General features: G+C 37.1%; 2 protein-coding genes and 3 pseudogenes across 2 annotated transcripts; 2 read left to right on the top strand and 3 right to left on the bottom strand.

The window, feature by feature from the left end:
* Positions 1-28,959: 28,959 nt before the first annotated feature.
* LOC143643243 (olfactory receptor 8D4-like) lies at positions 28,960-29,895 on the bottom strand. Its single transcript, XM_077111988.1, has one exon. The coding sequence runs from the start codon at positions 29,893-29,895 to the stop codon at positions 28,960-28,962; it is 936 nt and encodes a 311-aa protein (XP_076968103.1).
* Positions 29,896-65,853: 35,958 nt separating this feature from the next.
* On the bottom strand, positions 65,854-66,781 carry LOC143644993 (olfactory receptor 8D4-like; annotated as a pseudogene).
* Positions 66,782-90,758: 23,977 nt separating this feature from the next.
* On the top strand, positions 90,759-91,684 carry LOC143643242 (olfactory receptor 8B4-like; annotated as a pseudogene).
* Positions 91,685-112,676: 20,992 nt separating this feature from the next.
* On the bottom strand, positions 112,677-113,603 carry LOC143643241 (olfactory receptor 8C8-like). Its single transcript, XM_077111987.1, has one exon. It carries the CDS (start codon positions 113,601-113,603, stop codon positions 112,677-112,679), a length of 927 nt encoding a protein of 308 aa, XP_076968102.1.
* A 22,116-nt stretch (positions 113,604-135,719) lies between these two features.
* On the top strand, positions 135,720-136,667 carry LOC143643239 (olfactory receptor 8B8-like; annotated as a pseudogene).
* The last annotated feature ends 7,512 nt before the right edge of the window (positions 136,668-144,179 follow it).

The following is a 144,179-nucleotide window of genomic DNA, read 5'->3' as shown; positions in this document are numbered from 1 at the left end:
AAAGTCCTGGAATGGTATGTTGTACTACTATTTGGCCAGAGTGTTAGTAATAGAATATGGAAAGAGATGTGTGGAGAGAGAGAGAGTTCCTTTCCTTCCCTTCATCTCACTAGCGTGCCCATTGTAATCTGGTGAAACTTCCTCAAGCTGCAATGTACCCACTGCCATAGTTAACACAGCCAAGGCAGGCTTCAAAATCTTACACCTGATGTGTTTTGCAGGAAAGTGTAGAAACTCACAAACTTAATTGCTGGGCATTAAGAAACCTTCACAGTGGCAGCAGGGTGGTCAGCATATCTAGAACATGAAGGGTGATTTGCAACAGAAAAAACAGCTTATATGGACATGAGAAGAGGAGAGGGTGAATTGGGGGGAGGGGTTATTAGCAAGAAGTGAGATCTGAGAGAAGCATAGAAGATAAAGAGGCTTATAGGGACACCAAAACAGGAAACATTTTCTTCTGTTTCTCTCTCCCATTCAGCTTTGAAGTTCCTTACTATTTTCTCCTCCTCTTCCCTCTTGCTTATTTAATAAAATCTTTTACCCTATTCCTATTTTTACCTTGAGATTTGTGGATCCCACGTGGAAATGTGCTTAAGAGAAATATGTGTCCTCTCCACACACTTCTGCTCTCCAACAGATGATCTTGAAATGGTCAAGACCATGATTATTTTGACCTTGATCTTTGCCTTCCACTTTAACTTGATCCTGGTGTGGAATTCACTAAAATGATTCCTACTAGTCAGCGATATCTTCAATATAAGTAAATGATAGCTGTTATCTTGACATTTTAAAACAATTTTGAACTATCAGAAATAGAGTGGAAAAGAAGGATATGTTTCAGTTAAGAGACAGACTAAGAAAATAAGTGGAGATGTGAACATATGTGGGTAAAGTCAGAAGGTCCAGCTTAAAACAGAAATAGTGGTAAAAAGATAATATTGGAAAAGTAGGCAGAGGGCAGACTGTGGCCTCAAACTTAAAAGTCAGGTTAAGGATACAGGGTTTATAAGCAGGGAAGTGAGGGAATTAACTAGTCTTTATATTTTCCAACTGTGGCATTTGAATATTCAGTTTAAGTAAAGTTTAAAAATTGGGAATTTTCCCATGGCTAAGAGAATTACAAATGCTAAAAACCTTTTGTTTAATTACTGTATTCAGTTTAATTGAGCATGCATTTCTAAGTAAAGGGGAAACACTTAGTTTAACTATAAATTTAAACCTAATTTTAAATCTCACTCCCCTACCCTAAAGATTGAGAGACAATAGCAGCAAAAATGGATTCAGACTCAAATATAAAGTCATTGAATTAGAGTTGAGCCCCAGAGAAGTGAAATAGCATGCTAAATTCACAAGGTTAGCTAGTTGCCCAGCCAGGACTAAACTCTACACCACGATCTTCCAATGGATAATTTCAGATGTGAAAATATCCAAATAAATGAGAAAAAGCTTCAGAAGTTTATGAAATATCTGTGGTTCACTCACTTAGGATCATAGGGATATCCTAAATGTTCTTCTTATTTTAGGATATCCCTGTGAAAATAATGAATATGTAAATTCAGGTCAAAATATTTAAAACTGCAAAGATGCCATCATGCTTTGAGAGGGCTTTGAGGAGTTGACTTCGTTGAGTTCTAGTGTAGAAGGATTATTGACAGAGTAAAAGGTAAATTTCAATGTGGAGCAGACAAACTTGTGATGCTTTCTGGGGCCCTGTGTCACTGGGGACCACACCCAGGATCCAAGCAAGGAAGGACACTGATCCAAGGAAGCCTTACCTATAAGTGAAATTTACCTCTTTCCCTCTAATTTGGAGATTTTTCCTCATCACCGCTTCACAGACCCCAATGCAAAGATTATATTTTGTTTTTATCTCAACTTCTTAAATTACTAAATAGAATAAAGACTTAAAAATAATAAATTCACTGAGAAAATCAATGAGACCAGTCAAGCACCTCAAACGTGCACATCAATCAAATTTTATTGTTCTCTGCCAATTGCTTTTGCACAATTATTTTTCTTAATGATTTGAAAGATCATTTACATTTTTTATTACATATTATACATGTTAATGAGAGAAAATTCATAAATTTATGAAATGCATAAAAACTTGATAATCTGAAAATTTGTTAATGTCTTATAACATATACCTCAGAAATATTTATGTTCAACTGTACTTTCTTTTTTTAGTATGGTCAGTCTCCAGGAATTAAATCTGGGTCTCTGGCATGGCAGGTGAGAACTTTGCCACTAAGTCACCATTGCCCGCCCCTGAATTCTTGATATATTTTACTTTACAGAAGTCTTGTACCAATTTACTCTCTTAACTGAAGAATTTGAGATATACAATTTTATCACACCCTCACCATGTAAATATTTACAATTTTTGCCATCAATTTCAATTGAATTTTTTCAAATCTAACTTTAATATACATTTTAACTATTCATGCATATAAACAGTTTTTGGCTTTCAAAAGTTCTTTACGACTTTCTTTTTGGTATAGGTGTCTTTTGTTTGCCCAGATTTTCAATGTAGTGTTTCTGTTTTGTAGTTTTTGTTTGTCTTGTTTGAGTTACTTACTAAGAACAAGTAGCTCTCTTTACATATAAATGAATACATGCATGTACAAATGTGTGTGTATTAAAATCGATAAGTAATGATATATATGTGCATTTATAATTTATATTTGTATATATGAACGTGAATGTATACCTATGTATATATGTGCATGTACAGAGATTTTTACATTTTCTTAGATCTTGTCCTTTAAATACTATGCCATAATTTTTTTCAATGCCTTGACAGCCCTCTTTCATTGCAATATCTTATCTCTAATCACCTGGATTATGTTCATTTTCCCTTTAAAAATTTTTTTTCATTTAAATCTACAAAGAACCTGGAATTGTCTTAGGTGAAGAGCTACCTTATTTTCTTTAAAATGTAAATCTTCAAACACTATAGCATAACTTAGACTTTTGCCATTAGTTTGTGGTATTTCTTTAATCACATCTGATTTTCTATACATATCAAATATTATTTCAAGAATATTAATTTGATTCCATTAAAGAGTCTGTCAATTCTTCTCCCAGATTACCTAGCTTTATTTTATTTAAAACAATACATTTTTAATAACTCACCAATTTGGATGACAAAAATCCAGAAAAAATATTAAATAATTATGACAATAGGAAACATCTTTTGACTTGCCTCTCTAATTTTAATATTAATATTATTTTTTCTTTATTGAGGTAGGCTATCCTTTTATTATTATATTAAGTCTTTTTGAATGGTTTTTGGTTATTGTTTCTTTGTTTTAAATCATAAACTGGAAAAGTTTAAGGCATCTGTTGTGATTATCAATATTCAATAATTTGCTCAATCTATATAAAATAAATTTTGATATATTCCTCAATATAAGTTAATTCTAAATTTTCAGATGAAATTTTAATGTACCATTGCTTTTGTTCCTTCGTATTACATTTAGGACATTCACAAATATGTTTATCAGGGAAATTAGTCTTTCAACTTCTCTTTTCATGATGTTGTGTTTGTTTTTTTTAACTTTTTTTATTGTATAGTATAACATATATACAAAGCAAAGAAATAAAAAGGCAATAATTTCAAAGCACTCTTCGATAAGTTGTCGCAGGACAGATCTCAGAGTTTGTCATGGGCTAATATAAAATCCTCTTATATTTTTCCTTCTAGCTGCTCCAGAATATAGGAGGTTAGAGGGCTTAAATACTTTTTTATTGTGACAATAGACTTTTATTTCCTTCTCTTTTTGTGAGCAGTGACATATAAATATAAAAAGCTATAAATTTCAAAGCACAGCACCACAAGTAGTTGTAGAATATATTTCAGAGGTTGACATGGGTTACAATTTTACAATTTTAGGTTTTTACTTCTAGCTGCTCTAAAATACTGCAGATGTAAAGAAATATCAATTTAATGATTCAGCATTCATATTCGTTTGTTAAGTCCTGTCTTCTATGTATAATTCCTCCATCACCTTTGATCTTTCCATACCTCTCTTTGGGGTTGTTTGGACTATGGCAATTCTAGATTTTTGATATTGAAGGGTCTATCACTAATATGGGGTAAGGAGATAGAACTATCTGATTTCTGGAGAGGCTGGACTAGGTTTCAGGACTTAACTGGACCAGGGACCAACCTGGAGGTAGTAGATTTCTGGAAAGTTACTCTAGTACATGGAACCCTTGTGGAATCTTATATATTGTCCTAGGTGTACTTTAGGATTGGCAGGAATGGACCCGGTTGGGGGTTGGCAGGTTATGTTAGGTAGTAAGGTCTAACTGAAACTTGCATAAAAGCAACCTCCAGAGTAGCCTCTCGACTCTATTTGAACTCTCTCTGCCACTGATACTTTATTAGTTATACTTCTCTTCCCCCTTTTGATCAGGATGAAATTGCCTATATTCATCCCTGGTTGTCATCTCCGATGCTGCCAGGGAGACTTTCACCCCTGGATGTCTTATCTCATGTAAGGGGCAGGGCAATGATTTCACTTGCAGAGTTGGGCTTAGAGAGACTGAGGCCACATCTGAGCAACACTAGATGTCCTCTAGAAGCAACTCTTAGGCATGCCTATAGGTAGTCTAAGCTTCTCTGCTACGTACATAAGCTTCACAAGACTAAGCCTCCTGATCAAGAGCATGGCCTATTGATTTGCATTTCCCTAAAGTTTCTCACAGTTAATAGTTCGATATTCTTTTTTCCCTCCTTCAGGGGACTTTGCCAATACTTTTTGATTATCTTCTTAATATACTCTAGGATATATCCAGGCATTACAATAATCTATGCAGGATTAAAGGACCTCTTTCCTATTTTATGCTCCCTGTGTTTCAATTGTTCAAATGAGCTATACAGATAGGTTGAATTAGATTATGCACTACAGAATCGACTTCACCGTCAGGGCATCCTTCAGCCACATTTATGCTGATCATAAAAGTGGAATCATACAGTATCTATCTTTTTGTGTCTAGCTGGCTTCACTCAGCATTATATCCTCAAGGCTCATCCATATTGTCACGTGCTTCAGGACATTATTTTGTCTTACTGTTGCATAACATTCTATCGTATGTATCTACCACATTTGTTGATCCACTTGTCTGTTTATGGACATTTGGTTTGTTTCCATCTTTTGGCTATTGTAAATAATGCTTCTATGAACATCGCTGTGCAAATGTCTGTTTGTGTCGTAGCTTTCCGATCTTCTGGGTATATACCAAGTAGAGCTATTGGTGGGTCATAGGGCAACTCAATATGTATTTTCCTAAGGAACCACCAGACAGTCTTCCATCATATAATGGTGGTTGCACCAGTATACATTCCCACCAGCAATGCATAAGTGTCCAAGTTTCTCCACATTGTCTCCAACATTTATAGTTTCCTGTTTGTTTAATAGCAGCCATTCTTATAGATGTGAGGTGGTATCTCACTATAGTCATGATATGCATTTCTCTTATAGCCAATGAAAATGAGCATCTCTTCATGTGCTTTTGAGTCATCTGTATTTGTTCTTCAGAAAAATGTCTATGCATATTTATTTTATAATTGGATTGTTTGTTCTTTTATTGTTGAGTTATATGATTTCTTTATACAGGAAATGAAGGCTTTGTCTGATATGCAACTTCCAAATATTTTCTCCCATTGAGTTGACTGCCTCCACCATTTTGACAAAGTCTTTTGATGTGCAGAAGCGTTTGATTTTGAGGAGTTGCCATTTATCCACTTTTTCCTTTTGTTGCTTGTGCTTTGGGTGTAAAGTTTAGGAAGCTCCCTCCTATTACTAGGTCTTGAAGCTGTTTCCCTACATTTTATTCTAGAAGCTTTATGGTACAGGTTCTTATATTTATGTTTTTGATTCACTTTGAGTTAATTTTTGTATAGGGTGTAAGATAGTGGTCTTTTATAATAGGTTTTAGTCAGGGAATGTTAATCTTCCTTCTTCATTCTTCATTTTAAGGATGCTTTTAGCTATTTGGGGTCTCTTTCCCTTCCAGATGAATTTGGTGATTAGCTTTCCCAAATCTTCAAGGTAGATTGTTGGAATTTTGATTGGTACTGTGTTGAATCTGTAGATCAATTTGGGTAGAATTGACGTCTTAACTATATTTAGCCATCCAATACATGAGCAGGGAATGTTTTTCCATCTATTTAGATCTCCTTTGATTTCTTTTAGCATGTTATGTAGTTTTCTGTGTACAAGTCCTTTAGATCCCTAGTTAAGTTCATTCCTAAGTATTTGATTTTTTTAGTTGCCATTTTGAATGGAATTTTTCCCTTAACTGACTCCTCAGCCAGCTCATTGCTTGTGTATAGAAATGTTACTGATTTTTGCACATTAATTTTATATCCCACCACCTTGATGAATTTGTTTATTAGCTCAAGTAACTTTGCTGTAGATTTCTCAGGATCTTCCAAGTATAGTATCATATCATCTGCAAAGAATGAGAGTTTTACTTCTTCCTTTCCAATTTGGATGCCTTTTATTTCTTTGTTCTGCCTGAGTGCTCTAGCTTGAACTTCTAGCACAATGTTGAATAACAGTGGTGACAGTGGGCATCCTTGTCTTGTACCTGATCTTAGGGGGAATCTTTCAGTCTCTCTCCATTGAGTACAATACTGGCTATCAGTTTTTGATACATTCCCTTTATCATATTGAGGTAGTTACCTATGATTCCTATCTTTTGGAGTGTTTTTTTTATCAGAAAATGGATGCTGAATTTTGTAGAACACTTTTTCAGCATCAATTGATATAATTATGTGATTTTTCCTTTTTGACTTGTTAATGTGCTATATTACTTTAATTTATTTTCTTGTGCTGAACCATCCTTGCATTCCTGGTATAAACCCCACTTGATCATGATGTATAATACCCTTAATGTGCTATTGGATTCGATTTGCTAATATTTTATTGAGAATTTTTGCATCTATGTTCATTATGGATATTGGCCTGTAGTTTTCCTTTCTTATAGCATCTTTATGCAGTTTTGATATTAAAATGACATTAGCTTCATAAAATGAGTTAGGTAGTGTTTCTTTTTCCTCAATTTTTGGAAAAGTTTAAGCAGGATTGCTGTTAGTTCTTCTGGAATGTTTGATAAAATTCCCCTGTGAAGTCATCTGACCCTGGGCTTTTCTTTATAGGAAGATTTTTGACGACTGATTGAATCTCTTTACTTGCGATTGGTTTGTTGAGATCTTCTATTTCTTCATGAGTCATTGTAGCTTGTTTGTGTGCCTCCAGGAATTTGTCCATTTCATCTAAGTTGTCTAGTTTGTTGGTGTATAGTTGTTCATAGTATCCTTTTAAGATTTCTTTTATTCCTTCAGGGTCTGTGGTAGTGCACCCTTTCTCATTTCTGATTTTATTTATTTGCATCCTCTCTCTTTTTTTTTTCTTTGTCAGTCTTGTTAGTGGCCCATCAATTTTACTGATCTTCCAAAACAACCAACTTTTGGTTTTATTGATTCTTTCTACTGTTCTTCTGTTCTCCGTTTCATTTATCTCTGCTTTAATCTTTGTTGTTTGTCCTCTCCTATTTGCTTTGGGTTCATGCTGTTTTTATAGGCTTTGATAGGATTATATAATGAATTGGGGACCCTGTCAACTTTCTCTATATTCTGGAAAGTTTGTTTCTTGATGTTTTTTATAGACCTCACCAGTAACAATGACTAGGTTCAGATCCTGCTTTGAAAATAATTCTAATTTTTATGTTTTAAAATTTTAATTGGGTTTTTAATTCCTCTTAGAGTCAATGCAAATGATCTTTTCTTAACGGTACATTTCAGAGGAATTTTGAATTCCTCTGTATCACATTCTGGTGGGAATTTAAAATTGTACATATTCTGTGGAAAGCAGTTTGGTGGTTCCTCAAGTTGTAAAATAGAATTACTACATGATGTGCAATTCCACTCTTAGGTATATACTCTCTAAATAATTTAAAGCAAAGAATCGAATGGACACGTGTACACTGGTGTGCATAGCAGTATTATTCTCCACAGGCAAAAATGGAATCATACCAAGTGTCCATTGAAAGATTAATGGATAAATAAAATGTGGAATATGCATAGAACAGAATATGATTCAGCTATAAAAAGGAATGAATTTCTGATACATGTTACAGTATAGATGTACCTTGAAAACATAAGGTTAAATGGCAAAAGCCAGACGTGATAGGAGAAATGCTATATGTCTCCACATATATGGACTATCTAGAATAAGCAAATTCATTAAAACAGAGAGTAAACTAAAGATTACTAGGGACTGAGAAAAAGGAGAGTTATTGGCCAAGGGAAGTTGTGAATGATGGAAAAGATTTAGTAAGGAAAGGAAGTGATGGTAGCACAATATTGTAAAAGTAATTCATACTACTGAACTGTACATTTACAAATGGTTAAAATAGAAAAATGATGTTATATGTTACCACAATAAAAATGGCTTATTTCTTTAAGATTTCCAAGTTGTTATAGAGTAATAGATACTATTCTTTTACAATTTTAATTTTTATATTTTAATTTATAATTTTATCATAATCTATTTCTTATTTCTACTTGGTTGTTTATGGGTTATCTTATTTTTATTAATCAAAGTTTTTTGTTGATATATTCATTAAATAATTTAGCTGTGATATATTGGTCAGTTCTTTGATTGTGATTAAGTTCTGCATTTATATTTATTATTCTTTGTGGTTTCTTTGGGATATTTTTGTTTTTCTTCTTTAATTTTTATAGTTTTGCATGTTAGCAGTTCATTCATCTGTATTCTTTATTTGACAAATTGTATAAACATAAATTTTCATTTTTAAGTATTTAGATGCAAACAGTTCATACAAAATGTTATCTTTGCTGTTATATAATTAGTAACATCTATTAGACTGTGAGTTTTTAAATTCAATAAACAACTTTTTAGAGCAGTTTCTGGTTAGTAGAAATTTTGGGCAGTAAGTACTAAGTTCCCATGTATCCCCTTTCTCCACAAGCACAGTTTCTCCTCTTATAGATATCTTGCACTAGTGTACTATATATTTTACAATTGATGAACCAATATTAATACATTATTATGAATAAGTCCATAGTTTAGAGTTCTTTTGTTATGCTCTATAGTTCTATGGGTTTTAACCATGTATCAGTTTCCAATAGCTGCCATAGCAAATAACCATAAAATGGATGACAAATCTTTCACGATTTCAGAGACTAGGCACCTGAAATGAGGTGTTGGCAGGCCGTGCTCACTCTGAAATTTGTAGGGAAGGAACCTTCCTTGCCTCTTCCACCTTTGGACAGCTCCAGGCATTTCTTGGCTTGTGGCAGCAGCCCCCCAATCTCTGCCTCCAGCTCCACATGCCTGTCTTTCCTCTCTGACTCTATACAAATTTCACTTGTCTTATGAGGACACACTTGCATTGGATGGAGGGTGCACCCTAGTCTAGTATGACCTCACCCAAACTTAACACAAAACTCTATTTCTGAATAAAGTCACATTCTGAGGTCCTGGGTAGACATGATTTCTGGAGGACACTATTCAACCCAGTTTACACCATTACCATATCATACAGTACAGTTTTACTGTCCTAAAAATGCCCTGTGTACCTCCTATTCAGCCTTCTTGCCCATCACACTGAATACCTGAAAAAACACTGATCTTGTAACTGCGTTTATGGCTTTATGTATTCCAGAATGATATATAGTTGGCATCATACAGAACATAGTATTTCCCAACATTTCTTTCACTTAGCAATATGCATTTTTTTTCTTGCTGTCTTCTCATGGTTTGATAGTTCATTTCTTTTTATCTGAAATATAACATATATACAAAAAAAAGCAATAAATTTCAAATAGTCATGGGACAGATTTCAAAGTTTGGTATGGGTTCCACAATTTCTGGTTTTTCCTTCTATCTGCTCCAAGACACTAGAGACTAAAAGAAATATCAATATAATGATTCAGCAGTCACACTCATTTGTTAAAGCCCATCTTCTCTTTTATAACATTTCTTTCTCATTTGATCCTTTCTTCTGATCTTTAGGGTTATTTGGGGAAGCCCATTCTAAATTTTTCATGTTGAAAAGGATGTTAACAATATAAGATAAGGGGATAGAATTGGTTGATATTCTTGGAAAGCCTGGCCCCTCTGAGTTTTAGTATTTATTTGGCCTAAACCATCTGGAGTTATTGGTTTCTGAAAAGTGAGCTTAGTGCATGAAATTTTTGTAGAATCTCAGATTCAGTGCTAGGTGGTCTTTAGAGTTAACAGAAATTATTTTGGTTGAGTTTTGGCAAACCATAGCAATTAGCAGTATCTAGCTGAATCCAGAATAGACTCTCAACTCTATTTGAACTCTTTTAGCCACTGATACTTTATTTTGTTACATTTATTTCCCCCCTTTGCTCTAGAAGATGTTGCCAATCCCACAGTGCCAAGGCCAGTTTCATTCCTGGGAGTCATGTCCCACGTTGTCAGGGAGACTCACACTCCTGGACGTCATGTCCCCCATACGAGGAAGGGCAATGACTTTCCTTGCAGAGTTGAGCTAAAAGAGAAAGAGGCCACATCTGAACAATGAAAGAAGTTTCTGGAAGTAACTCTTAGACATGATTATAGTTAGATAGCTTCTCTGCTACAGAAGTATGCTTCACAAGAGCAAGACTTGAGAACAAGGGCTTGGTCTATTAATTTTGAAGTTCCTATTGTTTTAGAGGGCCCATTTCTTTTTATCATGAAATAAGACTCCATTGTATGGATGCACTACAGCTGGTTTATTCACCTATTGAAGGATATCTTGGCTGCTTCCAACATTTGGCAATTATGAATAAAGTTGCTATGACTATGCATGTGTAGGTTTTTATGTAGACATAGCTTTTAACTGACTTGGGTAAATAACAAATAGTGAGGTTGCTGGATCATATGGTAAACCTATGTTTAACTTTGTAAGAAATTGCCAAACTGTCTTCCAAAGTGGCTGTGTTATTTTGCATTCTTACCAGCAAAAAATGAGAGAACATGTTGCTCCACATACTCATGAGCTTTTGATGTTGTTAGTGTTTTGGATTTTAGATGCTTTAATCTGTTTTTAGTGCAAATCATATATCTTATTTAGGACTTGTATTCAAAATATCCAAAGGATATTTAAAACTCCACAATAAGAAAACAAAAAACCCAATTACAGAGTTGTCAAAAGATCTGAACAGACATACCTCCAAAGAAGATGCACAGATGGCAAATAAGCACATGAAAGATCTTCAACATCATGTCATTAAGGAATTACCAAATAAAACAATTAAAGTTTTATTATTTTTAACTTCCCACTGTTGTTAATAATATGAAATTGTAATTTGTCCAATTTTTTTATTATAGCAAGAATGTTGACTTGTCACAACATTTTATATTCCCCTTAGAGTCAGACATTTGTCTTTTTTAGTCATTTATTAAAAAATATTAACATCAAAACCTGCATCGACTTGATGTGTACCAACCATGGGTTTGTCTGCTTACTTGTTTAAAACCGTGTATACCCATGTAACTACACCACAATCAAGATGGAGGATGTTTTTATCATTCCAAAATGTTCTTTTGTGCCTCTTCCCAGTCAAATTATTCCACTTGTGACTTTATGCAACCACTGTCCTGCTTTCTGATTACTAAATATGAGATTTGTCTTTTCTACTTTCATATAACTAGAAAAGTTATATGAATTGAGTTGTACAATACATTTTATATATGACTGCTTTCATTTAGCACAATGATTTTGAGCTTTGTCCATGTAACAAACTTATGTCTCCATAGTTGTTTTCTTTTATATGAATATTTGTTTATTTTTTACCCATTGAGTTCCATTTGAATCACTTACAGCTCAGGAGTAATATGAAAAATTTGTCCATGAACATTTTTACTAAAAGATGTATGGACATGTTTTCATTTCTCTTGAACAAATCCTTAGGAATGAAATAGCAGGGTCAAATGGTGTGTAATATAATATGAAACTAAAAAACTGTTTTCCAAATTGACAGTACCATTTTACAATCCCATCTATAGTGGATGATTTACAGTTGCTCCACATTTTCACTTAAACATATCAATGTTTACAATAGATGTGTGTTGGTATCACATTTGGTTTAAACTTGTATTTCCCCTGATGACTAATAATATTCTATAATTTCATTTGCTTATTGATCATTCCTTTATATTTTTTATGAAGTATCTATTCAAATATTTTGTCCATTTCTAATTGAGCTCTTTATCTTTGTAGTACATATTTGTATGACTTCTTTATATATTCTATATACCAGTTCTTTATCAGATATATATATTAGGAATATTCCTTCCTTGTTTTTTCATTTTCTTTAATGTCTTTCAAAGTGAAAAACAAATTTATGAAAACCCAATTTATCAATTTTTAAAATTTAATTATTAAGGCTTATGGCCTACCTAAAAAATCTTCTCCATTCCAAGTTTGTGAAGACTTTCTCCAGTGTTTACTTCTACAGTATTAGTATTTATGTTTAGGTCTAAGATCCATTTCAAATTAAATTTTGTGTAACATTTGAGATAAGAGCCAGTGTTCCTTTCTATTCCATATAGATATCCATTTTATCCAGCATGATTTTGGACAAGACTGTATTTTCTCATGATTTATCTGGGCAGTTTTGTTGAAAATCTTTTTTTTTTTTCATGGATCTACTTTTGAACTTGTAATATGCATCATTGAAATATATTTCTATATTTTGCAAGTACTACATTTTTTATATATCTATAGCTTTCAAGTAATCCATGAAGGTAGATTGTGAAATTCTTGCAACTTTGTTCTTCTTTTTCAAAATATTTTAACAATTCTAGATCTTATTTCTCTCTGTTTTAGAATCACGCTAGAAACTTTTACAAGCCTACTTGGCATTTAATTGGTATTGTCTTGAATTGAATTGGATCTGTTATATAATAATATTGAACTGACCAATCATTGAACAGGATGAGTAAGTTGTTGGGATGTTAGCTGGTGCTGTATTGAATCTATAAATCAGTTTGGGTTGAATTGACATCTTATTTATATTTAATTTTCCACTCCATAGTCATGGTATGTCCTTCTGCGTATTTAGGTCTTCTTTAATTCCTTTTTAGCAATTTATTGTAGTTTTCTGTGTATAAGTCTTAAATATTTGATTTTTTCTGTTCCAATTGTAAAGGGATTTTTTTCTTGATTTAATCTGCAGAATGCTCATTATTAGTATAGAAATGCTATTGATTTTTGCATGCTGATATTGTACCCTGCCACTTAGCTGTATTCCTTTATTAGCACTAATAGCTTTGCTATAGATTTATTGGGACTTTCTACATATATATCTTGTCATCTGCAAGCAGTGAAACTTTTACTTTTTCCTTTCCAATTTCCATGCATTTTATACCCATTTCTATGGATTTTATGTCTTTTCTTGCTTAATTGCTCTAACTAGAACTTCTAGTACAATGTTGAGTAACAATGGTGACAGTGGGCATTCTTGTCTTCTTCCTGATCTTAGTGGGAAAGGTTTCAGTCTTTTCCCATTGCATATGGTGTTAGCTGTGAGTTTTTCACATATTTCCTTTATTATGTTGAGGAAGCTCCTTTCTATTCTTATTCTTTGAAGTGTTTTCATCAAAAATGGGTGTTGATAGTCAAGTGAGTATTCTGCATCATTCAAGATGATCCTGAGGTTTTTTTCCACTTTAATTTATTGATTTGGTGTAGTACCTTAGTTGATTTTCTTGTGTTGAACTATCCTTGCATACCTGGAATAAATCTCACTTGGTTGTGGTATATAATTCTTTTAATGTGTTGCTGGATTCAATTTGCGAGTATTTTGTTCAGGATTTTTGTGTTTATATTCATTAAAAGAGATTGGTCTGTAATTTTCTTATAGTATCTTTTCTGGCTTAAGTATTTTGATGATGTTGGTTTCACGAAATGAAATAGGTAGCTTTCCTTTCTCTTCATTTGTTTTGAAGAGTTTTTAACAGAATTGGTATTAATTTTTTCTTGAATATTTGGTGGAAATCATCTGTGAAGACTTCTGATTCTGGACTTTTCTTTTTGGGGAGATTTTGGATGACTGATTCAATCTCTTTACTTATGATTGGTTTATTGAGGTCATCTATTTCTTCTGGAGTCAATGTTGGTTGTTCATGCTTCTTTAGGAAGTTGTCCATTTCATCTATGTTGCCTAGTTTCTTAGCATATAGTTACTCATCATATCCTCTCATTACCTCCTTTATTTTTTGGGGGTCAGGAGTTATGTTCTCTCTTCCACTTCTGATTTATTTGCATCCTCTTTCTCTCTCTCTCTCTCTCTCTCTCTCTCTCTCTCTCTCTCTCTCTCTCTCTCTCTCTCTCTCTCTTTCTCTCTCTCTCTCTCTCTCTCTCTCTCTCTCTCTCTCTCTCCCTTTTTCTCTCTCTCTCTTTCTTTCTCTCTCTCTGTCTTTTTCTCTCTCAGCCTAACTAAGGGTCCATCAATTTTACTTATTTTCTTAAAGAACACACTTCTAGTTTTGTTGAATCTTTTTATTGCTTTCATGTTCTCAATTTCATTTATTTCTGCTCTAATATTTGTTGTTTCTTTCCTTCTGTTAGGTTTGGGGTTAGCTTTCTGTCCTTTCTCAAGTTCCTCCAAAAGAACAGTTAATTCCTCAGTTTTTGTTCTTTCTTCTTTTTTAATGTAAACATTTAGGGCAATAAATTTCCCCCTCAGCACCACCTTTGCTTCATCCCATAAGTTTTGATATGTTGTGTTTTCATTTTCATTTTCATCAAGATATTTCCTGATTTCTCTTGTAATTCCCTCCTTGACACAGTGATTGTTTAATAGTGTGTTGTTTAGCCTCCATATATTTGTAAATTTTCCATCCTTCCACCTGTTATTCATTTCCAGCTTCATTCTATTATGATCCAAGAAAGTATTTTGTATAATTTCAGACTCCTTAAATTTATTAAGATTACTTTGTGATCTATCCTGGAGAATGATCCATGAGCAGTTGAGAAAAATGTGTATTCTGCTACTGTGGGGTGTAGTATTCTGCAAATGTCTGTAAAGTCTACTTCATTTGTCACACTATTCAACATCTCTGTTTCCTTATTAAACATCTGTCTAGATGTTATATCCATTGTTCAGAGAGGTGTATTGAATTCTCCAACTACTACTATGGAGGTGTCTTCTTCTCCCTTCATTGTTATAAGTGTTTGCTTAATATTTTGGGGCACTGTAACTCAGTGCATAAATATTTATGATTATTATATCTTCTTGATGATTTGTCCCTTTTGGAACACATAGAGTCCTTCTTTGTCTCTTTAAATTATTTTATGTTTGAAGTCTAATTTGTCTGATATTAGTCTAGATACTCATGCTCTTTTCTGATTGTCATTTGCATGAAATATTTTTTTCCAGCCTTTAACTTTCAAACTATTTTTGTCCTTGGGTCTTAAGTGAGTTTCTTACAAACAGCATATATCTGGGTCCTGTTTATTAGTCCATTCTGCCAGTCTATGCCTTTTAATTAGATAGTTCAATCCATTAACATTTAATGTTTTTACTGTAAAGGCAGTACTTTCTTCTATCATTTTGTGATAAGATGATCTTCTACCATGTCATATCTTATTTTTTCTCCCTCTTTTTACCTTCCTGATAGTTTTCATTTCTATACTCTTCTCCAAGCCTCTTTCTCCTGTCTTTTTCTATCTTTCTGTAGTGTTCCCTGTAGTATTTCTTGGAGAGCTGGTCTCTTGTTCACAAACTCTCTCAGTGTCTGTTTGTATGATCATATTTTAAATTTTCCTTCTTTAGTTAATTAATTAATTTTTTGCATGGGTAGGCACCAGGAAATGAATCCCTCATATTTGAAGGGCAGTTTTGCTTGATATAGAGTTTTTGGTTGGTAGTTTTTCAGTGTTTTAAATATATCACAACACTTTCTTCTTGCCTCTATGGTTTCAGCTAGGAAATATGTACTTAGTTTCAGCAAGCTTCCCTTGCATGTAATGGATCATTTTTCCCTTGCTGCTTTTAGAGTTCTCTGTTTCTCTTTGATATTCAACAGTCTGATTAGTAATTGTCTTGGAGTAGGTCTATTTGGATTCTGTTTGGGGTACACTGAGCTTCTTGGATCTGTAATTTTATATCTTTCATAAGAGATATTTTCAGTGATTATTTCCTCCATTATTCTTTCTGCCCCTTTTCACTACTCTTCCCTTTCTGGGACACCCATGAATATCCATGTGCTTCACATTGTTATTCAATTCCCTGAGGCTCTGCTTATATTATTCCATTATCTTCCCAATCTCTTATTTTGTGTGTAGGATATCCTGTCCTGTATTTACTAATTCATTCTTTTGCTTCTTCAATTCTGCTGTTGTAGGTCTCCATTGTGTTTTTCATTTCTTCCATTATGCCTTTCACTCCCATAAGTTCTGCAAATTGTTTTTTCACACTTTTGAATTATTCTTTATAATTCACCCAATGTGAATTTATAAACGTCTTCATTTATATTTTCTCACTCAATGTCTTTTTTATATTTTTCATCCCTTTTGAAATATCTTCCCTCAACTCATCAAGTTGATTTTTAATGTGATTTTGCATGTTTGTTTCAACATCCTGAATTAGTTGTTTCAACTCCTGTATCTCATTTGAAATGTTAATTTATTCTTTTGAATGGGCCATATTTTCATTTTTCTAGTATGATTCATAATTTTTACTGGTGTTCAGGCATTTGATTTCCTTGATTTCTGTATTCTGGAGGTCATTTTCACTCTTTTGCCTGGAGTTTTCTTGCTTATTGGCTTCATTCTCTGTTCTTTGACATTCAGGTCAACTTATTTTAGACTTCTAACATAGCTTCTGTTTAACTATTCAGAATTTTTCTGCTCTTGGTTCTCATTTCTTATCCTACCTACATGGGAACCTATTCTTTGAGGAGAGTCTCCCCATATATGATCAGCTCCAATCAGATTTTCCTTGACCAGACAAGCCCGAGTCCCACTAGGAGCATGTAATTTGTATCAAATTTCCCTAAAGGTGAGACCCAGCAGGTTGCCAGACTTTCCTATAAAGCATCTTGATACTGTGCTTTTCATATCCTGCACAGGAGATGGTACTTGTCAGCCTGCTGCTCCTCACTGGCATTGAGTGATGTACTGCCTTTAATTATCAGCAGACATCCTGCCAGGGGCTTGGCTGAAGCAGATGCTGAGGCAGAAGACAAGCTTAAACTGTTTCTATTTTCCAGTCTCTGGGGCCTGAATTCCATGAAGAGGGCCACTACTTGAGCTAGCCCCACCCTCCTTTTCTTGGGAAAAATACACCCATTAAGGAATTTTCCTCCCCACTTGGCTCATTACTTTGTCCCTCAGTTCTATCTTAACTCAGCTCTTCCTGGGACAGGCTTTCAATTGAAATTGCCTGAGGCTTCTCTAATGACCTACTTAGAATAGCTTTTTTTAAAAAGAGAGCAAAAAAAGGGGAAAAGAGAAAAAAATACCTTCACAGGGCCAGTCCCCAGCCCCCCAAGTTTTGTCACTCAAGAGCCAGAGTTTACACCAGGTTCTCTGTGCTCCCGTTTCTGGTTCTCTGAGCTCAGCAGACTCCAAAATTCTCTGTCTTTATTCTTTTTTATTTTATTTCACTTTACTTTTCTGTCAGCCCTGCCTCCTCTCTGCTAGGATAAAAATACTATTGGAGCCTGGCTGAGCCACCCTCCCCTACTCCCAGTAGAAACTACTTAAAGATATGTCATTTAGGGAATTATCTTCTTCACCTAACTAGTTATTTTGTCTCTCAAACATACATTAATTCTGTTCTGACCTGGGGCAGTGCTGTGGCATGAGAAACTGGCAGTTCTAATGGGTTATTTGGAAATTAGAAAACAAAAAATGGAAAGAAAGAAAAAAAAATTATTTTCAAAGCCAGACCTCAATTTGCCAATCGAGAAACAGAGTTGCTATCTGACTCTATGTACCCCATTTTTCTTGATGCTCAGGTATTTTCCAGTATGTTGAACTCATGCAACTCAAAAAGGCTCTGTTTTACTTTTTCTTTTTTTTTATCAGCCACACCCCCTCTCCACCAGGGAGAAGACTCTGGGTTACTTTTGGGCTTACCCCTGGTTTACCCATGCTCCAATCTTGCACTCAGCAGTCCAAATTTGCTAATTAATTCTGTAATTGGAGCTTGATTGGGCTATCTTCCAAGTTCTTAGTAGAGAAGGTTTCTTTTTCCCTAGAGGAAACCAACCCCAAGATAGCCTGCCATGCCAGTGGCTTGGGAAATGTACAGATCCATGAGGGATCACAACCATTTCACCTGTTTCAGACTGATTCACAATGTGTGTTTGGTCACTTAAGTCCCTCAAACACTTGTTCCAGACAGTTCATTGCCATCTATATTAACATGCATTTAAAACGACTAGTGTGTACTTTTTTCTTCAGTTTTGATCCATTCTTATACTGTCCATTCTATCTCTATCCCCTTTTCATACTTGAAACTCCTTTCTCCAAAAATAAGAATCCAGATTCCCAATATCCACAATGCATCTACTTACTCAATCAATCCAAAAATATACAGAAAGTTGTTTCAGAATTGCAAACCCATTTCTCTGTTTTAGTTAATATTAACCCAGAGTTAATATTTACTTACAGTTATTTTTGGCTTTATCCTGAGAGTATAAGATTCAAGTACTATCTTTGAAATATGCTTGGTTTAGTGTTGTTTCCATGTCATTGCCCATGAAATATGGTTCTTATCATTCATTTGCAATTGTATTGAATTTAGCCTTCTCCCATCTTTATTGATTTCACTTATTTTCTTTTTTCTGGATCTATGAACTCTTAGGTTGTTTTCAAAATCAGGACTGTGTAAATATGTATATGCAGACTATTGTCAATCCTCCCCTGCTCACTTTTATCCCTTCTATCCAATTCATATTCACTCTTAGTATATAACCAATCTTACACTCTTTTTCCTATGTTTCTTTTTGCTCAGATAGAAAGAACATATGCATAGTTTATTTCCCTTTCCTTTTTACATGAAAGGAAGAATATTGTAGATATCATCTTACACTTTGTTTTTTCTCACTTGACAGTATAGCCTAGAAATCACTCCACATGAGAAATCACATCAAAGAATTTTCTGTTTTATTTTTAATAGCTGCCTGACCCTCCTTGTGTAGATGCACTAGAGTTTATTCATATCACTCTTGCACATAGGTTATTTTCAATATTTCAGTTGCAAATAATCCTGCAATGAATAGCATTGTGTACTTTCATAGTTATTCAAGGTTCATCTTCAGGGTAAATTCCTTGTACTGAGAGTGCTAAATGAAAACGTAAATGCATATATACTTTTGGTAGATGTTGCCTAACTTCTGTCTATAAGGATTACAACAATTTCAATTCACCACTCACCAATAGACTGTGTGGTTATACATTTTAATTTGTTCCAATCTGATAGGTGAGTAACAGTATGTCGGTGTTAGTTATAACTTGCATAGTTCTTACTATGAGTGAGATTGAATACCAATAAATTTTACATTTTTTTTGTTAATTGGTTGTTCATATGTTTTCTCATTTTTCTGTCAGGTTTTACTCAAATTTTCTGAGTTTGTTTCCTATATATTGGACATTACCCCTTTATCTGTAATATAAGTGCCAAATAATTTCTCCCAGATTGTCAGTCCTTTTGAATATGTTCATGATATTCCTGCAATGTAAAAATATTTTTTAGGTTTTTAGAAACAAATTTATCAGCCATTTTAAATAGTGCATCTAAATGTTGAGACATAATTAGAAACCTTTCCATAAACTTATCTCTAAGAAAAAGTAAAAGTACTTTCTTTGAAATATAATTGAAAATTCCAGTTTCATCAAGGTAAATGAGCCCCATTCCTCTTCCATCTCCCTCTTATTACTAAAAACTCTAGACATAACACAACAAACAGGTAACAGGAATATTCTGAAATGTGGAAAAAAATAGGTAAACTGCCTAGGGACCATGGGATTTGTGCTGGTGTGAAAGGATTATGGCCCCTAGAAAAGCCATGTCTGAATGCTGATCCCATCATGGACAGCAAACTATTCTTTTAAACCTTATTCAGTAGGGAATGTTGGAAACTTGATTAGATCATCTCCACAGAGTTGTGGCTCTGCCCATTCCAACTGGGTCTGGATTAGCTTATTGGATTCCTTTAAAAGATGAAGGAGAATGCCCCTGGGGGAGCTTCATGAAAGAAAAAGCCTGGAGAGAAAGCTAGCAGATGTCGCCATGTTCACCACGTGCCTTTCCAGTTGAGAGAGAAACCCAGAACTTCATCTGCCCTCTTGAACTAAGTTATCTTTCTCTGATGCCTTAGATTGGACATTTTCATAGACTTGCTTTAATTGGAATATTTTCATGGCCTTAGAGCTGTAAACTTGCAATTTATTAAATCCCCTTTTTTAAAAATTGTTTCATTTCTGGTATATTGCCTTCCAGAAGCTAGTGAACCTAAACAGGACTTGAGGAAAAGCACAGTTGTGAGTTCTGTGGGTTTTCTAACTAATTCTGCCAGGATTTAGTCAGAATTTATCTTGAAAGAGATATTCCATGGGGGAGAGACAACCCAAAGAGGAAGATTTATAGGGAAAAATAACCCCTTTCCTCCTTTTTCCAAAATCTCTATTTAAAAATATTTTTTAGTAACCCTTATTAAATTTTCATAAAAGGTTTGTTTTTGTTTTTGTCTTTTGAGAGGGTGTTTTAGTTTGCTATCTGCCAGAATGCAATATACCAGAAACAGAATGGCTTTTAAAAAGGGGAATTTAATGAGTTGCAAGTTTACAGTTCTAAGGACATGAAAAATATCCAGTATTAAAGCAAGCCTATAGAAATGTCCAATCTAACGCATCCATGGAAAAATAGCTTGGTTCAGGAAGGCAGGTGACATTCAGGGTTTCCTCTCTCAACTGGAAAGGCACATGATCAAAACGGCAACATCTGCTAGTTTTCTCTCCAGGGTTCTCCTTTCATGAAGCTCCTCCAGGGGAGTTTTCCTTCTTCATCTCCAACATTCTCTGGCTGTGTGATCTCTGTGGTTCTCCTGATTCTCTCTCACAGCTCTCTCCAAAATGCTTCCTCTTTTAAAGATTTCAGTGGAATAGGTGGAATCACATCTCCCTCTAATCAAATGTTAATACCCACAACTGGGTGAGTCACATCTCTGTGGAGATGATCTAATCAAGTTTCCAACCTGCAATATGCTATTCTGAACAGGGATTAAAAGAAAGGGCTGCCTCTGTGAGATGGATCAGGATTAAATACGGCTTTTCTAGGGCACATAATCCTTTCAAATGGGCACAGAGGGTGAGGGAGTTTTGTTTTGTTTTGCTTTTTAGAATTTAATAATGAAAACTTTCTTTGTATGACTAATTGGTGTGCTTCCTTCTTTCTAATAATGAAAAATTTTAAACTCACTTTACTAGCACATTTTCATTTGTTTTATTTGGGTTGCTTGGAAAAAGACAAATATGAACCTCAAACATTGCAACTACTTACGCATTTATGACTATTTATTTCTGTTATTTTCCTTTGACTAATATTGACTCACTTTTGTTATTCATAGTTTCCTTATTTTTATATCTTTATTTTTAATTCAATGTTATTAAAATTACATCACCCTTTGCAATCACACATTCAATTCAACAGCAAATTCTGTTGAGTTAAATTTCAAAATGCATCTCTAATCCAAATTTTTTTTCCATCTCCATTTCCATTTCTCCGGTAGTGTCAGTAACATTTCTTTCCAAGATAATTTCCATAGCCTTCAAATTGTTCTTCCTGTTTCCACTTTGGCCAGTTGTTCCTCCTTTACTGTCCCAATGGCCAACAGATACATGCACACCTATTCATTTATTTTTTTAATTTTTTATTAATTAAAAAAATTAACTAACACAACATTTAGAAATCATTCCATTCTACACATGCAATCAGTAATTCTTAATATCATCACAGAGATGTGTGATCATCATTTCTTAGTACATTTGCATCGATTTAGGAAAAGAACTAGCAAAACAACAGAAAAAGATATAGCATGATAATATAGAGAAAAAAATAAAAATAATAATAAAAAATGAAAAATAAAACAATATATAAAAAAAGGAAAAAAACAAAAAACACAAACAAACAAACAAAAAAAACTATAGCTCAGCTGCAGCTTCATTCAGTGTTTTAACACAATTACATTACAATTAGACAGTATTGTGCTGTCCATTTTTGAGTTTTTGTATCTAGTTCTGTTGCACAGTCTGTATCCCTTCAACTCCAATTGCCCATTATCTTACCCTGTTTCTAACTCCTGATAGTCTCTGTTACCAATGACATATTCCAAGTTTAATCTCTAATGTCGGTTCACATCAGTGGGACCATACAGTATTTGTCCTTTAATTTTTGGTTAGTCTCACTCAGGATAATGTTCTCTAGGTCCATCCATGTTATTACATGCTTCATAAGTTTATTCTGTCTTAAAGCTGCATAATATTCCATCATATGTATAGACCACAGTTTGTTTAGCCACTCCTCTGTTGATGGACATTTTGGCTGTTTCCATCTCTTTGTAATTGTAAATAATGCTGCTATAAACATTGGTGTGCAAATGTCCATTAGTGTCTTTGCCCTTAAGTCCTTTGAGTAGATACCTAGCAATGGTATTGCTGGGTCATATGGCAATTCTATATTCAGATTTTTGAGGAACCGCCAAACTGCCTTCCACAGTGGTTGTACCATTTGACATTTCCACCAACAGTGGATAAGTGTGCCTCTTTCTCTGCATCCTCTCCAGCACTTGTCATTTTTTGTTTTGTTGATAATGGCCATTCTGGTGGGTGTGAGATGATATCTCATTGTGGTTTTGATTTGCATTTCTCTAATGGCCAGGGACATTGAGCATCTCTTCATGTGCCTCTTGGCCATTTGTATTTCCTCTTCTGAGAGGTGTCTGTTCAAGTCTTTTTCCCATTTTGCAATTGGGTTAGCTATCTTTTTGTTGCTGAGTTGGACAATCTCTTTATAAATTCTGGATACTAGACCTTTATCCGATATGTCGTTTCCAAATATTGTCTCCCATTGTGTAGGCTGTCTTTCTACTTTCTTGATGAAGTTCTTTGATCCACAAAAGTGTTTAGTTTTGAGGAGCTCCCATTTATTTCTTTCTTTCTTCAGTGCTCTTGCTTTAGGTTTAAGGTCCATAAAACTGCCTCCAATTGTAATTTTCATAAGATATCTCCCTACATTTTCCTCTAACTGTTTTATGGTCTTAGACCTAATGTTTAGATCTTTGATCCATTTTGAGTTAACTTTTGTATAGGGTGTGAGATACGGGTCCTCTTTCATTCTTTTGCATATGGATATCCAGTTATCTAGGCACCATTTATTGAAGAGACTGTTCTGTCCCAGGTGAATTGGCATGACTGCCTTATCAAAGATCAAATGTCCATAGATGAGAGGGTCTATATCTGAGCACTCTATTCAATTCCATTGGTCAATATATCTATCTTTGTGCCAATATCATGCTGTTTTGACCACTGTGGCTTCATAATATGCCTTAAAGTCCAGCAGCGTGAGACCTCCAGCTTTGTTTTTTTTCCTCAAGATACTTTTAGCAATTCGGGGCACTCTGCCCTTCCAGATAAATTTGCTTATTGGTTTTTCTATTTCTGAAAAATAAGTTGTTGGAATTTTGATTGGTATTGCATTGAATCTGTAAATCAATTTAGGTAGGATTGACATCTTAACTATATTTAGTCTTCCAATCCATGAACACGGTATGCCCTTCCATCCATTTAGGTCTTCTGTGATTTCTTTTAACGTTTTTTTGTAGTTTTCTTTGTATAGGTCTTTTGTCTCTTTAGTTAAATTTATTCCTAGGTATTTTATTCTTTTAGTTGCAATTGTAAATGGGATTCATTTCTTGATTTCCCCTCAGCTTGTTCATTGCTCGTGAACAGAAATGCTACAGATTTTTGAATGTTGATCTTGTAACCTGCTACTTTGCTGTACTCATTTATTGGCTCTAGTGGTTTTGTTGTGGATTTTTCTGGTTTTTGATGTATAGTATTATATCGTCTGCAAACAGTGATAGTTTTACTTCTTCCTTTCCTATTTTGATGCCTTGTATTTCTTTTTCTTGTCTAATTGCTCTGACTAGAACCTCCAACACGATGTTGAATAATAATGGTGATAATGGACATCCTTGTCTTGTTCCTGATCTTAGGGGGAAAGTTTTCAATTTTTCCCCATTGAGGATGGTATTAGCTGTGGGTTTTTCATATATTCCCTCTATCATTTTAAGGAAGTTCCCTTGTATTCCTATCTTTTGAAGTGTTTTCAACAGGAAAGGATGTTGAATCTTGTCAAATGCCTTCTCTGCATCAATTGAGATGATCATGTGATTTTTCTGCTTTGATTTGTTTATATGGTGCATTACATTAATTAATTTTCTTATGTTGAACCATCATTGCATACCTGGGATGAATCCTACTTGGTCATGATGCATAATTCTTTTAATGTGTTGCTGGATTCGGTTTGCTGGAATTTTGTTGAGGATTCCTGCATCTATATTCATTCGAGAGATTGGTTTGTAGTTTTCTTTTTTTGTAATATCTTTGCCTGGTTTTGGTATGAGGGTGATGTTGGCTTCATAGAATGAATTAGGTAGCTTTCCCTTCACTTCGATTTTTTTGAAGAGTTTGAGCAGAGTTGGTACTAATTCTTTCTGGAATGTTTGGTAGAATTCACATGTGAAGCTGTCTGGTCCTGGACTTTTCTTTTTGGGAAGCTTTTGAATGACTGATTCAATTTCTTTACTTGTGATTGGTTAGTTGCGATCATCTATTTCTTCTTGAGTCAAAGTTGGTTGTTCATGCCTTTCCAGGAACCCATCCATTTCATCTACATTGTTGTACTTATTAGCCTAAAGTTGTTCATAGTATCCTGTTATTACCTCCTTTATTTCTGTGAGGTCAGTGGTTATGTCTCCTCTTCCATTTCTGATCTTATTTATTTATGTCCTCTCTCTTCTTCTTTTTGTCAATCTTGCTAAGGGCCCATCAATCTTATTGATTTTCTCATAGAACCAACTTCTGGTCTTATTGATTTTCTCTATTGTTTTCATGTTCTCAATTTCATTTATTTCTGCTCTAATCTTTGTTATTTCTTTCCTTTTGCTTGCTTTGGGGTTAGTTTACTGTTCTTTCTCCAGTTCTTCCAAGTGGACAGCTAATACCTGAACTTCTGCCTTTTCTTCTTTTCTGATATAGGCATTTAGGGCAATAAATTTCCCTCTTAGCACTGCCTTTGCTGCATCCCATAGGTTTTGATATGTTGTGTTTTGTTTTCATTCACCTCGAGATATTTACTAATTTCTCTTGCAATATCTTCCTTGACCCATTCATTGTTTAAGAGTGTGTTGTTGAGCCTCCATGTATTTGTGAATTTTCTGGCACCCCACGTATTATTGATTTCCAACTTCATTCCTTTATGATCTGAGAAAGTGTTGTGTATGATTCCGATCTTTTTAAATTTGTTGAGACTTGCTTTGTGACCCAGCATATGGTCTATCTTTGAGAATGATCCATGAGCACTTGAGAAAAAGGTGTATCCTGCTGTTGTGGGGTGTAATGTCCTATAAATGTCTATTAAGTGTATCTCATTTATTGTAATATTCAAATTCTCTATTTGTTTACTGATCCTCTGTCTAGATGTCCTTTCCATTGATGAGAGTGGCGAATTGAAGTCTGAAATTATTATGGTAGATGTGTCTATTTCCCTTTTCAGTGATTGCAGTGTATTCCTCATGTATTTTGGGGCATTCTGGTTCAGTGTATACATATTTATGATTGTTATGTCTTCTTGTTTAATTGTTCCTTTTATTAGTAGATAGTATCCTTCTTTGTCTCTTTTAACTGTTTTACATTTGAAGTCTAATTTGTTGGATATTAGTATAGCTACTCCTGCTCTTTTCTGGTTGTTATTTGTATGAAATATCTTTTCCCAACCTTTCACTTTCAACCTATGTTTATCTTTGTGTCTAAGATGTGTTTCCTGTAGACAGCATATAGAAGGATCCTGTTTTTTAATCCATTCTGCCAGTCTATGTCTTTTGATTGGGAAATTCAGTCCATCTGCATTTAGTGTTATTACTGTTTGGATAATATTTTCCTCTACCATTTTGCCTTTTGTATTATATATATCATATCTGACTTTCCTTCTTTCTACACTCTTCTCCATACCTCTGTCTTCTGTCTTTTCATATCTGACTCTAGTGCTCCCTTTAGTATTTCTTGCAGAACTGGTCTCTTGGTCACAAATTCTCTCAGTGACTTTTTGTCTGAAAATGTTTTGATTTCTCCCTCATTTTTGAAGGACAATTTTGCTGGATATAGAAGTCTTGGTTGGCAGTTTTTCTCTTTTAATAATTTAAATATATCATCCCACTGTCTTCTAGCTTCCATGGTTTCTGCTGAGAAATCTACACATAGTCTTATTGGGCTTCCCTTGTATGTGATGGATTGTTTTTCTCTTGCTGATTTCAAGATCCTCTCTTTCTCTTTGACCTCTGACATTTTAACTAGTAAGTGTCTTGGAGAAAGCTTATTTGGGTCTATTTTCTCTGGGGTGCGCTGCACTTCTTGGATCTGTAGTTTTAGGTCTTTCATAAGAGCTGGGAAATTTTCAGTGATAATTTCTTCCATTAGTTTTTCTCCTCTTTTTCCCTTCTCTTCTCCTTCTAGAACACCCACTACACTTTTATTTGTGTGCTTCATATTATCATTCAATTCCCTGATCACCTGCTCAAATTTTTCCATTATTTTCTGTATAGTTTCTGTTTCTTTTTGGAATTCAGATGTTCCATCCTCCAGTTTACTAATTCTAGCCTCTGTCTCTTTAAATCTACCATTGTAGGTTTCCATTGTTTTTTCCATCTTTTCTACTTTGCCCTTCAATTCCATAAGTTCTGTGATTTGTTTTTTCAGATTTTCCATTTCTTCTTTTTGTTCAGCCCATGACTTCTTCATGTCCTCCCTCAATTTATTGATTTGATTTTTAAAGAGGTTTTCCATTTATGTTCATATATTCAGAATTAGTTGTCTCAGCTCTTGTGTCTCATTTGAGCTATTGGTTTGTTCCTTTGACTGGGCCATATCTTCAATTTTCCTGGTGTGATCCATTATTTTTTGCTGGTGTCTGGGCATTTAATCAGATTTCCCTGGGTGTGGGACCCGTCAGGTTGAAAGGCTTTCCTGTGAAGTCTCTGGGCTCTGTTTTTCTTTTCCTGCCCAGTATGTGGTGCTCGTCTGTCTGCAGGTCCCAGCAGTAAAAGATGCTGTGGCTCCTTTAACTTTGGAAGACTCTCGCTGTGGGAGAGGGTCGCCAGCCAATGCGGCTTGGGGGAGTGCCGATCCAAATCTCCCAGTCAGCCCGGAAAGCCACGCGTGGGGGGGGCGACGGCCGCCGCGGCTTGGGGAAGTGCCGATCCAAAGCTCCCAGCCGGCCTGGGAAGCTGCGCATGGGGGGTGGGCGCTGGCTGCCATGGCTTGAGGGACCGCCGATCCAAATCTCCCAGCTGGCCTGGGAAGGAGGGAGGGAGGGGCTCCAGCTGCCAGTGGCCACAGGCTGGGGAAGCGCGCACCTCTCGGAGACCTCACCTCAGCGGATTCTCTTAGCCAGTTCAGCCGTTCCAGAATGGGGTACGCTGTGTTTCTGTTCTCTGTCGTGGCTCCAGGAGCTGTTCTGTACTGTTTCTATTTCTTTAGTAGCTGTTCTGGAGGAGGAACTAAGACCCACACATCTTACTAAGCCGCCATCTTCTCTGGAAGTCCTTGTTCATATTACAATCATTCTTGAAAACCATAAACATTTTCATTATATTTAATTCAAAACGTATGATATGGAGGAAAATAAAGACATTTATTTTATGGCCCCAAGGAAAAAAAATTAACACTGGGGCCATGCTACTTTGTGCCATTGCTGAATCGCCTTTATTGAATTCCAGGTTTAATATAACATTGGCTATTAAAGAGCCCTTTACAAGAAACAGTAACAAAGAATTCTTACTCATTTATTGTAAAATTGTTGTGATGATCTCCATCACACTGCTCAACATTTCCTATGCAAGTTTCCAAATGAGAAATATCTTTTTGAATGAAATAAATAAAAGTAAAGACTTATTCTCCAGAAAATTTGGTAGGATTTTTATCTGATATGACTATGCAGTAGTACATCATTTTTTTTGGGCTGGATCCAGGAAATTAATGGTGAAATTTGAAGTTCAAGTCCAGAAATGATATTATACCTTAATTTTACAATATTTGCTTGCTTTTCATTTTCATATTTGTTTTGCATTTTAATTAATTTTATTATACATTGTTTAGGCTTGATAAAGTTGCCATAATGCAATATACCAGAAATATGTTGGCTTTTTCAGTGGGAATTACACTTATAAGATCATGAGAATGTACAAATTAAGACATCAGGAGGAAGGCACCTGGTCTGAGAATGCCTGCTGGCATCCAGGTTTCCACTATCACATGGAAAAGCATGGGGACACCTATCATCCTAGTTTCAATGGCTCTCTCCAAATATCTCTCATAAAGTGCTTGGGTAAAGGATTAAGACCCACCTTGAATGGGGGGGTTACAGCCCAAATAAAACTAAATGTCCCACCCACAATAGGTTTGCCCCACAGGGATGGATTGAAAAAACATGCAATTTCTTGGAGTATATAAGAGCTGCAACCAGCACATGTATGAATATATTTAATAATCTGAATATACACAAAAATGCATTATTACTTTTTGAAAGGCATGGTATAAATAAATAAATGCAAATATATTATGAATACATGAATAATGATTATGAGTACATAATCTTACTAAAGCATATCTTCATTATGAAGGTATTTTTCTTCTTAAGAGCTTCCTCAGTGCATTTTGTACTTCCCTGTTCCGCAGACTATATATCAGGGGATTCAGCATGGGAATAACGGTGGTGTAAAACACTGAGGATACCTTCTCCTGGGTGACTGAACTACTGGAAGTGGGTTTGAGATACATGAACATGAGAGAGCCATAAAATATGAGAACAGCTGTCAGGTGGGAGCTGCAGGTGTTAAATGCCTTGGACCTGCCCTCTTTAGAGTTGACGTGGAGGATGCTGGAAAGGATAAAAGCATATGAGATGATGATGGTCAGGCTGGTGGTCACCATGTTAAATCCACCAATGACAAAAATCAAAAGCTCATCAATGTAAGTGTTACAACAGGAGAGTTTAATAAGGGGGACGATGTCACAGAAATAATGTCTAATGATGTTTGTCCCACAGAAAGACAGTCTTAAGATACAACCTCCATGAATCATGGCATCAATAAAACCTACTGAGAAGACTGCAGCCACCAGCAGAGAGCAGATCCGAGGGGACATGATGACGTTGTAGAGGAGAGGGTTACAGATGGCAATGTAGCGATCATAAGCCATTGCTGCCAACATGTAGCATTCGCAAATGGCAAAAATACAGAAAAAAAACAGCTGAGTCATGCATCCAGAATAGGAGATCATTTTACCTCCGTATGAAAGTCCCGCCAGCATTTTGGGGGTGATGACCGAAGAATAACAAACATCTAAAAAAGACAAACAACTGAGGAAAAAATACATGGGAGTATGAAGTTGAGCATTCAACCCAATTATTGAGATCATGCCAAGGTTTCCTATCACAGTAACCATGTATATCCCCAAGAAGAAGCAGAATAGAGGCAACTGAAGCTCTGCTTGGTCAGTTAATCCTGAAAGAACAAACTCGGTCACTGTGGAATGATTTCTCATACACATTCTCCTGTAGGAAATCTGCAGATGAGAAGGAAACAATCAAATCAGGCAGGCATATTTCCAGCTTGTCTGCAACTCCCCAAGGCTTAGGTTTTTCTAACTCTGAAAACACTGAACCAGGTTTCAATTATCCCCTTGGTACTAAGTCTGCACCTCCTTAGATGCACAGGGACTTTGACTACCCTAAAAAGTAAGAACCCAGATAAAACAGTGTAAGCATCTACGTACTTAGAAAGCATAAATTCACATTCACATCCACTCTAATGACTCAATTTCCTTTATCAAAGGACAAAACCTTTCTCTCCAGAGTTAGAGATAAGACCAATGCTAAACACCATGGAGAGGTTTTGCTAAAGCAAATCAGTTGAAGAGGTGTATAAAGAAGAGGCAAGGGCCCAGAAAATACTCTGTAAATGACAGATTTTCCTAGGAATGATTCTGCCTCCAGGATTTTCTACCAAAACAATTTACCTTTGTTGCCAAGGTAAATTATCATTTCCTATGTCAAGCTTTCCCAAGCAGAGTATTAATTCCAGGGGGATGTTTGTAGGTGTTCCATTAAATATGCAGTTTAGGATCCTAGGACTTACAAAAATGCTGAATTGCATAAAAGTAAGTGGGTTTAACAGAAGAATATCTGACTATGTCCCAGAAGATTACATAATTTACAATATTTCCCAAACTTATTTGATGACAGTAATCTTTTTAATTTTTTTTCTTTATACAAAAAAGGCACACTGTAGTTAGCAGTGTGATTTAGAGCACATTATAGGACTATTTTGTATGTGTATATGTTTGTGTGTGCTCTTTTTCTAATCTAACCACAAGTTGATTTCCATGTGGGAAGCCTGTTCTTACACTTCGGTGAAGCTGGGTAATGGCAAAATAGCAGACCTCCCACAACTGGCTCTTCCTTCTGGGTCTCTGGCTGTTCTCTAGCTAAGCCTGCTTCTCTAGCCCGAAGCACCCAGGGTCCTTCACTAGGAAACTCAATGTAGCCTATCACTAGTAAGACCATTTTTGACAGTGCCAGCAACCCATACAGACATTCCTGCCTTCCAGTCACACGTCTCTTCAGGAGGGAGGCAAGGATGACATAGGTCTTGGGGTTGCCTGTCCTTAGATCGATGAAGACCTTATATCTAAAGTATCTAACCATTTCCCTTTTGGTGTTGGGCTTGGTACAGAGCCCTCTCTAGATTCTCAAGTTTGTCCAGAGAACCCTGCTCAGACATATGGTTTAATATTTTCTCAGTCTGCCAACCCAGGATCTCTATTTCTCGCCTGGCTATTCAGGAAGCTGCTGTGACTCCTTGGTCCACATCTATCATTACCATATTAGGCCAAGCTCATTTCACTTGGCCACTTGCATTTCCAAAGATGCAGGTGCTTCTTCCTATTGTCCAAGTCCCTCTCTCAGTTCCAGACAAAGGAGCTTTATGTCATGGAGAAAGTCACCAAAGTTTACACAACACACAACACATGCCTTTTGTATCTGCTCTTTTCTGCCATCCTAAGGGTTGGGGACAGGTGACTCATGCGCAAAAGAAAAAATATCCAAGACCTTTGACTGTTATTGTAATACCCTAGAGTCTTCCTTTTCCTTCATCTATCATCTGATATACAGAGATAGAGAGATCACACTGAGAGAAAAATCATAGAAATGTTCAAGAATATCTCTATACTGGAGGGGGGATGGATTTGCATTTAATGTCCTGAGTGACTCACCTATTTTGGTATCTAATTTTCCCACATTTCCCCTAATTCTTATCAAAATAAAATGTCTTCCATCTTGCAAATGTTCCTTGTTTTGTTCCAGCGTCCCTCATCCTTATGTCCTCTAGTCAAGCCAGTTAGTTGCTCTTTCCTGCATTTCCTAGTTCCAAACCACCTCTGTGCTTTAGACCTTGGCAACTCAAAGTGTGGACCATGGACCAGCAGCATCACCTGGGAGCATGTTAGAAATGCACAATCTCAGGTCCTATTCCAGATCTACTGGGTCAGAATCGGCATTTCAACAAGATCTCCAAGTGATTTTGGTGTACAGTATTTAAAGTCTGAGAGGTACTACTTCAGGTTATTCTCTCCTAAAGCTAACAATTTTTCTTCTTCCTTATTTCTTTGTCTGACCTTTTCTCTGCTGCTTCCATGGGCTGGCCTCATTCATGAGCACTGAAAGCCAATCTTTGAAAACATCTCTTCAAGAATGTCTTTCTCAGATGAAGGATAGGAATTGTACAATTTTATATCTCAGTATCTTGCCACCTGTGTGTGAACTCAAGCATATGCATAGAAAATAATTTATTACAATAAATTGCATTAAGTTTTGTGTTTCTAAAAGGAAATGTTATAAAAATGTGTCTTAATGCACAGATAAATGAACAACAATAGCCAGGATCTAATTTTTTTTAACCATTTACTAAATAGAAGCTGCACTACTTCCCAACTTTCATTGGCAAACCTCCACTAACGTAGGGATATAATTTTATGTTGCACATTTGAGAACCATCCAAAATAATCAATTACCCTAACAGAACTGAGAGCTCATGTCTTTTTAGCAATTCAAAGTACATTAAGGTGTTTTTAAACATTTCAAAGAATGAAAAAAGTTTTCTTAAATTAGACAAAATATTATCATTTCAACAGGTAATATATATATAGAATTTTAAGAAGATATTTTACATTCTTTTTTATGCAATCTTTGAAATTTGGATTTTATACTAACATCACATTTCAAATCAGACTAGCCCCTTTTTCAAATGCTCAGTAACCACATATGGCTAGTAGCTATGGGCAGTGAAAACACAAATCTAAAATATATATATATTTCCCAATTCTGACCTAATTCTCAAATCTCAATAGCACAGGGGTAGCAGAAGATGACCAGACCGTGAGTCATAAGATTGAATTTCAACTCCTGCTCTCATATTTACAGTATACGATTTGACTCATCATAGAGCTGCTGAGCTTCCTGTTTTAATGTGTAAAATAATAATAATAAATACTAAGGAGATTATTGTGTAAATTAAATGAGATAATATGGGTGAATATACTTTGTGTAGTGTATAGATACATAGAAATATAGTTTATAAATATAACTCCTATTTAGAAAGCTGGTGATTATTAATTCCCAGATTGACCCAGGGGTGCTTAGACAAGGTGAGTGTCTAAAATGCATGGCCATGCCCTCTATACCTCTATTCTTGTGACTCAGTAGCCCTGCAAATACACAGGAACTCTAGAGCTCTTGTGGATGGTCAGGAGTTGATTTTAGAATATGTTTTAATAACCATAGAGTAGGAACATCATAGCTCTGTAACTCACCTCCTTCTCTCCTGAAGTCTCTAGGTGAGAATTTCTCCTTCTCTTTTCCTATACTCATCACTTTGGAAGTAATGATTAATTATACCTTTTTCTTTAAGCATCTAAACAACTATAGCTAACAGTAACCAGGTTTGAATGAATCAGTTCCTGTATTTGGGGTACAGAATTATAAAGACCAATAGTCCCCAAGGGTTTCTCACCTCCTGGGGTTTAACAGCCTGTAGATTTGTAAAGAACTGTCCCTAGCCTGTCATAGTCTTTTGGGCATAAGGAAACCTAGTCATACAATGAAGTCATTTCCAGAGAAATGCATTTGGAATAGTTCTACACCAGAAATAGATTCAGTATTATGTTGTTAAAAGTTTGGAATGGATGAGGGAAAGATTATTGCTTTCTCACCGGAGGTATTTTAAAATATAGAAGTAACGAGATTTCCAGTTACATATTATAATTGGCAAATGATAGACTCTTTTAATTTTTAAAATAAATATATTTGGGGCATCTACCATAGATTAGGCATGCAGAAATGGAATTCAAAATTATTCCCTTGAGAACGTCACAATATAGTGGGGTGGATGCACAGACTACATCATGCCTTGCCCTTGCAAACTGCCAGATGAGTGAAATACCACACACAGTGCTCCACAGAATCAGCACTGGCTACTGTTTAAACACATAGATGAACAGATCACTACTGTGCATTGTGATACAGGCAATCATTATGGGAGGATAGATTTCGAACTCTGCCCTCAAAGGTGGGGAGAATTCACTGAAGCAGAGAGGATATGTGCAGAGATATTCAAGATGTAGATAAGAGCATAAATTAAGGGCAGAACTTTGTGAATAGCTGAAGTATTTCTTGGATAAAGGTCATGTGCTGGTTTGAAGGGATGTATGTCCCCTAGAAAAGCCATGTTTTAATCAAAATCCCATTTCGTATAAGCAGAATAATCCCTATTCAATACTGTATGTTTAAATCTATACTTAGATCATCTTCCTGGATATGTGATTTAATCAAGAGTGGTTGTTAGGCTGGATTAGGTGATGACATGTCTCCCCCCATTTGGGTGGGTCCTGATGAGTTTCTGGAGTCCTATAAAAGAGGAAACATTTTGGAGAATGAGAGATTTGGAGAGAGCAGAGAATGCTGCAGTACCATGAAGCAGAGAGTCCACAAGTGACCTTTGGAGATGAAGACAGAAAACACCTCCCAGGGAGCTTCATGAAACCGGAAGCCAGGAGAAGAAGTTAGCAGATGATGCCAAGTTTGCCGCATGCCCTTCCAGCTGAGAGAGAAGCCCTGACTGTGTTTGCCATGTGCCTTCTCACTTGAGAGAGAAACCCTGAACTTCATCAGCCTTCCTGGACCAAGGTATCTTTCTCTGGATAGATGCCTTTGATTGGATATTTCTATAAACTTGTTTTAATTGGGACATTTTCTCAGCCTTAGAACTGTAAACTAGCAACTTATTAAATTCCCCTTTTTAAAAGCCTTTCTGTTTCTGGCATATTGCATTCTGGCAGCTAGCAAACTGGGACAGATCGTATATCAATTTTTCTAGTTTCTACTGATTATGGAAGCAAATAGCATCAGAGATGATTCTTATACCAGCCCTTCATTCCTGGTAATGTCTCTCCATGGTATGCAGCAAGTTGTGCCTGGTGACCTTTGGATAAACTATTTGGGGCACCTTTAAAATAACACATGCATTTGAAACCTCCTAATTTTTAGGGTCAAACAAATGAATTCAGATCTCAGTTCAAGGAAAATTATGACATCATTTCAGATCATTTGACAATCAATTATTAAGTTTCTAATATGATAAGGATTTGGAATTTAAGTTTCTAATATGATAAGGATTTGGAATTTCTAGAGGTGGGTCAAAAGTGACTAAAACATGGTCCTTACTCTAAAACAATTTATGTTCTTGGGTAAAAGTGTTTTGAGTATAAGTGTTTTGAGTATCACCCATAGTCTTTTAGCTCTTAATGCATACATATTTTTTCCCTTTGTAATGACTACCACTTTAGCAATTCTTTCACCACATGTTACATGTGCTGTTCTTCCTTGCTATTTGGGAGTTTGTCAAAAGAAGGGGCCATTTCTCATTTGTCATGTGCCTCTGAGGCCAAGGACAATGCCTGACAATCAACTCATTACTTTCAGCATCCCTCATCCCCATCATTCATCCAAGTCCATAAGAGTACTTTGTTCTCTCCTGTCCAGGAAACAATGTGTGGATAAACAAATGAAATTAGGCTAACTTATAGAGGAGAGGTTTTCATTTACTACAAAAGCATAAAAGTTCAATTCTTTGCCAAAATAAGCCATTCATGAATGTTGAAGTTTATGGTATTGGAACAGTTGATATATATGGTACAGAATTCTTGCTTACCCTCAACATTGAACATTGTTGATATTCATCTATTTTACCTAAACTTGCCCTAGAAAGTTTGTTGCTTTTAGGTATATAGGAGTCAAGTATTTTAAATGCAAAAGTTTAATTATAAGTAGCATACCCATTTTTAGTCTATGAATTATTGTTGTGATACTGTTTAATAAAATAATCTCAAGCCATCCTACTATGATCACATATGATTGTAATATTCATATACATATATATGTATGTAATATGTATACGTACATGTATGAAAAATATATGTGATATATATATATATCAGTGTCTCAGCATGCAATAGTTTCTTTTGGAATTAAAAATTATTTTTAATATACTACTACAGAAATATATGGGGGAGGAGGCATCTGATTTTAAAAACATATGAACCAATTATATTACTATTAATTACTATTAATAGGTAATTACTAGTGCTGAATTAAAGGTGGGCTGAGGCTCTATACATGACTCTTAACATAACATCTGACTTTGAATAATAAATCTATAAATGACAAGCCCTTTCTATGAGGAATGAGCCAAAACCCTGATACTCATTCCCACACAATAATTGTATTATTTATTTTCTGTGCCTGTAATGGTATAATCATCTAAAAAATGCAATTGGATACATACATCCTGTGATAAGATATGTGACCTCTTAATAGTTCTTCTGTACCATATAGATAAAGACACAGACTCCGGGAATATGGCCAAATAGAGTAGCTTGGGATTAGCCCTGCTCCACTGAAAAGTTACAGAAAGATCAGGAGGGTGACTGAGGTGGCTATTCGGGAATGCAGCTGACTTGGGAGAGCCTTCTGCATCACATGTGTCAGTCCTGGTTGCAGAGTCCAAGGAACTGAGATGCAGAAAGTTGGGGCCTGGCGTGGAAGCACAGAGCCCATGGGAGAGTATAGATGCGACTCTGGGACTAGGAACCAGGTATCATCTGCCTCCAATCCAAGAAGGCATAGCACCTACCTGCTGCCACAGCTCTATGCAAGTGCACAAGAGCCCTCTGCCTTACACCAGTGCATGCCAAGTTTAAGCCCCCAGACTGGTGCACCCATATAGCTACATCATCCCTGGCTGCTGGGGCCCATGTTCACAAGCATCAGTGTAACATCCCCAACCTGCACCTATACTTGCCCTGAAACAAATCACCACACTGAGACCCTCACTCCATGCCATGCTCCCTGCTGTACAACCATTCCGCAAACACAAGGCCTTAGACTACTGAAAGAAATCAACTCCCAAAGTAAATCAATCAAGATATTTACATGCACAAAAACAGCAGAAGATCACTAAGCATATCACAATGCAGATAGATACAGCTTTGCCTAATGACCAAATTAAAACACCAGAGGAGACACAGACATTGGAACAACTAATCAAAGATGTTCATACAACTCTCCTTAATAAAATAACTGGGATAACAAATGACATAAAGGAGATCAAGAAGACAGGAGAAGAGCATAAAAAGGAATTTGAAAAAATAAGTAGAAAAGAAGTGGATATAACAGAGATTAAAGGCTCTGTTGACTGAATAAAAAACATACTAGAGGCATACAACACCAGATTTAAAGAGATAGAAGAAAGAATAAAGGATATAGAGGACAGGACAACTGACTCTGAAGACTCAAAATAGCAAATAGCAAAAAAATGGAAAAATTGAATGAGAACTCAGAGAAATGCTAAACAAAATAAAACACACACATATAAGAATCATTCATATCCCAGAACAAGAAGGGAGGAGTAAAAGGCTAGGAAGAGTAGTTGATGATATAATGGGGGAAAATGTCCCAACCCTCATAGAGGAGATAAATATACAAGTCAAAGAAGCCCAATGAACTCCGACACAATACATCCAAATAAGCCTTCCCCAATATACGTACTAATCAGTCTGTCAAATGTTGAAGAGAGGCAGAAAATCCTGAAAGTGCCAAGAGAGAAACAATCTACTAAAACAAGTGAAATCAAATAAGACTGAGTTCAGACTATTCAACCAGCACCCTGGAGAAAAGAAGGCAGTGGTATGATATGTTGAAGATCTGAAAGACAAAGACTTCCAGCCAAGAATTCTGTACCCAGCTAAATTGTCCATCAAAATTGAGAGAGAGATTAAAGTTTTCACAGACAAACAAGTCCTGAAAGAATTTGTCAACAAGAGACCAGCCCTACAAGAAATACTAAAAGGAATTCTGATGGCTGGGAAAAAAAAAGACAGGATAGTGAGGTATGGAAGAGGGCATAGAATTAAAGAGTACCACTAAGGGTAATTTAAAGAATACAAAGAGAAAGAGGGAAAAGAATATATAGATCTGAAAAATAAAATTTAAAAGATAAGATGGTGGAATCAAGAAATGCATTTTCAGCAATAACTTTGATGTAAATGGACAAAACTTACCAATTAAAAGATATAGTGTGGTAGAATGGGTTAAGAAACATATTCCAGCTATACACTGCTTACAGGATACTCAACTTAGACACAAGGATACAAATAGATTGAAAGTGAAAAGATGGAAAAATATTTTAATAGATTTTAAATGTAAAGACATCATAAAAGACAAAGAAGGACACTATATACAAATTACAGGGTCAATTCACCAAGATGATATAACAATCATAAATACTTATGCTCCCAATCAAGGAGCTCCAAAATACATGAGACAGACATTGGCAAAACTGAAGGGAGTGATAGATGTTTCAACAATAATTGTAGGAGACCTCAATACACCACTCTCTTCTATAAATAGAACCACCAGACAGAAAATCAACAAGGAAATAAATAAGTTAAATAGCTTGATGAGTGAATTAGACCTAAAATACATATATAGATCATTGCACATCAAAGCACATGGTTATACCTTCTTCCATAGTGCTCATGGAACATTCTCCAGGATAGATCATATGCTGGGGCACAAAACAGATCTTTATAAATTTAAAAACACTGAAATTATTCAAACCACTTTCTCTGATCACAATGGGATGAAGCTGGAACTCAATAACCACCAAAGATGGAGAATATTCACCAATATATGAAGATTAAATAACATACTCTTAAACAACCAATGGGTAAAAAAGAAATTGTTACGGAAAATCAATAGCTATATGGAGATAAGTGAAAATGAGAATACAACTTAGCAGAATTTAAAGGATCTGGCAAAGACTGTACTGAGAGTGATATTTATTGCCCAAAATGCCTATATTATAAAGCAAGAAGGAGCAAAAATCCTGGTCTTAACAGCACAACTGGAGGAACTTGAGAAAGAACAGCAAACTAACACCAAAGCAAACAGAAGAAGAGAAATGACAAAAGTTAAAGTAGAGATAAATTAATGGAAGAACAAAAGAACAATAGAAAGAATCAATAAAATCTGAAGTTGGTTCTTCGAAAAAATAAACAAAACTGATGGGCGACTAACAAGACTGACAAAGAAAAAAAAAGAGAGAGGATGCAAATAAACAAAATCAGAAATGAGAAGGGGTGCACTACCACAGACCCTGAAGAAATGAAAGAAATCATCAGAGGATACTATGAACAACTATACACAACAAACAAGACAATTTAGATGAAATGAGCAAATTCCTGGAGACTCAAAAACAAGCTACACTGACTCAGGAAGAAATAAAAGATCTCAACAAACCATTCACAAGTAAAGAGATTCAATCAGTCATCAAAAATCATCCTACAAAGAAAACCCAGGGCCAAATGGCTTCACAGCAGAATTTTATCAAACATTCCAGAAAGAACTAACACCAATCTGCTAATTTTTTCCAAAAAAGTGAGGAAAAAGTAACTCTACATAACTCACTTTATGAAGCTAATATCATTTTAATATAAAAAACTGGTAAAGATGCTATAAGAAAAGAAAACTACAGGCCAAATCTCCTAATGAACACAGATGCAAAGATTCTCAATAAAATAATAGCAAATCGAATCCAACAACATGTTAAAAGAATTATACAACATGACCAAGTGGGGTTTATATCAAGAATGTCAGGACGGTTCAACTCAAGAAAATCAATCAATGTAATACAGCACATTAACAAATCGAAAGGGAAAAATCACATGATCATCTCGATTGATGCTGAAAAAGCGTTTGACAAAATTCAACATCTTTTTCTGATAAAAACACTCCAAAAGATAGGAATCAAAGGTAACTACCTCAGTATGATAAAGGGAAAATATGAAAAATCAATAGCCAGCATTGTTATCAATGCAGAGAGACTGAAAGCTTTCCCCTTAAGATCAGGTACAAGACAAGGATGCCCACTGTCATCACTATTAGTCAACATTGTGCTAGAAGTTCTAGCTAGAGCAATCAGGCAGGACAAAGAAATAAAAGGCATCCAAACTGGAAAGGAAGAAGTAAAATTCTCATTATTTGCAGATGATATGATACTATGCTTGGAAGATCCTGAGGAATCTACAGCAAAGCTACTTGAGAAAGGTGGCAGGATATAAAATTAATGTGCAATAATCAGTAACATTTCTGTACACAAGCAATGACCTAGCTAAGGAGTCAGTAAAAGGAAAAATTCCATTCAAAATAGCAACTAATAGAATCAAATACTTAGGAATGAACTTAACTAGGGACATAAAGAACTTGTGCACAGAAAACTACATAACATTGCTAAAAGAAAACAAAGGAAGTATAAATAAGTGGAAAGACATTCCCTGTTCATGGATAGGAAGGCTAAATATAGTTAAGATGTCAGTTCTCCCCAAATTCATCTACAGATTCAATAAAGCACCAATCAAAAATTCCAACAACGTTCCTGGGTGATTTCTTTCTGCATCTCCAAAGGCCTGGGCTGAGCTGCTCACCCCGAGGAAAGTTGTTGGAACCCAGAGGCCTGGAGAGAAGGCCAGCAGAGATCACCCTGTGCCTTCTCATATAAGAAAGAACCTCAGTTGAAAGTTAACTGCCATTCCTCTGAAGAACTAATGAAATAAATCCTCATTTATTAAAAGCCAAGCCATCTCTGGTGTGTCACATTCTGGCAGCTAGTAAACTAAAACAACCCCCAACCAAGACCATTCCAGCCAATCCTAAAGAATACTAAGGACAATATATAAGATTCCACAAGGGTTCCATGCACTAGAGTAACTTTCCAGAAACCTACAACCTCCAGATGGCTCCCTGGTCCAGTTAAGTACTGTAGCTTAACCCAGCCTCTCCAGAACATCAGATAATTCCATCTCCTTATCCCATATTAGTAACAGACCTTTCCAATATCAAAAATTTAGAATTGCCATAGCCCAAACAACCCCAAAGAGAGGCATGGAAAGATCAAATGTGATGACAGAGTTATATAGAGAAGACAGGATTTAACAAATGAACATGAATGCTGAATCTTTAAATTGATATCTCTTTTCATTTTCAGAATTTTAGAGCAGCTAGAAATAAAAAAACTAAAATTGTGAAATTATAACCCCGGTCAAACTCTGAGATATGTTCTACAGCTAATTGTGGTGCTGTGCTTTGAAATTTATAGCTTTTTTGGATATATGTTATTTTTCACAAAAAAAGAAGAAAAAAGCCAATTGTGATGATAAAAAATAATATTTAAACCCTCTAGCCTCCTATATTTTGAAGCAGCTAGAAGGAAAAATCTGAGAGATTGTATGGTAGCCTATGACAAATTCTTGGATCTGTCCTGTAACCACTTGTTGGAGAGTACTTTGAAAACTATTGCTTTTTTATTTCTTTGTTTTCTATATATGTTATACTATACAATAAAAAAGTTAAAAATAACAATAATAAAATATAAAGACAAAGGATTTGAAGTTTGGGATCAAGTGAGAATAGTGATGTGAAAAGCTACTCTGATCTAGCTTTGGGAATAAAATTATAGAAGATTTTACTGACACCAAATTATATTATTCTCCCTTGCTTCCACTAGGAAAGTTTCTCTCATGTAATAAGACACAGAGGTCAATAAGTCATATTGAGATGTATATGTTCAGAGGAATAAAGAGAATGAGTTGAATGAGGTACAACTTTTCTCCATCCCCTTTCCCCTTCTCTCTACTCAGACACCAAAATTCTAGGTGCTACCACAGAGTAGAGAGAATTCTTTGGTCAGGAATAAGAACATTGTAAAGTCAGGTGAGCTAGTATAAAACCAGGTTTGGAAGAGAGGTGGTTATTATTGTTATTACTTAATCCTTCAGCGAGGGGCTTCTGTGGCTTTCAGTTGAAGCATTTAGGTTTGGGAATAATCTAAACACCCACACACCACCCCCAAGCCCTCTATCACCAAAAGCACCATCATCATCATCAGTATGAAAACAGCCTCCCACCCACTAGGACATGCTCCTCCATTCACATTGTTTTTCCCTCACAGACTCCATGGCCATCTGAGAGCAGCCCTGGCTTTGGTTGTGCTACACCAGACTGCTGCCCGGTGCTGCAGAGTCCTAATAAAGCTGAGCTGAGTGGAGCAAAGATACCTCGCTTACATTTGGTCTTCCATGTAGTACTTTAATAGATATTTACCCAAGAAAATGCTAACAGTGCTCAATGTCATATAGAGATTTCGACTAAAATGAACTTTTTACTTTCAGTTCCGACAGTGCCATGAGGATTCAAAGAGGGATGGCCCAGAACCAAATCGTACCTAGTATAGAATGGATATAGTTTATTTTTACTGGGTGTAAGGGAAATAAATGTTGAAGTGAAACTGAACCATAACCCAGGCAGGAAACTGCACCTCGACACTGATGTAATCACCTCAAGTTACAGTTAAACAACATCATCTCTGACAAACTACAGACACAAATGGCTAATTAGACCTTTGGGCTGACATCCTGGTTAAAGGTAAGCTGCAGACATCATGATGACTTCAGGTAGAGAATGGCTCCCTCCTCTGGAATGCTTTGTGATACATTAATCAATAAGGAGATTATGTGACTGTAACCGGAACTAGCCCCTCCTGAGTACTCCACAAGGGCACTCCAACTCCTGGAATAGCCCATATAAATATTGGCCCTTGCCAAGGCAGGCTTTGGAAGTCTCACCCAGGAGGGGACACACTGCCTGGGACCCTGTGGACCGACCTGCACTCTTATCGGCTTAAGTCTTGGACTTTCCCAGCCAGAAGTGTCAGATATAGAGACTTTCCCCAATTTGGTGGCACTCTCTCTTTCTCTTTCTCTTTCTCTTTCTCCTGCTTTCACTTTTACAGTCTGCTGGCCAGGTTTAAAAGTGTCTTATGCTTGCTTGTTTCTTATACTTGTTTATGTCGATGCTTGCATTGTTTTATATAATCATTTTGAATTAATAAACAAAAAATCTAAGAAAAGGTTTTGTAAATAATCAATAAATTTTCAAATTGTTCATCAAATCTGTGCCTTCTGCTCCTGAATATCACCTATGTGATACACTGGGTCAAGGTCATCAAACCAAAGTCCCGCTTTCTCTCCATTTCTAACCTTCATGAATCCCTGGTCTTGATGAAAATAGAATCTTGAAAATAGCTCCCATGGCTCACCTGGCATGTCCAGATAAACCTGATCTGTCCATCTCCCCACAGCCACACACACGCATATGGACATGTGCAAATATATTTCTCAGTGGTCAAGAATATGGAAGAGAGAGGGAAAGGAAAGGTAAAATGAATCTGTTTTTGTTGGATACTGATTCAACCATATTATAAACATTATCTTAGTAAAAGTAACTCAGTGAGATAAATATTTAGTTATATTTTACTGATGAGAATATTACAGTTCTGAGTGATTGAGTTATTTACTCAAAACCACACAGTTGGTAAGAGGAAAACCAAGACTCAGATCTATGAGTGAATCACAACATAGCCCATGCCCTACTCCCCAAGAGAAAAGCAAGCAGAAAAATGGTTGCTTGTATTTACAGAAGTAAGGAAAAAATATTTGTGCCCTTTAGATAACTCAGTCCACATCATTTAATTCAGGCAGCAAACACAGATGAAGGACAAAGGTTCTGACCAATTCAAAGCTAATGCACTTAACTACAGAAATCGAATGCTCTTCTTTTTACCAATGACTTTTATCAAAAAACAAAAAAAACATCAAACTCAAGATTTTTCAGATATTCAGGTGATTCATGAAGAGAAGCCCCAGAAGTCTTAGAATCTCTAGATTTAGGACTCTTGGACTAGTGGTTTCATTGTAATCCATCTCATAAAAACTGGCAACTTAAGAACAAAGAATTTAAGAGGTTAAGAAACATCTCCAAAGACTAAGCGTCACATCATATCCCAAAATCTTTAGGTGCCAAGCTGTCAGAGCTATCTCTAGAAGAGATTCTTACATGTTAATTTGCTTAAAAAATCATTCAGGGCACCTGATAAAAATGGGCTCCACTCCCCAAATTTTTAACTTTGTAGATCTGGACTTAGAAAAAGGAATTTCACAATTTCAACAAGTGTTCAAGTATTTCTTACATGGTCAAGAAACACCAGGCTATAGTGTAGCAAAAATACAATCACCACAATGTGCACACCAGGGAATCCTGTCCTAAATGTCCTCACCCATATCTCAAAGAAGCAGCTTGATGAATAGAGAAACAAGCGGCATGAAAAAACACTGAGTGGAAGCATAAACGTACCATACTATACATACACTATCAGTACCATCTGCCCATAAACTCCACACAGTCAGCACTTTTGCTAAGGCCCAGCACTCAGAAGAGGGACTTCCAGCATTTATATATCTGACCCCAAGATCCATATTGCCCCTTTGTAATTTTCCCTTCAGTCAGGTGTCAGGAATAGCTGTTTACCTACAGGGAATACGATATACTGTTGTCCTGGATACATGTCCCACAGGCAGGAATCAGTCTACCCAGGCCTGGTATACTGAGGACTTCCAGAACAGAGCCTATGAACCCACAGTTGAGGAATATTTCTTGAGAAGTAGAGAAAGTTAGACTCCATCCTTTTACTTCAAAGAAAATGATAGCAAGTGTCCACAAACCTATAGAACTTGCCAAGAAATTTCTAGCATTGGGAGAGAGAATTTTAGAAGTTTATTGCAATTTATTAGGTTTTCTAATTGCTGACATTATTGTTTAAATCACAGAGGCACATAATCATGCTTTTCAGTGACGAAGATAATGACTTTGATAGCAAACATTCCATTCTCACTCATAGTCTCCAGAGCTTAGAGAAAGTTTTAATTGCCCCAGATGGGACTATGTCTAATTATTTGTAAGTGAATTCTGCAACCATTAATAATACAATATTATAGTTTAACCAAGATACTGTTAGGTAGAAAAATATTTGTACATATGTACACAGTTCCAAGAAGTTTCCAGCTTTTAAAATTATCCCCAGATCTACCTTGACTGTCTACTGTAATGCTGGCATGATTATGGATTTATGCTGTGCATTCTCTTGGTGATCCTACTAATATGGTGGTTAAATATCTAGAGCAGACATTCTGGGGTGGGGAGGGTTTCTCATCTGAAGATCCATTGAGATCCATTGATGCTAAATACTGGCTGTGTGGCCTTTGAGCAAGTTATTGCACTTCTCTAAGCAAACGTTTCCTTATTTAAAAAGAGAGAGATAATATTAACAAACATTCTATATAAAATTTGTGTGCAATTTTATTGAAATATATTCACATAGTGTACAATCATCCAACGTAACCAATCAGTGGTTCACAGTATCATCATATAGCTGTGCATTCATCACTGTTAGGCTAAAACCTCCCCCTTAAAGTAACTGACTCTTAGCAAGCATTCCAGGAAGCTTACCCCACTCATAACTTCCAGGAGGCACCTTGCAAAACCAAACCTGATCCAGCACACAATGCAATCACCTAAGTGTTCTGGCATCTCCCCGAGATCAGCTGCATTCCTGCTATAACTCTGCTGATCCAATATCTGACCTCCAGCAGTTACAGCCCCAGCAGCTGCAAGCTTGTGATAACTCCCCACTTAGACCCCGCTTCTAAACCAGCCAATGGAAACCTGCCAACTTCCCATCACCATACCATATAAGCTATACCCTTTCCACTGCTCGGTGACATCGCCATCATTTTAGCCCGCCTGCCCATAGCCTCACAATAAAGCTCCTTTAAGAGAGCTTTAATCTCTTCTCCCTCCAGATTGAGAAACCTACAAATCACCATAATTGATTTTTAAAGATTTTCATTACTTCCCCCAAGGAAATAAAAATAGAAGTAAAGAGGAAAACCCAAAATATCTCATACCCCTTATCCTTCCATTATTCATTTTTTTATCTTTATTTTCTTACTCATCTGTCCATACACTGGTTAAAGGGAGTGTCATCACAATATTTTGACAATCACATGGTCACAGTATAAAAGCTCTATATTTATACAATCATTCTCAAGAATCAAGGCTATTGAATTGCAGTTCAACAGTCTCAGGCATTCACTATCTACTTCAATACACCCAAAACTGAAAGGAGACACCTTAATTCTCTAAGCCAATGCTTCCTTATGAAGTGAGAGATGTAAGTCTAATAGTCATTCCATATAAATTTTAAGGATTTTTTGAAGGTAGTACAAGAAAAATATACACAGAAGTATTTTTGAAAATATAAATGTCTTTATATATGTTTGCTGTGTTTGTTTGGGTATTTTGAGGGAGTGAGGAAATCAACTGTGGGAACTTCTCTGACACCAACCCATTCCTCAAGATGGTGGCAGCATTATTGATGTAAATAACCTAAATAATGCAGGAAACTGTTGTCACGCACTTCTGTATAGCAATAGAATGGACTATTATACATTCATTGAAAGTATCATTTTAAATTTTTTCTAAATGTTTTTACTATTAGTACAAAAACAGGATTACATGTAGAACAAACATTTTGATTGAAAATAAAGAGGACCTGGAAGGTAATATTCAATGATGCTATGATAAGAGAGTATAATTTGCACATTGTTTTCTCTTATTTTTCTTTGATGTTTTCTTTTCTTCTCTTGTGGATTTTTTTGTTTTCATTTCTTTTCAATAATTTTACTCCTTTGACAGAATTCAAGTCAAAAATCAAAGAAAAATCATCTAGGGATAACAAACAAATTACACAATTCAAAAAAGGGAATATATAGATCAAAAATGCCTTAAAGGGAAAATAGGATACAAATAATAAATACCAAGAAATAAAACCTATGAAAAAGGGATAGCAGTTTAGAGAGGAAATGATAGGTCTAGAGGAAGGGCAGAAAATATTTAATAAATATAATTGGAATCCCTGAAAAGGAAAACCAAAGTAAATGGAACAAACAAATATTCAAACTGGAAACTGTCATGAAATAAAACACCTAATTCAACATAATCACGCAGTGAATCATACATCTGCCTAAATTAAAACAGAACATTCAACACCAAGACCTGTTTTTTAAATTATTAGAATGTAAGCCCAAAGGAAAAAAATCACCTGTGCCTCCAGGCAAGAAAAGCAAGTCTCTTACAAAGGAAAGAAAAACAGGTTGGCATCAAACTCCATGGAAACAGCATTTAAAACAATCGACTAGGAGAACATAGAAATGATACTGAACAAAAAGTTGTGAGTTAAGGATTTTATATTTAGCTAAGCAATTTTTTAAGCATCAGGATTTACAAAAATATATTAAGTATATGAGCTTTCAGGGGACTGTACTTTTCCTTGCTTACTAAAATATCCACTAGAGGATAAATTTCATGCAATGAAATATTTCTTGTGTGTGTTGCAGAATAGGGATAGGGGCTTCAGTAAGAAGAGAGCTTGTAAAAAATTAATATATTTAAGCATGGGGTGGCAACTAAAATAAATTAGAATGGAAAAGTAGAAGTACAGTATACTTTCTCACATCAGAAATAATATAGTTTAAATATAAGAAAAGAATAGTCAAAACTGAAGCTCATTGATTAGTAAAGCAGTAACAGGAAACAAAGGAAATCTTTGAAAGCTTTTTAACAAAATAGTAAAGTTAAATGTATAATTAAGAGTACAAATAGAAGCATTTAAGAATATAATACATTTAATGAAAAGGGCCTATAGAAGAAGTAGGGGAGAAGGGAAGAAGAAATTACAAGCTAAGTTTATCATAGCTGATAGTTGAAAATCAATAAACACTGAAGTGAAAAAGGAGACTAAGAGTATTAAATAAAATAATGTAATGGTAATCCTGAATTTAAAATATAAATTTCCCTAAATACCAAAACTTAATCAAAAGAAAACCAGGAAACAAGAGCAATAAGGAATAATTATTATGCACTGTTCTAATTTGCTTGCTGCTGGAAAGCAATATACCAGAAACGGAATGGCTTTTAACAAGGGGAATTTAATGAATTGCTAGTTTACAGTTCTAAGGCCGAGAAAACGTTCCAATCAAAACAAGTCTATAGAAATGTCCAATTTAAGGTATCCAGGGGAAGATACCTTGGTTCAAGAAGGCCGATGAAGTTCAGGGTTTCTCTCTCAAGTAAGAAGGCACATGGCAAACACAGTCAGAGTTTCTCTCTCATCTGGAAAGGCACATGGCAAGCATAGTCACAGTTTCTCTCTCGACCAGAAGGGCACATGGCAAGCAAGACATCATCTGCTACTTTCTCTCCTGGCTTCCTGTTTCATGAAGCTCCCCAGGAGGCATTCTCCTTCTTCATCTCCAAGGGTTGTTGGCTCGTGGACTCTCTTCTTTGTAGTGCTACAGCATTCTATGCTCTCTCTGAATCTCTCATTCTCCAAAATATTTCCTCTTTCATAGGATGGATTTCAAAAGTTGACTTTAAGAAGAAGGAATTTCGAAAAAAAAGGGCACCTGCCTAGTGTTCTAGCTGCCGTTTCTAGGTGATTTGAATTAGCCTATCAAAAGCAGCCTTTGTGCACATTCCGAGATAAGAAGTAATGCTCTTACTTTGGGTGGAGGTTTGTTCATCTTTTGGGTGGAGCAGAGTGACCTCCTTGTTTTCTCTTTCAAACAGCAAGATGAAGCTATTCTAGTTTGAGGGGTTTTTCTTTGCACTGGGTTAATTTCTGCATAGGGAATGAGATTATTAAAAGTAAATTATACATATGCATTAAGAAAATTGCAAAACAAAAAGCATTTAAACCAATTGTTAAGAGAGCTCTTATAATGCAATGTCAAATTCTTTATTAGATTTTTCTCAAGTATTGACTCTTTATTACTTTGGGTAAGAATTGAGCTTGTCTAATTACTGGGAAAGAAGGACGTGCAGCCATCTGGCCTGATCTCTGCTAATGATATTTCTCCCTCTAAATTCCATTAAGGATCAGAAGATGCAGAGCGAGCCCCAGAACCCAGGCTTTGGTGGTCATTAAGATGTTGAATCTTGTGCTAATTCCTGTTAATTTAATCAATAAAACCTAATTTCTAGCAAGAAAAAAATTAACATAACTTGAAACCTCAGGAAGATGGCCAAATAATTTGCAATAACAGAATAAGCAATAGAACAATTCAGTAGGAGATCAGGATATACAATGGACATCCAAAATCAAGATATTTATATATACACACTATATAACCTATAAGAAAAGAAAGAGAACACTTATTTAAACTACACCCATGAAAGAGTGATGTCAGTTTCTATATACAATAACATTCCTATACACAAGCAATGACTTAGCTGAGGAGTCAGTTAAGGAAAAAAATCCATTCAAAATAGCAACTAAAAGAATCAAGTACTTGGAATGAACTTAACTAGGGATGTAAAGGACTTGTACACAGAAAATGGCATAACTTTGCTAAAAGAAATCAAAGGAGATCTAAATAGATGGAAAGACATTTCCTGCTCGTGGACAGGAAGGCTAAGTGTACTTAAGGTGTCAAATTCTCCCAAAACTGATCTACAGATTCAACATAGTACCAATAAAAATTCCAACAAATTCATCTTGAAGGGAAAGATTTCCCAAATAGCTAAAAGCATTCTAAAACATGAAGAATAAAGTAGGAGGATTAACACTCCCTGACTTTAAAACTTATTATAAAGCCACAGTGGTCAAAACAGCATGGTACTGGCACAAAGACAGAAGCATTGACCAATGGAATTGAATTGAGAGTGCAGTAATAGACCACTAAATCTATGGTTAACTGATTTTTCACAAGGCCCCCAAATCCTCTGAACTGAGACAAAATAGTCTTTTCAATAATTGGGCATTGAAAAATTGGGTATCAATAACCAAGAGAATGAAGGAGAACCCCTATTTTACACACTACACAAAAATTAACTCAAAGTGAATCAAACACATAAGAACTAGCACCATAAAGCTTTTAGAAAAAAATGTAGGGAAACATCTTCAAGACCTAATAATAGGAGGGAGCTTCCTAAACTTTACACCCAAAGCATAAGTAATAAAGAAAAAAATGGATAAATGGGAACTCCTCAAAATCAAATGTTTCTGTACATCAAAAGACTGTCAAAACGGTGGAAGCAGCCAACTCAATGGGGGAAAATATTTGGAAATCACATATCAGATGAAGGCTTCATTTCCTGTATATATAAAGAAATCATATAACTCAAGAATGAAAGAACAAGCAATCCAATTATAAAATGGGCTAAAGATATGAATAGGCACTTTTCTGAAGCGAAAATACAGATGGCTCAAAAGCTCAAGAAGAGATGCTCATTTTCACTGGCTATAAGGTAAATGCAGATCAATACTACGGTGAGATACCACCTCACACCTATAAGAATGGCTGCTATTAAACAAACAGAAAACTACAAAATGTTGGAGAGGATGTGGAGAAATGGGGACACTTATTGTGCTGGTTTGAAAGGATGTATGGACCCTAGAAAAGCCATGTTTTAATCAAAATCCCATTTCATATAAGCAGAATAATCCTTATTCAGTACTGTATGTTTGAATCTGTAATTAGATCATCTCCCTGAAGATGCAACCCAATCAAGAGTGGTTGTTAAATTGGATTAGGGGAGACAGTCTCCACCTTTTTTGGGTTGGTTTTGATTGGTTTACTGGAGTCCTATAAAAGAGGAAACATTTTGGAGAATGAGAGATTCAGAGAGAGCAGAGAAGAACGACATAGCCATGAGAAGCAGAGAGCCCACAAGCCAGCGACCTTGGAGATGAAAAAGGAAAATGCCTCCCAGGGTGCTTCATGAAGCAGGAAACCATATAAGAAAGCTAGCACATGATGCCGTGTTCACCATGTGCCCTTCCAGCTGAAAGAGAAACCTTGACTGTGTTCGCCATGTGCCTTCTCACTAGAGAGATAGACCCTGAACTTCATCGGCCTTCTTGAATCAAGGTATCTTTCCATGGATGCCTTAGATTGGACATTTCAATAGACTTGCTTTAATTGGGACATTTTCTTGGCCTTAGAACTGTAAACTAGCAACTAATTAATTCCCCTTTTTAAAAGTCATTCTGTTTCTGGTATATTGCATTCCTGCAGCTAGCAAATTAGAACACTTATGAACTGATGGTGGGAAAGTATAATGGTGCAACCACTATGGAAGACTGGCAGTTCCTTAGGAAACTAAGTATTGAGTTGCCCTATGACCTAGCAGTAGCATTACTTGGTATACACCAAGAAGAGCTGAAAGCAAAAGCAATGACACACAGACATTTGCACAGCAATGTTCGTGCAGCATTATTCACAATCACCAAAAGATGGAAACAAACCGAATGCCCATTGACATATGAGTGGATCAACAAAATGTGGTAGATACATATGATGGAATATTATGCAACAGTAAGACAAAATGGTGTCCTGAAGTACATGACAAGATGGATAAGCCTTGAGGACATAATTTTCTATAGTGCATAATCCAATTCAATCTATCTGTATAGCTCATTTGAACAATTGAAATACAGGGAGCACAGAATAAAAAAGAGGTCCTTTAATCCTGTATAGATTATGGTAATGCCTGGATACATCCTAGAGTATGATAAGCAGACAATCAAAATGTATTGGCAAAGGCCCCTGAGGGATGGGAGGAAAATATGGAACTATTAAACCTTACCATCAGGGAATCACCTGATACTATATTAAATTTTAGGGACACCCAAATCAGTAGGCTATGTCCTCAATCAGGAGGCTTACTTTTGTGAAGCTTATATAGGTAGCAGAGAAGCTTAGATTACCTACAGGCATGCCTAAGAGTTACTTCTGGAGGACCTCTTTTGTTGCTCAAATGTGGCCTCAATCTCTCTAAGCCCAACTTTGCAAATGAAATCATTGCCCTCCCCCAGCGTGGGACAAGACATCCAGGCTGTAAGTCTCCTTGGCAACATGGGAGATGATTCCCAGGGAAAATTCCTGACCTGGCATCATGGAATCAACAATTCCATCATGACCAAAAGGGGTAAAGGAATGTAATTAATAAAGTATCAGTGATAGAGAGAGCTCAAATAGAGTCAAGAAGCTACTCTGGAGGTTGCTGTCTTATGCAAGCTTCAGTTAGACCTTGCTACCTATCATAACCTGCCAACCCTAACCAAGACCATTCCAACCAATTCTAAACAACACCTAGGGCAATACAGAAGATTCCACAGGGATTTCATGCACTAGAGTAACTTTCCAGAAACCTTCAACCTCCAGATGGGTCCCTGGTCCAGTTAAGTCCTGAAACCTAGCCCAGCCTCTCCAGAACATCAGATAATCCCATGTCCCTACCCCATATCAGTGACAGACTCTTCAAATATGAAAAATTTAGAATTGCCACAGTCCAAACACCCCTAAAAAAGGGATGGAATGATCAAAGGTGAGGGGGGAGTTATATAGAGAAGATAGGATTTAATGAATGAATATGAATGCTGAATCATTAAGTTGATATCTCTTTTTAATCTCCAGTATTTTAGAGCAGGTAGAAGTAAGAATCTAAAATTGTGAAACTGGGACCTATGTCAGACTCTGAAATATGTTCTAAAACTAATTGTAGTGCTGTGCTTTGAAATTTATAGCTTTTTTGTATATATGCTATTTTTCACAAAAAGGAAGGAAATAGAGCCGGTTGTGATGATAAAAAAAAGTTATATTTAAGCCCTCTAGCCTCCTATATTCCGAAGCAGCTAGAAGAAAAATATGAGAGGATCATATGATAGCCCATGACGAACTCTGGGATCTGTCCTGTAACTACTTGTTGAAGAATGCTTTGAAACTATTGTTTTTTTATTCCTTTGCTTTCTATATATGTTATACTATACAATAAAAAAAAGTTTAAAAAAAAGCAAATAAGTATTGAGAGGTAGGGTAAAGAGTGATATAAAAATGAGCTTTTAAGATTTAGGGCTAATGGAATGATTTCTAAATGTTGTGTTAGTTAATTTTTTTAATAAAAAAAAGATTTAGGGCTGATAATCTGAATGCAGTTAAGGGTTACTTGGGATAGCCTTGGCATGCCTTTCTTTTATAGACATGTGCATTTTCTTAAGGATCTCTGCCACGGTCCAGCCGCAGCAGAGGGAATGGGCTTGAAGGTGTGGAGGGTCGTCGGCGCGAGAAGAACACCAAGAGACAGCTTAGAGAATTCCTTTCTGGGAAGAGTTGCTTAGATTTATTTTTGCTTAACTAATTTTATACCCTTATTCTTGGCAAGAAAACAGGTATCACAGGATCATGGTTGTGTCATGGCTTACATTTTAGGTAAAGTTACAGGTTCAGGGAAGCAAAGCAAAAGTACATGTTCTGATTTTCTTAGGAACATTTACACAAGATTTCAATAGCAGCAAGATATTGGCTTAAACCGCAGACATTGTGTTTGCAGTTTTCTGAGTTTAGACTTTCTGTTTCTATTATTCTATAGGTGAGGCTATATGTCAAGACCTATTTTAATCTGGTTAAAGTTTAGCTTGTTTTGATTAAAAGGTTACATTGTTTATTTAGATTTTTTATTGTTTCATAGCAATGGACCAGTGCCGTGGTGGGGGAGATTGGGTGGTGATAGGTATCAGTTTTTCTAATTTTTTAATTTCCTCTTGAAGTTTTTGGACAGGTTCCCTGAACCAGGGGCAGCATGTTAAACTCCATTTTAACTGTGATTTTACTAACTGTTGTAAAAGATCTCATTTTGTTTAGGCCCCAAAAAGACACCAAGGGGGGCTTGCTCTTTTAAGTTTTTCTATAAATGATAAAGAGTTAAATCTAACGTGCCTACCATTGACATTTACAATTCTATGGCTATCTTCATTGTAAACTCCTGTGTATGGTAATGGAGGGTCAGGGAATCTTTTCCCATTGACATTAGCTCCTTTAGGAGGTTCTCACCATTTGTCTCCAATTTTATATTTCACATTAGGTGGTCCTTGCGTGGTGGGAAGTAAATTTCTAGGATGGCTCAATACAGGGTTTTTTAATTGTAATTGTTTACTCTCTATGGGGCACTTTTCTGTGACTTGTTCTAAAAGCACTTCTGCCTGCTGCATCTGCAGCATGACCTGCTTAATGGGGGTATCCCAACCTAATTTTTCCCAAACAGTCATTAATAAAGTTTTGCAATTTGTACAATTTGTATCATTTTTTCCAATTCTTTTGCTTTCTGATTCATTTTGATATAATGCTTGGAGCACAACCAGCAACAAGAAACACACAATTAGTGTCGTTAATCCCAGTATTTTTCTATTACACTATTTTATGCCTCGTCCTCTTTTGGGGCGTTGAAGGCCCTGCCACCGCCCTTCCTTCCAGGGAACCATGTCAAACCGGGGAGGAAAAAGAGGACGTGGCAGATCTCCTTTGGGATGTCAAGAGGCATCAATTTAGTAGGGGCCCCAGGGCAAACAGAGTTAAATACTAACTAGGTTTACTAGTTTTAAAGTGTCTCCCAGACAGTGAAGAAGATCTCTCCTAGACAAGGATGGAGCATTCCGGTACTACCAAGAACTGATGATTTAAAAGTATGCTGCCAATTCAACAAAGGAGGGGCTGAGTGAGGTCTTGGCCTTAGGCTATTTAGCTACCTCTACTATGGGACAGGTTTATGGGGATAATGGACTTGAGTGTCAGGTCAAAACAGAATAAATGGCTCCTGTATTAATTAAAGAATTAATTGTCTTACCTGCTGCATCAAAGATCACCTGAGGCTTATTACAACCAATGTTCTTTGGTGATGCCCGGAGAGCCATTAGTGGTCCTGGGCATCCTCTGTCTTGCTTGGAAGTGGTCACTAAGACCTTTGGGAGGGCCTTGACTCCCTCTGGGACTTGGTACACCACTGAGGCCAGAGTCCAGCATTCTCACAAAGACAGAGGTGAGGGAGGCAAGAGGCCTCTTACTCATTTTTGTAGGACAGTTTTGCCAGATATAGAATTCCTGGTTGGAAATTTTTCTCTTTCAGTATCTTAAATATATCATACCACTGCCTTCTCACCTCCATGGATTTCTGAAAAAATCTGAATTTAGTCTAATCAAGCTTCCCTTGTATGTGATGAATTGCTTTTCTCCTGCTTCTTTCAAAATTCTCTCTGTCTTTGACATTTGTCAACCTAATTAGTGTCTTGGAGTAGGTCTATTTGGATCTATTCTGTTTGGGGTACACTATGCTTCTTGGATCTGGAATTTTATGTCTTTCCTAAGAGTTGGGAAATTTTCAGTGATTATCTCCTCCGTTATTCTTTCTGTCGTTTTACCCTTCTCTTCTCCTATTGGATACCTGTAACACAAATATTCATTTGCTTCATGTTGTCATTCGATTCCCTGAGACTCTGCCCATTTATTTTCATTCTTTTCATTATCTATCCTTTTGTATATAAGATTTCAGATGTCTTATCCCCCAATTCACGAATCCTTTCTTCTGCCTCTTTAAATCTGCTGTTGTATGTCTCCATTTTGTTTTTTTTATCTCTTCCATTGTGCCTTTTATTCCCATAAGTTCTGCCATTTGCGTTTGCAAGCTTTCAAGTTCTTCTGCATGGTCACCCAGTCTGTATATCTTACATCTCTTTTGCCATATTCTCCCTCAACTCATTTGAATTAATTTAAATTTGTTTGAACATCTTTAGATATTTGTTTCAAATTCTGTATCTCATTTGAAGTGCTAGTTTGTTCCTTTGACTGGGTCATATCTTCATGCTTCCTAGTGTGACTTATGATTTATACTGGTTTCTAGGCATCTGAATTTCTTGAATATTTTCTTCTGGAAGTCATTTTCTCTCTTTTGCCTAGGATTTTCTTGTTGGTTGGCTTTGTTCTCTATCTGTTCTTTCACATTCAGTTCAACTTATTCTAGACCTCTGGCACAGCTTCTTTTTAACTGATTAGAATTTTTCAGCTCTTGTTTTTCTGGTTTGTGCACTGCATATATGGAATTTTTTTGAGATTTCTTTTTTTTTTTTGCATGTGTGCTTTTATTTCACCCCCAGGAAAAGAATTTCTTTTCCTTTTCTTCCTCAGTGAATGTTGATCTGCTATTTCATTTGTTTTGTTTTGTTCTGCCTCTATATGTTTTCAACACTCCTTTCCTTACCTCTAGAAACTTTTACCTGGAGGTCTGGCCTTGGGTGGACAGAGTCCCCAGATAGAATTGACCCTAGTCTGATTTTCCCAGAAAAGATGGCCAGGACTCACAAAGAGGGCATAATCAGTATCAGGTTCCCTGGGGATAAGACCAAGAATGGTGCTGTGAAGCCTCATAATTCTGTACTTTTCATGTCCTGCCCAGTAGATTGTACTTGTCAGCCCAGAGCTCCTACCAGTGTAAAACAGTGCAATACCTTTAATTCTCAACAGACCCTGCTCCTGCCCTGGGTGTGATTGAGACAGAAGCTAAGACTGAAGTTGGGTTTAAACTGTTTCTATTTTCCAGCTCCTGGTGTCTGAATTATCTAAAAAACAGTCAACAACTGTGCTGGGCCCTGCGGACCCCCACGTGCCCCAACCCCACCCCCCACCCCTGCTGGAAATATATTTGAAACAGGCTGTGTCTCACTTTTTGTAGGTTGAAACTGCTACTGATATCCCAGCCCTTGGGGTCTAAATTCTCTGAACAAGATCTGCCACTTATGCTGGAACTTACCCACTTTTCTTGGGTAAGATTCCAAGAAAACTATCTCCTTCATCTGATTAATTTCTTTGCCTCTCAGTCATTCTTTAACTCATCCTTGCCTGGGAAAATTCCTGTTGCTTTCTTTAATGGATGGCTAAAAAGTGAAAAAAAAAAAAACTTCTTTCAGAGCCAGTCTCCCAGCTCCTTGAGTTCACCATTCAATTGCCAGGGTTGTCACCTGGCTCAATAAGCCTCCTTTCTTGAGGAACAGCTTTTTTCCAGTATTCTGAGTTCAGTCAACTCCAAAAGTCCATTTTTTTTCCACCAGTCCATCCTCTTCACTATTGGCGAGACACCTCTGGTGTTCTTTCATGTGTGGCTTATAGCTTTATCTAAGCTCAGAGCTTGCATTCAAAAGTCTGAATTTGTTAAACAATTCTGCAATTGGTAGTTGGTTTAGTCCCCCCCCCCTCCTTTTTCATTGTAGGAAGGGCTTTTGCTTCTTACTGGGGGAAAGACTCCAAAAGAGTCTTGTGCCAGTGGGTTGGGGCACCAGCCTCCACAACATGGGAGAATGTGCTATGATCTTGGCTCCTCTACCCATCCCAGGCTGGTGTATGATGTGTGTCTAGTCATGGAAGTCTTCCAAAGAGTGGTTCCAGTTAATTCCTAGCTATTTACTAACTGTCCTAGAGGAGTAAATAAACACCACACCTTCCTACACCATGGTCTTGCCTTGCCTACAGATATATTTTCCCAATCTCTTCTCAAAACTCAATCCAATTTTGAATTACTCAGCAACATTTTTATTTCTTTACCTTCTCTCTAACCATTCCTTCTCAGCACTCCCTCATAAATGCTGGTGTTCTCCAAATTCTGGGTGATATCTTGCATGGTAATTGCACTCCTATGTTTTGACAGCCAACCCTAAACTGAAGACTCCCTTATCTGTGATCTTTCTCTGTGCCCTCTCCAAAGTCCCAGGACTGAACTCTTCCTGCATATCATCTGCCCTTAGACACTTATACTTAACCAATCAAATTTAACCTCTCTTTTCATCCTCTCCATGCTATGCTCCCTCTTATACTTTCAATCTTATTTAATGGCGCATTGACTCCCATTCTCCCTAGCTGGAAACATGACTTCTTCTTTGGCCTGTGTCTCACTCAGCACTCACATCCTATCATGTTCTCTAATCTGCCTACATCCTTGAATTCTTAATGCCAACAAGTTAGTAGCATGTTTTAAAAGGGCATAAATCTTTCAACCCAGCAATCTTCTCCTAAGTCTATATTTCATGGAAATAAACTCTTTAATGTTTAGGAGCATAGTAATATGAGTTGCAGGGGCATGTTGCCTATGTACACTCTTGTTCCTTCATTGCACTGGGCCCCAGGGTCAAGGGTCAAACCCATAGATGATTCCATGGCAGTTGGCAGCTCTGACAGCAGGCTGGCCCAGGTAGAGGAGTGGTAGATGGTGGGAGTTATCATCTCTGTTCCATAGGCTACTTTAGCTTCTTCACTGTCAATGCCTCAGCAATCACTCAAAGTCCAGGTTTTATCCTTCTTCCTGTGACAATCCAACCAGAGAAGAGAAATCTACATGTGAGAGGTTTGTGGTCACCTCAGCTAGAAATTCCCATCGAGGATAAATGGGTAAAACTGAACTTTGAAACAGGAGAAACGATAAGCCACAGTCCTTGGATGGTATGTTGCACAACTCTTTGGTCAGAAGGTCAGTACTAGACTATGGAAAGAGATGTGTGCAGAGAGAGGGTTCCTTTCCTTCCCTTCATCTCAACAACCTGCCCATTATTCTCTAGTGAAACTTCCTGAGGCTACAGTGTACCCACTGCCATAATTAACACTGTCAAAGGAGTCTCCAAAATCTTACTCCTTGGGTGTTTTGCAGAAAATTTAGAAGCTCACAAACTTAACTGCTATCAGTAATACCTCTGCACTAGAACTCACCAAACAACTCATCAAAGCCTTCTCAAAGCTTGTTGGAATCTTTGTAGTCTTAAATATTTTGGCCTGAATTTATGTATTCATCATTGCTCAAGGGATATCCTAAATGGGAAGCTCTAGGTACGTGAAGATATTTCGCATAAACTTCTGAACTTTTTTCTCATTCATTTGAAGATGTCCACATCTGAAATCGAAGTCTTCAATTTCAATTGAATTTTTTTAAAACTTATTTTAATATCCCTTTTTTATTATTAATGCATATAAACATTTTTTGGCTTTCAAAAATTAAGGACTTTCTTTTTGATTAAGTATCTTTTCTTTACCCAGATTTTCAAAGGAGTGTTTGTTTTTTATAGTTTTGTTTATCCTGTTTATTAGATATTTACTAAGATCAGTAGATCAGTAGATCTTTTTACATATAATAAATACATGTTTGTTTATATGTGCAAATGTATACATTTGCATATGAAAAGGAATGTGTGTATACTAAAATAGATAAGTAATAATATCCATATATGTGCATTTATAATTCATATTTGTAAATATGAATGTATTTATCTATGTATGTATGTGCGCAGAGGTTTTTACATTTTTGTTGATCTTGACCAATAAAATATTACGTCATAATATTTCTTAATGTTTAGAAAGGCCTCTGTCATGGCACAACTTATCTTTAGTCAACAGGGTTTTGTTCATTTTTCCTTTTCAATTTTTTTTCCCATTTAGATCTATAAAAATCCTAGAATTTTCATATATGACATTATGTTAAGTGACAGAAGCTATACATAAAAGGAAAAATATAATATAATTCCACATATATGGAATATCCAGAAGAAGCAAATTCATCAAGAGAGAAAGTATACTAGAGCTTATTAGGCACAGAGGGAATGGAGAGTTACTGGTCAAGGATTTTGTGAGTGATGAAAAATTTTAGCAATGGAAGGTGTTGATGGTAGCACAACATCGTTAAAATAATTCATGCCTCTGAATTTTACACTTAAAATTTGTTAAAATGGCAAATTTATGTTATATATATCACCATAATAAAAATGGCCTATTTCACAATGATTTTCAAGTTATTATGGTTTATAATATTCTTTTATAATTTTTAATTTTGGAATTTTAATTTATAATTTATCATACACTCACTCCTATTTCCACTTGTTTATTTATGGTTTCTATTATTTTTATTAATCCAAGTTATTGTTGGTATGCTCATTAAATTATTTAACTCTTTGATATATTGATCAATGATCTTTTTGTAATTAATTATGTTCAACATTCATGTTTATTAATCTCTTTGTAGTTTGATTGGGTTTTCTTTGTCTTCTTTAATATATTATAGATTTGCATGCTTTGTTCATTCATTTTTATTCTTTATTTGTAAAATTATACAAACATAACTTTGCTTCTGAGTAAGTGTTTAGACATAACTCATGGTTCAAATAAAAAGTGATCATTACCATTATTTAAAAAGTAATATCTATAGAGTTTGGGATTTTTTAATTAATAGATTACATTTTAGAGTAGTTTTTGGTTTGTAGAAAAATTGGGAAGAACATACAGAGTTCTCATAACCCACATTCTCGAGGATTACAATGTCTCCTTTTATAGATATCTTGCATTAGTGTGGTATATATGTTATAGTTGATTAATCAATTTTAATGCATTATTATTAACTAAAGCCCATAGTTTACATTGGAGTGCACTTTGCATGCTGTATAGCTCTATGGGTTTTAACAAATACATAATTCCAGCTATCCACCATATTTTAGTTTCCAATCACTAGTTTGTTTTTTTTTCCTTTTGCATGAATCTATTTCTGAACTTGCTATACATCCTTGAGATATATTTATATCTTTTGCCAATACCACATTTTTATAGTCGTCTAGTAAATCATGAAAGTAGATTATGAAATTTGTGCACCTCTGTATTTCTTTTTCAAATTGTTTTAACAATTCTGAATCTTGTGTATTTCTGTAATATCCATGTCTACTGGACATTTAATTGGCATTGCTTTGAATTGGATTGGACCACTAATAATACAATATTGACCTTAACAATCATTGAACAGGGTATAAATCTCCATACATTTAATTATTCTTTAATTCATCTCAGCAATTTTTGTACTTTTGAAATTTTGTAGCATAGGTTTTATACATATTTTATCAAACATATCCCTCAGTATTTCATTTTTTTGTTACCCTATTAATTGGAGATCTTTAAAAATTGTATTTTCAAAGTGTCCATTAATAGAATATAGAAATACAATTGATTTTTACATTAAACTTTTTAATGACCTTGCCTAACTTAATTAGTTATAGTAGCTTTTTGAAGGACTTTGCATAGATTCCTTAGGATCTTTTATATAAATAAGTATTTCATCTGTGAATAAAGATGGTCTCATTTCTTCATTTATGATCTACACTTTTTGTTTCTTTTCCTTGTCCTATTGTACTACTGAGGGAGTTTTATCCAATGTTGAATACAAGTGGTTAGGGTGAACAATTATGACTTGTTCCCAGTCTTGGTGGGGAAAGCATTACATCTCTCACCATTAAGATGGGTATGAAGATCTTCATTTGAAAATCATCTTCCTCAGCGTTTACTGAGCATTTGGAAACTTGGTGTCACAAAGATATCTTCATGATCTAATACTTAACCAGCTTGGCCTGAGGAAGGAAAAAATGTGTAGTACAATGCTTCTTTTGTAGCATGGACATAGACTGCTAACTGGGAATCATTTAACTCATATACTGAAAACTTGTGTCCTGAGCAACTCTGAACTGGTTTTACTTTTAAAGCATTTGCTCCTGGACCCATCTTCTTTTTTATCAAAAGATTCATTGATGAGAACACTGTTAATTACCCATAGCAATCCTTGCAAGCTAACTTTAATAGACGCTGAAAACAGCTTGGAAGCAACTGCTAACATTGACCCAGTCTGCATTCCAAAGCCCATTGCTGTGTTTCCTTTGCTTACTAAAGTTAATATCTAGAGTTAATATTTGCATAAAGATATTTTTGTCTTTAACCTGAGAGATTAGGATCTAAGTTTCCTTGGTTTAATGTTGTTTCCTTTTCATTGTCCATGATATGGTTCTCTTCATTCATTTATAATTGTATTGAATTTAGCTTTTCCCCCAGCTTTATTGACTTAATTTATTTCCCTTTTCTGGATCTGTGAACTCTTAGGATGTTTTCAAAATCAGAACCGTGTAAATATGTATATGCAGATTATTGTCACTCCCCCAATCCATTTCTTATATCTCTTCTATCCAATTCATATTCATATCCAGAACATAACCAATCTTATACTCTCTTCCTAAGTTTCCTTTTGTTCAGATAAACAGATCACATGCATATTTTATTTCCCCTTCCTTTTCACACCAAAGGAAGAATATTGTAGATACTCTCTTACATGTTGCTTTTTTCACTTAACAATATATCCTAGAAATCACTCCATCTGAGAAATCACATCACAGAAATTTTCTTTGTCCTTTTTCACATCTATCTGTCACTCCATCATGTACCTGTACTGTAGTTTATTTATACCACTCTCCCATGTAGAGGCATGTAGGTTACTTTAAATATTTCAGTTGCACATAATCCTGCAATGAATAACATTGTATAATTTCATATTGTTCAAGATGCATACTCAGTGTAAATTCCTTGTGCTGGGAATGCTGGATCAAAATATAAATTCATACATATTTTGATAGATGTTACCAAACTTCACCCCATAATGATTATACCAATCTGCATTCTGAAGAACAATCTCCTCACCACCTCACCAATGGACTCATGTGGTTACACATTTTAACTTGTTCCAATCTGATATGTAAGTAATATTATTTCAGTATAATTTCATTTTGCATTTCTCTTACTATGAGTGAGATTGAATATCAATAAACATTTTCTACATCTTTTCTTTATTAATTGGTTGTTCATATATTTTCTCATTTTTCTATCAGGTTTTTAAACTGTTTCTCAAATTTTAAGAGTTCACTATTGTTTTAGTTTGTTAAATGTGGCCAGAATACAATATACCAAAAATAGAATGAGTTTTAAAAATGGAATTTACTAAATTACAGGTTTACAGTTCTAAGGTCATAATAATGTCCAAATTAAGGCATCCAGAGAAAGATACCTTGACTCAAGAAAGGCCAATATCTGTCACTTGGGAAGGCACATGACTGATGTCTGCTGATTCATTCTTGTTCCTGGTTTTGGTGCTCCCAGCTTCTGATGTCAATGGTTTCCTTTTTATGTGTTTTAGCTCCTCTAGGACACAGCTCTGTGTTCTGACTTGCTCAGCATCTCATGGGAAGGCACTTGGCAATGTCTGATGGGCTCTGTATCTCCAGATGTCCACGTTTAGTCATCTGCTCTCTCTGTCAGCACTCCAAACATCTCAAAACGCCTGCATCTATGTCCCTGCCACTTCTGGAGCAACTGCGTTTTCTTCAAGATATCTTCCCTTTTAAAGGACTTGAGTAAACTCATCAAGCCCACCTTAAATGGGCGGAGTCACATTCCATCTAATCAAAAGGCCACACCCATAATTGGATGTGTCATGTCTCCATGGAAATAATACAATCAAAGTTTCTACCCTACAATATTGAATCAGGGTTAAAGGAACGTGGTTTACCAGGGTACATAACAATTTCAAACCAGCACAGTTGTATATATATGTATATGTCATTACTCCTTTATCTGTAATATAAATACTATGTATTTTCTCCCAGTTTGTCAGTCTTTTGAATATGCTCATGATATTCTTGCAATGCAAGATTTTTAAAATTTTTATATGGGGAAATTTATCAGTCTTTTTAAATATTGCATCTAAATGTTGAGTCATAGTTGAAAACTTTTCCATAAACCTACCTCAAAGAAAATGTACAATTAGCTTCTTTGAAATATAATTGAGAATTCCAGCTTAATCAAGCTAATGTAGCCCCATTCCTCCCAAGTTCTCTTACTATAACTAAAAAGCTGTGGCTATAATAAAAAAAAACAAGTATATGAAAGTCTGAAATGAAGATAGAAAAAGTTAGACTGCCTAGGGACAGTGGGACTTAAAGTCATGGTGGTGAGGTCCATGGGTTTTCTTACCCACACTGATCTCATCAATTACCTGAGCGAGGCGTGCCATGAGGGAGAATAACCCAAAGATGAAGATTTATAGGAAAAATGAACGCCTTTCCTCCTTTTTACAAAAATTCTTCCTACTAGTATCTTTTATAACCCTGTTTAAATTTCTACATAAATTCATTTTTATCTCAAAAGATGGTGTGGGTGTTTGTTCATATTTCAGAATTTAATAATAAAGGCTTTCTTCTTATAAATAATGGGTAGGGTTCCTTTTTTCTACAAATGAAAATTATATAACTCACTTTACTACCGTATTTTCATTTGTTTTATTTGGGCTGCTTGGTAACAAACATTATGAACCTCAAGCCTGGCAGCTATTTAGGCTTTTTTTTTTTTACATGGGCAGGCACTGGGAATTGAACCCGGGTCTCCAGCACAGCAGGTGAGAACTCTACCACTGAACCACCATTGCCCACCCTCTTTAGGCTTTTGAAGCTATTTATTTCTGTTTTTTTTTCTTTTAACCAATCTTAACTCACTTTTATTATTCATATTTTCCTTATTTCTTAATCTTTATTTTTATTTTAGTGCTATTAAAATTATATCTATCCTCAGCCATCATACATACAATTCAACAACAAGTCCTATTGATTTGAAACCCAAAATTCATCTTTAATCAAAAAATTTCTTCCATCTCCATGGCCATTACTCAAGTAACGTCACTACCATTTTTTGCCAAGATAATTTCCATAGCCTCCCAATTTTTCTTCCTGTTTCCACTTTGGCCATTTCTTCCTCCTTTCCCCATCTAATCTCCCACAAATGCATGTACCTCATCCATTTATATTCATCAATTGCCAGAGATTTTTTAAATGCAAAAGAGATTATGTCATTCTGCATCCTGAGTCACACCAATGGCTTCTCTATGCACTTAGGATAAAATTCATAGCTCTTTACATGAAGTCACATTTGTCTGTCTGTCTAACTTTCTTTGGTACACTTTTCCTCTCTTGCACCGTCCTTCAGCCATATTGCCTTCTCCATTTCTTGAAAACTGCCAAATTTGTTCCAGCTTCACTACCTCTGTACTAGGCTCTGCCTTTTTGATTTTCAGTAATTGTTATCTTCCTTCACGTCTCATCTCAAATGTCCCTACTCTCAATTGAGACTAGTCCTTAACTGACAATCATTTACCTTATTTGTGTTTCTTCAAAGCACTCATTTTTGCCAATAATTATCATGTGCATTCAAATAATTACTTTTATATTTTGTACCACCACACAAAAAGCAGAGGGCTTACCTATCATATTCACCTTAATATTCCAATACCAAGAACATAATATGCATGATAAATATATGAATTAACATATCACACTCCCCATGCATTTCTTTCTTGTTCATATGAAAAATCACTCTTGAAAACCATAAAATTTTTCATTATTTTAGTTCAAAATATAATATGGAGGAAAACAGACATTTAGTTTACAGCACAGAGAAAAAAATGTCAGTTCAAATGAAGCAAATAAAAAGTTGTATAATACTGCATATCTACCAGTCCAGCTTAAAAAAAAGTGATATTTAAATAACATGGCTTAAACATCATCTCCTCAACTAGATAATTTAAGTCTTATTCTCAGATTCCTCATAGTCAAACACTGGGATCATATTAGCTTAGGCCATTGCTGAATCTCCTTTATTGAATTCCACTTGTAATATACCACTGGCCATTAATAAGCCCTTTACAAAAAATAATGAGGAAGAATTCTTCTTCATATTGCAAAACTGTTCTTATGATCTCCATCACGAAGCTCAATATTTTCTATGCAAGTTTTCACGTGAGAAATGATTTTTGAGGGAGATAAATAAAAAAGGAAAGACTGTCTGTCCAAGAAAATTTGGTAAGATTTTTATCTGATATGCCAAAGCAGTGTATCTTTCCTTTTGGCCTGAATTCAGGAAATTAATGGTAACACCCAATTTTGGGGTGATGGTAGAAAATAAAAAAGTAATTATATGAATGCTCATAATTATGGGTAATGATGTTCAATTCCAGTAATGATATTAAGCATAAAATTTAATTTGCCTACTTTTCACTTTTATTTTTGTTTTACATTTTATTAATCTTATTATGTTTGTATTAAAAATCTGAAAAAACATGCACAATTCACAATAGATTAAAGAGGCCAGGTATAAACAAATATATGCAAATAAATGACTAAGAATACATGAAGGATGATTATGAGTACATAATCTTAATAAAGAGTATCTTCATTATGAAGATATTCTTCTTCTTAAGAGTTTCCTCAGTGCATTTTGTACTTCCCTGTTCCACAGACTATATATCAGGGGATTCAGCATGGGAATCACGGTGGTGTAAAGCACTGAGACACCTTCTCCTGGGTGACTGAACTACTGGAAGTGGGTTTGAGATACATGAACATGAGAGAGCCATAAAATATGAGAACAGCTGTCAGGTGGGAGCTGCAGGTGCTAAATGTCTTAGACCTGCCCTCTTTAGAGTTGACATGGAGGATGCTGGAAAGGATAAAAGCATACGTCTGATGATGGTCAGGCTGGTCGTCACCATGTTAAATCCACCAATGGTTAAAATCAAAAGATCATCAATGTAAGTGCTAGAACAGGAGAGTTTAATAAGGGGAACGATGTCACAGAAATAGTGTCTAATGATGTTTGTTCCACAGAAAGACAGCCTTAAAATACAACCTCCATGAATCATGGCATCAATAAAACCTACTGAGAAGACTGCAGCCACCAGCAGAGAGCAGACCCGAGGGGACATGATGACGTTGTAGAGGAGAGGGTTACAGATGGCAATGTAGCAATCATAGGCCGTTACTGCCAACATGTAGAATTCAGAAATGATAAAAATAGAGAAAAAACAGCTGACTCATGCATCCCGAATAGGAGATCATTTTACCTCCGTATAAAAGCCCTGCCAGCATTTTGGGGGTGATGACTGAAGAATAGCAGACATCTATAAAAGACAAACAACTCAGGAAAAAGTACATGGGGGTGTGAAGTTGAGCATTCAACCCAATTATTGAGATCATACCAAGGTTTCCCACCATTGTGACCATGTATATATCCCCAAGAAGAGGAAGAAAAGAGGCAGCTGCAGCTCTCGTTGTTCAGTTAATCCTGAAAGAACAAACTCAGTCACTGTGGAATGATTTCTCATACCTGTTCTCCTGTAAGAAATCTGTGGAGATGAGAAGGAAAGAAGCAAAGTAGACAGGCAGATTTCCAGCTTGTCTGAAAGTCCCTGGCTCAAGTTTTTCTAGCTCTGGAAACACTGAACCAGGCATCATTTAACCCCTTGGTACTAAGCCTGCACCTCCTATGATGTACAGGGACTTTGACTCCTACAAAAAGTAAAAATCCAGGCAGAACTTTGTAGGCATCTACCTATGCTACCAATGCTAAAGACCATGGGAGGTTTTGCTATGTACAGGGACTTTGACTCCTACAAAAAGTAAAAATCCAGACAGAACCTTGTAAGCATCTACCTATGCTACCAATTCTAAAGACCATGGGGAGGTTTTGCTAAAGCAAATTGGTTGAAGAAATGCATAAAGAATGGGCAGGAGTCCTAAAAATACTCTGCTAATGACAGACTTCCCTAGGAATAATTCTGCCTCCAGCGTTTTCTACAGAGAAGGTGTTTGTTGGCAAGGTAAATTAAAATTTCCTGTGTCACGTTTTCCAAGGGTGGTGAGCAGAGTATTAATTCCAGGGGGATGTTTATAGACATTACATTGAATAAGTAGCTTAAGATCCTAGGACTTACAGAAATGCTAAGTTACATAAAGACAAACAGCTTTCTTAACAGAAGGATATCTCAGTATCTCCCAGAATGTTGTATAACATACAATGTTTCCCAAATTTATTTGATGGCAGTAATCATCGTTCTTTCTTTTCTCTCTTTCCTTTCTTTTTCTTTTTTCAATCACATTGTAATTGAGCCATCACAGTGTGGCTCAGAGCATAATTTATGAAACCGGTGTTTGTTTTTGTGTTTGTTCTATTTTTAATCTAACCAACAGTTGATTTCCAGATGGAAAGCCTATTCTTTTTTTTAAATTTTTTTTATTAATTAAAAAAAAGAAAAGAAATTAACACAACATTTAGAAATCATTCCATTCTACATATGCACTCAGTAATTCTTAGTATCATCACATAGATGTATGATCATCATTTTTAGTACATTTGCATCGATTTAGGAAAAGAACTAGCAAAACAACAGAAAAAGATATAGAATGTTAATATAGAGAAGAAAATTAAAATAATAATAATAATAAATATATATATATAAAAAAGGAAAAAGAAAAAACAAAAACAAAAGGTACAAACAAACAAAAAAAACTATAGTTCAGGTGCAGCTTCATTCAGTGTTTTAACATAGTTACATTACAATTAGGTATTATTGTGCTGTCCATTTTTGAGTTTTTGTATCTAGTCCTGTTACACGGTCTGTATCCCTTCAGCTCCAATTACCCATTATCTTACCCTGTTTCTAACTTCTGCTGGTCTCTGTTACCAATGATATATTTCAAGTTTATTCTCGAATGTCGGTTCACATCCATGGAACCATACAGTATTTGTCCTTTAGTTTTTGGCTAGACTCACTCAACATAATGTTCTCTAGGTCCATCCATGTTATTACATGCTTCGTAAGTTTAGTCTGTCTTAAAGCTGCATAATATTCCATCGTATGTATAGACCACAGTTTGTTTAGCCGCTCTTCTGTTGATGGACATTTTGGCTGTTTCCATCTCTTTGCAATTGTAAATAATGCTGCTGTAAACACTGGTGTGCAAATGTCCATCTGTGTCTTTGCCCTTAAGTCCTTTGAGTAGATACCTAGCAGTGGTATTGCTGGGTTGTAATCCATTCTGCCTGTCTATATCTTTTGATTGGGGAATTCAGTCCATTAACTTTTAGTGTTATTACTGTTTGGATAATATTTTCCTCTACCATTTTGGCTTTTGTATTATATATATCATATCTGATTTTCCTTCTTTCTACACTTTACTCCATACTTCTCTCTTCTGTCTTTTCGTATCTGACTCTAGTGCTCCCTTTAGTATTTCTTGCAGAGCTGGTCTCTTGGTCACAAATTCTCTCAGTGACTTTTTGTCTGAAAATGTTTTGATTTCTCCCTCATTTTTGAAGGACAATTTTGCTGGATATAGAAGTTTTGCTTGGCAGTTTTTCTCTTTTAATAATTTAAATATATCATCCCACTGTCTTCTAGCTTCCATGGTTTCTGCTGAGAAATATACACATAGTCTTATTGGGTTTCCCTTGTATGTGATAGATTGTCTTTCTCTTGCTGCTTTCAAGATCCTCTCTTTCTCTTTGACCTCTGACATTTTAACTAGTAAGTGTCTTGGAGAAAGCTTATTTGGGTCTATTTTCTCTGGGGTGCGCTGCATTTCTTGGATCTGTAGTTTTAGGTCTTTCATAAGAGCTGGGAAATTTTCAGTGATAATTTCTTCCATTAGTTTTTCTCCTCTTTTTCCCTTCTCTTTTCCTTCTAGAACACCCACAACATGTTTATTTGTGTGCTTCATATTATCATTCAATTCCCTGATCACCTGCTCAAGTTTTTCCATTCTTTTCCCTATAGTTTCTGTTTCTTTTTGGAATTCAGATGTTCCATCCTCCAGTTCACTAATTGTAGCTTCTGTCTCTTTAAATCTACCATTGTAGGTATCCATTGTTTTTCCATCTTTTCTACTTTGTCCTTCACTCCCATAAGTTCTGTGATTTGTTTTTTCAGACTTTCCATTTCTTCTTTTTGTTCAGCCTATGTCTTCTTCATGTCCTCCCTCAATTTATTGATTTGGTTTTTGAAGAGGTTTTCCATTTCTGTTCGTATATTCAGCATTAGTTGTCTCAGCTCCTGTATCTCATTTGAACTATTAGTTTGTTCCTTTGACTGGGCCATATCTTCAATTTTCTGAGCGTGATTGTTATTTTCTGCTGGTGTCTGGGCATTTGATCAGATTTCCCTGGGTATGGGACCCGGCTTCTTGAAAGGTTTTTCTGTGAAATCTCTGGGCTCTGTTTTTCTTTTCCTGTCCAGTAGATGGCGCTCGTGGTGCTCATCCCTCTGCGGGTCCCACCAGTAAAAGATGCTGTGGCTCCTTTAACTTGCCAGTCTGAATCTCACAGTCGGCATGGGAAACCGTGCGTGGAGGGAGGGTCGCCGGCCACCGCAGCTTGGGGGAATGCCGGTCCAAATTGCCCAGCTGGCCCGAGACGCCAAGCGTGGCGGGAGGGCCCTGCATTCCAACATTCCCAGTCGGACCGGGAAGCCACGTGTGTGGAAGGGACCCCGGTCACCAGCCACCCCGGCCCGGGAAAGCCCACACCCCTCGGGTATCTCACCGCAGCGGATTCTCCCTGCCCGTTCAGCCGTTCCAGAATGGGGTACGCTGTCTTTTTGATCTCTGTTGTGGCTCCGGGAGATGTTTCGTATTGTTTCTGTTTCTTTAGTTGCTGTTCTGGAGGAGGAACTAAGACCCGCGCATCTTATTAAGCCGCCATCTTCTCCCAGAAAGCTTATTCTTACACTTCAGTGAAGTCAGCTAATGGCAGAATAGCAACTGGCTCTGTCTTCTGGGTCTCTTGCTCTCCTCTAAGCCTGCATCACTAGCCTGAGGTACTCAGGGTACTTCACAGGGGAACTCAAGGCAGCCTAACATTAGTAAGGCCACTTTGACAGTGCCAGCAACCCACACATCCCTTCCTGCCTGCCAGTCACACGTCACCTCAGTTCAGAGGCAAAGATGACACAGGTCTTGGCGTTGCCTGTCCCAAGTTGAATTAAGGACTTATCTTTGAAGTATCCAACCATTTCCTTTTTAGTGTTGGGCTGCTCACAGAGCCCTCTCTAGATTCTTATATTTGTGCACAGATTATACAGAGCCCTGCTCAGACATCTGAGCATTTTTTCCATCTCAACCCAGGATCTCCATTTCTCCCAGACTATCCAGGAAGCTGTTGTGACTTCTTGGTTCCCATCTGTCATTGCCATCTTAGGCCAAGCACACTTCCCTTGGCCATGTGAGTTCCCAAAGATGCAGGTGCTTCTTCCTAATGCCCCAGGTCCCTCTTTCAATTCAAAACAAAGGAGCTTCATGCTGCAGAGCAGGTCACCAAAGACATAATATACACACATGCCCCACATCTGCTCTTTTCTTCTACTCTGAGGGATGGAGATGGGAATCATGTACAAAAGAGAAAATATCCAAAGGCCCTTTGCCTGTTACTATAATACCATGGAGTCTTCTTTCGTCCATCACCTGATATCATGTATGCTCTAGCCATAGAGACCACACAGACAGAAATATTAAAGGAATGACTAAGAAGATCTATATCCTGGGTTTGGTTTTCTTTTGCCTTTAATCTCACATTTGCTTAGAAATTATACAGAGTCCTGGACTCTGCATGGGCTGTTTTCTAGCCTGAGTGTCACAAATACTCTGACCACTTTTAGCATGCTTCCATGTTTCCCTTAATTCCTACCAAAATAAAATGCCTTCCATCCTGCACATGTTCCTTGTTTTATCCCAGTGTCCTTCATCCTTAAACCCTCTAGTCAAGCCAGTTAGGTTGCTCTTTCCTGCATTTCCTAGTCCAAACCATCTCTGTACTTCAGGTCTTGGCAACTCAAAGCGTGGACCATGGAACAGCAGCAGCATCACCTGGGAGCGTGTTGAAATGCACAATCTCAGGTCCTTTTCCAGATCTACTGGGTCAGAATCGGCATTTCAACACGATCCCCATGTGATTTTGGTGCATGGTATTCGAAATTTGAGTTCTAGGTTAATAACCTAATAATTTACATTTTTCTCTCCTAAAACTAATGATTTTCTTCTTTCTTGTTTTTTCCTCTGACCCCTCCTCTGCTTCTTGGGCCAGGACACATTCATGATCACACAGAGCCAACCCTGGAAACATCTCTTCAAGAAAGACCTCTCAGATGAAGGTCAAGAACCCCACAATTTTATATACCAGTATCTTGTCACCTTTGTGTGAACTCAGGGAAGTGCATCTCAAGTAACTTATTGCAATACATTGCATTAAGGGTTTGTGTTTGTATAAAGAAATGCTCTACAAATTAAGTGTTTATCCACAGAAAAATGAACAATGATAGCCAGGTTCTATTTTTTTTTTTTTTTTTTTTTTTTTTTACCATCTATAAATTAGCTGCACTACTTCCCAGTTTTCAGGGGCAAAGTTCCACTCAGCTAGAGATAAATTTCATGTTGTATAACTGAGCACCATCCAAAATAGTTAACTACTCTGACAGACTTGAGAGCTCAGTTGCATTTTTCACAATTCAAAGTATAACAAAATGTTTGAAACATTTCAACAGACCATAAGGTATTCTTAAAATGCCAAAATATAATTTCAAAAAGTAATGGACATAAAGAATTGTAAGAAGATATTTTTCATTCTTTTCAAAGCAAATTTTTGAAATCAAGAATACATTTTATACTAACATGCCAAATCAGACTAGTTACCTTTCAAATGCTCAGAAGCCACATATGGCTAGTGGCTATGGAAGTAGAGAGCACAACGCTAGAACATATATATATATTTTCCTGATACTGACTTAATTTTTATATATGAATAGCAGATGTGATGGCGGAAAGTGGACTGTCAATCATAAGATTTAACTTCAACCCCGGTTCTAACATTTACAATGCAACATTTGACTAATCACAGAGTCCCTGAGCTCCATGTTTTAATTTGTAGAATAATAATTATAAACACTAAAAGGGATATTGTGCAAATTAAATGAAAATAATTTAGTTAGCATGGGTGAACACACTTTGCACAGTTGCAGGTCTATAGAAATATATTTCATAAATGCATAATTCCTATTTAGAAAGCTGTTGAGTGTTAATTGCCAGATTGCCCCGGGGGCTTAGATAAGGTGAGGGTCTATGATGCATGGCCATGCCCTCCATACCTCTATTCCTGTGACTCTACAGCCCTGTAAATACACTGGAACCCTAGAGATCCTGTGGATGGTCAGGAGTTGATTTTAGAACATGTTCTAATAACCATACAATAGGAACGTCATAGCTCTGTAACTCACCTCCTTCCCTCCTGAAGTCTCTAGGTGAGAATCTCTTCTTTTTCCTATCCTCTACAGTTTGGGAGTAAGATGTATTAGTTACACTTTCTTCTTTAAGTGTCTAAACAACCATAGCTAGCAGGAACCAGGCTTGAATGAATCAGTTCACTTACTTGGGATATAGTATTATAAAGACCAGTAGTCCCCAAGGGTTTCCCACCTCTGAGGCTTAACAGCCTATATATTTTTAAAGAACTGTCCCTGGCCTGTCATAGTCTTCTGCACATAAGGAAACCTAGTCACGTAATGAGGTCATGTTTCCAGAAAAATGCATTTGAAATAGTTCCACACTGGAAATATATTCAAAATTACAGTGTTACTAGTTTGGAATGGATGAGGAAAAGAATACTGTCTTCTCACAGAAACATGAGATTTCCGGTTATATCATGTAAGTGATAAATGATAGAATCTTTTTATTTATTTAATAAATATATTTTGGGGATCACCACAGATGAGACAAAAGGGATATAAAATTAGTCCCTTGAGGATCTCACAGTCTAGTGGACAGATGTACTGTCCACCCTGGTAAAGTGCTGGCTGAGTGAAATAGCAAAGACAGTGCTCCATGGAACCAGCACTGGGTACTGACTGAGCTCAGAGATGGACAGATGGCTAATGTTTACTGTGATTCAGGCAATTTTTATGGGAGAATAGACTTAAACTGTGCCCTCAAAGGTGGGGAGAACTCACTTAAGCAGAGAGAATATATGCAGGGATATTCAAGATATAGATAAGGGCATAAATGAAGGAATTAAGAAGTACATAACATAAGGAATGTGTGTAGAACTTTAAGCATGACAAGAAGTTCTTGGTAAAGCAGTGGATCAGTTTTTCTAGTTTCTAATCACTATGGAGGCAAATTACATCACAGGTGACTTTGAGCACAGCCCTTCATTCCTAGTAAAGGCTCTCCAGGATATCCCATAGAAGGTGTCTATGACTTTGGATGAGCTATTTGAGGCACCCTTAAGATAAGACTTGCACTTGAAATCTCCCAGTTTCCAGGAATGAGCAGATGAGTTCAAATCTCAGTTCAGGGAAAATTATGATATCAATTCAGAATATTTTGCAATCAATTAGTAAGTGTCTACTATTTTAAGGACCCTGGATGCCTGAAGGTAGAGCAAAGGTTAGTTACATATTTATTTTCTTGAATAAAAGTGACTTGAGCATCATCCATACTCCTTTAGCTCTTTATGCACACTTCCTTTTTTCCTTTGGTACTGACGTCCACTTTAGCATTTCTCTACCATACATGACATGTGCTGGTCTTCCTGGCTATTTGGCGTTTGTCAAGGGAAGGTGCCATTTATCATTTATCAGTGTGCTCCTGGGGCCTTGGGACAATGCCTGGCACAGAGTTCAACTTATTCCTTTCAGTATCCCTCATTCCCATCAGATATCCATTTCAATCAGAATACCTTGTTCTTTCTTGTCTAGAAACTCATGAACTGACAAACAGATGAAACTAGGCAAACTTAAGGAGGAGGGTTTTTTTTATAACTACAAAATCACAAAAAGATCAATCCCTTACAAAAACGAACCCATCATGAATGATGAAGATTATGATATTTCAAGAGTTAGTGTATGGTACAATATTCTTGTTTATCCTTAAAATTAAATGAATTGTTAGATGAATATCAACAATGCTATTTATACTTGTCCTAACAAGGTCTGCTTTGAGGTATATTGGAGTCAAATATTTTAAACACAAAAATTTTATAAGCAGCATACCCAATACTAGTCTATGAATTATTATTGTGATATTGTTTAGTAAAATAAATCTCAGGCAACCTTATTATGATCATATATGATCACAATATGATCATACACATACATATGTATGTATTTTACATATATGTATACATATGATATGTGTGTGTATCACTGCCTTACCATGAAAGTAGCTTCTTTTGGAATTAAAAATTATTTGTAATATGCTACTACACAAATATCAAAGGAGGGGCATCTGATTCCAAAAACAAATGCATTTTGAAGGCCAAGAGAAATGTTAGAGTACTGTATTATTCTTCATTGTTAATGTGGATAACTCAGAGTTGATTTAGCTAAAGCACTGTCTTTATAGTTATGCCAGGAGTTCCCCTCATGTGGAATGTGATAACTAGGTAACTTGCTGTGTTTTATCATTATTGTTGAATTAAAGGTGGGCTGAGGCCCTGTACATGAGTCTTAACATAGCATCTGGCTTTGAGTAATCATTCTAAAAATAACAAATCCTTTGTATGAGGGTCATAGCAAGTCCCTGAGCCTCATTCTGATACAATAATTATATTATTTATTTATCACCCCTGGCATGGTATAATCATCTAAAAAAATGCAATTGGGCACGCGCATCTTATAGCAAGGTCTATGAACCCTAAGAGTTCTCTGTATCTTGAAAAACAAAGACACAGGATTTGAAGTTTGGGATCAAGTGAGATCCCTGATATGAAAAGCAGTTCTGATATGGCTTTATGGATAAAATTACACAAAATTTTACTGACATCATATTTTGTTTTTCTCCCTTGCTTCCTCTAGGAAAATTTTCCTCACAGAATAAAACTAAGAAGTCATTCAGCATACAGAGATATATGTATTCATAGAAGAAACAGAAAGATGTGGGCGAGATGCAACTTCTCTTCTTCCTCTTCCCCTTTTCCCTACCCGGATACCAAATTCTGGGTGCTACCGCAGAGTAGAGAGAATTCTTTGGTCAGGAATAAGAAAATTATAAAATCAGGTAAGATAGTATTACATCAGGAGTGGAAGAAAGGTGGTTATTATTATTATTATTTTTATGATTTCATTCTTCAGCGAGGGGCTTCTAAGGCTTTTAGCTATGGCATTTAGGTTTGGGAATGACCTCAGCACCCACGCGCCACCTCCAATCCCTCTATCACCAAAAACACCACCATCATCATCATCAGTAGGGAAACAGCCTCCCACTCAGTAGGGGGCATTGCTCCACACACAGTGTCTTTCCCACATGGACCTCCACGGCTGTCTGCTTTGACTGCACCAGACACTGCTGCACGGTGCTGCACAGCCCTACTAACGCTGAGCTCAGTGGAGCGAAGACACCTGGCTTACATGTATTCTTCCGTGTCATACGTTGCTGGATGTTTACCCAAGAAACGCTAACGGTGCTCGATGTCCTACAGAGATTTCTACCAAAATTAACTTTTTGTTTTCGGTTTCCCCGGTGCCATGAGGATTTAAAAGGGGCGCAAATCATACCTCGTTTAGAATTGGTAATAGTTTCGTCTTACTGGGTCAAGCTCATCAAGTCAAGACCCTGCTTTCTCTCCATTTGAATTTGTCAGACATCCCTGGTCTTGAAGAATATAGAATCTTGAAAATGGCCCCAATCGGTGGTCTGGCATATCCAGGTAGATCTGACCTGCCCACATCCCCACGGCCACACCCAGGCACACACACGTACGGGCACGCGCAAGCGTAATCTCCAGTGGTCAAGAATACGGAACGCAGAGGGAAAGAAAGGTAAAATGAATCCATATTTGTTGGATACCGATTAGTAATTTTATGAATATTATTTCGGTAACAGTAAATTTAATTGAGGAAAATATATAGTTCATTTTAGTAGTGAGAACATCGGGGCTCAGACTGATAAAATTATTTGCTAAAAGCCACACAGTAAGTGACAGAGCCAAGACTCAAAGTCAAGAATGAATCACACCATAACCCACACCCTATCCCCCAAAAGCAGCATAGGCAGAAAATGGCTGCTTGTCTTTACAGTGGTAAAGAAAAATTTTGTGCCCTTTAGGTGACTTAGCACACATCACTAAATTTTGACAGCAAAAACAGATGGGGATTAAGACTCTAACCAATAACAAAGCTAGTGCAGGTAACTAAAGAAATTACTGCTCATCTTTTTATCACTGACTTTTACTAAAAATAATGCAATGAACTCAAAATTTTGCAGATATACAGGTGGTTCATGAAGACAAGTCTCAGAAGAGAGATTCCCTAGATAGTTTTGTGTACTCCGTCTCAAAGAATCTGAGAACTATGAAAAGAACCTAAGAGGTTAAGAAACATCTCCAAAGATTAACATGTCCCAACATCCTTAAGTGCCAAACTAACAGTGCTGGAAGAGATTCAATGGAAGAGATTCTTAAATGTCAGTTTGCTTAAAAAAGCATTCACAGCACATGATAAAACTACACTTCTCCCCCCCGCCTCCCACCCCCCACCCTGCCCACAAATTCTGAAACTATAGATCTGGAGTTGGAGACAAGAATTCACAATCTCAACAAGCATTCCAGCATTTCTTACATGGTGGAGAAACAGTAGGATACAGGACAGCAAAATACCATCACTCCAAAGTGTCCACCAGGGAATCCTGTCCTGAAGGCCCCGCCCACACCTCAGAGAAGCAGCTTGAGGAATAGGGAAGACAAGCGGCATGAAAAAACACTGAGTGGAAACATAAACATACCATAATATACATACACTATCAATACTGTCTGCCCATAAAATCCACGCAGTCAGCACTTTCACTAAGTCCCAGCATGCAGAAGGGGGACTTCCAGCTTTTATATATGTAACCCCAAGATCCATATTGCCCCTTTGTGACTTTCCCTTCAGTCAGCATCAGGAATAGCTGCTTTACCTACAGGAATACACGTCCTGCGTACATGTTCCGCAGGCAGGAATCAGTCCACCCAAGCCTGGTATACTGAGGACTTCCAGAACAGGACCTCTGAACCCCACGCTGGAGAACACTTCTCGAGGAGTAGAGAAAGTTAGACTCCATTCTTTCACTTCGAAGTAAAAGGTAGCAAGTGTCCCGAAACCTGTCCAACTTGCCCATGAAATTCCCACCCTGAGAGAGAGAGTCATAGATGTTTATTGCAATTTCTTAGGCTTTCTTATTGTTGAAATTATTGTTTGAATCACAGAGGCACCTAATCACGTATTTAAATGTCATAGATACTGATTTGGTAATAAGTATTTCATTCTCACTTATGATCTCCAGAATTTAGAAAAAGTTTTAATTTCTTCAGATGGGATTATGTATAATTATTTGTAATGAATCCTGTGGTCATTAATGCCACAATATTATTGCTTTGCTTTCCAAGATACTCTTAGGTTAGAAAATATTTTTACATGTGTACACAGTCCCAAGTGGGTTCCAACTTTTAAAATTATTGCTGGATCTGTTGATTCTATATCATGGGGCTGACATGATTCAGGTTTCATGTTGTTCATTCTCTTGTAGATCCTACTAATGGTAAAATATCTAGAGCACATGTTCTGAGAGAGAGAGGGCAAGATCCATTTTGCTAAGTACTGGCTGTGTGGTGTTTGGGCAACTTATCTCACTTTTCTAAACCAATGTTTCCTTATGAAAAAAGAGATAATACTAGCAGACATTCAATATAAACTTCAAGGATCTTTTTGAAGGTCAAATAAGAAAATATACACAGACATTCTTTTAAAACAAAGTATTCCTGTATGTTTGCTGCCATTAATAGTGTTTCTTGGGTATTTGGAGGGTATGAAGGAATCAGTGTGGGAGCAATTCAACTCCTCTGACTCATTTCATTTCTAAAAAATGGTGGCAGCACGACTGATGGAAATAGCCTAAATATTACGGGGAATTGTTATCACACAATTCTGTATAGCAATACAATGGGCTATTATGTGTTCATAAATTGTTTAGATGGACCTTGGATAAAAATTTTTTTCTTAAATTAAAAAAAAATGGTTGTTATCAGAAAAGTTGCAGGTTCACAGAAAAATCATGTGGAAAATAAAGAGTTCCCATATACTCCCCACCTCACTGTTAATACTTTGCATTAGTGTGGTATTTTTGTTACAGTTGGTGGAAGGATATTATTATATTGCACTATTAACTATGGCTCATAGCTTTCATTGCAGTCCTATTTATTTTTTTAAAATTTTTATTCTAGTAACATATGTAGAATTTAAAATGTCCCCCTTTACCCACATTCAAATATATAATTAAGTGGTACTAATAACTTTCATAATGTGCTACCACTCCCATCATCCATTACCAAAACTTTTCCATCACCCTAAATAAAAATTCTGTACCAATAAGAATTAACTTTCCATTTCCCTATTTCAGTCCCGGATAACCTTTATTCTAGTTTCTAACTTTATGAACTTGTTTATTATAATTATTTCATATCAGTGAGATTGTATATTTGTCCTTTTGTGGTTGGCTTATTTCATTCAGCATGATGTCTTCAAAGTCCATCTATATTGTCATATATATCAGAACTACATCATTCAAATTGAATGTGTATACCACACTTTGTTTACACATTTATCTATTGATAGACGCATGGGCTACTTCCATCTTTTGGCTGTTGTATATAATGCCACTATGAACATCAGTGTGAAAATATCTGTTCAAGTCCCTGTTTTCTTTTATTTTGGATATATACCTAGAAGTAATATTGCTGTGTCATATGGTAATTCCATACTTTACTTTCTGATAAATTACCAAACTGTTTTCCATAGTGGTTATACCATTTTAAATTCCCACCAGTAATGTAAGAGTGTTTCTCTTTCTCCGCATCCTCTCCAACAGAATCTTTTTGTTTTTTAATAGTAGCCATTCTAGTGGGTGTGAAATGGTGCCTCATTGTGGTTTTGAATTGCATTTCCTTAATAACTAATGATGTTGAGCATTTTTCATGAGCTTTTGGCCATTTGTATATCTTCTTTGGAGAAACATTTTTTCAAATCTTTTGCCTATTTTTAAATAGGGTTGTTTGATTTTTTTGTTATTCAGTTGTAGGGATACAACTTTTTATATTCTGGATATCAAACCCTTATAATACATGTGGTTTCCAAATATTTTCTCCTTTTCTTTAGGTTGTCTTTCTACTTTTGAGATGAAGTCCTTTGGTACAAAAAAGTTTTAAATTTTGATGAAGTCAGTTTAATTATTTTTCCTTTTGTTGCTCATGCTTTTGGTGTAAGATCTCAGAGATCATGTCTAACCCAAAGCTCTAAAGAGGCCTTCTGTATTAGCTAGGGTTCTCTAAAGAAACAGAACCAACAGGAGATATCTGTAAATATAAGATTTACTAAAGTGCCTCATGCAACCATGGGAATGCAAGAATCCCAAATCCATAGAACAGGCTATGGGGCTGGCAACTCCAATGAAGGGTCTTAATGAATGCCATAGGAGAGGCCCACTGCCTGAAGAAGCAGAAAATTCTCTCTTCTCCCTTAAAAGTCTTCAACTGATCAGATAAAATCAAACTGGATTATTTCTTTTATGGGGGATATGCCCTTAGTTAATTGTAGGTGCAATCAGCCATAACTGTAATCAACTGATGAATAATTTAATAAAACAGCTTTCTGGATTATCAACCAGCCACAAAATATCCTTACAGTAATAGTTAGGCAAGTTCTTGCTTAACCAGACAACTGGGTACTACCACCTGGCCATGTTGATATCAGAACCCAACCATTACCCTATGCTTTCTTCTAGGAGTTTTATAGTTTTGGTCCTTATATTTAGGTCTTTAATCCATTTTGAGTTGATTTTTGTATATGGTGTGAAGTAGGGGTCCATCTTAATTCTTTGGCATATTACATCCAGTTTTCTCAGCACCATTTGTTGCAGAGATTATTCTTTACCAAGTGAGTGGATTTGGCACCCTTTTTGAAAATCACTGGGCCATAGCTGTGTGGGTCTATTTTTAATCTTTCAGTTTGGTTCCATTTGTCTATATATCTGTCCTTGTGCCACTACTATGCTATTTTGACTACTGTAGCTTTGTAGTAAGTTTCAAGCTTGTGAAGTATGAGTCTTCTAACTTAATTTTTTCAAGATGGCTTTGAATATTTAAAGAACCATACAAATCCAAATACATTTGATGATTGGGTTTTCCATTTCTGCAAAAAAGGGTGTTGGAATTTTGATATGGGTTGCATTCAATCTATGGGTAGAATTAATATCATAAGGATATTTAGTCTTCTAATTCATGAACATGGAAGGTACTTCCATTTATTTAGATCTTTTTCAATTTTTTTAGCAATGTTTTGTAGTTTTCTATGTATAAGTGCTTTATATCTTTTGTTAAATTTATCTCTAGATACTTGATTCTTTAGTTGCTATTCTGAATGAATTTTTTTCTTAATTCCCTCTCCAGACTGTTCATTACTAGTGTATTGAAATACTACTGGCTTTTGCATTTTGATCTTGCACCCCACAACTTTGCTGAATTTGTTTATTAGCTCTAGTAACCTTGTTATGGACTTTTTCAGGACTTTCTATATATAGGATCATGTCTTCTGAAAGTGAAAGTTTTACTTGTTTTCCAATATGAATGCTTTTTATTTCTTTTTCTTGTCTAGTTATTCTGGTGAGAACTTTCAATAAAATGTTGAGTAACAGTCTTGTTATACCTGATCTTGTCTTGTTCTTGTCTTTTGGCATTGTGTAGCTTGGGAGGTGGGGAGCGGGGAGGGGTATTCATATATGCCCTTTATCATGCTGCAGAAGTTTCTTTCTATTCCTAGTTTTCTAAGTATTTTTAGCAAGAAAGGGTGCTAGATTTTGTCAAACACTGTTTCTATATCACTTGAGAGGATTATGCACTTTTCCCCTTCATTCTATTAGTTGCTTTTCTTATGTTGAACCACCATCGCAAAGCTGTGGTAAATCCTGCTTGGTCTTGGTTATATAATTTGTTGATGTGCTATTGGATTGGGTTTGCTAATATTTTCTTGAGGACTTTCACTTCTATATTCAAAAGAGATATTGGTCTGTAAGTATCTTTTCTTGCAGTATCTTTATCTGGCTTTGTTATTAAGGTGATGGTAGTCTCAAAGAATGACTTTGGGAGTGTTCCCTGATCTTCATTTTTTGGGGGAGAGTTTCAGCAGGATTGGTGTTCATTCTTCTTGGATTGTCTTATAAAATTCACCAGTGAAACTATTTGGTCCTAGGCTTTTCTTTGTTTCTTTTTGATTACCTATGCAATCTCTTTACTTGTTATTAGTCTGTTGAGATCTTCTATTTCTTCTTGAGTAAGTGCAGATAGTTTGTATATTTCTAGGGATTTGTTCATTGCATCTAGTTACCTATTTATTGTCAGACGGTCGTTCACAGCACCTCTTATAATCCTTTTCAATTCTTTGAGTTAATAACATCCTACTTTCACTTTTAATTTTAGTTAGTTGCATCGACTCTCATTGTTTCTTTGTTAGCCTAGCTACAAGTTTGTGGATTTTATTTGTCTTTTCAAGGAATCAACTTTTTGTTTCACTGATTCTCTCCATTTTTAAATTCTCTGTTTCATTTATCTCTGCTGTTATCTTAGTTATTTCCTTTCTTCTGCTCATTTTGGGTTTAATTTACTCTTGTTTTTGTACATCCACCAGTTGTGATGATGCATCTCTGATTTGAGGTGTTTCTTCTTTTTTGATGTAAGCATTTAGAGCTAGAAATTTCCCTCTGCACTGCCTTCACTCCATTCCATAAATTTTGGTATGTTGTATTTTCATTCATTCAAGATATAGCTAATTTCCCTTGCAATTTCTTCTTTGACCTTTCCATTGTATAGGAGTGTGTTGTTTAATTTCCATGTATTTGTGAATTTTCCAATTCTCCCTCTGTTTTTTTTTTTTCACATGGGCAGGCACCAGAAATCAAACTTGGGTCTCTGACATGCCCCTTCTGTTTTTTATTTCTAGCTTCACTCCATGTTGGTTGGAGAATATTCATTGTATGATTTCAATATTTTTAATTTATTGAGTCTTGTTTTGTCAACCTAAGGTGTTGTCTTTCTTATCCATGCACAATAAAGAAGAATGCATATTCTGCTGATGTTGGGTGAAGTGTTCTATATATGTCTGTTAGTTTCAGTTAATTTATAATGTCATTACAGTCTTCTGTTTTCTTATTGATCTTCTGTGTAGAAGTTCTATCCACTATTGAAATTAGTGTATTGAAATAGTCTCCTACTATTACTGTAGAATCATCCATTTCTGTCTTCAAATCAGTCAAATTTACTTCATATATTTTGAAGCTCTGCTGTTACATGCATATATATTTATAAGTATTATGTCCTCTTATTGAATTTATTTCTTTATCAGTATATAGTTACCTTTTTTGTCTCTTGTAATATTTCTTACTTAAAGTCTATTTTATCTGATATTCATATAGCTATCTCAGCTCTCTTTTGGTTACTATTTGCATGGTATATATATTTTTTCATCCTTTCACTTTCAACCTACTTGTTTCTTTGAATTTTAGGTAACTCTCTTGTAAGCAGGATATAGTTGAGTCATACATTTTTGTCCAAACCACAACCTCTGCCTTTTGACTGGAGTTTAAGCCATTTATATGTAAGTCATTTACATTTCTTCCACCATTTTACAACATGCTCTTTGTAGTAAGTATTATACCTTTTTTGACTCTCAGTTCTTCCAGTAATGCCTACTTTCAAAATTATTTGATTTTTGAGCTCTTTATTCATCTATGTATTTATTTATATATATATATATATATATATATATATATATATATATATATATTCTTTGAGGGTACTGTGGGGCTAAAATTTAACCATCTAAATCTATAATGATATATTTTGATTTGATATCATCTTAACTTTGATAGCACACACATATATTGCTCACTTACTCCTCCATCTTCCCTTTTTCTTGGATTTGTTACATTTATACATTATAAATCTCAAACCATAGATTTATAATTACTCTTTATGCATTTGAATTTTAGAAAAAGTGGAGTTATATAACAAAAATACATACAAGCTCTGCTGGTGTGAAACTGTGTGTACCCTAGAAAAGCCATGCCCTTTAATATGGATTCAAAATTGTTGGGTGGGATATTTTTGATTAAGTTGTTTCCATGGAAATTTGGCCCACCCAATTGTGGGTGGGACAGTTTGATTAGGTGGTTTCCATGGAGATTTATCTCCACCTGTTCAAGGTTGGGTTGCTTACTGGAGTCCTTTGGAAAAAGCTTCAAAGCTGACACAAACAAAAACTTTGGAAATTCAGAAAGAAAAATCCCTGGGGAAGGTATTTGAAACCAGAAACCAAAGGACTAGCATATTTCAGCCATGAGCCTTTCCAGATCAGCCTTTCTGGAGTCAAGTTATCTTTATCTGGATGCCATAGTTTGGACATTTTTATGGCCTTAGAACTACAAACTTGTAACTTAATAAATTCCCTTTATAAAAGCCAAACCATTCCTGGTATAATGCATTTCTGACAGCATTAACAAAGTAAAACACTTGCGTTTATAATTACCCAATTGGTTCACTTTATGACAGATTTTTAATTCTTTACACTGCATTGAATCTTGTCCAGTGTCCTTTCATTTCAGTCTGAAGAACACCCTTTAACATTACTTGTAGGGAGGTCTAATGGTAACAAACTCAGCTTTTTTTCTCTGGGACTGTCTTAACGTTGCCATCATTTTTGAAAGACTGTCTTGCTGCTTATAAAATTCTTGGTTAGCAATGTTTTATTTCAGCACTTTAAATATTTTGTCCTACTGCCTTCTTTCCCCCATGTCTTCAGATGAGCAAATGGCACTTTATCTTATTGAGAAATGCTTGTATATAACACATTGCTTTTCTCTTGAAACTTTCAGAACTCTCTTCTTGTCCTTGGCATTCGACAGTTTGCTAAGTGTGTATCTGGTGTGTTTAGATTTTAGTTTATTCTGATAGGAGCTCCTTGAATGTATATATTTATGTCTTTTGTTAAATTTGAAAAGTATTCTGCAGTTATTTTGAATATTTCTTTTCCTCCTTATTGTTTTCTTTCCCTTCTGAGACCCACATACTGCATATATTGGCATGCTTAATAGTGTACCACAGGTCTCTTAGTCTCTGTTTTCTTTTTAAAATGATCTTTCTCTTTAGCCTGAATCATCTCCATTGTCTTGTTTTCAAGTTCCCTGTTTCTTTCTTCTGTAAGAAACTTCAACTCTAGTATTACAATTTCATTCCTTCTCAGAATTTCTCTCTGTCTATTGAGATTCTTATATTAGTCATTCACTGTTTTCCTGATATCCTTTAGTCTTTTATATATTTTCCTTTATTTCCTGGAGCTTATTGGGATCATTTTAAAAAGTTTTTGTCTGGTATAGCCAAAATCTGGTTTTCTTTGTTCATAATTTCTGGATTTCTATACTTTTCCTTTGGATGGAACACCATTTCCTGCCTCTTTATTTGTTTTGTAATGTTAGGTTGCACAGGGTACATTTTAACATTTTAAAATATTATCTCTGTGATTCAGTGCCTGAAGTGTTTGTTCCCGAAGTTTGTATCTAGCTCAAGATGCAAACTCAAGATTTCCTTGAGTGTCAGGAACAAACAAATACAAAAAGCACCTGTCAGAGTCTTCAAATTGGCTCTGTATTGGCTGGTATGTTCCTTCAGTGTTTAGTTCCCCAATCAAGATCAACTTGTGATGACTATGAAGTGCAGAGTTTTCTTCTTTTCTGAAATTGTGTCTTGTCCTGGGCCTGTGCTTGCTCATGGCCTTAGTAATTCCACCTACCTCCCCACCTTTTTATACAGGCAGTCAATTACCTTTTCTATTCCTATGAAATATACTTTCTTTCCCACGAGTGGGCTTTGTTATATACCTTAAAGCAGATAGTCCTTTGCCCTAGGCCATTTCCACTTAATTCTTTCTTATGCTGCTTTAGCTGTCACCAGACTGCTTCTGCCTGTAGGCAAGTACTGGGAAGGGAGCCAGAGAAGTGTTTCCCAATTCAGACTGCACCTGATTGACTAGCACCAATATAGGGGTACTCTAGTATGTGCATATGGGTTACCTTTCTCCTTATATAACAGGTCCATACCCCACAGTGGAAGTGCAGGTTACCTCTACATCACAGTGGGGAGGAGGTGGGGAAGGTCAGCAAGGGTACTGCAAGGGTTCCCTACCAGTTTATCAATTTTCTTGCATTTTGTCGATTCAATACTTGTCCAGTCACTGCAGCCCTTTAGCTGTTCTCTGGAATTTTGAGGAACTTGGCTCTGCCATCTTTTGCTGCTTGCACAAAGATTCTGTTGGGGAATGGTACCCTGGAGCATTTTACACCACTGTCTTGTTCAACTGAAATCCTTAGATAAAGTTTTGAAGAAAAATATATTGTTTCAGAAATCCTGTCACTTCTATCAGCTCTCCCCTTCAACCTATGTTGATCCCTCTCTTGCCTCTTTTTTTTTTTCTTTTTGGCATGGGCAGGCTCCAGGAATCGAACCTGGGTCTCCAGTATGGCAGGTGTGAATTCTGTCACCGAGTCACCATTGCACGGCTCTCTCTTACCTCTTTTAGGCTCATCAGCTTTTAGCAAGCTTTTTCTTTCCATCATTTCCTCCTTATACTATATAATATTTATATTTGTTATATGTCTGTTACCTATAACCTTTATCAAGGCTCTTCCATGTTTCATCCTCTCTACTAAGTTATCCCATTTTCATAATTTAATTTAATCCTCATACCAATTTTGTGAATTATTTTCATTGTTCCCATTTGAAGATGAAAAGATTGAGATCCAAAGAAATTAATAACCATTTTTTTTCAGCTGCTGGAAGACAGTTTTTGCATTTGGTTTTAAAGACATAGAAGAACATAAACCCAGTTCACATCCATCATGTTGCTTAAGGAATATGGATGCTCACTCAGCCTGTTGTAAGTATAGCTATGGCAGATCAAAAGACAAAGAACCCAAAGATTTTTCAGTTCAACCCTTTAGGGGTGATGATATCTTGAAATTCTACTTTTGGCATTTTGGCATATTGACAGGGCATACTCAAGATGCAAAAATTCTTTGTACTATGGAATTTCAGGTACTTGATGAATGTAGTGATTCATCTTTAGTTTCCTGACCTGGAACCAAACAGCTTTGGATGAGGTTAATTCCCTCTGCAAGGTGGAACAGGCAGCATTTGGGGTAGACTATTTTCCCCACACATTATTTTAGGAGTGACTTAGCTTGGATTCCCATAAAGGGCAGTCCTGGAGACCAGAACTGGGGTGGAGGTGGTTTATTTTTAGAAGTGACCCAAGGGAACAGGAGTGGAGGAAAGAAGAGTGAAACAGGGAAGGATGGAAAACCAATCCAAAAATGTGTTATTGAGTTGGGTACCTTAATGAGAAACTTAGGACCAATCCCTCTGAGTCCTCTTTTAGTCACCATGAAGAGTGACTCACTAGAGACAAAAAAGAGGGGAGCATTTATCCATTGGTCCCCAGAGGGTGTTAATACTTGTATACTTTCAAGTTTGCCTATGCCCAGAATGATGGCAGATTCCCACAAGCATTCCAGATTATAGCAGAGAAGTCCTAGGGCAGGAAGCAGGGCCAAGTGCTGCCTCCAGGGAAAGGTATTGTTTGGCTACAATTGGGTGCAGCTGTCTGTCACAGCAACAGTAGAAGCTGAAAAGGTGGCCTGAGTAATATGAAATGAGGCATCAAGATGTCTTGGTGATGGTGCCTGAACTCAGGGCTTGTAAAAATTTTCAAAGTAGAAGGTAGAGGACACTACAGTTACAAGGCAGGGGCAAACATTATGTGATTTGTGATACACTAAGAAGAGTAGAAATGACTATTCCTGTATTTACTTATAACCTACTTAGTCTAAAACTTCACCCCTTATTGTTAGTGCTTTGAGTTCATGAAACCTTATTATGAGATAAAAACACTCTGCCCAGGGCAGCATTGCATAAAGCCATTGACACCCAACTGCTCTTCCCCAGCAGAAATATGCTCATATCACTTTCTTCTTCAAAGTAATCTGACTCCCCACTCCCAAGCACATTGCACACATACTTCTTGTCCTGGCAGTCAAGTCTCAAGATGATACAGGGGTGCTGTTTCAGACCTGCTTCTCAACTGTTCCCTTGTTGTACTCTGCACTTCTGTCAAACTGAAGGCCAGAGCACCCACAGAGGTTCGAGACCCAAGTTTTATTTCAAACTCCAACTTCTACTACTAACCAGTTTTCCTGTCTGGAAAAAATAGGGGAAGGGGTAGGGAAGGATAAGATCAGTGAATCCCAAACCTGGCTAAATCTGCAGATTACCAAGGTAAGATTTAGAAAAGAAATACAGATGAAAAGGTCCCACGCCTGCTGATTCTGTTTTATGATGTCTGGATAAGGACAGTAAGATATGTACTTTTTAAAATTTTTTATTGTTAAATATAACATATATACAAAGAAGAGAAAGGATAAGCAATGATTTTCAAAGTACACTTCAACAAGTAGTTACAGAACAGATTTCAGAGTTTGTTATGGGTTAACATTCCACTATTTCATATTTTTCCGTCTAGCTGCTCTAAAACACTGGAAGCTAAAAGAAATCTTTTTTCCTTTTTCTGTGAAAAATAGTATATATAGAAAAAAAACAATAAATTTCAAAGCACATCACAACAATTATAGAGCAGATTTCAGAGTTTGGTATAGGTTACAATTCCACAATTTTAGGTTTTTACTTCTAGTTGTTCTAATATATTGGACACTAAAAGAAATATAAATATAATGATTCAGCAATCATACTGATTTTTTAAGCCCTACTTTCTCTGTTATAATCCACCATCACCTTTGATCTTTCTCCACTCTTTAGGGATATTTGGGCTATGCCCACTTTAACTTTTTCATGTGGAAGGGGCCATTGATAATATGGGGTGGGAAATGGAACTAGTTGATGTTCTGGAGAGACTGACCCCTCTGCATTTCAGGATTTATCTGGTCTGGGGATCCATCTGGAGGTTGTAGGTTTCTGGAGAGTTACCCTAGTGCACAGCACCTTTGTAGAATCTTGTATAATGCCCTAGAGGGATTGGCTGGAATGGTTTTGGTTGGAGTAGATAGCAATGTCTAACTGAAGCTTATGTAGGAGTGACCTCCAGAGTAGCCTCTCAACTCTGGATAGGGGCAGCAAACTCTGTTTGCCCTTTCTCAGCTACTGATACCTTATTTGTTATACTTCTTTTCCACCTTTTGGTCAGGATTGCATTGTTGATCCTACAGTGCCAGGGCCAGACTCTTCCCTGGGAATTTCCTCCCGCACTGCCAGGGAGATTTTCACCCCTGGATGTCATGTCTCATATAGCAGGTAAGGCAATGCTTTTACTTGCAGAGTCGGGTTTAGAGAGAGAGATGCCACATCTGAGCAACAAAAGAGGTCCAATGGAAGTAACTCTTAGGCATACCTATGGGCAGGCTAAGTGCCTCCACTACATATGCAAGCTCCACAAGAGCGAGCCTCAGTACCAAGGGCTTCACCTATTGATTTGGGTGCCCCTAATATTTGACACAATATCAGGAGTTTCCCTGGTGGTAAAGTTTAATAGCTCCGTATTTTTTCTCCCATCCCTCAAGGTACTTTGCCAGTACTTTTTTTTTATCATCTGCTTAATATACTCTGGGATGTATCCAGACATTATGTTAAATTATATAGGATTAAAGGCCCTCATTCTTATTCTGAGTTCCTGTGTTTGGATTGTTTAAATAATCTATCCAGACAGCTTGAGTTAGATTATGTGCTGCAGGAAACTTTAAGTTCTGGAGAAAATAAACTTTTCTTCCTTTGGTTTCAAAGAGTGGATGAGGTTCTAAAATATAGACAATGTCTTCCTTACCCCTGTATTCTGAATTTCTTAAATCCAGACCTGATCAGTTCTTTCTTATCTCTAAATACCGAGTTATACATATATAAAACAGTCTCTCAAAATTGAGAAATAACAATTACCACTCTGGACTAAATGTGTCTGCTATAAGAGCAATCTAGGCCCCTGTTTTCTTATAAGTGTTTTCTAAATGAGACCATACAATCATTGCTCTTTTGTTTCTGGCTTATTTTGCCTCACCAAATGTCCCACAAGTTCATTCACAATTTGCATACCTCATGACTTTTTTCCTTTTTGTAGCAGCACAATATTCGACTCTATGTATATACCATCGTTTGCCAATCTACTTTCGCCAATCTAATTCTCAGTCAGAGCATCCTTCAGCCACCTCCGTTAGGCATCATGGATAATGTCCACAGTCAACAGTCCACCAAAACTCTCAATTTTAGATAATTCCATTCTTCCCAAGAGAAAGATAACCAATAAACACACCCTCACCAAATAGAAAATGTAAGCCTTCCCAAGATACACTTTCTTAATAAGCATATAATTATCTAATTTTTTGGCACATGTAGGTTTGTTCACTCCAGAATTAGATGAATTTTAATATTGCTTCAAATCTATGAGACTATCAGTGTGTTAATTAGCTGTCACTGAGCTCAAACAAGTTTCTGAGAAACCAGGACACCGAAGGGGTAACTTTCATCATTAAAGAAGCAGAGTTGGGATAAGACCAAGCAAGCAAAGCAAGTACACCAATGTAGATGGTCCAGTAGGGTGAGGGGCTTAAGCTACCAGGCCATCAACCAAAGTGTCTGGGAAATATTGATCAACTCCCTGCTCTCAACATTGATCTTGAGGTGAGACTGAATGAAGGGGCTAGAAAAGGAAGATAGGATATACAGATACAAGTAGGGGCCCAGTTTTCTCTTCAGGCAGGAGCCTGGTACCTGGTTGGGAAAAGAATGTGTGAAAACATGGGGATGTGAGAGCTCCTGTCTCTCTAGTTCAGGGATGCTCTTTGGACACTGAGCCTAGATTGTATTCCAGGCTCTATGGGTGTCTTTCTGAGGGTCCTTAGGCAGCCAATTTGAATACACTGTCACCTTATCTTTCAAACAGAGGCAGAACTATTGCCTATGAAACAGACTCTAGCTTGGATACATGATCAGCCCAGCAGTGCTGAAGTTTGTTGCAGACGCATTGTTAGTACTCTGGGAGAGAGGAGCATAGATGAGGGCAGAAAGAGAAGGGAGGAGTATCAATGTACTGGTTTAACTTCTTGACTCTTCTCTCAGCAGCCATACTTGTGCTCAGCATTTCTGTCTGTATTTTTTCTCATGTTTCTACAGACACTCTCCAGAAGAGAATGACTCTAAGAAGCAGCTCCTCAGTGACTGAGTTTATCCTTGAGGGGTTATCAGAACAAGCAGAGCTCTAGCTACCCCTTTTACTTCTGTTCTTAGGGATCTATGTGTTCACTGTGGTGGGCAACTTGGGCTTGATGACGTAATTGCACTGAATTCCAGCCTTCATGCACCAATGTACTTTTTCCTCTTCAACTTGTCCTTTATAGATCTCTGCTATTCCTGTGTATTTACTCCTAAAATGCTGAATGATTTTGCATCAGAAAATATTATCTCTTATGTGGGATGTATGACTCAATTTTTCTTCTCCTTCTTTGCCAACTCTGAGTGCTATGTGTTGGTGTTAATGGCCTATGATCGCTACGTGGCCATCTGCAACCCTCTGCAGTACACGGTTATCATGTCCTCTCAGGTCTGTTGTCTTCAGCTCTCTGGCTCAAATGTGATGGGGTTTTCTGGGGCCATGGTCCACACTGGAAATATGTTGAGACTGACCTTCTGTGATTCCAACATCATCAACCATTATCCGTGTGAAGTTCTCCCTCTCTTGCAGCTCTCCTGCAGTAGCACACATGTCAACGAGCTGGTGTTTTTTATTGTTGTTGGAGTTGTCATCACAATGTCCAGTATCAGCATCTTCATTTCATATGCTTTGATTCTCTCCAACATCTTCCACATTCCCTCTGCTGACGGCAGGTCCAAAACCTTCAGTACATGTGGCTCCCACATAAGTGTGGTTGCTCTGTATTTTGGGTCAGGGTCATTCACTTATCTAGCACCTTATTTTCCTGGATCTATGTACCAGGGTAAATTTGCCTCAGTCTTCTATACCAATGTGGTTCCTATGCTTAACCCTTTGATCTACAGTTTGAGGAATAAGGATGTTAAGCTTGCCCTGGGTAAAACCCTGAAAAGAGTGCTCTTCTGATGGTCTGATTCATTGGCAATTGACTCATGGTAAGCATCTGTTATGGTTGCGTTCATGTGTCAACTTGGCCAAATGATGGTTCCAAGTTTCCTGGTCAAGCAAGCGCTGGCCTATCCATTACTGCAAAGACATTTTGTGTCTGGTTTACTAAATCACCAGCGCATTGATTGCATCCATAACTGATTATATCTGCAGTCTGCCAAGGGGAGTGCCTTATGCAATTAGTGACTTTTAATCTAATCAGTTGAAGGCTTTAAAGGAGAAGTAAGAAGGAATCTCTCTCTGCTTCAGCCAACCAACCTTTCTTGAAGGATTCATTAAAGACCTTCATTGGAGCTGTTAGCTTATGGTCTGCCCTATGGAATTTGGACTTATGCATCCTCACAGTTGCATGAGACACCTTTATAAAGTTTTATATTACAGATATCTCCTATTGGTTCTGTTTCCCTAGAGAACCCTGACTAATACAGTTTGGTACTGGGACTGGTTCTTGAGAAGCAGAATATTAAAAATTGGTTTTTGCAGTTGGTTTTCTCCTCTGATTAGACTCAAAAGCACTAATGACTCTAATTCCAATCATCAAGATGGCACTTGACAGTCTGTGGCATGAATTGGCAATAGAGATACATGAAATATTAGCATTTTATCCTCCTAATTGTATGTTTGTGTGAGGCAAGGCTCTGGGTGACAGTGTTTTTGATACCTTAATAGAATTTTGTGGAGTTAAGAGGTATAAACGTGATGGTTGGCAGTTTTAGATCTGCTGGATACAGTTATAAGAGAAAAGGATGAACTGAAGACTTCAAATTTGCACCTTAAATGTTGTATGGAAGATGTAAAAGTTTCTATTGTTTCTTGAAATAAAATCTTATTTACTGTGGTCGCTGACTTGAGATCTCTGTCTGCAAGTAGAAGATTTACAACATAAACTAAAATCTCAACCTTGCAGGGTATGTACTGTTAAAGTAAAGGCATTGATTGGAAAAGAATGGGATCCTGAAAATTGGGATGGGAAAATATCGGTTGGTAATGAAAGAAGAGGGGACATTGGAACCCTGGATTCCTCTGAGTGCTTGCTAGATAAACCTCTGATGGGTTGCCCTGAGGAAATGGCAACCCTGCCCCGCCTCCAGCCTGCCCTGAGGAAAGACCTTCCCAAGCTCTATACTGCCTTGAAGAAACAGCTTCCCTTCCTCCAGTCTGCCCTGAAGAGTCTGCCATCCAACCTCCACCTAAAGAGATTAACTCTTCATTGCCGGTGAAACCAGTAACCACCTCCTATGGGAAATAGCTCTCACTCCTCTGGAGCAATTAATCCAGCTTCACTATGTGGGTTGGTTTGAAGCTGTTATATGTGTGGGAATGGATAATAAGAATGTGAGATAACAGTGGAAGGAATACAAAGTTGGATCAAGCTGAATTTATTGATATAGACTCAGAGATTCTGCATTCAAAGTTGTAGCTTGAGGGGTTAGAAAGGGTGTTAACAGTTTTTTTTTTTTTTTTTTTTTTTTTGGTGGTAGTGGGGAGGGGTTGGCTGAAACAGGATCAAAAGGTGGCCAACATTACCTTAAATTGAAATGCCAGGATTGACCTGGTGTAATGTAGATGAGGGGATCCAAAGGTTTAGAGAGCTTGGAATGTTAGAGTGAATTTATCATGGAAGACCTTCTCACACACTCCAGGAATATCCAGAGAACACATCTTTTACCAGGATTTTGAGGAATAAATTTGTGAGATGAGCTCCATAATCCCTGAAGAGTTCTGTAGTTGCCCTTCTCTGTAGGTCAGATATTACAGTGGGCATTGCTGCCACTGAGCTGGAATCCTTAAACACAATGTGGTTGATCAGATCCCAAATTGTCAGAAGCCACATGACAGTGCTTAATCACCAAGGGCAAGCTGGACATGGCTACCATAATGGATAGCAGACTCAAAGCAGCAATCAAAATAAGCTGACTTGCAGAGAATTATGGTATTAGCTAGTAGATCATGGAGTGTCTAGAACTAAAATAGATGGGCAGTCTACTGAATTCTTGTTTGAGCCATATAAGCAAAAGAGTTCTAGGACAAGTGAACAGAAGCCTAACTTGAATTACAAAGTCAGAGAGTCATGGTCACTTAATAAATTCCCAGACCTGAAAGATTTTACAGACCCAGAGCCTCTTGAATGAGGGGAGGGCCAGGTACAACTGAGGAAGGACCCTGAATACTGCCAAAAATCTATACCATGAATCTTCCTCCAGCCTTCCCCAAGGAGATCTATGCTCTTTTACCAGAGTAACTGTGCACTGGGGAAAAATAAATGATAGATATTTGGGGGATTATTAGGCACTGGCTCAGAAGTGACATTAATTCCAGGAGACCCAAAATAGCACTCTGGTCCACCAGTCAGAGTAGGGACTTATGGAAGTCAAGTGATCAATGGAGTTTTAGCTTAGGTCTGTTTCAGAGTGGGTCCACTGGGTTCCCAGACCCATTCTGTGGTTATTTCTCCAGTTCCAGAATACATAATTGGAATCAACATATTCAGCAACTTGCAGAATCCCCATATTATTTCCCTGACTTGTGCAGTAAGGGCTTTTATGGTAGGGGAGACCAAATGGAGGCCACTAGAACTGCCCATACCTAACAAAATGTAAAACAGAAGCAACATCAGATACTTGGAGTGACTAAAGAGATTAGGGCCACTCTTAAGAACTAGAAGGATGCAGGGGTGGTGATTCCCACTGCATCCCCATTCAGCTTTCCTATTTGGCCTGTGCAGAAAACAGATGGGCCTTGGGGGGTGATAGTGAATTATTGTAAACAAACAAGGTGGTGACTCCAATTGCAGCTGTTGTTCCAGATGTGGTAGCATTGTTTGAGCAAATTAACATATCACCTAGTACCTGGTATGCAGTTATTGATTTGGCAAATGACTTTTTCTCAATAGCTGTTAGTAAGGAAAACTAGAAACAGTTTGTTTTAAGCTGTCAGGGCCAGCAGTATACCTTCACTGTCTTACCTCAGGGGTATTTCAACTCTCCAGCCCTATATCATAATCTTGTCTGCAGGCACCTTATCATTTCTCCTTCCCACAAGGCATCACACTGGTCCATTATGTTAACGATATCATATTGATATGACTTAGTGAGCAAGAAGTAGCAACTACACTAGACTTATTGGTAAGGCATTTTCATGTCAGAGGATGGGAGATAAATCCAACAAAAATACCGGGGACTTCTGCCTAAGTGAAATTTCTAGATGTCCAATGGCCATGTCAAGATAGCCCTTCTAAGGTGAAGGATAAGCTGTTTCATCTGGCCCTTCCTATGAGTAAACAAGAGGCACAACACCTAGTTGGCCTTTTTGAATTTTGGAGACATCATATTTCTCATTTGGGTGTGCTACTCTAGCCCAAGTACTGAATGGCAGGAAAAGCTGCTAGTTTTGAGTGGGAACTGGGACAAGAGGAGGCTCTGCAACAGGTCTAGGCTGCTGTGCAAGCTGCTTTGCCAGTTTGGCCGTATGATCCAGCAGATCCAATGGTGCTAGAAGTGCCAGTGGTAAATAGGAAAGTTGTCTGGAGCCTGTGGCAGGCACTTACAGGAGAATCACAATGCCGGCCCTTTGGATTTGGGAGTAAAGCCTTGACATTCTCTGCAGATAACTACTCTCCTTTTGAGAAATAGCTTTTGGCCTGCTACTAGGCTTTAGCAGAGATTGAATGCTTAACTATGGGCCACCAAGTTACCATGAGTCCTGAGTTACCTATCATGAGCTGGGTGTTGTCTGATCCACCAAACCATAAAGTTAGGCATACACAGCAGCACTCTATCATAAAATGGCAATAGTATATATGACATAGGGATTGAGTGGGTCCTGAAGTCACAAATAAGTTACATGAGAAAGTGGCCCAAATGCCCATGACCCCCACTTTTGCCACATTTTTTTCTCTTTAACTGCCCAGGACAATGACCTCTTGGGGATTTTCTTCCTCAGTCAACTAAAGAAAGGAAAAAACTCAGGTGAGGTTTAAAGATGGTTAGGCATAATATGCAGGTGCCACCCAAAGATGGACAGCTGCAGTGCTCTATCACCTTTCTGGGATGTCCCTGAAGGACAGTGGTGGAGGAAATATTCTCAGTGAGCAGAACTTTGAGCAGTGTACCCAGTTTTTCATTTTGCTTAGAAGGAGACCTGGTCAGAGGTGCATTGTGTACTGACTCATGGGCTGTTGCTAATGGTTTGGATGGATGATCAGAGACTTAGAAGGAACATGATTGGAAAATTGATGATAAAGAGGTCTGGGGAAGTGGTATGTAATGGACTTTCCTGGGTGGGCAAAAAACATGAAGATATTTATGTTCCATGTGAATGCTCACCAAAAGGCGACTTTAGCAGAGGAAGATTTTAATAATCAAGTGGATAAGGTGACCAGTGCTGTGGATAACAGTCATCCTCTTTCCATAGCCACTCCTGTCATTGCCCAATGGGCTCATGAACAAAGTGGTCATGGTGGTAGGGATGGAGGCCAACAAATGGACCTTTTCACTCACCAGGGCCAACCTGGCCACAGCCACTTCTGAGCTCCCAAACTGCTAGCAGCAGACATCCACATTCAGTCCCCTATATGGCATCATTACCTGAGGTGATCAACCTGCTACCTGGTGACAGGTTGATGACATTGGACCACTTTCATCACAGAAGACGCAGCAATTTGTTCCAAATGGAAAAGACACATACTTAGATATGGGTTTCCCTTTCCTCCAAGCAATGCTTCTGCCAAAACTACTATCTGTGAGCTTATGTTTGTTATTCTGCACAGCAATGCTTATAATTAAAGAGCCCACTTCAGTGAACTAGGTGTGGCAATGTGCACATGCTCATGAAATTCTCTGATCTTACCATGTTTCCCATCATCCAGAGGCAGTGGGGTTGACAGAATGGTAGAATGGCCTTTTGAAGCTGCTATTACAGTGCTAATTAGGTGGCAATACCTTGAAGGGATAAAGCAGTGTTCTCCAGGAGGCTGTTCATGCTCTGAATCAGCATCAACTCTATGATTCTGTTTTTCCCATAGCCGATTCACAGGTCCAGGAATCAAGTGGTGGAAATGGGAGGGGCACCACTCACTATCACCCCAAGTGATCCACTAGAAAAAATTTTGCTTCTTATCCCTGCAGTCTTATACTCTGCTGGTGTGTAGGTCTTATTCCTTCAAGAAGATACAACAATAATTCCACTGAACTAGAATTGTAGACTGCCTTTGGCCACTTTTGGCTTCTCATGCCATTGAATCAACAAGCAAGGAAAGGGATTATTGTACTGGCTGGGGTGATTGACCTTGACTATCAAGTTGTAATAGGACTGCAACTACACAATGGAGATATAGAAGATTTTCCTGGAATACAGAATATTCTTTAGGGTGTCTTTTACTACTACCATGCTCTGTGATTATAGTCAATGGAGAAATGCAACAACCTAATCTTGGCAAGACTACCAATGGCCCAGAAACTTCAGGAATGAAGGTTTGGGCCACCCCTCCAGGCAAAGAACCATGGCCGCCTGAAGTGCTTGCAGAGGGTAGAGGAAGCATGGAATGGGTGGTGGTGGAGGACACATATGAACCATATGAACTATGACCATGTGACCAATTATAGAAATGAGGATCATGATGGTATGAATATTTCTTCCTTGCTTCGTTATGCGTATATTTGCATTTGTACATAAAGAAAATATCTGTCTTCTTCTCTTTCTTATTCCCTTATCATATGACATAAGTTACATTATTCATATCATTTAAGTTATATAATTTTAAGAGTGAATGCTACCCAAGGACTTACCTATTCTGGAGAGATTAGAGCATTTCTGGTGGTACATTGGTCAATTTAATATCATTAGGTGAGAAATAAAAATGTCTGTTATTGTGTTCTATTTAGAGATTCAGTATAGTGTAGGTGGCGTGTTATAGCTGCTGAATTGACAAGGGGTGGACTATTATGTTTTGGTTTATGAGTCAAATTAGCCAAATGATGGTGTCTAGATGTCTGGTCAAGGAAGCACTGGCCTAACTGTTACAGCAAGGACATTTCATGGCTGAATAATAAACCAAAAGGCTGGTTTATTAAATCATATCAGTTGAAGGATTTAAAGGAGAATTCAGGAGACTGTCTCTCTCTGCTTTAGCCAGCCAGCCTTTTCTGGGGCCTTCACTGAACACCTTCATTGGAGTTGTCAACTCACGTCCTGCCTTACAGAATTTGGATTCGTGCATCCTCACAGTTGCAGGATACACTTTGATAAAAATCTCATATTTAAAGACATCTCCTGCTGGTGCTGCTTCCCTAGAGAACCCTGACTAATGCAGCATCATACTCAAGCATCTTTTTTTTCCAAAGAAGGAAGAATTTTAATCTCTTTTTTTCTAAGCAGTGTCTTTTTTCCACTTTTAAAATTTGGAAGTCTCTTCCAAACTTGGAAGTATTCTCTTGGATTATACCATTTTGTATGTCTTAGAGTGGCTCAGTGCATGCAACTTAGTATCTATTAAGTACCCACTGTTTATTGAACTCTATACTAGGCTCAAGAGATAAATACAGTGAGTCCTTCTGATGTCTGTCTTTTTCTTGGCAGGCAAAATGGCTTTATTCAAGCAAAACCACATTTCTGGCTGGGAGATGGGGCAGACAATGATATGAAGGTACATCATAGTGAATTAAGTTATTTTTTCTTCAGTTATGGCAGCAGCTTTATCAAAGACCAAAGGTAGATACCTTGGTGCCATAGGTAATAGTGTTCCAACACTTGGAGAGGTTGCTTATCCAGGAAGATAATTTTATGCACATATTGCATAGCTCATATTTTAGAGAATACACCCTCATAAACTGCCCTGAGGACAGGGTGGAAGACAGACCAGGGTCATGCAAACCATGTAGACAGATGGGTTGATGGAGAGTCATAATATTCAGAAGAATGAATGGGGTGCTTTCTGAGTGAGGTTAGAAAGTTGAGGAGTCCTTGAAGAGACTCTTTGTGAAGAATATTTGGTACTTTCTTTTGGATTATGGGAAAATGATATAAAGTAATGAGTCCATATGATTTGCTTTGTTCATATTTCTCTGACAAATTGGAGAGTTTCACAATGTGTGTTGCTGAGAGAACAAGGCAGTAAAGGGAAGTCAGGCCTTCCTTGCACTTACCCCTCTGCTGGCTCTTATGGAGGGAGCAGCAGCATCCTGAGCAGAAAGGTGGCTCATGTCCTCCTCGTTGTGACTAGGAGCAAGGCAGTGTCAGGTGGAGCTGAGGTTACCACAGAGAAGCACCTGTATCATGGAACGGGCTGAGGAGGAGATGGGAGACAAAACTCATTTTCTCCAAATATGTAAGAGGTAGGAGACCTTTAAAGAAGGTAGGTAAATCTGATGTCTGGAGCTTACCTAGATTATGATAATAACCATACTGAACATTTACTGAGCACATATTAACTCATTTATTAGAAGTAAGTTAAAGCCATACTGAACCTTGCAAATCTGTCCTCTGCGTATTGCTGAGTCTCATCCTCTAGGAAACTGTGTTTGGGTCCATAGGATCTTGAACTAATAAGAAAGAATCAAGAATGAAGAAGGATGAGATTAAATACACTTTGATAAGAATATAGAAAAATTAAAAAGATAACATTGGAAGAAATGAGTAGGAAAAAGTCACAAATCAGGCCCAAAAGGATCAAAACGGAAAAGGATTGATAATGGAAAGAGTGTCTTTAAAGTCTGAGGATAACTTTCCTACATTTTCTCCATTTAGGCATTGGGTTGTATAGACATGAGAGTATAAATTTGACTTAATCAGGCACTGCCTTATATCTTTTGGAAACCAGTTTCTTTATGAGAGAGTATTTAAAATGACATAAACTCAGAGGAATTTTTCCAGGTTCTAGCAACAGCATCTATGATTTCTGCAGAAAATACCATATACTGTAAATTCTGAAGGCCTTCACTTCTCTCACCAATCAAGGATAGGGCATCTTGCATGATGTTCTTTCAGCTTGGTGTTGAGGAAATGTTAGTTCTTAGTGGTCAATGAACTGGAACAGATTTGGAGACTTCTGACTTACAGTAACTGATAGACATGATTTGATCAGTGTCTCATTGTCAGACACCTAAAATGAATCCTTCTGCCACATTACCACAATTCTTTCACCTCACAACATCATGACATCTTGATCTGCAGCAAGACTGATTCTTTTCTAAAGTTGGCCAGCTTTACTTCTCAGCTCTTCCTGAGACATCTCTCCCTCTCCATGGCTTCAACACTATGTTCGATGGTGAATCCCGAGTCCAGAACCCTGGTCTTGATCTATGATTATAACCAACAGTCAGTTGTAAGTTAGAAATGTAAAAGTATTATCAATGTTCATGTTCAAATAGAAACATCTGATGGTTAGTTAGTGACATAGTTTGGGAATATAAGGGAAGATAAACTGTTCTTCACAGCAGGAAGAAATTAATAAAATAAATCAGCTACTAGCTATACTAATTCAGAAAAATGGAAAAAGCACAAATATAAAAAATAAGAAATGAGGGGACAGTAATTATAGAAACACAGGCAATAATGACAAAATAAACTTTTTTGCTTGATTCTATTCACATAAATTGAAAAACTTGTATGAAATGTAACTCTAGGAAAACAGAATTTAATAAAACCAATTTAGAAAATCTAAAGTCAAAATAGAGAAAGATGTTAAAGGATTATACCAAAAAATTATGAGTCTCAGATGGCTTCACAGGAGAACTCTACCAACAAACAGCTCATTCCAGTAATATTTAAACTGTTTCAGAGACTAGAAAAAGATGAAAAATTTAAAATTATTTTTGTGAAGTGTGCATTACATTGATGGCAAAATCTGACAAGAAAACTACAGACCAAACTCACTTATGAATATCAATACAAAACTCTTACACAAAATATTAGCAAACACTATTCAGCAAAAGAAAGAAGAATAACTCATCCTATTTATGTGGAGTTTATTCCATGAATGCATGGATGGTTCAACATCTGGAAAGCTATTAATATAATTAATTTATTAATAGAGCTGAGGATGAAATCATATGGTCATCCCTGCAGATGCTAAAAAAGTATTTATTAAAATTCAGCAATTATTCTTGATTAAGTTCATTCCATAAAATAGAACTAGACAGAGCCAATTTGAAGTTTGGACCTCTTTTTTATGGCTAAAAGTAAAAACTGTTAGCTTTTTTACATTCACTTTTATTTCAAGGGATATATGGTGTTTCTTGAACTGCCCACTCTTTGGACAAAATTCACAGCAACTTTATTTATTGAACACTTTTTCCTGGCCCTGAGTAATTCATGCTAAATTAGGTAAAATGTAACATTGTCACTGTCCCATATATGTGCATTTATAGCTCCTTTTATCTCCTAGCTCTTCCTAAGTTTTGGGCAAATATTCTGGGCTCCCTAATTGGGAGAGCAAAAGACACAGCTTACTGTCATTATCTAAGGACCACAGGGCTATCTACAACATGAAGTTTCTTTGTTTCCTCAATTTTGTGCAAATATAGCTTCCTAATGCAAATGAAGAAAAGAAAATCTTGTGTCCCACTTTGTGGAAGAAGAAGAACGTGACAGAGACACTTCTTGAGAGTAGATTGAATACTTCCCCATGCAACTCGCATTTATGTCTTTTGCTCCTCAGAAGGCAAAAATAACATGCATGTGTGCTGTTTGAAACTTTTATGTACCCAGAAAAGCCATGTTTAAATCCTGATCCAATCTTGTGGGGCCAGATCTACTGTTTAGGATGGTGTATTAGTTAGATTCAGTTGTCAACTTGGCCAGGTGAGCATACCTAATCTTGTTGCTGCAGACATAAACCAATGGTACGTGAACCTCATCTGTTGCCAATTACATCTGCAGTCAGCTAGGAGGCGTGTCTGCTGCAATGAGTGATGTTTGACTTAATTGGCTGGTGCTTAAATGAGAGAGCGCAAAGTAGCACAGCCTAGCAGCTCAACATTCCTCATCTCAGCACTAGCAGCTCAGCCCAGGCCTTTGGAGATGCAGAAAGAAGTCACCTCAGGGAAAGTTGTTGGAACCCAGGGGCCTGAAGAGAAGACCAGCAGAGACCATCCTGTGCCTTCCACGTAAGAAAGAACCTCAGTGGAAAGTTAGCTGCCTTTCCTGTGAAGAACCAAAAAAATAAACCCCCTTTTATTAAAAGCCAATCTGTCTCTGGTGTGTTGCATTCCAGCAGCTAGCAAACTAAAACAGATGGGAAAATCTGATAGGACTGTTTCCATGGAAATGTGACACACCCAGCTGTGGGAATGACCTTTTAATTAGATTACTTCCTTGGGGATGTGGCACACCCAGTTGTGGTCTTTTGATCAGATAGAGATGTGACCCCACCCATTCAAGGTGGGTCTTGATTTGTTTACCAGGGTCCTTTGAAATGGGAAGAATTTTGGAAAAAGCTTTAGAGCCAACATGAGACCCAGACATTTGGAGATGCAGAGAGAAAACACCTCTAGAGAAACTGTTGGAATCCAGAAGCAGCCAAAGAACCAGCAGATGCCAGCCACCTGCCTTCCCATCTGCTGGAGGTGTTTCTGACCTGTAGGCCTTCCTTGGGTCAAGGTATCTTTCCCTGGATGTCTTAGTTTGGACATTTTTATGGCTTTAGAATTGTAACTTAATAAATTCCCTTTTTAAAAATCATTCAATTTTGGCATAGTATCTTCTGGAAGCTTTAATGAACAAAACAAGTGCATCTGATGATCATCTTTTACAGAGAAGCAAACTGAAATTCTTAGTTAAAAAACCTACCGAAGGATGGCGGCTTAGTAAGGTACGTGCGTCTTAGTTCCTCCTCCTCCAAAGCAACTACTAGGTGAACTGAAACAGTGCAGAACAGCTCCCGGGGCTACGGCAGGGAATGGACACACAGCGTACCCCAGTCTGGACTGGCTAGTCTGACTGCGAGACTCAGCTACGGTGAGATCGCCGAGTAGCACGCGATTTCCTGAGCAGCGGCAGCTGCGGCGGCCGGAGCTACTCCCTCCCTTCTTCCCGGGCCGGCTGAGAGTCTCGGAGAGGCAAGTTTCCCAAGCCGAGGCGGCCGGTGCCCCTCTTTTGCGGGCGGCTTCGAGTCTCGGCTTCGAGTCCGAGGCTACGAGTCTCGGATTAGAGGGCTATCCAAGCCGTGGTGGCCCCCCCCGCGGGCGGCTTCCTGGTCCGGTGGGGAATTCCCCAGGCCGCAGCGGCTGGTGACCGACGCTCCTCCCCCGTGGGTGATTTCCTGGTCTGGTGGCGAATTCCCCGGGCCTGCTGCGGCCGGCGACCAGCCACAGGGTCCCCTCAAGCCGTGGCGGCTGACGCCCCCACCACGCGCGGCCCCTGAACCAACGGAGAGAATTGGATCGGAAATCCCCAGGCCGCGGAGATCGGTGACCGGGGGGGATCCATTCCAAATATGTGAGACAAACGTGTGCGATGAGCGCCACCTACTGGGCAGGATAAGAAAAACAGAACCCAGAGATTTCACAGAAAAATCTTGCAACCTTGTTGGGTCCGACACCCAGGGAAATCTGACTAAATGCCCAGATGCCAGCAGCAGAAGATAACGGTCCACACTCAGAAGATTGAGAATATGGCCCAATAAAAGGAACAAACCAATAGTTCAAATGAGATACAAGAGCTGAGACAACTAATGCTGAATATACGAACAGAAATGGAAAACCTCTTCAAAAACAAAATCGATAAATTGAGGGAGGAAATGAAGAGGACATGGGCTGAACATAAAGAAGAAATAGAAAAACTGAAAAAACAAATCACAGAACTTATGGAAGTGAAGGATAAAGTAGAAAAGATGTAAAAAAAACAATGGATACCTACAATGATAGATTTAAAGAGACAGAAGATAGAATTAGTGATTTGGAGGATGGAACATCTGAATTCCAAAAAGAAACAGAAACTATCGGGAAAAGAATGGAAAAATTTGAACAGGGTATCAGGGAACTCAAGGACAATATGAAGCGCACAAATATACGTGTTGTGGGTGTCCCAGAAGGAGAAGAGAAGGGAAAAGGAGGAGAAAAACTAATGGAAGAAATTATCACTGAAAATTTCCCAACTCTTATGAAAGACCTAAAGTTACAGATCCAAGAAGTGCAGCGCACCCCAAAGAGATTAGACCCAAATAGGTGTTCTCCAAGACACTTACTAGTTAGAATGTCGGAGGTCAAAGAGAAAGAGAGGATCTTGAAAGCAGCAAGAGAAAAACAATCCATCACATACAAGGGAAACCCAATAAGACTATGTGTAGATTCCTCAGCAGAAACTATGGAAGCTAGAAGACAGTGGGATGATATATTTAAATTACTAAAAGAGAAAAACTGCCAACCAAGACTCCTATATCCAGCAAAATTATCCTTCAAAAATGAGGGAGAAATTAAAACATTCTCAGACAAAAAGTCACTGAGAGAATTTGTGACCAAGAGACCAGCTCTGCAAGAAATACTAAAGGGAGCACTAGAGTCAGATATGAAAAGACAGAAGAGAGAGGTATGGAGAAGAGTGTAGAAAGAAGGAAAATCAGATATGATATCTATAATACAAAGGAAAAATGGTAGAGGAAAGTATTACCCAAACAGAAATAACACTAAATGTTAATGGACTGAATTCCCAAATTAGAAGACATAGACTGGCAGAATGGATTAAAAAACAGGATCCTTCTATATGCTGCCTATAGGAAACACATCTTAGACCCAAAGATAAACATAGGTTGAAAGTGAAAGGTTGGGAAAAGATATTTCATGTAAATAACAACCAGAAAAGAACAGGAGTAGCTATACTAATATCCAACAAATTAGACTTCAAATGTAAAACAGTTAAAAGAGACAAAGAAGGATACTATCTACTAATAAAAGGAACAATTAAACAAGAAGACATAACAATCATAAATATTTACGCACCGAATCAGAATGCCCCAAAATACGTGAGGAATACACTGCAAACACTGAAAAGGGAAATAGACTCATATACCATAATAGTTGGAGACTTCAATTCACCACTCTCATCAATGGACAGAACATCTAGACAGAGGATCAATAAAGAAATAGAGAATCTGAATATTACTATAAATGAGCTAGACTTAACAGACATTTATAGGACATTACATCCCACAACAGCAGGATACACCTTTTTCTCAAGTGCTCATGGATCATTCTCAAAGATAGACCATATGCTGGGTCACAAAGCAAGTCTTAACAAATTTAAAAAGATTGAAATCATACACAACACTTTCTTGGATCATAAAGGAATGAAGTTGGAAATCAATAATAGGCGGAGTGCCAGAAAATTCACAAATACGTGGAGGCTCAACAACACACTCCTAAACAACGAGTGGGTCAAAGAAGAAATTGCTAGAGAAATTAGCAAATACCTCAAGGCAAATGAAAATGAAAACACAACATATCAAAACTTATGGGATGCAGCAAAGGCAGTGCTAAGAGGGAAATTTATTGCCCTAAATGCCTATATCAGAAAAGAAGAAAAGGCAAAAATGCAGGAATTAACTGTCCACTTGGAAGAACTGGAGAAAGAACAGCAAACTAATCCCAAAGCAAGCAAAAGGAAAGAAATAACAAAGATCAGAGCAGAAATAAATGAAATTGAAAACACGAAAACAATAGAGAAAATCAATAAGGCCAGAAGTTGTTTCTATGAGAAAATCAATAAGATTGATGGGCCCTTAGCAAGATTGACAAGAAGAAGAAGAGAGAGGATGCAAATAAATAAGATCAGAAATGGAAGAGGAGACATAACGACTGACCTCACAGAAATAAAGGAGGTAATAACAGGATACTATGAACAACTTTACGCTAATAAATACAACAATTTAGAGGAAATGGACAGGTTCCTGGAAAGACATGAACAGCCAACTTTGACTCAAGAAGACATAGATGATCGCAACAAACCAATCACAAGTAAAGAAATTGAATCAGTCATTCAAAAGCTTCCTAAAAGAAAAGTCCAGGACCAGACGGCTTTACATCTGAATTCTATCAAACATTCCAGAAAGAATTAGTACCAACTCTCCTCAAACTCTTCAAAAAAATCGAAGCAGAGGGAAAACTACATAATTCATTCTATGAAGTCAACATCACCCTCATACCAAAACCAGGCAAAGATATTACAAAAAAAGAAAACTACAGGCCAATCTCTCTAATGAATATAGACGCAAAAATCCTAAATAAAATTCTAGCAAATTGTATCCAACAACACATTAAAAGAATTATACATCATGACCAAGTAGGATTGATCCCAGGTATGCAAGAATGGTTCAACATAAGAAAATCAATTAATGTAATGCACCATATCAACAAATCAAAGCAGAAAAATCACATGATCATCTCAATTGATGCAGAGAAGGCATTTGACAAGATTCAACATCCTTTCCTGTTGAAAACACTTCAAAGGATAGGAATACAAGGGAACTTCCTTAAAATGATAGAGGGAATATATGAAAAACCCACAGCTAATATCATCCTCAATGGGGAAAAATTGAAAACTTTCCCCCTAAGATCAGGAACAAGACAAGGATGTCCACTATCACCACTGTTATTCAACATTGTGTTGGAGGTTCTAGCCAGAGCAATTAGACAAGAAAAAGAAATACAAGGCATCAAAATAGGAAAGGAAGAAGTAAAACTATCACTGTTTGCAGACGATATGATACTATACGTCGAAAACCCAGAAAAATCCACAACAAAACTACTAGAGCTAATAAATGAGTACAGCAAAGTAGCAGGTTACAAGATCAACATTCAAAAATCTGTAGCATTTCTATACACTAGCAATGAACAAGCGGAGGGGGAAATCAAGAAATGAATCCCATTTACAATTGCAACTAAAAGAATAAAATACCTAGGAATAAATTTAACTAAAGAGACAAAAAACCTATATAAAGAAAACTACAAAAAACTGCTAAAAGAAATCACAGAAGACCTAAATAGATGGAAGGGCATACTGTGTTCATGGATTGGAAGACTAAATATAGTTAAGATGTCAATCCTACCTAAATTGAATTACAGATTCAATGCAATACCAATCAAAATCCCAGCAACTTATTTTTCAGAAATAGAAAAACCAATAAGCAAATTTATCTGGAAGGGCAGGGCGCCCCAAATTGCTAAAAACATCTTGAGGAAAAAAAACGAAGCTGGAGGTCTTGCACTGCCTGACTTTAAGGCATATTATGAAGCCACAGTGATCAAAACAGCATGGTACTGGCATAAAGACAGATATATCGACCAATGGAATCAAATAGAGTGCTCAGATATAGACCCTCTCATCTACAGACATTTGATCTTTGATAAGGCAGTCAAGCCAACTCACCTGGGGCAGAACAGTCTCTTCAATAAATGGTGCCTAGAGAACTGGATATCCATATGCAAAAGAATGAAAGAAGACCCATATCTCACACCCTTCACAAAAGTTAACTCAAAATGGATAAAAAAAAAAAAAAAAAAACATTAGTTCTAAGACCATAAAACAGTTAGAGGAAAATGTAGGGAGATATCTTATGAATCTTACAATTGGAGGCAGTTTTATGGACCTTAAACCTAAAGCAAGAGCACTGAAGAAGGAAATAAATAAATGGGAGCTCCTCAAAATTAAACACTTTTGTGCATCAAAGAACTTCATCAAGAAAGTAGAAAGACAGTCTACACAATGGGAATCAATATTTGGAAACGACATATTGGATAAAGATCTAGTATCCAGAATTTATAAAGAGATGGTTCAACTCAACAACAAAAAGACAGCCAACCCAATTACAAAATGGGAAAAAGACATGAATAGACACCTCTCAGAGGAGGAAATACAAATGGCCAAAAGGCACATGAAGAGATGCTCAATGTCCCTGGCCATTAGAGAAATGCAAATCAAAACCACAATGAGATATCCTCTCACACCCACCAGAATGGCCATTATCAGCAAAACAGAAAATGACAAGTGCTGGAGAGGATGCGGTGAAAAAGGCACACTTATCCACTGTTGGTGGGAATGTCAAATGGTGCAACCACTGTGGAAGGCAGTTTGGCGGTTCCTCAAAAAGCTGAATATAGAATTGCCATATGACCCAGCAATACCATTGCTGGGAATCTACTCAAAGGAATTAAGGGCAAAAACTCAAGCAGACATTTGCACACCAATGTTTATAGCAGCGTTATTTACAATTGCAAAGAGATGGAAACAGCCAAAATGTCCATCAACAGATGAGTGGCTAAACAATCTGTGGTATATACATACGATGGAATATTATGCAGCTTTAAGGCAGGATAAACTTATGAAGCATGTAATAACATGGATGGACCTAGGGAACATTATGCTGAGTGAATCTAGCCAAAAACTAAAAGACAAATACTGTATAGTCCCAATGATGTGAATCGACACTCGAGAATAAACTTGCAATATGTCATTGGTAACAGAGTTCAGCAGGAGTTAGAAACAGGGTAAGATAATGGGTAGTTGAAGCTGATGGGATACAGACTGTGCAACAGGACTAGATACAAAAACTCAAAAATGGACAGCACAATAATACCTAATTGTAAAGTAATCATGTTAAAACACTGAATGATGCTGCATCCGAGCTATAGGTTTTTGTTTTGTTTTGTTTTGTTTTGTTCTTACTATTATTACTTTTATTTTTTTCTCTATATTAACATTCTATATCTTTTTTGGTTGTATTGCTAGTTCTTGTAAACCGATGCTAATGTACTAAGAAACGATGATCATGCTTCTATGTGATGATGTTAAGAATTACTGATTGCATATGTAGAATGGTATGATTTCTTAAAAAAAAAAAAGGACAGCACAATACTACCTAATTTTAATGTGATTATGTTAAAACACTGAATGAAGCTGCATCTGAGCTATAGTTTTTTTTCTTATATATTTTTGTATTTTTTACTTTTATTTTTTCTCTATATTATCATTTTATTTCTTTTTCTGTTGTCTTGCTATTTCTTTTTCTAAATCGATGCATATGTACTAAGAAATGATGATCATACATCTATGTGATGATATTAAGAATTACTGATTGCATATGTAGTATGGAATGATTCCTAAATGTTGTGTTAGCTAATTTTTTTTAATTAATAAAAAAAAAAATCTACCGAAGGTCACTGAAATGTGGTAAATCCAACTTTACAACCTACTTTATCTGGATCCAACCTCTGTGCTTTTTTTGTATTAACACACATTGCCTTCCAGGAAGGAATGGACAGAATCAGGAATATGCAATAGAGAAATATGAGAGGAGAAAAAAGAGAAATGGTTTAGATTCAACATAAAAGGGTATCACAGAATCGATGTGCTAAATTCTATAATCTGCATTGATTTAGATGCCAAAGTGCATACAGATTTATTCATATCCTTTAAAAGTTTGTCTTCTGCTGAATAAACAAAGTTGGCAGCAAAGAAATATTTAACCAAGGTTTGTTCAAAACAACAATTCTCACAAAGTTGGGAATGGTCATTTTGTGCATGTCAGAATCTACAGAGATGTCATGTACAGGTAAAATAATTATTTGTCTTAAAATTTTGTTTATTGAAAATAAAATAAGTTCCAATAGTTTCATAAAGCTAGATATTGATCCAAAATTTCTGGGAAGATTATATGATAGAATGAATGAGCATATTTTCTTGACACCACTTATTGTAAAGAAGGCCAAATAATGTTATTCCTTTGGGGTATTCATCAGAGTCTTGGGGGATTTGTGAAATTTAAATGCTCATCAAATGGATTTAAGATGGTTGAAAACATTGGTTTATAGGAATGCATTTAGATCACCAGTTATATTAGAACTATTTAAAACTAGAAAACATTACCAAAATATACCTAAGTGTTTATAGCACTTTCTATCAACAACTATTATATATTAATCATTAAATAATTCATTAATACAACAAATATTTATTGGGTTCTTCTTGTGTTCTAGATGTTGGGGTCAGAGCAGAAAATAAAACAACAAGCTCTTTGTGGAACTTTCATTCTAGTGAGCTATTGTATTAGAAGTGTTTGCTTATATTTGTATATGTTATTTATATTGTGATTGCTATGTCTTAGTCATTCTTTTGGACAATCCAGTGCCCAAAATAGTAGGTGCTCAATAAATTTTGCAAATTGAATATAATCAACCTGTTTAATTTAAATTTTTCTCTAAAGCACATCTTTTTTTCTAAGTTTATGTGTTTGAAAAAGGAGTTGAAGTGTTTATATAAGGAGTTATGTAAAATCCTTGCTTATACATTTTAGGAGCTTGAGAAAGATGCAAAGCATGAATCTCAAGGAGTGTACATGTTGTAGCTTTAAAAACGTGACTGAATCACTAGCACAACCTGGTGACTGCTTCTATGCACTGCCTGGATCAGTGTTAAAAATCTATAAGTTTCTTTTGTGAGTTGTATTCTACTTTCTTGCAATTAAAATCCTTATGTTGGGTGGGCAGCAGTTGCTCAGTGGCAGAGCTCTCACCTGCTCTTGCTGGAGACCTGGGTTCATTTCCTGATGCCTACCCATGTGAAAAAAAAATTATGTCACATCTTAAAAAAAAATAAGGTTAATTATTTCAAATCTGTATGAATTGGCCTTCTAATAGCAATGTGATTAATGTAATTGAAAGATTTGTCTCTCCCCGAGGTTAATCAGTTTCTTGAGGGCGAGAATAGTGACATTCATTTTTTAGAAATTATAATCTTACTCCTCCATAAATAAAAAAGTATTTTCTGAATTAAAAATAATCATTGCCTGCAGCGTACAATGATGTTTAACTCCCAATAATCTAATGTCATGCATCGTGCTCTATCAGGCTTTTGTACTGGGAATAAGGAACTATTGGAATGGCAAAAAATTCATTATTTTACCTCTTCAAAACATCTTAAAGAGCTTGTGGATTTTATGTCTGATTGATGTTCACTTAATAGATTCTGGGAAATAATATCTTTATCAGAGCCATGATATCTATAATCTGAAGAACTGGAGTTAGTTCTCCTTCCAGGTGTTCTACGGCTAGAAATATTCAGGCAGAACCTGAATGATAATCTGCCAGAAATGTTTTTAACTATAAATCACCATGGACAGGAGTCATTCCACTAGTGTATCTCTAATTCTAAGATTTCAAAACCACTAATGTTGTGCTAAAATAATTTCTATCTGCAAATGCAGGAATTCAACAACTGTGACATTGCCTTAAGAATTTCAGGGAGTCTCCAGAAGCATCTGGTTGTGATCAGGAATCAGTCCATTTCACTCGTGCCACCATGACTCTTCTTACCTTCTCCTTCAACCTGTTTCCAACCCCAGAGTCAGGTGATACACTTCTCTGGAAGGCGAAGGGAGATGCTGTTCTCCTGTGGCCTCTGTCAGATTTGTCTGCTACCCCTGCTCTCTAGCGCTCAGTGATTAAGTCCACGGGAGGACAGGTACATATGTAAGGCTCTGTTTCCAGCTCCTGACACACAATACTACCTCCTTGGTCATCATTTCCCACCTCCCACGTACATCTGGTGCTTTCTGGATGTCAGACTCTCTTTTTCAAAAAAATTATTCATCTAAGGTAAAAGCATTTAAATAAGCACCTACAATGTACTGAACCCTGCATTTGATTCTGTGTAGATAGCCCTGAACTGTGCCAGAGTAGTCCTAATTCTTATGGAACATCCATTCTAGCCAATAAATATGGTCATGAAGCAGATCATCCTACCATGAATTAATGAATCCCACTTCATTAGGCAGTATGGATCTCTTTTGATATCATCTAGACACCTATAAGTATTGATACTATTAGCATTGGCAATTACATAATTAATCCTTGTTGAGTTTTATGATGAAATTGTAAACTTTACTCCAACAAAAATAACAATAAAAATCCAAGAGAATCACAGACCAAAAATATATTCTCCACAAATGTTAAAATACACACATATATATTATATATAATAGATAATAAACATCATGGAGAGCCTAGATATTAGGGGAGCTGAGAAACAGAGTATTTTGAAAGCTTGGTCTTTTTTTCATTTGTGCTCAGGATTGCATGGAGCTTTAGTTGTTACAAAGTTGGCAGAAGCCTCAGTCAGGTGAGATCACCTGGGCAGGAAAAATGTGGATGCTTTTGGAATTGATACAAGGGAAGTTCAGATTCAGGATAATTCATAAAGATATCTGGATGCAGGAGGAGGGGAATGGAAGAGAGAGAGGGAGAGGGAAAGGGAGAGGAAGAGGAAAGGAGAGGAAGGGAGAAGGAGGGAGTGTGTGTATGGGGGTAGAGAGAGAGAGAGAGAGAGAGAGAACAACACAGAAGCAAGAGGCCAAAAGCAACAAAACCCAGAAGAGGGATCACCAGACACAGCCATGTGTCTTGTCACGTGACAGAAGAATTCAGGATTGCTGGTAGCCAGTCTTTGGGGAGAAAGCATTGTTGTCCTTTTACTGACACGTTCTTCTCCTTTTCCTTTTCTTCTTTTTTAGTTTGTGTTTTAATAAGGATTTGGAATTGGTTGAGATTTTTGTAGAAAGAGTTACATAAAATCCATGATTATACATTTTGTATGCCCAAGAGAGAGGCCAACAGCAGGAAGTATTTCAACAGAAACAGTCTGGCCATTGTGCCACAATCCTGCCCAGTACTCGTGACCCAGCCCCCTGGACGTGGCTGCAGCCATGCCTATGGTCTCAACGGTCTCATTGTGTTTGCTTAATGTGCACCACATTCATTTCTCAGGTGGGGAATTAGCTCAATGTGTCTATCCTCTGAAACTGAGAGACGACTTTAACTCACATGAATTAATACTTAGGTTCAATTAGGACAACTGGACAATGTTTATCAAAATCATAAATATGCATATCCTTAGACTTAATATTTGTGCTCTAAGAACTTATATACATGCTTAATGATTTTTTTGTTGGACTATTCATTGGCTTGGCTCAGTTTGCAATTCTCCTTAGGGTTTTCGTCAGAGCAAGTTTGACATCTTTGTTCCTTAGGCTGTAGATAAAAGGGTTCAGCATGGGGACCACATTGGTATAGAACACTGAGAAAAACTTCCCCTGGCCCATAGAACCAACAGAAGAGGTCTTCAGATGTGTGAACAATCCAGAAGCATAGAAAAGAGCAACAGTTATTATGTGAGAGCCACAAGTGCTGAAAGCTTTGGACAAACCCTCAGCTGATGAGATGTGGAGGATATTGGAGAGGATCAAAGCATAGGAAATGAAAATAATGAAGCTGGATACTATGACAACTGTGCCCACAATAATGGAATCCACCAACTCATTGACATAGGTGCTGCTACAGGAAAGCTGTAGCAGGGGGAAAATGTCACACATGTAGTGGTTGACGATATTGGAATCACAAAAGGACAGTCTGACCATGTCTCCTGTGTGAGCCATGGCCCCAGCAAACCCCATCACATATGAACCAAACATAAGCAGGGAACAGACCTTAGGTGACATGGTGACGGTGTACAGCAGGGGCTTACAGATGGCCACGTAGCGATCATAGGCCATGGCTGTCAGCACATAGCACTCAGAATGGACAAAGAAACAAAAGAAAAATAGCTGAGTGATGCATCCTGCAAAGGAGATAATGTTCTTCTCTGACACAAAGCTCATCAGTATTTTAGGGGTAAGGACAAAGGAGTGGCAGAGGTCAATAAAAGACAAGTTGAAGATGAAAAAGTACATGGGAGTGTGAAGGTGAGAATTCAGACAAATGAGATTAATTAAGCTCAAATTCCCCATCACAGTGACCACAAAGTTAATTAAGAAGAGGAAGAAGAGGGGTAGCTGGAGTTCAGGTTGTTCTGTAAATCCCACCAGGATGATTTCAGTTACTAAGGAGTCATTTTCCATTGCCTTGTCTTCAGGGATATGGTCTGTGAGGAAAGGAGAAAAGAATGCCACATTACAAGGGGCCTCCAATCTTTTGTTTCTAGAGTGAGGACTATTGAGGCTTAAGCATGGCTGTGGGGGCTGCATTTTAGAAACAGAGCCATGGCAACAGTGACTATCCATTTTACCTTTCTTCTCTCATTTGAACTTTCCTTCCATGTTTTTTTTAAATTTCCTCCCCTCTACTGGGAAGGCACAATCAAGCATAAAGTCATTTAGTGTGAGCAACAAAATCACATCCACATTTGGGACATAAGGAAATAATATTTTGCAGGGATAAATGGAATAGCCAAGGTATTGCAGCAGGGAAGCAAAGGGAGCTGAGAATGGTACTTGGAATCACTCACTGTAGAAATTCTTGAAGCTCTGAGACTGGGAAGTCACTGTGATTCTCTCTATACCCATTGCTCAGCCCATTTTCTTCCTTCTACCTTTCAGATACTCAGTAACTCGCTAGGTGAAAGTGCTGAGGATTTCCCCTAAAGCCCTACATTCTTCCCACACCTCCCCTTCTTACAGTCTCACCTCAAAATCAGGATGAATTATTCATGAAGTCAGGGGACCTCCCCAGTCCTCTCCACTCCTGTAGCTGTGGGATGGGAAACATCAGAACAGAGGCAAGTTTAACTCTCTTTCTGCCTGGAGACCTTACTGCCAATGGAGCTTCAGTGTTCTTTCTCCTTCGCTGTCCTGAAGGAGACAAAGGTTCTGATAATGGAGGATAATGAAATAACACAAATCTCAGTCTTTGAGGAGCTGGGATAGGTTTTAGAGGAAAGGACTGTGATTCTGTGGTTTTGCCTAGAATGCCTATTTTGTTGCAAGGCAAATGCATCAACTTTATGTCTCCAAACCATGAACTGGCTGATACTGGAAATTTATCTTACTCTCCATGGATCTCAGTAACTTGATTGGAAGCTTGGAAAATGAGCTTCTCATTTAGAATTTTATGCAAAGTTTGACCATGACCAAGCTCTCCAGGGAAGAAATTATTGAGCTCTGTTTATATCTTTTGTCAGTGAGTTGACAGTGGTTCCTTTGGGACTTGTTTTGCTCCAAGTAGCAGTTCACATTAAGAATTCTGAGCCTTCCATACAGGGAGGGAATAGCCTCCTGTGCATTATCTACATTAACTTCTAGAGCCTATGCTCAATTTTAGGAGTCATTTTCCATTTCCAAAACTTTTGTACATTCTTGGGAATTGGTATACTATTATATCATAGCTTTAATATTATCTGTCTTCTGGTGTCTTCCACATCCAAAGAGGAGTAAAATGTTAATAGAACGGACTCTGGAGTCAGGCTAAAGATGCTTGAATTCAAACTCCTCCAACTACTACATGCGTAATTTTGGACAAGTTATTCCATCCAAGCCTCTTTATCTCATCTATATAATGGATTTAATAGTTTCTACCTTCTAGGGCTGTTTTGAGGATTAAATTCCAATAACTCCTAGAGCAGTTAGAACACTGCTTGGCATATATTAAGTGCTGGGTAACTTTTAGACTTCCTTCTCCATTAACTTATCCTTTAATTGCTATCATCCTTTATTCTTCTTTATTCCCTTATAAGCACAGACTCTTAAGTTCACAATTCCGTTTGCTAGACAGCGCCACTTACATGGCCCCAAACTGAATTCTACATCTCTTTGTGGCCCCAGAATTGACTTTTTTCTTGTCATCCTTTTCTGAGTTAAGGGTACCATCATCTACTCAGTTAGCTATTCCAGAAACAGATTGTCATCTGGGTTCCTCCTTCTCACTCACCATTAGCATCTGGTCTTCACAATTTGCAGGACTTCCTCCTTAAAATCTCCTGAACCTTCTTCTTCATCATATTGTTTTTGTGTTAAGATTATCACCTCAGGCTTGGAAAACTCTAAACCTTCCTAATCTAGGGTCCTACCATCACCCCTTGTATTATTATATAGTATCTTTCCTTGTCCCTTATGACATATTTACATTTAAAGTCCATTTTGCCTGATATTAGTGTAGTATTATATATTAGTGTATCTTTCTTTTGGTTGCAGCTTTCTTTTGGTTGCAGCTTTCATGAAACATCTTTTTCTGTCCTTTTACTTTCAATCTATTTGTGTCTTTGGGTCTAAGATGAGTCTCTTGTAATCTACTCTGCCAATTTGTATCTTTTAAGTGGTGAGTTTAATTCATTAGCATTCAAAGTTATTACTAGAAAAACATTTCTTGAATCTACCACCTTATCCTTTGAATTTTATTTGTCAGATCTATATGTTATTTCCCCTATTTCCTTTTTTCACTTTAAATTACCCTTACTGGTACTCTTCAATTCTGTTGCACCCCCCCATGGGGTGGTGTTCAGGGGTTGAGGGGGCAAGGCTTGGGTGCATAGGTGTGGGGGTGGGTGGGATGAAGGCGTGTGTATGCTTAGGGTGGTGGGGGTGTGGTGAGGATGTATGGGTCCTTGGGGCAGTGGTTGGAACATGATTTCTTGGGGTACCAGGTGGCAGGGCTCAGGTGTGTGGGGTACAGGGATGGGGGCATGGGTTGTGGGGGTTGTGGTGACACATGTGGGTGTGGTGCATTCAAGAAAGGAGACTTGACTTACTTCCTAACTCTTTCCTCCATGTCTGTGCACTCTTGAGGGCTCTGGGTCTCCTTTTGGAAAGGGGTGTGTAAGGCTCTGTGATGGTTTGGTTCTGGTGTCAGCCTGGCCAAGGATTATGCCCAGTTGTCTGGTCAGGCAAGCACTGGCCTAGCCGTGGCTACAAGGATATTTCATGACTGTTTGATAAACCTGAAGGCTAGGGTATTAAATCATCAGTCAGTTGATTACAGATGTGCAGAATCTTAAAACTGTGCTTTAAAATTGGTTTTCTACTCTGACTAGATTCAAAGGCACTAATGACTCTGTTTCCAATAATCAAGATGGCACTGACAGTTCATGGGATGAGTTGGCAAAAGGGATACTTAAAATATCACCATTTAGATTCTGCTATTGTACATTTATATGAGGTAAGGCTCTGGGTGAGAATGTTTTTGACAACTTCATGGTGTTTTGTGGAATTAAGAGGTATAATGATGTTGGCTAGTGTTGTTAAATATGCTGGATACAGTGATGAAGGAAAGGCACCTTAAGCACTATATGAATGATGTAAAAGTTTCTATGCGTGCCTTGAAAGAAAATCTTTTTCCTGTGGTTGCAGACTTGAGATCTCTGAAAAGGAGACACAGCCTCATTGTGCAAGTAGCAGATTTACAATGTAAACTAAAATCTCAACCTTGTGCTTCTCAAGAATGAGATCTTGAAAAGTGGGATGGTGATATATGGCTTGATAATGATGGTGATGGGGAGATGGGATCTCTGGAATCTGCTGAGACTTTGCTGTAATGGACTGCCCTGAGAAAAGAACTTCCTGACCTCCAGCTTGCCTTGAGGAAACAGCTTCCCAACCTCTTTTCTCCCCAGAGGAGTCTGCCATCCAACCTCCACCTAATGAGATTAACCTTTCAGTGCCTGCTAACACTATAACCACCACCCCTAGGGAAACAACCCTCACTCCTCTGTCTGGAATGATTAACAGTCTTTCACCAGATAAAATGAAATGGAATGTCCTGAAGTAACTGGCTTGAAAAACTCATCTATTTCTTTTCATGATCCACCCCCACCACTCCTCTTTTCTTCAAGACCTATAACTAGACAAAAGTCTCAAGAGGCCCCAGAAAGTGAGGTACAAAGTGTGACCCATGAGGAATTACCCTATACTCCAAAATAACTACATAGTTTTCCAATCTGTATAGACAGAAATCAAGGAAATATGTGCAGGAATGGATATTAAGGGTGTGGGATAATGATGGAAAGAATATAAATTTGAATCAAGCTGGATTTATTGATATGGGCCCACTAAGCAGAGATTCTGCATTCAATGTTCTAGCTTGAGGGTTAGAAAGGACATTAACAGTTCGTTTGGATGGTTGGCTGACAAGGTGGCAGACATTATCTGAGGTTGATATGTCCTGGGTTAATGTAGATGAGGGGATCCAGGGGCTCAGAGAGATGGGAATATTAGTGTAGATTTATCATGGAAGACTTGTTCACCCACCCCAGAAATGTCTAGAGGACACATCTTTCACCAGAAACTCAAGAAATAAATTCATGAGACCAGCTCCTTCATCCCTGAAGAGTTCTTTAGTCACTCTTCTCTGTAGGTCAGATATTACTGTGGAAACTTCTGTCACTGAGCTGAACTCCTTAAACACAATGGGGATGATTGGATCCCAAGTTGGCAGCAGCTATGTCGTGACAGCCATGTTGTAGAAATGGTGGGTGTGGCCACCATAATGGATGGTAGACTCAAAGCAGCAGTCAAAATAATCTGGCTCACAGAGACTTGTGGCATTGGTGAGTAGATCATGGGGTACCTAGAGGTAAAATAGATGGGCAGTCTATTAAATTCTGGTTGAGATGTATAAGCAGAAGAGTTTTAAGTCAATTGAACAGAAATCTAACTTGAATTACATAAGTAGAGAGTCACAACCCCTTAATCAATCCCAGATTTGAGGCAGTTTACAGACCAAGAGCCTCTCAAATGAGGGGAGGGCCTGGGACACTTGAGGAAGGACCCTTTTACACAGCCCCAAATTTATACTGTTATCCTTCCTCCCAGCCTTCCCCAAAGAGACCTATGACTTTTTATCAGGGTAACTGTGCACTGGGAAAAAGGAAATGATTGGATATTTCAGGGATTACGAGACACCAGTTCAAAAGTGACACTAATTCCAGGAGACCCAAAATGTCACTCTGGTCCACCAGTCAGAGTAAGGGCTTGCAGAGGTCAGATAATTGATGGAGTTTAACTCAGGTCCATCTCACAATGGGTCCAGTGGATCCTCAGATCCATTCTGTGGTCATTTCCCCAGTTCCAGAATGGATAATTGGAATCAACACACTCAGCATGGTAGAATTCCCACATTGGTTCTCTGACTTATGGAATAAGGCTGTTATTGTAGGAAAGCACAAGTGGAATCAACTAGAACTGCCTCTACTTAGCAAAATAGTGAATCAGAAGCACTACCAAATTCCTGAGTGATTGCTGAGATTAATGCCACTCTTATGGACTTGAAAGATGCAGAGGTGGTGATTCCCACCACACCCCATTCAACTTTCTTATTTGGCCTATACAGAAAACAGATGGGACTTGGATGACAGTAGATTATCATAAACTCAACCAGGTGGTGACTCCAATTGCAGCTGTTGTTCCAGATGTGGTATCATTGCTTGAGCAAATCAGCGCATCCCGTCACACATGATATGCAGCTACTGATCTGGCAAATGATTTTTTCTCAATAGTTGTCAGTAAGGACCAACAGAAACAGTTTTCATTCAGCTGACAAGGTCAGCAGTAAACCTCACTGTCCTGCCTCAGGGGTATATCAACTTTATCAATTTTCCAGTCTTATGTCAAAATCTTGTCCACAGAGAACTTGATTATTTCCCCCTTCCACAAGACATCACAATGGTCCATTATATTGGATTTACCTTCACAGTCTTACCTCAGGGATATTTCAACTCTCCAGCCCTACATCATAATCTTGTCTGCAGGCACCTTATCATTTCTTCTTCCCACAAGGCATCACACTGGTCCATTATGTTAATGATATCATGTGATATGACCTAGTGAGCAAGAAGTAGCAACTACTCTAGACTTATTGGTCAAGCATTTGTGTCAGAGGATGGGAGATAAATCCAACAAAAGTACAGGGGCCTTACTCCTCAGTGAAATTTCTAGCCGTCTAGTGACATGGGTAATGTCTAGATATCCCTTCTAAGATGAAGAATAAGCTATTGCATCTGGCCCCTCTTATGACCAAAAAAGAAGCACAGCACTTAGTTGGCCTGTTTGGATTTTGGAGACAACCTATTCATCATTTGGGTGTGCTACTCTGGCCCATTTAATAAGTGACCAGGAAAGCTGAAAGTTTTGAGTGAGGACCAGAATAAGAGGAGGCTCTGTGACATGTCCAGGCTGCTGTGCAAGCTGCTCTGCCATTAGAGCTATATGATCCTACAGAGCCAATGGTGCTGGAAGTGCCAGTAGCAGGGATGCTGTCTGGAGCCTTTGGCGAGACCCTATAAGAAAATCACACTGCAAACTCTTAGGATCTTGGAGCAAAGCCTTATCATCTGCTGCAGATAGCTACTCTCCTTTTGAGAAACAGCTTCCAACTTGCTACTGGGCCTTAGTAGAGACTGAATGCTTAGCCATGGGCCACCAAGTTACCATAAGACCTGAGTGACCTATCATGAGCTGGGTGTTGTCTGACCCACAAAGCTAGGCATTCATAGCAGCACTCCATCATAAAATGGAAACAGTTTATTAGAGATAGGGGCTTAAGCAGGTCCTGAGGCACAAGTAAGTTACATGAGGTAGTGTCTCAAATGCTCAGGGCATACCACTAGATAACTGCAGGTTATTTAGGAAATAAAACCAGATGCTACCGCAATGAAATTATTTTATTAATACCCTCTTTGGATTGTTCATTGCTAGTGTATAAAAACCCAATTGGTTTTGTTTGTTAATCTTGTATGCTGCCACTTTGCTCAACCTGTTCATTAGTTCTAGTAGCTTTCTTGTGAATTAATTTGGATTTTCTGTATATAGGATCATGCCATGTGCAAATAGAAATAGTTTTACTTATTCCTTTGAAATTTGGATATCTTTTATATCTTTTTCTTGTTTAATTGCTCTGGTTAGAACATCTAGTACAATATTGAACAGCAGTGGTGAAAGCGGGCTTCCTTTTCTTGTTCCTGATCTTAGGGAGAAAACCATATAGGATGTTAGCTGTAGTTTTTTCATAAATAGCCTTTATGATATTGAGGAAGTTCCCTTCTATTCCTAGTTTTCTTTGAGTATTTTAATAATGAAAGATTGTTGAATTTTGTCAAATGCCTTTCTGCATCAATGTGATTTTTTCCCTCATTTTATTTATTCAGTATATTACATTGATTGGTTTTTATAGGTTGAACCACTTTGTGTTCCTGAGATAATTTTTACTTTGTCATGGTAGATAATTTTTAAAATATGTTGTTGGATTTGATTTCCTACGATATTGTTAAGGATTTTTGAGTCTACATTCCTAGGGGACATTGTTCTGTAATTCTCTTTTCTTGTAATGCCTTTATCTGACTTTGTTATCAGGGCACAGCTGGTCTGAGAGAATGAATGAGGAAATGTTCCCCCTTTTGAAATATTTGGAAGTGTTTGAGAAAGATTGTTTTTAATTCTTCTTTATATGTTAGAATTCACCAGTCAAGTCATTTGGTCTTGGAATTTTTTTTTTTTTTTTTTTTTGGTGGAAGTCTTTTTTCTTAATTATTAATTCAATTTCTGTATTCGATATAAGTCTGTTGAGGTTTCCTGTTTTTTTTTTTTTTCTGTTTAGGAAATTTGTGTTTCTAGGAATTTGCCCATTTCTTCTGGATGGCTAGTAGGTTTGCATAAAATTGTTCATAGTATTGTCTTATAATTCTTTTTTCATTTCATTTTTTATTTTAGTATTTGAATCTTTTCTCTTTTTTTTTCTTTGTCAGTCTAGCTAAAGTTCTGTCAATTTTACTGATCCTTTCAAAAAACCAACTTCTAGCTTTGCTGATAATGTGTATTTTTTTGTATTCTGTTTTTCATTTATCTCCATTCTAATTTTAAGTATTTACTTCCTTTTGTTAACTTTTGGTTTGCTTCTTCTTCTTTTTTTAGTTCCTCAAGATGTGATGTTATATTACTTGGTTTAGTCTGACAAAGCTGCCAGAATGCAACACAGCAGAGATGGATTGGCTTTTAATAAAAGGGGATTTATTTAGTTAAAAACTTATGGTTCTTCAAAGGATGGGGTGCACGGGTGATTCAGTGGTAGAATGTTCGCCTTCCATGTGGGAGTCCGGGTTTGATTCCTGGACCCTCCACCCCCCGCCCCCCCCAAGAAAAAGAAAAACAAACTATGGTTCTTCAAAGGAAAGGCAACTAACTTTTATCTGAGTTTCTCTCTTACATGGGAAGGCACAGGGCCATGTCTGCTGGCCTTCTCTCCTGGCTTCTGGGTTTCTACAGCTTTCCCTGAGGCGGTTCCTTTCTGCATCTCCAAACATCTGGGCTAAGGGGAGGGCTGAGATGAGATATGTTGAGCTGCTTGGGCTGTGCTGTATTGAGTTCTCTTCTGACCTCTCTCTTTTAAGTCTCCAGCTAATTAAAATAAGCACCACTCATTGCAGAAGGCTCTCTTCTTAGCCAATTGCAGATGTAGTCAGCCATAGATGAGCTTCACATACTAATGATTCAAGTCCACAGCAACAGAGCTAGGCACCGTCATTTGGCCAAGTTGACACCTGAACATAACTACCACATGATTGATTTGAAGTCTTTCTTTTTTTTTTTTTTTAAATATAGGCATTCATAGCTATAAATTTCCCTCTGAGACCTGCCTTCAATGAATTCCATAAAAAGTTTGGTATGCTGTGTTTTTGTTTTCACTCATTAAATATTTTCTAGTTTCTCTTGTGATTTTTGTTTTAGCCCATTGGTTGTTTAAGAGTGAGATTTTTCTTCATGTATAGGTCATTTGCCAAGTGCTACACTATGCATACATGTGGGAGGGAGTAAGTGCTGTCATAGAGGTTTGTACAAGTTACAGTAGTGGCATGTATTTATTATAACCTTTTCAGTATACGTGAAAGAAGTCTAAATCAATCAAACTTAAACTAAAATTTCATTTATCTGAAAAATCTGGAGATGTATTTTTCTTCAGATATGAAGGGAACTAAGTGGTTATCAAAGTTGTATCTATCTTTCAGTTTACTGATGCACTTGCTTCTATTTTCTTTTTAGACAAACTACATGTGGAGATAAGAAGTTACCACTCTGCTCCTTATAGATATGTATTTCCACATTAATTACTCTGCATAAATCCTTAAAAAATAAATGCTTTTTTCATCTTATCTTAACTGAGACTTCAAAATATTGTTTACTAACAGTTGGGGTATAACGCAAGGGAAAAATGACTTGACATGAGACCATATTAAGACTCATTTGCTGTTGGGGAATAGCCCATGCAAGGGAGTGACACTTACCCGGGCACCTCTTTTTGTAACTTCCAGCTTCTAAAATGTGGTAGGCATCAACTTTATCAACCTCCACCCAAGACCACCCTAGGAATGTTTAACACTTTTGGAGACCTAAATAAGGAGGAAAATGATGTAGTGAGAGAGGAAAGGCTAAATATCTGCTGCTCAATATTTTAATTTTTTGATTTATTTATTTATTAATTAAAAAATTTAACAACAAACGAACTAAGACATTAGCATGTGATCATTCTGTTCTACATATATAATCAGTAATTCATAATATCATCACTTAGAATATTTTTAATTTTGGTTTTCTATTGAAAGATGGGTGTGCTGGTTTGAAATGATATATGGACCCTAGAAAAGCTATGTTTTAATCCTAATCCCATTTTGTAAAGGCAGCCGCTTCTTCTAATCCCTATTCATTATTGTATGTTTGAAACTGCAATCAGATCATCTCCCTGGAGATGTGATTTAATCAAGAGTGGTTGTTAAACTGGATTAGGTGATAACATGTCTCTACCCATTTGGGTGGGTCTTGAGAAGTTTCTGGAGTCCTATAAAAGAAGAAACATTTTTGAGAATGAGAGATTCAGAGAGAGCAGAGAATGCTGCAGCACCACGAAGCAGAGAGTCCACAAGCCAGCGACCTTTTGGACATGAAGAAGGAAAATTCCTCCTAGGGAGCTTCATGAAACTGGAAGCCAGGAGAGAAAGCTAGCAGATGATGCTGTGTTTGCCATGTGTCCTTCCAGCTGAGAGAGAAGCCCTTACTGTGTTCACTATGTGCCTTCTCAGCTGAGAGAGAAGCTGAGACTTCATTGGCCTTTTTGAACCAAGGTATCTTTCTCTGGATACCTTAGATTGGACATTTCTATAGACTTGTTTTAATTGGGACATTTTCTCAGCCTTAGAACTATAAACTAACAACTTATTAAATTCCCCTTTTTAAAAGTAATTCTGTTTCTGGTATATTGCATTCCGTCAGCTAACAAACTTGAACAATAGGTCACTTTAAAAAGTAATTAATACCAGGAAATGAACTCTCCCTCTATTAAATAACTATGAATGAAATTTCAATAGAAGATTAGTCTTAGGTAAGTACTGGATAGAGCCAGTGAAGAACCTTATTCTTTATTCAAATTTGCCTACTTTTTTTCTTCCCTTCTTTTATTGTTCAATATTTTTATGTTTTAAATCATTAAAAGAGAATTTTATTTTGTTATTTAGCTTCTATTACTTCTTTACTCCACACACAATACTTACATGACATTAATTTTTCCTCTCTTCAGGTACCAGGAAGTGCCACTTGTAATTGCATGAACTTTTGACTCCCTTCCTGTATATCTTGTGCTGATCTACCAAGACATTCTTTTTTCTAGTTTTCATACTTAGGATGGACTGGATGTTTCTAACTGTTGTTTCAAGGCAAACTAGATCTATCACAAGCACCTCTCTTCTTTCTTTCACAGCTTTTTTCCACCTTGCTGAAAGGAAGGAGTGAAAGGGATCACTTCCTGATATTTAGTGTTTTTCATTCTTAATTTACAGTTATTTTGAAGTTTGGGAATTTTCTGTCCTTGGGTTATGCCGAGATTGTAGTTTTTATAGCATTTTACTTGCTTTTTCTTATTGTTCTGTATTGCTTTTGGAGGAAATATTGGGATGTAGATCTAGGCAGCTGCCATTTCCATTTGCTTCCTGAAGTCTTCTGAGATAATATCTTCAAAATATGTATAAGAGACATACTGCATTGATTTGTAGATGGTTCACTTCTTATTGTTCTCAGAAATATCTTTTGGTTTTAATTTTGCTAAAAAGACCCTCATCCATCATTTAAATTTGTGTTGTTTCAGAAAAGATAAATATTCAAAAGATTATTTGGACTATCACTGGATGTAAGGTGGGGTACATTATTCAATCCAATCATTCTGTAGGAAACAATTATGTTGTCCAATGAAATATAGTTTTTAAGTTTTTAAAAGAAGTGAAGAGCTACTAGGCAGAAACAAATTACATGAAGGAGCCTGTATCTATAAGCAAATTGAATTAATAGTAATTATTCACACATACACACACACACATACACACTTTAAACTTTAATGGCCTCACTAGGTAATTCTATCAAACATGTAAGGAACAAATAACATAAATGTTATACAAATGCTTTCAGAAAACAAAGGGAAACAAACACTTTTAACACATTTTATGGGGTCAGCATATCTGACACCCAAATCAGACAAGGAATCACAAGGAAATAAAATTACACCAGTATCCTTTACAAATGTAAGTGAAAAATTCTCTAAACGATAATATCAAATATTATATTTTTTATTATTATATATTATGTTATAGTATATTATATCAAATACTATATTATATAAAAAGGATAATGCATTAAAACCAAGTGGGATTCATCACAGAAAATTAAGATCAGTTTAATCTCTAGAAATCACTCACTATAATTCACTGCATTAATAGAATAAAAAATCAGCTAAGTAGATAACTGAAAAAGTGTTTGAGACATTAAATGCCCATTTATGATAAGAATCTTAGAAGACTAGGAATAAAAGAGGATTTTCGTAATTTACTAAGGACATCTACATGAAACCCCTATAGCTCACATCATAATTAATGGTTAAGTAGTAAATGTTTTCCTCATAAAACTGGAAATAAGTTAAGATTTTTCTCTGTCCTTTATATCTGGAGAGGAGCTAGCTACTGAAATCAGGCAAGAAAATGAAATAAAATGCCAAAAGATTGAGAAGGAAAGAGTCAAATAAGTATTTTTCATAGAAAATATGAATGTGTATGTAGAAAATCCTGAAAAGTACCCAAGACAAAAGTACTAAACCAGTAACTGAATTTAGCAAGGTCATAAGATACAAGGCCACCATATAAAAATTAATTTTGTTTATATATAATAGCAACAAAGGTGTGGAAAATGAAGTTGACAAAAATATCATTTACAATAGAATTCCATACTAAAATAATTAGTATTAATTAAAAACTTCAAAACCTTGCTGTAAGAAATAAAGGAGTATCTAAATAGATGAGAGAAATACTATGTTCACAGATGGGAAGAATCAACAAGATCAAAATGCCCATTTTCCAAAAATTGATCTGTAGATTCAATGTAACCCAGATAAAATTACCAGTAGACACTTCTGTAGAAAGTGAAAGGTTGATTCTAAAATTTATATGACTATGCAGAGGTACATAGAATGGAAAAAACAGTCTTACAAAGGATGAATTTGAAGGGTATGACATCATATGGGCCATGGATGTACACCATTCAGATGTCATTCAAGAGAACCTCCTGCTGGGAGCATAGTTGACCAGAGCCTTTTCTGGATACTCCACAATGTTCAGACCAAGGTTATACATAATGTGCGATGTCCCTTATCAATGGCCAAGCATGGCTGGGCATATTAGAGTCAGCCCATTCATGCCTGATGTAGGACGCTTCTACTAGGTAACCTTTGCTTGAAAGCTTCCTATCAGCCTATTAGAAATGCTCTGTGGTCAGAGACATTGTGTAGTTAGTGCTTCCTTCTCTTTCTTCTTTCATAGATGTCAGATTTGCTTCAAAGCCTGAAGGCTTTCTTTGTCACTACTATTCTTTCCTCTTTTGTCTCTTATAAGTGTTTTACCCAATAAATCTCTTGCACATCTGATTATATGTTGGCATCTTTACTGGCATAGGTAGTACCAGGACTATTAAAAAAAAAAAAAACCAAAACCAAACAAACAGAAAAATAGTGTTTGGAGATAGGCTCATTTATCATCCAGCTAGTGAGAACAACATCTTGAGCAGAATGTGGGGCATGGGAAAGGCTCTGGTATAAGGAGACAGTCCAATTGTTGAAGACTTCACCAATTATGACTTTATTACAAATACCAGTGGAAAGGAATGCCCTATGGTTTCAAGGTGGGAGTTGGCTAGCTGTCATTAAACAAACTGTGTAGAAGGATAATAAGCAGGTGGGGGTAGTTAGCAAATAATTAAAAGCTAAATATTAATGCCAAAGTCAATTTGGTAGCTTCAACAGACATCCTTATCTCCGGCAGTGGTAAAGTACACACACTTGTAGAACAGATTCAAAATTTGATAGAATCATAGGACTTCTAAATGTTAAGCCAAGGCAGGCCTGTTATATTAATGTCAGGGTCACAGCTGGAAAATCTGGGACTCCAAAACATACAGGCATCTGTGTGGATGCTTTTGAGGATTTTGGCTTTGCAGATTCCTGAAACCTCAGAGCTTGATGAGACTACATATTCCTTCTTTACTAAAAACCAGCTCCTCTTCAGTGTGAAGATGTTGTAGAGAACTGTGATCAGTAATACAATGGGATCCTCCTCATGGGGTGCTCCCATCTCTTCTCCTGGCTGCCAACATAACTGGCAGAGGATATGCTAGGCCAGACAAGATAGAAAATAATTTAAAAAAAAGAAAAAGAACTAAAGGCACTCTAAGAATCATGTAACATGTACAGGCAGAAGCCAGAGGAGATTGAATTTTGAGGGTACTTGTTCAGATAGGTTAATACATAAGATTGAATAACCAATAATTCATTGACTTGGGGGTAGTTTCATGACACATAAGATTTAACACTGCAGCAAGAACCCCAAAGGATGACACCAACTTATTGCTGGGGGTGGGGGGCTCTCTCTAAGTCTAGATAAAATAAGGGCTCATGTTGAACAAGTGGAGCTCCTAAGTAGTCTTTAAGATTTCAAAAGAAAGAATAATCTGTGAAGAGAGGTGTGTATTCTGGATTAGAAATAATATGTGAGGGCAGAGATCCAACAAAGTATCAATTTTCATGTGCAAGTTTAGAGGTTACATCATTTTACCAAATCCATCCAGCATGCACTGCCGAGAGGGGTATTAGCATCAGTAAGGTCAGTGGTGCTTCTCCTTTACAGGCCAGGGCTGATGTTAGAAAAGGTTGTCACAGAGATGGGGCTATTAATATTTATGAAGACGATGCGACCTCAAAGTAACACAGACCCATTGGAAACACTGAGCGACCAGAGGTCAGGGTAATACAATTACCACAATGTCAGCAGTGTTGGAGTGAGAGAGCATTTCGGGCTGACATAACATAGAGGTGAATAGCCAGTGAGAGGTCTGCTTAATACCTACAACCAGAAAAAGGCAAAAATGGAAGAGCAGGAGAAGGAAGGTAGGGAGCAAGTCATGATCCCTTTCTCAGATACCAGAGCTGAGCTAAATTTTAAATTTCCACCTGTTGACTGAAGAAACAGCAACACCCTATTCCTTCCCTAACGTGAACACCAGCTGTTTTCTTGCTTGTGGTTCTTTCCCATCGAAAATGAACCACAGAGCAGGATGCTGTCTGACTAGTCCATCTCTTCTTTGCTTTCTCTGGCAGTTACGTGGGCCCTTTTCTACCTTAAAAATTTTAATAGTTCTTATTGTATTAAAATATAGAATAGATGGCAAAATTGTACATATGGTAAAGTCTTTCATAATATTTCAGTGCTCTAATATTGCTGATTTCTGTTCTTTAGTTCCGTTCTTTTCATCTGTGATGTAGAAGAAAACCCTGATGGACATGGCTCTTTCTCTTCTTTTCTTTTTTTAATTTTCATTGATAAAACAATGTGCAAGCACATACATTCTTAACTTACAAACATTCCATACATGATGTACAATCAATGGCTCATAATACCATTGTATTGTTGTATATTCATCACCATGATAATTTTTTAGAATATTTGCATCACTCCAGAAAAAGAAATAAAAAGAAAAAAGAAAAAACTCATACATACCATACCTCTTACCTCTCCCTCACATTGATCACTATTATTTCCATCTACCCAATATATATATATATATTTTTAATTTTTATACTCCTTCCCCCTATTATTTATTTATTTATTTATAATCCATGTGTTTTACTCATCTGTCCATACTGTAGATAAAAGGAGCATCAGACCCAAGGTTTTCACAATTACACAGCCACATTGTGAAAGCTATATCATTATACAATCATCTTCAAGAAACATGGCTACTGGAACACAGCTCTACAGTCTCAGGCACTTCCCTCTAGCCACTCGAATACACCTTAAACTAAAAAGGGGATATCTATATAATGCACAAGAATAACCTCCAGTATAACCTCTCAACTCTGAAATCTTTCAGCCACTAACATTTTATTTTTTCTCATTTCTCTCTTCCCCCTTTCCATTGAGAAGGATTTCCCAATCCCTTGATGCTGAGTCCCAGCTCATTCTAGGATTTCTGTCCCATATTGCCAGAGAAGTTTACACCACTGGGAGTCATGTCCCATGTAGAGAGGGGGAGGACGATAAGTTTTCTTGCTGTGTTGGAAGAGAGAGAGACAGGCCACATCTGAGCAACAAAAGAGGCTTTCTGGAGGTGAGTTTTAGGCCTAATTTTAAGTAGGCTTAGACTATCCTTTGTGGGGATAAGTTTTATATGAACAAACCCCAAAATTGAGAGCTTAGCCTACTGATTTGATTGTTCCCATTGCTTGCAAGAATATCAGGAATTCTCCAAATGAGGAAGTTGAATTTTCCCCCTTTCTGGCCATTCCCCCAATGGGATTTTGCAAATATTTCTTAAATCACTCTGGGATTTATTGGGCACCACATTGACCAAAACCACAAAATCTCATGCCTTGTTCGAGGTCCAATGAACCTGTCCATATAAGTAATATTAGGAAATGCACTAGTCAAAATATAAATTTTGTACCAAATAAACATTTTTTACTTTAGTCTCATGTAGAAGTTGAAGTTTTAAAATATGAATTACCATCTATTTTCAACACCCTGCATTATTGACATTCCTTTGTTCTTCTTCATGCAAACCATTTTTTAATTGGTACATTTTGTCACTATCATTGTATACTCTAGGCACTCTTAAATTATACAATTTTAGTCTTTATTGTCTATCTTTCTTCCTGGTTTCATTTGTGCCCCCAGCTTCTATCATTCTCACATTCAGTTTCATTCAGTGTACTAAAATTATTGTATTACAATTAGGTGTATTGTGCTGTCCATTTATGAATTTTTCCAATCATTCCTTTGTACAATCTGTACCCCTCCAGCTCCAATTACCCAACATTTACCATATTTCTAACTCCTGAGGGTCTGTGTTCTTAACTGAAATTCTCCAAGCTCATTCACTAATGGTAGTTCATATCAGTGAGACCATACAGTGTTAGTCCTTTCGTTTCTGGCTAATCTCACTCGGCATAATGCCCTCAAGGTCCATTCATGTTGTTATATGCTTCAAAACTTCATTCTGTCTTACAGCTGCATAATATTCCATCGTTTGTATATACCACAGCTTGTTTAGCCACGTGTCTGTTGATGGACATTTTGGCTGTTTCCATGTCTTGGCAATTGCAAATAATGCTGCTATAAACATTGGTATGTAAATATCCGTTTGTGTCCTTGCCCTCATGTCCTCCAAGCCTCATCAAAGAGCAATTGTCCGTAGATGAGAGGGTCTATATCTGAACACTCTATTCTATTCCATTGGTCAGTATATCTATCTTTATGCCAGCACCATGCTGTTTTGACTACTGTAGCTTCATAATAGACCTTCAGGTCAGGTAATGTGAGCCCTCTGACTTTATTTTTCTTTCTCAAGATATTTTTAACTATTCAGGGCACCCTGCCTTTCCAGATAAATTTGGTTATTGGTTTTTCTATTTCTGTAAAGTAAGTTTTTGGGATTTTAATGTGTATTGCATTGAATCTATAAATTAATTTAGGTAAAATTGACATCTTAACTATATTTAGTCTTCCAATAAGTGTATATGGTATGCCCTTCCATTTATTTATGTCTGCTATGACTTACTTTAGCAATTCCTGGTAGTTTTCTTTGTATAGGTCTTTTGTATCCTTAGATAAATTTATTTCTAAATATTTTATTCTTTGGGTTGCAATAGTAAATGGAATTTTTTTCTTGATTTCCCTGAGATTGTTCATTACTAGTTTATAGAAACACTACAGGTTTTTAAGTGTTGCTCTTGTAACCTGCCAATTTGCTGTACTCATTTATTAGCTCTAGTGGTTTTTCTGTGGACTTTTTGGGGTTTTTGCCCTATAGTATCATATCATCTGCAAACAGTGAGAGTTTTAATTCTTCCTTTCCAATTTTGATGCCTTGCATTTCTTTTTCTTGTCTAATTGCTCTGGTTAGAACTTCCAACACCATGTTGAATAACAGTGGTGATTGAGAACATCCTTGTCTTGTTCCTGATCTTAAGGCGGAAAGTTTTCAGGTTTTCCCCATTGAGGATGATGTCAGCTGTGGGTTTTTCATATATTCCATTTATCATGTTGAGTAAGTTCCCATCTATTCTTGTTCTTTGAAGTGTTTTCAACAAGAAAGGATATTGAATTTTGTCAAATGCCTTTTCTGTATCAGTCGAGATGATCATGTGTTTTTTCTGCTTTGATTTGTTGATATGGTGTATTACATTAATTGCTTTTCTTATGTTGAACCACCCTTGCATACATGGGATGAATTCTACTTGGTCATGGTGTATAATTCTTTTAATGTGCTGCTGGATTCAATTTGCAAGAATTTTGTTCAGGATTTTTGCATCTATATTCATTAGAGAGATTTATCTGTAATTTCATTTTCTTGTAGTATCTTTGGCTTTGGTAAGAGGGTGATGTTGACTTCATAAAATGAGTTAGGTAGTCTTCCCTCCTTTCCAAATTTTTTGGAGAGTTTGAGCAGGATTGGTACTAATTCCTTCTTGAATGCTTGGTAGAATTCACATATGAAGCCATTCTGGTCCTGAACTTTTCTTTTTTGGGAGCTCTTAATGACTAATTCAATTTCTTTACTTTTGATGGGTTTGTTAAGATCAGCTATTTCTTCTTAAGTCAATGTTGGTTCTTTGTGCCTTTCTTGGAAGTTGTCCATTTCATCTATGTTGTCTAGTTTATTAGCATAAAGTTGTTCATAGTATCCTCTCATTACCTCCTTTGTTTCTGTGGAGTCAGTGATTGTGTCTCCTATTCCACTTCTGATTTTATTTATTTGCATCCTTTCTCTTCTTCTTTTTGTCAACCTGGCAAAGGGTCCATCAATCTTATTGATTTTCTCATGGAACCAACTTCTGGTTTTGCTGATTTTCTTGATTGTTTTCATGTTCTCAATTTCATTTATTTCTGCTCTAATTTTTGTTATTTCTTTCCTTTTGCTTGTTTTGGGTTTGGTTTGCTGTTCTTTCAAAGTGAACAGTTAATTCTTTGATTTTTGCTCTTTCTTCTTTTTTGATATAGGCACTTAGGGCAATAAATTTTCCTCTTATCACTGCCTTTGTTACATCCCATAAATTTTGTTATGTTGTATTTTCATTTTCATATGTCTGAAGATAATACTGATTTATATTGCTATTTCTTCCTTGATCCACTGGTTGTCTATGAGTGTTTTCTTAAGCCTCCATATATTTGTGAATTTTCTGGCCCTCTGCTTACTATTGATTTCCAACTTCATTCCTTTATGATCTGAGAAGGTGTTTTGTATGATTTCAATCATTTTAAATTTATTGAGACGTGCTATGTGACCCAGCATATGGTCTATCCTTGGGAATGATCCATGAGCACTTAAGAAAAAGGTGTATCCTGCTGTTGTGGGGTGTAATGTTCTATAAATGTCTGTTAAGTCTAGTTCATTTATTGTATTATTCAAGTTCTCAGTTTCTTTATTGATCCTATGTCTAGATGTTTTGTCGACTGATGAAAGCAGGGGATTGAAGTCTCTAACTATTATGGTAGATGTGTCTGTTTCTCTTTTCAGTGTTTGCCTCATGTATTTTGGAGCACTCTGGCTTGGTGCATAAATATTTATGATTGTTATGTTTTCTTGTAGAATTGTTCCTTTTATTAATACATAGTGGCCTTCTTTGTCTCCTTTAATTGTTTTACATTTGAAGTCTAATTTGTTGAATATTAGTATAGCTACTCCTGCTCCTTTCTGATTGTTGTTTGCATGAAATGTATTTTCACATTTTACTTTCAACCTATGTTTAGCCTTGGGTTTAAGATGTGTCTCTTGTAGACAGCATAGAGATGGGCCCTGTTTTTCAATCTGTTCTGCCAGTCTATGTCTTTTAATTGGGGAGTTTAATCCACTAAGTTTAGTGTTATTACTGTAAGGGAAATACTTTCTTCTACCATTTCACCTTTTGGATTTTATATGTCATATCTAATTTTTCTTCTTTTTACCTTTACTGATAGTTTTCATCTCTACACTCTTCTCCACACCTCTCCTGTCTTTTCCTATTTGTCTCTAATGCTCTCTTTAGTATTTCTTGGAGCCAGTCTCTTGGTCACAAATCCTCTCAGTGATTTTTTTGTCTGAGAATGTTTAAATTTCCCCTTCATTTTAGAAGGACAATTTTGCTGGATATAGAATTCTTGGTTTGTCAGTTTTCTTTTTTAGTATTTTAAATATTTCATACCACTGCCTTCTTGCCTCCATGGTTTCTGCAGTGAAATCTACACATAGCCTTATTGGGCTTCCCTTGTATGGGATGGATTGCTTCTCTCCTGCTGCTTTCAAAATTCTCTCTTTCTCTTTGACATCTGACATTCGGATTAGTAAGTGTCTTGGAGTATGTCTATTTGGATCTATCTGTTTAGGGTGCACTGCATTTCTTGGATCTGTAATTTTAAGTCTTTCATAAGAGTTGGAAATTTTCAGTGATAATCTCTTCCATTGGTTTTTCTCCTCCTTTTTCCTTCACTTCTTCTTCTGGGACACCCATAACACGTATATTCATGTGCTTCAAGTTGTCATTCAATTCCCTGAGTCCCTGCTTATATTGCTTTTCAGATTTCAGATATCCCATCTTTCAGTTCATTAATTCTATCTTCTGCTTCTTGAAACCTTACCTTGTAGGTTTCCATTTTTTTTAAATCTCTTCTACTGTGCACTTCATTCCCATAAGTTCTGTGATTTGTTTTTACAGACTTTCGATTTCTTCTTTTTGTTTGTCCCCTGCCTTTTTTATATCCTCCCTCAATTCATTGATTTGATTTTTGATGAGATTTTCCATGTCTGTTTGAACATCTTGTATTAATTGTTTCAACTCCTGTATCTCATTTGAATTGTTGGTTTGTTCCTTTGACTGGACCATATTTTCAATTTTCCTAGTATGATTCATTATTTTTGCTGCATCTAGACATTTAATTTCCGTACTTAGTTTATTCTGGAGACTGTTTTCACTTTTTTACCTAAGATTTTCTTGCTGGATGACTTTGTTGTCTATCTGTTCTTTGACATTCAGTTCAGCTTATGCTAGACCTCTAGCATAGGTTTTGGTTGACAGATCAGAATTTTTAAGTTCTTTTTTTCTGATTTCTTGCTCAGCCTAAATGGTGCCCTTTACCCCACTTAGAAGGGTCTACTTAGATATTATAGACCCAAGTGAGATTTTTCCAGACCAGTCTGGTCTCCTCCCTTGAGGAAAGAGTCACCTGCATCCATTTTCCCCGAGAGTGAGACCCAGCAGGTTGAAAAATTTTCCTATGAAGCCTCCATACTCTGTGCTTTGCCTATCCTGCCCAGTATGTGGTGCTTGTCTGACTGCAGGCTGTACCTTTAACTTTGGCGGACTCTCCCTGCTGGGGGTATGGTCAAGAAAGAGGAGCGGTTTTAGGCTGGCTTTAATTGCTTTGGTTTTCCAGACCTTGGGATCTGAATTCCTTAAGGGAGGGATTCCACCTGAGCTGGGCCCCACCCCTCTCCCGGAGTTGGTATGCTGCTCTCTGTATCTCCAGGTCCTATGTGCCCCTCCTTTGAATTGGGGAGGTCATTCTGCTTTTTTGTTTTGGGATGTGTCCATTTGGTAAGAAGGCAAATGTGCAAAAAAGGGTACACTTGCTATAAATCAATGTTACTATCATGAACCAGGTGGAAATGGAAAGAGTTAATTTCTTTTTGTTGCAAGCCTGCTCCCTGGGGAAAGCACTGCGGAAACATGTCTTTCAATTTTTAATCAGGTCTTTAGGATTCCCCAGCGCATAAGACCCTTGGGTCATAAGCAGATTGCTCTCTTGGTACCAGCAGCAGCTATTTCTTATCCTTAAGTTGGAGAGGACACTCTGGGCAAAACCACCATCAGAAATCATTACCTGTAACTCATCACTTCTCAGACCCTGGGGCTCTGAGGCCTGTACTCCAGTTCCCTCAGACCAAAACTAACCCAAAACAAAAGCAGCAACATAAAAGAGCCTTTTTTCTGAGCTGTTCACCTCTGCAATTCATCTGAATAATTTTTTCCTCAGCAAGAATAGGAGAGAAGAGTTAACAAAACACTCCACGTAAGTCCCGACGCAGAAGGGTGTGTTGGGTTTTATCATTCCTGTTATTCTTCTTCCAAACTTCATTAGTAGAGGCTGAGAACTACTTGGAATGCCACATCCCTCTGCTGAGATCACCACTGACCCTGAAGTGAGAACTACTCGGAATGCCACATCCCTCTCCTGAGATCACCACTGACCCTGAAGTGAGAACTACTCGGAATGCCACATCCCTCTGCTGAGATCACCACTGACCCTGAACTGAGAACTACTCGGAATGCCACATCCCTCTGCTGAGATCACCACTGACCCTGAAGTGAGAACTACTCGGAATGCCACATCCCTCTGCTGAGATCACCACTGACCCTGAAGTGGACCTGGTGGACAGCCAAGGTAGAATGAATCAGAAATGCATTAGAGCCACGAGTAGTCATGGGGTCCTGAATCTTATCCCTACACAACTTTTCTTTGATGCCTTTTGATGCACACCTTAAATGTTCTCTTAGTCTTTACTAAATGGGGGAAACAAATGTGAGAAGACAGGTGGATGTGAGATCATTGTCCCATTCCAGGTCTTGATCTCACTATAGTGGGATTGGATGGAGAGAGCTGGGTATTCATTTTAATGTTACTCTTTTGTCCCCTTCCCACAGATATGGCCTAGAGAAGAATGGCCTCAAGAAATGACTCCTTCATAACCAAGTTTATCCTGCTGGGTTTAACACAACAGCCAGAGCTCCAGCTGCCTTTCTTTTTCCTTTTCCTAGGAATCTATGTGGTCACCATGGTGGGGAACATTGGGTTGATTATTCTCATTGGGTTGAGTCCTCATCTTCATACACCCATGTATTACTTTCTTTTCAACCTATCCTTCATTGATCTCTGCTTCTCTTCTGTCATAATCCCTAGAATGCTGATGAGCTTTGTAAAAAAGAACTTAATCTCTTATGAAGAGTGCATGGCTCAGCTCTATTTCTTCTCTTTCTTTGTTATTGATGAATGCTTCATTTTGACATCAATGGCCTATGACCGATATGCAGCCATCTGTAAGCCCCTGCTTTACAAGCTCACCATGTCCCGGCAGGTCTGTCTTATGCTGATGGTGGGTGTATATGCAATGGGGTTTGTGGGTGCCATTGCCCACACTGGATGCATGCTGAGACTCACTTTCTGTGAGGGCAACATCATCAATCATTACATGTGTGACATACCTCCCCTCCTTCACCTCTCTTGCACAAGCACCTACATCAATGAGCTGGTAGTTTTCATTGTGGTGGGCATCAGTGTAATAGTGCCCAGTTTCACTATCTTCATTTCTTATACCTTTATCATCTCCAGCATTCTCTGCATCCGTTCTACTGAGGGCAGGTCCAAAGCCTTCAGTACCTGCAGCTCCCACATAATTGCTATTTCTCTTTTCTTTGGGTCATCAGCATTCATGTATCTTAAACCTGCTCCCACTGAGGCTCGGGATCAAGATAAAGTATCCACAGTTTTTTATACTATTGTGGGACCAATGATGAATCCTTTCATCTACAGTTTGAGAAACAAAGATGTCCAAGTTGCACTGAGTAAGACTTTGAAGAAAAGGGTCTTCTCCTAAATAGAAATTGTGTTAGTTGTAGATTTCAAATACTAGAGGCATGCAATGGGGAAAGTAGAGACAATAGTTCATCTGTCTTCCAGCTTATTTTCAGAAATTATGAGGTTTTAATTAGAAAAAGTTGAACGATAAGGTCATAAGATTTTGGACTGGGGTGTGTAAGGAATTCCTATAAAGCTTTGCCATAGAAATAGAGACTTTGAGGACTTTAGATTCATTCATTTACTTATTCATTTCATACACTTTGTTGAGAAGAGATTGCGTTTGAGGAACTGCCTGTTTGAGAATTGTAGGGGCCTTTGTTTTGGGAAGTTACTTTGTTTCTCAAAAGAGAAGTAAGAAGTCTGATGCTTTTCTCACTTTTGGATCCAGTCTCAAGGGAGAGTTTATTGGTAAAGGAAGGCCAAAGATTTCCTTCTGAACCCAGCTCCTCAAGACAGGAAGCTGGAATAACCATTTAGAGCAGTAAAGAACAAAGAGTGCCCCCACTGGGTTTTATCTCTTGGGACTTCAGAGAGGAAAATGTGGATACTAGGGCAAAATTTGTCTTCATTGGAAAGATTTTTACTAGAAATATTTATTCACTATTATCAGAGGAATTTTTGTCCTTTCCTCAAGTAGGCTTCAAAATCTCTGATTCTTTCACAGTTGGCATTTTCCTTTTGTTATTTTCACCTTCCTTTTTGTCTCAGAGTTTTACCAAGTTCAAACGATGTAGTTTTTTTAAGTCAACAAATACAAATGGAACATTTATCTGTATAGGATCTTTTTAAACACTGGGTTTAGAATGTGAACACAGCAGCAAAGCTCTGCACCTCATGGGGCTAATTGTTATAGGAGGCTGAACTAGGGGTGCAGGTGAGCAGGAGGTGGAGACATGATTAAATACACTGATAAATATGAATATATCAGAAAAATGTTATGCAGTCTTAACTTTTGGTGATGTTTTAGGGGTTTAGAACACATGGTCAGGGAATGCTCTTCTGAGGAGCTGAAATTTAACTCATTGAGAAGATGGCCATGTGAAATTTACCCGCAGAGCATTTTAGACAGAAGGGGCAGCAAGCATAAAGTCCTGAAGGCAGGAATAATCCTGGTTAGCATGAGGGACAGAAAATAGACCAGTGAAGCTGTGGCATAGTGAAAGAGGGGTAGTATGAGACAATGAAGTTGGAGAATCAGGCAGAGGTCAGATTCTTTTGTAGGCTGTGCAAGAGAGTGGACATTGTTTTGAGCACAGTGGAAATCCATGTGATATTCATCACACAGAGGAGCTTAGCCCTGCTCTTCCCTTGTGTGTTTTGAATTGCTGTCTGTGTTCATTTATAATTGATCCAGAAGAATTGCTAAGGGTTCCATAAATTATTGTGGCAAAAACTCATGAAGAAATATGTTTTAAATAACATCAATTTTCCATGACCTATATGAGAGATTTTTTGTTGTGATAATTTTGCATGCCCAAAACATGAGTCAGCGTCTGGACCCAAGCCCAGACTTGGGCAGGATGCCAACTGAAATAGGATTAAGAGTTGGGTGGAAGTACTCTCAGACTTGCCTTTTTCACCTGTTAGGTAAAAATGTCTCAAAGTGGAAAGATCACTGGCTTTGAAACCACAAAGTTTGGCCTTCGGGGTCCAGATGTTACAATTTAGATGTTCTGTGTGCTCTCAGTCTTAGTTTCTAGACACTTATAAAAGAACATTTTCATTAAGTATAAAGTAAAAATTCCAAGTGGCAAGTGGTCGTCATATCACTGGTTGGTAGACTTTCTTTTCTTTCCGAGTGGTACAAAAAATAATGGCTTTTCTTACAAATGATGACATCTTAGTTTCAATGAAATTCTATTTTATCTTTGCATTGTTTCATAGTTGTAAAATACAGTTTTTGCCCTTAAGAGCCAGCAGTGAAAAAAATAAAATTAAACAAACAAAGAAGAAGCCAAAGCCCTCAAGCTTTGGAAGAATTGAATTTAATTAAAAAAAGAAAAAGAATTTATTGATGAACGTTGAGGATAATTTTTCTCCTTGAAAGAATGGGTTGAAAAAGCCAAGCCTCCAAATTCCTTTAAAGGAAACAGAATTCTGGAAATATTTACTCAGGTTTTTGACCTACAAATCAGATTTTTATTTTTATTTGAATCAAAGGAGTATTTATGAATTCATGCTTTTATAGTTTATGCATTAACTGGGAAGGAAAAAGATTAAGAAAATAGAGCTCAATATACTAAGGCCCCTAACAGAAGTAGGATGAGTTTTAATGGTTACATTGTTGAAAAAATACTTGCTTTATTCTACAGAGAGAGATATCACGAAATATTTAGGATTGTAATCCAGAATTAGATAAAATAAAGTTAGTCCAAGGTATAATCATCTCATTTAATGCTAACTATAGCAATATCAAATTGGGTGGTATAAAAAGACATACCTATCAAATTTGCTTTTGCTGAAAGACTAATCCTTCTTTATCTGACCCTTCTCATTCATTGGCCTTTGAATTCCAAGGCTCTATCAAAAATAATGCTCATTAAGGGGTCAGGAAGTGAATGTTTCTCCACAGTTAGAACTTCTGAGCAAATTTTACTGGAACTTGGGTTATAGGACAAGCTTGGAAGTTAAATGTTGATGAACAGATAGAAAATTACGGGTGGTTAATCTCTGAATGGATGTATTTACATTTCAAAAGGGGATAAACCCAGAGCCTTGGAGACATTCCCTGTGTGCCAGGGTTTAAAATCCAGAGACACCTATCTTATTTCTAGCCCCACCCCAGACATTTATTTATATGCAAAGAGTAAGAACCCAGGAACTTTACCGTGCTCTTCCCTAGAATAATTTGTTTACACTGGGGAGGTTAGGGACCTGCTGTCTAAGACTCCTATGTAAACTGCCATTTTCATAAAGTCAGGGATTCCCTCTTGAGGCACAAGCCCTGCACATGCAGACCAAGCTAGCACACCCCCATTAGGTTACCCTGAATATACTGGGGCAAGAGGAACTGATACAGGTATTACTTTAAGTAATAATACCGTGCCTTGATCCTGAAAGCTCATGTTTAGATTCAGGAAAATATTAAAAGAAATATTAAAAACATCACTTGGTACCTCTGATAATATATAAAGTATCCTCCTATATTCCCACTAGTTTTGAAACGTGTTTTTTTTTTAGAAAAAGCAGAAAAATGACCATTGTTTTAACCACTATTTACAAAAATTTAAATTGTTCTCCTAAATTATGTCTTGGTACCTTTGCCTAGAGGTGATACCGTGTAGTTAAAAGAACATGGTATTTAAACTCAAGAGACCAAGCGTTAGTCCTGTCTCAGCTACTTATATGTATAATATTGAGCCAGCTATAACTTCTGCTAACCTGAGGTTCCTCATCTGTGAAATGCAGACTAATAATTTCTCTTCTCTATAGGTGACCATATAATTTGTTGTTCAGAATAAAAATAAAATGAAAATATAAATTAAATGTGTTCAAATAATTATGCAAAATCCCAAATAAATAAGATTGCATTTATTCATGTTTTCCTCAAAAGTTTTTTTTTTTTTTGTGGTTGTTACTTAAGTGAGAAAAAGAAATAAAACAAAATAGAGTTACTATAGCTAAGAGATGTAAAATGGAGTTGGGAGGCCATTGAGGAAGTTACTCTTACGCACATCTCGGCCAGATAACACAATTTACCAAAGTATGCGAAACCGCAAGCAACAGTGGCAACTGGGCACCATGTTAAAGAGAGCAGTAAACTATCTAACTGGTAGGACATTTGGGAAGCCTCAGATATCTACCAGTCATAATTCTTTACAAATGATTTATATAATCTTCTTTTACTTTTAAACCCTTGATTGGAAGCTCCGGCATGGAACAATTTAGGTTTCTATCTGAAGCTGAGCTCCCGGAATTGTGACTCTAAAACCCCAGATAAACACTTTTGTTCCTTGACAAATCAGTTTGCTATTTCTTGGTTGACATAAGGTAGATATTGTTTCATGCTAGCTCATTCCATACCCATTGAATTGAATATATTTGTTTTGATTATATAAGTCAAATACAGTCTCAGTTATGTTTTTTAATTGTAGTTTAATTTACATAAATAGATGTACATATTTAAAGGGTACATCCTGATAAGTTTTAGCATCTGTATATACCAACATGTCCATCACTCCCCAGAGTATCCCTGTGCCTCTTGTAATCTTCCTGTCATTGTGTCATTGTAGGTTCTTTTGCATTTTCTAGCATATCACATAAATGGAATCATATAATATATGGGTTTTTCATTTTTTTTTTTTTTTGGTTTGGCTTCTTTCAATCAGTTTATATATTTTGAAATTCATCTAAATTGTTACACACAGTAATAGCTTTTTCCTTATGGCTGAGTAGTATTTCATTGTAGAAATATACCACGATTTGATACCATTCACATGTTGATGGACAATTGAATTGTTTCTGGTTTTTGTGATTGGAGAACTGACTGCTGCCCATGCATGAAAAAGTCTTCATGTAAAAGATTTTGAATGGACATATGCTTTCACTTTTCTTGGGTAAATGTATAAGAGTAACATGTCTGGGTCATATGGTAGGTGTATATTTAATTATTTAAAACATGAAAAATTGTTTTCTGAAGTGTTTACCATTTTACATTTCTATGAATAGTGTATGAAGCTTTCAGCCCATGTTTGGTGTGGTCAGCCAATTTTAGTTTCAGGTATTCTAATAGGTGTCTAGTGGTTTCATGGTTTTAGGTGCATTTCTTTAATGACTAAAGATGTGAAGTATGTTTTCATGTGTTCATGTGACATGCATATAACTTCTCTGATGAGTATTTAATTCTTTGCACATTTTTTAATTGGGTTGAATGCTTTCTTACTATTGCATTTTTGGAGTTCTCTGTATATTCTGGATACAAATCATTTATCAGACATGTGTTTTACAAATCTTTTTTCTAGTCTGTCTTTGCTTTTCATTAACTCAGCAGTGTCTTTCAAATAACAAAACATTTCATTTTGATCAATTCTAATATGACAAATTTTTATTATGGATCATAATAAATCCATCATTAATGAAGATATTGATTTTATGCTTAATAATTCTTAGCTAATTCCAAAGTTCCGATGATTTTCTCTGGTGTTTCCTTAGTAAGATATTATAGTTTTAGGTTTTCACATTTAAGTCTATGATTTATTTTGAATTAATTTGTGTATATGGTATGCTGATTTGGAGTTGTTATGTACCCCAGAAAAGACCATGTTCTTTTAATCCATCTGTGTGGGGACAGACATATTGTGGGTGGGACCGTTTGATTAAGTTATTTCAATTGAGATGTGACCCAGCCCATTCAAGTCTCAATCCTTTACTGGAGTCCTTTATGAGAGGATAAGGGACAGAAAAGCTGAGAAAGCTTAGAGAGAGAGATGCCCCAGATATGCTGAGGATCTATAGACACTCAGAGAGAAAGCCAGTGGAATCAGAAACTGAAGGCCCTGGAACCCGGGAGAGAAGGACCAGCAGATGGTGGACATGTGCCTTCCCATGTGACAGAGGAACCCCAGATGCCATCGGCCTATTTTCAGAGTGCTGGTTTGAATCTATGGTGGACCCCAGAAAGCATGTCCTTTAATCCTCATTCAGTATAGCTGGGTGGGAGCATTTTGATTGTTCCCATGGAGATGTGACCCACCCAATTGTGGGTGGTAACTTTTGATGAGATGATTTCCATGGAGGTGTGTCTCCACCCATTGAAGGTGGAGTTGCTTACTGGAATCCTTTAAAATAGGAAACATTTTGAAGAGAGTCCCTTTTGTAGAGCCACAAGAAAGCCAGCAGATGCCACCATGTTTGCCATGTGCCCTTGAAGCTGAGAGAGAAACATTGAACATCATTGGCCTCTTGAACCAAGGTGTCTTTCTCTAGATGCCTTAAATTGGACATTTCTATAGACTTGTTTTAATTGGGACATTTTATCGGCCTTAGAAGTATAAATTAGCAATTTATTAAACTTCCCTTTTAAAAAACCATTCTGTTTCTGGTATATTGCATTCCAGCAGCTAGCAAACTAGAACATTCAGAGAGGATATCATCCTATTGATCCCTTAACTGGGACATTTTCCTGGACTTAGAACTGTAAATTTGTAACTAATAAATCCTCATTGTAAAAGCCAACTGATATCTGGTATACTGAATTCTGGCTGCTTTAGCAAACCAAGATATATGGTACGAGTTATTGATCTGAGTGTGTGTGTATATATATATATTGCATACAGATAACTGACTATTCCAGTACCATTTGTAGGTGGATAGTTTAGACTAAGGATAAGTAAACAAAGATATCTGAATACAGATGCAGTGATGTAGAGAGGTTGTAGAGAGATATGTAAATATTGGCATTGTTGATCATGGCCATCCTCATTTCAAAGAGCATCAGGGTGCAAATTTGAAACTGTCATGTACTCCAGAAAAGCCAAGTTCTTTAATCCCCATTCAATATTGCTGGGCAGGATCTTTTTTTTTTGTTTCCATGGAGATGTGACTCACCCAATTATGGGTGGTACCTTTTGATTAGGTGGTTTCCATGTATATGTATCTCCACCATTCAAGGTGGGGTCACTTACTGAAGCCTTTTAAGAGGCAACTGTTCTAGCTTGCTAACTTCCAGAATGCAGTATACCAGAAATGGAATGGCTTTTAAAAGGGGAATTTAATAAGTTGCTAGTTTACAGTTCTAAGACCAAGAAAATGTCCCAATTAAAACAAGTCTATAGAAATGTCCAATCTAAGGCATCCAGAGAAAGATACCTTGGTTCAATAAGGCTGATGAAGTTTGGGTCTCTCTCAAATGGAAGGGCACATAGTGAACACAGTCAGAGTTCCTCTCTCATCTGGAAAGGCACATGGTGAACACGGTGTCATCTGCTAGTTTTCTTTCCTGGCTTTCTGTTTCCTGAAGCTACTGGGAGGCATTTTCCTTTTTTATCTCCAAAGGTTGCTGGCTCGTGGGTTCTCTGCTTCTCACGGCTATGTCATTCTTCTCTGCTCTCTCCGAATCTCTTCGTTCTCCAAAATGTTTCCTCTTTTATAGGATTCCAGAAACTTATCAAGATTTACTTGATAAGTGGGTAGGTGGAGACATGTCATCACCTAATCCAGTTGAACAACACTTTTGATTAAATCGCATCTCCAGGGAGATGATCTGATTACAGTTTCAAACATACAGTATTGAATAGGGATTATTCTGCCTTTATGAAATGGGATTTAGATTAAATCATGGCTTTTTTAGGGGACGTGTATCCTTTCAAACCAGCACAGGAACCATTTTGAAAAAAAGTGTTACAGAGCCCACACAGCCAGAGACTTGGAGATGCAAAAGCAAAATACCCCTGGGGAAGCCATTTGAAGAAGCCAGTAGAGAAAGTTAGCAAATTTTACCATATACCTTCCCTGCTGAGAAAGAAACTCTGAACTTCATCAGGCCTTTTTTTCTTTGGAGTTAAGGTATTGTTTTAGTTTGCTAGCTGCC

The sequence above is a fragment of the Tamandua tetradactyla genome, chromosome 8 (assembly GCF_023851605.1).
Source record: "Tamandua tetradactyla isolate mTamTet1 chromosome 8, mTamTet1.pri, whole genome shotgun sequence".
Lineage (NCBI taxonomy): Eukaryota > Metazoa > Chordata > Mammalia > Pilosa > Myrmecophagidae > Tamandua > Tamandua tetradactyla.
Note: the sequence above shows the minus strand (reverse complement) of the source record. Positions and strands in the feature narration are given on the sequence as shown.

Coding starts and splice junctions, on each gene's coding strand:
- LOC143643243 (XM_077111988.1), bottom strand. CDS start 29,895: ATGTGTATGAGAAATCATTCCACAGTGACCGAGTTTGTTCTTTCAGGA.
- LOC143643241 (XM_077111987.1), bottom strand. CDS start 113,603: ATGGAAAATGACTCCTTAGTAACTGAAATCATCCTGGTGGGATTTACA.